This window comes from Tasmannia lanceolata, unplaced genomic scaffold, assembly GCF_043159265.1.
Source record: "Tasmannia lanceolata isolate RefF3 unplaced genomic scaffold, GAP_Taslan_0.1 ptg000015l, whole genome shotgun sequence".
Taxonomy (NCBI): Eukaryota; Viridiplantae; Streptophyta; class Magnoliopsida; order Canellales; family Winteraceae; genus Tasmannia; species Tasmannia lanceolata.
The window spans coordinates 8,519,817-8,663,995 of NW_027518692.1; the positions used below are offsets into that span (position 1 = coordinate 8,519,817).

General features: G+C 39.5%; 6 protein-coding genes and 1 non-coding gene across 7 annotated transcripts; 2 read left to right on the plus strand and 5 right to left on the minus strand.

The window, feature by feature from the left end:
* Positions 1-5,996: 5,996 nt before the first annotated feature.
* LOC143891693 (uncharacterized) lies at positions 5,997-8,252 on the minus strand. The gene is made up of 7 exons (XM_077396236.1): positions 8,217-8,252; positions 7,439-8,169; positions 7,274-7,361; positions 7,112-7,195; positions 6,784-7,026; positions 6,605-6,699; positions 5,997-6,506 (listed from the first exon to the last, which is right to left on the minus strand). Exons 1-7 carry the CDS (start codon positions 8,250-8,252, stop codon positions 6,356-6,358), a joined length of 1,428 nt encoding a protein of 475 aa, XP_077252351.1. The 3' UTR covers positions 5,997-6,355.
* Positions 8,253-8,260: 8 nt separating this feature from the next.
* Positions 8,261-9,773, minus strand: LOC143891694 (uncharacterized). The gene is made up of 5 exons (XM_077396237.1): positions 9,639-9,773; positions 9,348-9,560; positions 8,613-9,266; positions 8,392-8,529; positions 8,261-8,314 (listed from the first exon to the last, which is right to left on the minus strand). Exons 1-5 carry the CDS (start codon positions 9,648-9,650, stop codon positions 8,261-8,263), a joined length of 1,071 nt encoding a protein of 356 aa, XP_077252352.1. The 5' UTR covers positions 9,651-9,773.
* Positions 9,774-18,518: 8,745 nt separating this feature from the next.
* On the minus strand, positions 18,519-31,169 carry LOC143892438 (uncharacterized). Its single transcript, XM_077397057.1, has 3 exons — positions 30,252-31,169; positions 20,268-20,523; positions 18,519-19,251 (listed from the first exon to the last, which is right to left on the minus strand). The coding sequence occupies exons 1-3, from the start codon at positions 30,552-30,554 to the stop codon at positions 18,857-18,859; spliced, it is 954 nt and encodes a 317-aa protein (XP_077253172.1). The 5' UTR covers positions 30,555-31,169; the 3' UTR covers positions 18,519-18,856.
* A 2,267-nt stretch (positions 31,170-33,436) lies between these two features.
* LOC143845372 (syntaxin-32-like) lies at positions 33,437-45,840 on the minus strand. The gene is made up of 5 exons (XM_077353686.1): positions 45,169-45,840; positions 36,170-36,420; positions 35,812-35,987; positions 34,776-34,982; positions 33,437-33,691 (listed from the first exon to the last, which is right to left on the minus strand). The coding sequence occupies exons 1-5, from the start codon at positions 45,398-45,400 to the stop codon at positions 33,532-33,534; spliced, it is 1,026 nt and encodes a 341-aa protein (XP_077209801.1). The 5' UTR covers positions 45,401-45,840; the 3' UTR covers positions 33,437-33,531.
* A 1,363-nt stretch (positions 45,841-47,203) lies between these two features.
* Positions 47,204-49,044, minus strand: LOC143891696 (uncharacterized). The gene is made up of 4 exons (XM_077396238.1): positions 48,896-49,044; positions 47,858-48,194; positions 47,681-47,771; positions 47,204-47,598 (listed from the first exon to the last, which is right to left on the minus strand). Exons 1-4 carry the CDS (start codon positions 49,042-49,044, stop codon positions 47,204-47,206), a joined length of 972 nt encoding a protein of 323 aa, XP_077252353.1.
* Positions 49,045-73,289: 24,245 nt separating this feature from the next.
* Positions 73,290-75,703, plus strand: LOC143847304 (non-specific lipid transfer protein GPI-anchored 14-like). Its single transcript, XM_077356096.1, has 2 exons — positions 73,290-73,678; positions 75,369-75,703. The coding sequence occupies exons 1-2, from the start codon at positions 73,357-73,359 to the stop codon at positions 75,605-75,607; spliced, it is 561 nt and encodes a 186-aa protein (XP_077212211.1). The 5' UTR covers positions 73,290-73,356; the 3' UTR covers positions 75,608-75,703.
* Positions 75,704-95,360: 19,657 nt separating this feature from the next.
* On the plus strand, positions 95,361-95,467 carry LOC143847715 (small nucleolar RNA R71). Its single transcript, XR_013235226.1, has one exon. It is a non-coding gene; the product is annotated as a small nucleolar RNA R71 (small nucleolar RNA).
* Positions 95,468-144,179: the final 48,712 nt, after the last annotated feature.

Here is a 144,179-nt window from a genome sequence, read left to right on the forward strand (position 1 = left end):
TTTAAAAAAAACAACTTCCGAGCTAGTCAAAAGTCTACAAAGCCAAAAAAGATACAATAACATCTCTAACTATTTATTGTCTTGACTAATGAAATGACTCGAGTAAATTGTACATACTAAGTCTAACGCCACCGATGGTAAGGCCCCAAGATTATTTAACGCCCTGTTCGTTTCAGATTGTGACAACCGATGGTAAGGCCCCAAGATTATTTATGTTTAAATTTGAGTCGAATAATTGGTTTTGGACTCACAATCAGTTGGCATAATCTCAAACGAACAGAGCTTAAATATGCATTTTTTATCCGGATAGTTGATATGGTGATCCTATTCGCAATGACTTGAAGATATATCTTAAAAGGATTTCTTTATCACCCTTGATCAAGGGGCTAAGATCATCTACCTACACAGAGTTGTCAAGTTGAACGATCCAGACCCTAGTGGCCCCAATAAATAGCGTCTCACGCCTGTCTCATATAGGTACATCTCCCAATATCTTCCTTGTTGTTCCGTATTCCGTTAACTAAGATCGAAAGAGACGTCCTTTAGATAAGGTGGGTCCCATTTGGATGCTCTTTGCTTGATATTGTCTGGCGTGCACAAGGATCTTTATCGGCGAAAAATAAACATTTTATCGCCAGATCAATATCATAAAACCCAAAATTGCAAAAACTCTCAATTTCTAGGCCAATTCAATTAAACACGGGTGATTCTTCAAAATCAGGTGGGAAAAGGACCCCAGTGCCCTTCTGATATCAACAGAGTTTTCGTATGTTTCCCTTCCTCACAATTTCACAACCCGACGTCAATCATTATCTTTAAAGTAATATTTTATTATTTCTCACTTATCTTTTGGATGAAAATGGCTACGTTATTGAATACTAGTGGACATGCACGGGGCAAAATATAACTAATTCGCCAAAATTTTGCTAACATAAGTAGGATATTGAGAGATAGAAACAATTTTGCTAAAATCATGGGACATAGTGAAGATTTTTCTCTTATAAATATAAACAATTTTCCTATTATACGTTGGATATTGAGTAATAGAAACAATTTTGCTACAAACATTGGTGGAATTTTTTCTACAATCCAAATATATCACCTTACAGAGAGTTTTACGTTTGTTGGGGGATGGCACGTGGCGCACCCACATCCCCCAGGATTCTGTTTTACACATCTCTTTTGGTTGAGAACGGCGACGTTATTAAATATTTTATTATTTCTCACGTCTCTTTTTGGCTTATAACGGCGACGATATTAATATATTATTATTTTTCACGTCTCTTTTGCCTGAGAAAGCTGCCGGATTCTAGAGTACGCCGCCGGAATATCAAGTAAGCCGTTGGATTCAAGGAACACCCACTGTTCAAAGATATCAAGTACGCCGTCAGATTCTATAGTATGCCGCCAGATTATAGAGTATGCCGCTGGAATTTCGAATGCACTGCTCGATTTTCTAGGTTCAAACATGCGTTCCAAACGTATCAAGTATGCCGCCGGATTATAGAGTACGCGGCCGGAAAAAAGGTGTACGCCTGCAGAAATAATGGGTATGCCGGCGGAATCTCATACAGAGAGATGACAGTATTGTTAGAAGACGCCACTGTTCCATATTAATGTCCACTTGTCGTGGATCCGACCGTCTGCATATTTGCGAACGACCAAGATTTAAATGAACCTAAGGGGCTCTGGGTTCAAAGAAAATTTTCAAATCCAAACCAAACCAGCTGTGTACAGAGGTGCCAGCGTTTCAAATTTTTTTTAACACGTGTAAAGCTTCCATTCGTCTTGTTATTTCCGACGACCAAGATAGAAACGAGCCCAAGGTTAGTCGGTTCAAATACATATTCAGACGAACCAAAAGAAGCCTTATGAAACGTGCTAATTTAATAGGCAGTAACGAAAAAGGAAGCTGAAGGACGTTTCTGTTGATGTCATATGGGTATTGAGGTCTTTTTACCACCCATTTTTTAAGAATCACCCGTGTTTGATGCTTGTTTCACAAAGTATGCAAAATCTGTAATTTCTTTAAACCATAACACATGTTCCGTACTTTTCAATTCAGAGGCACCAGGGGTCGCACTGTGTCATAGACTCGGCCTCCTTAGTTTTGTCCCGTGATTTAATTTCTCACGATATGAGAACCTTCGAGAAATTTTAATACCGCCACGTGGCAAGAGAATAGAGGAGGTCGGCGGTAGAGAGGATAAGAGAAGCACGTATCATGAGAATTGCATCCCCACACGCTTCTTCCCTGACACTGTGTTTCAACGACAACGACCCTACCTTTGACCAACGTGAATCCTTTTACCATCCAAATGACCTTTATACCCTTGTTTCTCTTTAAAATAAAATGTTTTATTTTTTTATAATAAAACAAATTAATACACACTAAAAACTCTTTTTAGATGATTTTTGAAATATATAAAATTAGGGATTTTCTAGCATCCATCGTAAAAAGCATTTCACATGCAGCACCTCTTGAATGAAGACAAAACCTTCTCGAAAGTGAGCTTATGTGGCTGGTGTCACATGCAGCAGACCATCTGCGAAATGCCTTTTACGATGGAAGCTAGCAAATCTCATAAAATTATATCTTGTAACCACAAACCAAGAAAATCTTTCTTTTGCGGGAATCTATTTCGATGATCCGAAATCAAAGCTTTCATTATCTTGATTGAGCCCGCAAGAAAGTTTGATGCGAATAATCTCCAAGCTATATATCCTTGCCGAAATCTAGTCATTAAGTCAAAGGAAACTCTGATGAATAATTAAGTGGTTTCTTTTCTTTCAATCATTTTTCCGATTAGGATCAATATTAATGATCGACATTGGGTCCCACACAGGAACATGTATGAATACTAGGGACTGTTGATTCGGTGGACCATCACGAGGTGAGATGTATACCCATAGTCACATGCCGATGGGACATCCCGTTCATAACGCTTCAGCTTCTCTCTCTCTCTCTAAAAAAAAAAAAGTCCTTTTTTTACATGGTATAAAAGATCAAGGCAATCTGTTAAAAATACCTTAAGGGTTTCTTTGAAAACATCAAAACATATTACATATAATCTTGAGCAATGATAGATACAAGGAAGCCTTTGCATAAAGAGGCAAAAAAGGGCTCTTCATTCGATCACGTCATTTTCAGTTACAATTTAAAATTGGTTGAAAAAGTAACATCAGTTACGTTTATGACCTGGATCCAATCCGGAGTCCCTTTTGACTCTTTATGCAAGGGCTCCCTTGTATCTATCATTTCTAATGATTTTGAAGTTAAATATGATTATATGTAAATAATGATTATAATACATGCTTTTTTATAAGGTAGAAGTAGCGCCAAAGCTTAAAAACATATGCGTAATAGACTTTAGCTAGAAAAATCAGAGTCCGATTTCTTCAAAACCCACTAAATTACCCGACTTGCATAATAGACTTTAGCTAGAAAGATCATACACGGAACTACCGCATGATATAGTATACACCATATCTTTCCTCTTTGTCTAAAGTGGTTACAATTTAGAGTAAAATAATGGGTGTGCGTAGACCAAAAAGAGAGGGGTAATTTGCTACTTAGTAGGTATGGAGAAATTTAGTAGGTATAGAGAAATTTATACAATATAATACTTATTAGGGATTTGCTAACGTCCATCTCAGAAGGCATTTCGTGGATGGTCTGTTGCATGTCAGAGCAGCCACCTCATGAATGAAGAAGACAAAATATATAAGGTATTTTATATAGAAATTTGCATCTGTAAGGTATTTTATTTAATAGTTAAAAGGATCATTAAATATATAAAGTTTAAAATACATTATAATATATAAAGGAATGATAACCCCACTACCATATTATGATAATAGCACGGCTCACTTTGTTTAATCAGTCACAGTCCGATTTCTTAGAAGCCCACTAATGTACCCGACTGGCATAATGGACTTTATCTAGAAAGACCAAACGCGGAACTACAGTGTGATATATATTCTCTTTAGGAAAAATTGTCAACTGGTGACAGAAAAATAGGAAAATAGTGAATGGGTGACACCCTTTTGAAAGTTGGTGAACGGAGGTCGAAACACCTTTTTTTGACATGGCCTTTTACCCAAATACCCCTCATGGCAAAAAGAACACGTTATACTAGATTTTTCTCTGTTACTTTTCACCTACCAAAGTTTACCGCCTACCTCTTGCAAATTTCTCCATTAACGCCTGAAACCCACGAAGTGTAAGTGAAGGTTAGTAGCTTAGACATGGCCTTTTACGTAAATACCCTTGAGAACGAAAATGTACAGAGGCTTTTTTTTTTTAACTGTAGAGAGGCTTTTTTTCGCTTCGTTTTTAACTGCACAGAGGGTTTTTTTTTTTCTTTTACTCCATTTTCATTTGAACCACCTAAAACCCATCTTCTCCGGCGTGAGGTGTGACCGGCGTGAAGATCTCTCATTTTTCTTTGGAGTTGGTCGGTTTCCTGCATTATTCCAAACCTCTTTCCTCCGTTATTAAGTGTATTCCGACGAGGGCTTCATTTTTCTGGGTTGGCGACCCTCTTTCTGGGTTGATAACCCACATTCGAAGGTTGATAACCCAAAAAAGGGAAGTTGGTAACCTTAAGTTCCAAGTCCAGTAGCTTCACTCGGCTGGAAAAAGGTTAATAACCCACATTCCAAGGTTGATAACCCACATTCCAAGGTTGATAACCCAAAAAAGAGAGGTTGGTAACCTTAAGTTCCAAGTCCAGCAGCTTTACTCGGCTGGAAAAATGGTTGGTGACCCTCTTTCTGGGTTGATAACCCACATTCGAAGGTTGATAACCCAGAAAAGGGAGGTTGGTAACCCTAAGTTCCAAGTCCAGCAGCTTGACTCGGCTGGAAAAAGGTTGGTGACCCTTTTTCTGGGTTGATAACCCACATTCGAAGGTTGATAACCCGAATGTGGGTTACCAACCCAGAAAAAGGGTCACCAACCATTTTTCCAGCCGAGTGAAGCTGCTGGACTTGGAACTTAGGGTTACCAACCTCCCTTTTCTGGGTTATCAACCTTCGAATGTGGGTTATCAACCCAGAAAGAGGGTCACCAACCATTTTTTCAGCCGAGTAAAGCTGCTGGACTTGGAACTTAAGGTTACCAACCTCTCTTTTTTGGGTTATCAACCTTGGAATGTGGGTTATTAACCTTTTTCCAGCCGAGTGAAGCTGCTGGACTTGGAACTTAAGGTTACCAACCTCCCTATTTTTGGGTTATCAACCTTCGAATGTGGGTTATCAACCCAGAAAGAGGGTGACCAACCTTTTTTCCAGCAGACTGAAGCTGCTGGACTTGGAACTGAAGGTTACCAACCTCCCTATTTTTGGGTTATCAACCTTCGAATGTGGGTTATCAACCCAGAAAGAGGGTGACCAACCTTTTTTCCAGCAGACTGAAGCTGCTGGACTTGGAACTGAAGGTTACCAACCTCCCTTTTTTGGGTTATCAACCTTCGAATGTGGGTTATCAACCCAGAAAATGGGTCACCAACCTTTTTTCCAGCAGACTGAAGCTGCTGGACTTGGTTCTTAAGGTTACCAACCTCCCTTTTTTTGGGTTATCAACCTTCGAATGTGGGTTATCAACCTTGGAATGTGGGTTATTAACCTTTTTCCAGCCGAGTGAAGCTGCTGGACTTGGAACTTAAGGTTACCAACCTCCCTTTTTTTGGGTTATCAACCTTCGAATGTGGGTTATCAACCCAGAAACTGGGTCACCAACCTTTTTCCAGCCGAGTGAAGCTGCTGGACTTGGAACTTAAGGTTACCAACCCAGAAAAATTTGGGTTATTAACCTTGGAATGTGGGTTACCAACCCAGAAAATGGGTCAGCAACCATTTTTCCAGCCGAGTAAAGCTGCTGGAATTGAAAATGTCTAAAACCTGTATAAACACAAACACAAACACACTTAATATTCTGTTCACAAACACAAACACACATCATATTATGTTTTAATTTATAACTTCCCTACTCATTCAGAAACAGAAACACACATGTCTAAAACCTGTTTAAATTTACAAGTTCCAACATTGAAATTGAAACACAAACACAAATACACTTCCATAAAACCTGCTTACATTTACAACTTATCCACATTCATAAACAAGTTCACAATTCCCTGTTTCACCAACCAAGTTCTCCACCTATTCACAAACACAAACACACTTCCATTAAACCTATTTCAATTTACAACCTCTCCACCCATTCACAAAGAAAAACACAGACCCCCTGCCAACTTCCCTTGCCATTTAACAAATCCCCTGCCAATCTCCATTAAAAAATAAAGTTTGATCATCAGAAAAAATAAACATCCATCAACATTAGAAGGTGTTCCTATATAAGTGTGCAGTCCCCAAACTCTCCTCGTAAAAATCTCTCACAGAGTTGTAGCCGAAATTCAGGAATGTCTGTCGGCCCAAAGTTCAGTGGTTGACCATGGTAGAGATGCTCAATCGCTTTTAGGACAAAAGCGCCGCAATCAACCCTGTATAAAAGCATGCATTGAATAGAGTTACTTTTAAGCTAACTACGAATGAGATAGGAATACTAACAAAAATTCAAAAGTTTTAAGTTTGAACCCACCCATTGTTCTGCTTTCGGAAGCCATCCATCTGTGAATATGGAAAGTCATCGATGTTGCAACCCCGGCCCTTCAAATATTCCTTCATTAATGCTACCTGAATTTAAGACAACGAAGGAATATTGAGTGTCATACATATGGAAGTAACTTTAAATGTTACGGAAGATGTTAATTTACTTACAGTGGGAGATGCTCGCTCCTGAAATGAGTCCCCTTCCATTGAGTTGAACTCGACCATCTTTTTATTCACCATATCAACAAGCACAAGAGCCCAATGAAAGTCTTGACAGCATGGGATTAAAATCATCCCAATATCTTCTGACGGGATATGGTCAACTGTACGATGCAATAGCTCGTTCGCCAACCGATCGGACTCCAACTTATGTTTGTCATCCATTAAATCACGCCCTGAAGTCTTATATCCCTGTACAATGAAATGAATTTTGTGGGAACACTAAATCATGGATAAGTTGTAAAGTAACATGTATAGCTACAAAAAAGCCTCTTACATGTACTGACGAAGGAATATATACAATCCGTCCAGTCAAGGCATTGCTGGAGGCGCACAAATACTTCCCATATACATCCAACACCTACAACTCAAAAAAATTTCTTAATTACCTCAACAATGGGTACTGAAGACAACACTTAATTTAAAAAATGACACTTACTTGGCCACTGAGGACTCCTTTAAGGTTCCACAACGTTTCGAGATCCTCGGCCAAGACTTTTACCCCGTCAACGGTCATGAGAATACGACTGCAAAAATATACAAAGGTTAGAGGAAGCAAGTATCTAACTTTGAATAATGGTTAATTGAAAACAAGTGTACTTGCCTTTGGTCTTGTTTTTTCAACTTCTCAATGAGATCAGTTCGCCTCCGTGTTACTTTCTTCGTTGCCCTCTCACTTTTTTTCTTTGTCACTGGGGGTACTGTATAGGGGCTACTCTTGGCGTAGCTTGCTTTCCTATCCCTTCTCTGATTTTTCACTCTCCTCTCAATGCTCCCTAATTTTTCCGTCCTCTTCCTCTTCGCTTTACCCTCAGGGCTATCGAGAATGTTAACAACATCTGACGCTCCTGTTACAACTGCTTCATTTACGAAGCCAACATCTTCAGCCTGACTCATCACATTTATGACCTCCATATCTTCCTCCTCTCTTCTTTTTTCCCCATCTTTTCTCAATTCTTCCTTCTCCATTTCAGCTTTGTCTCCCTCCTGTCTTCTCATCGCTTCCCACTCCTTCTGTATAATTTCCCTCTCAGCTGCAATCTGTATTCGTAAATTCTCTTTCTCCGCCTCCATCTCCACCCTGACTCTTCTTAACCTCTCCTTCTCCTCTTCATTCTGTCCCCTCTTTTTTTTTATATTGTCCCATGCCTCTCCTATCTTCTCCCACTCTCTTTTTATCCTCCTATCCTCACTGGCCTCCTCAGCACCCTCCTGACCACCCTCGTCAACTACAGTATCCCTTCCTTCAAACGCAGGTGTGCCGATCAATGCTGGGACAGTAGGTGACTGCCCTAATGGTTCTCCCTGCCCAATGATTCCTTCTTCCTCGGCTTCCTAATATACAAATAAGGGATACAACACACAAAATTTGTAAACATTACCAGGTTAAATAAAACATAATATAAAAAGAGGTCCATTGCGATACCTACTCAGGAATGTACTGCAGTTCGTCCTCTCGTGGCGTCAATGTCACCACTACCTAACGATTTGAGAAAGTTGTTAGATCAGAAAATATTACAGACTATCTAAAATGGTATCTAGTAGATAGGGTCTCACCTCAGATTTCTCTATCTTCCCCTGCTCAATCATATAGTACTTATTCGCTTCATTTCCTTTCGACTTCCACTTCAGAATACGTGGACAGGCATCTGGATTTTTAGGTATCCACAACTTCGTGTGCTCGAAAAGCCACACCTGCACACACAAGACAGACTTTGTTAATATTTTATTAATAGGAAGATAAATAAAAAGGCAAACTATTGCAGAGGCCATGATACCTGCAATGTGAGGGAGCAACCTCCAAGATATTTTCCCCCTGCGACGGATGCGTTTAAATACTCGAGTAACCAATTGTATACTGCTTCCCCCCAGTTATAGTCGCACATCTTCTCTAAATCATCGATATAGGGCCAAAACAGCTGGTCGGCCCGATGTGCAGCCTGAGTGAATAACACAGTAGCGAATAGGTGTAGCATGACATATTTCACACAAGTCTCTATGGAGGGTTGGTCCTCTAGACCAACTAAGGCCTTGATTTGCACAGAAAGGTCAGATGCCAGAACAGATCCTCTACGAAATGGCCACCCAGGCAGTAAAGGAGTGGGTTTACTCTTGTCCGTCCACGGAACCCTCGCCAAATTAATTTTTTTCCCTCTAAGGGGAAGGCCTAAAGCCAATGCAACATCTCTAGCCCTAAATGGAACTGCGATACCTCCTAGCATGAATGTCTTCGTCGCCGGATCCCACTTACTGTGTAGTGCTCTAATTAGAGGCTTATGCATGACAGCCTCTTCTAGTGGATTCTGTTCTAGGCGGATGAAGTCCTTGAAAGGGGTCTTGCCTATAGCATCATAGTGGGACTGTCGGAACTGTGTACTCCGCATCTCCTTAATAAAGCACGATGGAGAACATCGTGCAGGGACATATGGATCCTGTAAAACAACATACATAATCAGAGCTTCAACTTTTATCAAGTAACTTAGATTAAAACTGTAAAAATCAAATACACTTACATGTTTCGCCTTCACTTCACTCTTCTGACCTTTCACGTTGCTTTTCATCTTCTGACCTTTCACTTCAACTTTCTTCTTCTCGCCTCTATTTTTCATTTTTGCCTTCCCACCCTTCAATTTTATTTTCCCCTTACCACCTTTCATTTTAATCTCCTCATTCTTTAAACCCATTCCGGGCTTTCTATTACACTTTCGACTCCGGCTCTCATTTGCCTATTAACACAATTAGAGAATAAAAGAGCATTCTATTGAGTAACAATCTAAAACGAGAACAAAAAGGACTACACTTACACGCGTCTTCATTGTAGACTTTGCCTTCTCCCAATCCAACTATATAACTGTCACAAAAAAGAACATAATTAATTGTAATGTAAGTTCATGTTTCTTAAAATGGAGTTCGCAACTCAAATATGTGATTCTCAAGTGTACAAACCATACCAAAAATTACTATATGAACAATGATTTAAAAGAGGATTGGCAACAATCTGAAAATGGGTATTATAAACTCCCTGAGGGGGTTTTCAACGCTAGAGAAGGGGGATTATCAACCTCAATAGAGAGTTTTAACACTGGAGTAGGGGATTATCAACCTCAACAGGGGGTTCTCAACACAGGAAATGGGGATTATCAACCTCCCTTGAGGGGGTTTTCAACACTGGAGAAGGGGGATTATCAACCTCAGGAGGGGGTTCTCAACACTGGACAATGAGGATTATCAACCTCAACAGGGGGTTCTCAACAGAAGAGAAGGGGGATTATCAACCACAGGGGGTTCTCAACACACGAGAATGGGGATTATCAACCTCAACAGGGGGTTCCCAACACTGGCAATAGGGATTATCAACCTCCCTTCAGGGGTTTTCAACACTGGAGATGAGGGATTATCAACCTCAATAGGGGGTTTTTAATAGTGGAGAAGGGGGATTATCAATGTACCTAGAAAGGATTCTCAACACTGAAAGTGGGGGATTATCAGCCTGCAAAGGGGTTCCCAACACGCAAATGGGACATTATGAACTACCTAGAGGGGGTTCTCAACACTGGCAATGGGGGATTATCAACATCCTAGAGAGGGTTACTAACACTGGAAATGAGGGGATTATCAATCTACCTGGAGGGGGTCCTCAACACTTAAATTGAGGGATTATGAACCTCAAAAGGGGGTCCCAACACTGGATATAAAGCATCTCAACACTGGAAAAGGGGGGTACCAACACTGGAAATGGGTTCTCAACACTGAAAAAGGGATATTATGAATCTCAAAAGGGGATTCTCAACACCGAGAATGAAAGATTATCAAAAGGGGGTTCTCCACAGTCAAAATCAAACAAAATAGGGAACAAAATTTTTTTTTTAACCCTAAACATGTAAAGACTTCCAAATACTGATAATGTTACACCACAAAGCACAAAGGTAACTTAATAGAACGAAAAAAAAATGTAAAAAAATATGAAATACGACACCCTAACATACCTGCACGATGGGGATGGGGGAAAAATGAAGCCCACGCCGGAAAAAATGGATCTCTCGTCAGAAAAATGAAGCCCTCGCCGGAAAAATGAAGCCCTCGCCGGAGAAAAATCAACCCCTCGCCGGAAAAATGAAGCCCTCGCCGGAGAAAAATCAACCCCTCGCCGGAATAAACTTGATAACGGAGGAGAGAGGTTCGGAATAATGCAGGAAACCGCACCACTCCAGAGAAAAATGAGAGATCTTCACGCCGGTCACACTTCACGCCGGAGAAGATGGGTTTCAGGTGGAGTAAAAGTAAAAAAAAAAAACCCTCTCTACAGTTAAAAACGAAGAGACAAAAAGCCTCTCTACAGTTAAAAAAAAAACCCTCTGTACAATGGGTTTTTCGTTCTTAAGGGTATTTACGTAAAAGGGCATGTCAGAAAACGTATTTCGACCTCCGTTCACCAACTTTCAAAAGGGTGTCACCCATTCACTATTTTCCTATTTTTCTGTCACCAGTTGACAATTTTTCCTTCTCTTTATACACCATATCTTTCCTCTTTGTCTAAAGTGTTTATTATTGAGCCTAAAATAATGGGTGTGCGAAGACAAAACGAGGGGTAATTTCTCCACCGCAACAAAAGTTAGAAACATTACAAAACAATCGTTGTCGAGTGGACCACCACAGTGTCCAACTACCTTAGGCCTATTTAACCACCTTAGGAACCCTTCATAAACGCATCTCTACTCTTCAACTTACTAAAATCTCCATGGCAACCTCTCTCTCTTTCTTCTCCCATTCTCGCCGGCAAGGTTGCCGGAAAACCAGCTTTAGAAAGCGGTTTCTGGCGATGGCGAAGCAACATAGGACACGGTTCTACATTCTCGGCCGTTGTGTGTCTATGCTTCTTTGTTGGCGTGCTCATGCCCTACCCGATTGATCCAATTGTCAATCCTATAACAAATCGTGCGGCCTATCTATAAGATCAGGTTACGTAATCCTGTTGTAGATGGGCCCGCCTCTTCTCGAATCCGTGCTCTATGATCCGGGTTGCATCCTCCTCCTCTTGTTGGTGAAAATCTGTCCTCGGATTTGAATCTTCCAACGAGCACATGTTCTTGGTGGTCCTCGAAAGGTCATTTTGGTGAAGGCCCGTAGCATCTCGGAGTTTTGATCATGGTTAGTTGGTTCCTGATCGAGGTAGTGAAATTGAGCTAAAATGGGCTTGAAGTGCGATTTCGTTCGTGGATTGGTTCATCCAATTCAGTTCTTTGGACACCTCATTCTGCCCAAATGACCAATCATAAGTCCCAGGCTTCTCAATAGGCAAAAATTGGTGAAGGGCCTGTTTTGATTGGCCTTGAATTTGGATTTAGATTTGGATTTGAGGTTTGGAAATATGTGTTTGGATTGTTTCATACAAAGTCTCCCGCACTTGGAGTGAAGCAAACAGAGTAGCTGATTTCCTTTCCACGGCCAATCGCCCTAGCAAAGGCTTAGACATCCCACTTTCTTTCATTCCTTCTGAGCTTATTTTCCTAATTCAAAACTATTGTAATGGAAAATATCACCTTAGATTCTAATTAATTTCATGTTTCTTAAGATATTCTGGTCCGCCTTAAGTGTGTTTTAACAAATCATCCAGATATGATCTAATCTAAAAATATGACAATATGGGGCATTTTCGAAAGGGTGATGCCACGGGGGAGCGGGAAACCTATCAAATCTCTGCCTGTCACATAGCCTAGAGAGCAAGAATGCTTCATTAATTTTGAAAATTAAAATGGTAGAGAGACCAAGTGAGCAGTTAAGTTCTCTGATTTCTCTTGTCCAACCATCATAATGTAATTATCGAGATCCAATTCAGTTATACACCCGGTTCTCGTATAATTTTTCGTTTTGAAATCATATAATCTTGATCTTAATCCAACGGCTGTTAGATGTGAGGATCATCTAATCTTGATAATTTTTTACCACCTTATTAATAGAAAATGCCTTCCACCATTAGTCGATATGGGTGTTTCCCACCTTATAATTTTTTGGTTAGGTAAGGTAAGATTGAACCTCTGATCTCAAGGTTGAAGAACAAAGTCGTAATCAATTGAGCTAGAGATGTAAGGTGGAACCCTTGTAGATGCAGCTAATTGATATTGTAGGGCATGAAAGATTCAGTGAACTTAGGGACCAAAGTCAAGAAAGATGTTGCCATTCAAAACTACAAAAAAGTCAGGGAAAATGTAAAGGGGCAGAAAAGACCAGCTAGGGCCACACAATGAGGTTTGGGAAGCATGGGAAGAAAGAGGGGGATGCTTCCTTGCTGTTCCCACGAGTTTTTTTCTTTCCTAGTTAAGGAATATGAGGGGGGGTCCCCCCCATTAGGAGAAGACTAAAGCTCTATTACCTTTATGATGGGCTCACATGAACCTTTTTTTTCTTCTCAATAGTCTGTTTGAATTGGAAGAATTTTCTGCAAAAGATACTTTTTCTAGATTTTCCATTGTTTGATTGCACATAGAATATGTAAATCAACAGTTAAGTTAAGAGTACAAGTTTTATTTAGAGAGGCCTTCAATTTATGATGATATCACACTAAATAAGCCATAACCATATCATTTCTCTCCAAATCGTGGAAACAAAAACAAGGGAGATGATGGTTTCATCCCCCCTACATTACATGCACGCTCCCCATATAACTTGATTTGACGTGAAAAGTGGGCAACTTTTTATCAAATCACGTTATGAAGGGAGCGTGCAAGTAATGCAGGGGTGAAAATACCATCACCCTAAAAAAATATTTGGTAAATTTTATTTCTACAAGAAATGTTTTTTTGCAAACCAAATAGGGCCAAAATAATTGAAAAAAATCTTTTATAAAAAAAATCAAAATCTTTATGCCGTGTTTTAAACTTTAAATCATCCCGTGCAATAGAAAAGTTCTTGTATGTTTTAAATTAAATCTGATTTCACCTAATTATACCTTGTTGTTTGTTTGAAAATGATTACTCTCAAAATGATTACCACGCAACGGCAAGGTTCGTTTGAGATTGTGGCAAGTGGGCCGAGCTAGGAATTTGTTCCAAAAGGGGCAGACAATGGTTGTTATAGCATGTCGGGTCCACTACTATCCTTCATGTTTTGATAGGTGGGCCCACCATCTCCCCCTAACCCATGCATAAGCTGAGCCGACAATTTACATCTCATATTTTGATGCAGTGGGACTCACTATTTATGTAATGGCCCTTTTCACAGTTGGAATGGAGAGGGGTATGTTGGCCACCTTAGGTTGGTTCCTTTCTTCTTCACATGGGCATGATTGCATAAATTCAAAGACCCAAAGCATAGATGAGAAAACCACTGTTGAATTTGATTCCCATATCCATTAAACTTAATGTTGCTTGGAAAATTACAAAATACATGGACAATGTCACGTTGATTTAATGGTCACATAATATCAGCACATTCCATGATTGATATTACACAGTTTCACATCAAAATACATGAAATAACATACATTGGGACTGCACTGATCATCTGTCATTCTTAGTAGCAATTGGACTGATACAAACAAATAAGGTGGAGGGGGATATGAAGGGAACGGTGGAGATGATGGGGAGAATGATTGGGTAGTGTTTGGAGACGAGGATGCTCACAACACTTTGCTCACTTGAGAAGTAGATGACGCTCACTGCACCGGTTGCAAATGGTGTTTTTGGTTATCAAAGAAACATAGTAGAAAATTTGCATAATACTCTCATCTTCACCATTTGTTACTTATAGCCTAATTACACCTACCCCAAAACATATGGGTGGCCGTGGGCCCACATCCTAGAGAGAGATTCCCACTCCAATGTCCCCACAAGTGGGCCACTTCAATATGATCCAACTGCACGAAAGATGCTCAAATACACAAAAAGGGCCCAACACAACCCGATCTTTACACATCTACCCGGTCCACAGCACTTGATCAATGTTCCTAAAAAGGAACATTACAATTTACCACTCATCTTTTAATGGGTGGGGTCTACTACTTTACACCCATGCATAGCATGGCCCAAGAATGTTAGGGATTTAACCGGGATTTTATATGTTGTGTACGTGTACAAAAAATACCATGGGGCCCACTTCATAGGATGATCCAAACAGTTCATTTGTAGGGCCACAACGTATATAGGCTGCACCACATAAATCATTTCGATAGGATGATCTTAACCCTCCGATCCATAGAGGATTCTGTAACAGTCAATCCCATTGTAGATCTGAGGGTTAAGATCGTCCTATTGAGATGATTTTCGCGGTGAGGCATATTTACATTGTGGCCCAACAAATGAATGGTTTGGGTCATCCTATGAAGTGGGCCCTCAATACTTTTTGAAAGTCACTAGACTTTTGGTGCACACACCATATAGAATCTCATAACAATTACTTAGCTAAGGACTCTTATCCATATTTTTTTAGGTGTTTGGTTGCTCAACGAATTGAGAGAGAGAGAGAGAGAGAGAGATGTGAAACACATCTATATGGAAAACAGAAAAATCCTGAATTTTAGGGGGACAATTGCCCCCCCCCCCCCCCCCCCCCCCCCGGGCTTATTATCACCCCACAAACCGAAATTATGAGACCCAAAATTAATGCAATTTTGTGTTCAATAATCGGATTGGGGGTGGCAATCGGTTGTCATAATCCCAAACGAACAAGGCAACTAATTCAGTACTCAACTCAACTCAACTAAGCCTTTGTCTCATACTAGATAGGGTCGGCTGATGAATCCTTATAGAAAATTTCCATGAAAAAAGTGAACGGATCTACCCTGTTCAAATTGACTAAGTCTAATCCTGACACTAATACAGTGATTAAGATTATTAGACATCGGTTGGAATAAGGTAAAGAAAGACATGGATCCCGTGATCACACAAAGATGCCCGCACTGGAACAAGGGTCGGCATGACGAAGATCCTGCAATCGCACAAAGATGGCCATGCTAGAAACTTTGGTGGTTTTTTGGGAATTCGGGTTGAACTTTTTACTAAATAAATACCTGATTTCTCGAAAACAGAAAGGAAGCACACATAAGAAGAGAAACATCACATAGGCATAGGAATATAAAAAGGGGATTTTTGACACCGAAAATACATCTGTAATGTCAGTACTCGTCACCAAGGTCTTAAATTTCGACCGAAATTCTGGATTTTGGTCAAGACTGAAACCAAAACGTTTCAAAACAGGCGAAATTTTAGTTAAAATAAATTTTTTTTTTTATTTCTTTATAGAATTTCAGCCGAAATTTCAGGAGTTAGATAGAGATTTCGGTTAGTACCGAAATTCATGCTGAAACCGAAATTTTAAACTTGCTTGTCACCATTGTTTATACCCTTTATTTGAACGAAATAATAGAATTAATATACTCTTACAAGAAACTAGCTGCTCATCAGTAATGATAGCCATGGTTTGAAATTTCGGCCGAAATCCGACCGAAATTTTGGATTTCGGTGGAGACCGAAACCAAAATTTGCCGAAATCCGGAATTTCGCGAAATACAAAATTTTGGCCGAAATTTAGGAATTTTGAGAATTTCGGCTGAAATTTCAAGAAATTAAAAAAAAAAATGTTACAAAATTTCGTCCAAAATTTTGAAATTAATTAAATAATCTTTTTTAATTATTACGAGATTTCGGCCCTAAATTTCGGATTTCACGTCCGAAATCGGTACCGAAACCGAAATTTAAAACCTTGATGATAGCATCGAAGACAAATGGCCAAAAAATCCTCAATTTCCTATTTTAGTTATTTTTCAAGGCACAGGCCATGTTTGGCGCACATGATTTTTTTTTAGAATATTAGCTTAACAAAGTGTTTGAGAGACGGTTAGGAAGTGCGGGAGAGGGCGACGAGAATTGACAGGGCATGTGTGAGGAGATGACGCAAAGTGGCGACAAAATAAGGAAAAATAAATCTTATTCAGTGTAGTTTTCTTTTTCTTATTTTTCAGCCATTTCCCACGCCTCACTCATGCTCTCTAGTTCTCTCTGTCTCCCACGCTACTTTCCCCTTCTCCCACAATGTCCATGGAAAAAACTTTCCAAACCCTATTAATGTATTTTGTAGGATGAAGCAGCTTCGGTTGCTAATGGAAGCAACACTTGGGCCATGTTTGGCCACCATGAAAAAATTTTCCACGGAAACAAGAAGTGAAGGGAGCCCAAAAACTTCATTAAAACCACTAGAAAAACCAATTCTAATTAGGTATTTGCTTCTCTTCCTAGAAACAAGAAAAGCTAGAACGATTTTATTGTTTTATTTATTTATTTATTTTGGAAGAGAGGGGGGGGGGAGACTGATATAATCAGGTATATGTCGTTTCCATGTGAGGAGGCATCCACATCCTCTGGTTTTAGTAAGGGCACTCATCTCTCAGTTTCACTCTACTTGACTGTTAAAAAAGCCAGTTTGGATTCCGAAAGAGAGAAACTCAACCAAACATGAGGGGCGGCTCACAACGGTTGTCAATATGGGCCCTATTATGTATACAAAACAACCATGCTGTGTGCCTCTTAAGTCTTAACAAGGTTTAAAATTTCAGTCTCGGACGCTGAAATTTCAAAATTTCAATCGAAATCTGGTACGAAACCCGAAACCAATATTTTGTTCAATATTAAATTTCAGCCGAGATTACCAAAATTTCGGTGAAATATTAAATTAATATTAAAAAAAAAACAGATTTTTTAGGTCAAATTTCAGAAAAACTAAAATTTCAGCTGAAATAAAATACCGTTTCGGTTTTTATCGATTTCTGTGTCGGTCTCCAGCGAAACCGAAATAATTTCGGATTTCGGTCGAAATTTAAAACCATGCCTCAACACCCATCCGCATTCCAGCATTATGCTATGTGCCTCTAATAGCATAATTTGAGGAATGCATTAATTACCATTGTAGGATTTCAGAGGTTTAGGCCACTGAACTGGAGATTCTAAGAAGGTAAGCGCCAGTAAAATCATGAAGCTGCTATAATTAAAAACAGAGGTAATCTCAATGTCAATATGCAACTAAATAAAGACAAAAATCACCCTAGCCTGATGAAATTATCCCTCAGAAACGTAGAGGCCTTTCGGCTATCTGATGGTCTTTTCTAACTCACAATAAAATCATGACGCTGCTAAAATTAAAAACAGAATCAATCTCAATTTCCCAAGGCAACTAGATGTCATGCAATTCTTTCAACTGAAGTGTTCTGCACGGGTGCAAGCTCTTATTTCATTGATGTGAAGCAATATAAAATACAAGTCAGAAATAGTCAAAGCAAGGAGTAAATAATATTGAAATCTAAACCCTCCATTTGCCTCGGATCAGCCAACATAGTTGTAAGATGATGGCCAGACAGATGCACCCAAATGCCAAAAACCCTACATGTCAATCTGATCCCTATGCCTCAAAGAACAAGTTCTATAAATTGTTTCAATTTAGCTAATTAGAAAGCATAGTTCTAGCAGGGCAGTCATAGAACAAATGCAGTACAAAGCTCCTCACAAAAAACTGCTGTGTTTCTTTCCTCTCTGGAAATGTTTTATGGATAGCATACATGGGAAGCAATGGTTTTTTTTAACCACTGTAAGTCTGAAAAGGCTATGATGTAATCAGATAAATGAAACAGCAAGGATTTGGAATGGCATAAAAATAGTGGGTAGCTCTGAGGAATCCAAATATCCAACGGAAGCTCACGATTATTAACTTGACAACTGATTTAATATAAGATATATTTCAAAGGGTCCAACAATACAACAAAAATAGCCATGATGACAGACACAACTATCCATCCAAGTACCCAACAGTCGCAGGAAGCAATAATTGAAGAAAACATCCATGAGAGATTGTGCATAAGCAGAAAATCTGAAAAAAAGATGCCCTAACTCACATGACACTTGCCATTGGCAAGATCAAGAAGACTCCAAGTAGATTTTCTAAATAATCCCAAGTGATACTATCAAGGTCATCATCACGATCCAAGTGTTTATTTCGCATTCAACCAATGAACCAAGGGGAACACTCATCCAAAACAGCCTTACCGTACCGGCTGTTGGTTGTAGTGGTTCTTCTCTTTCTTCTTTGCGGCAGCAAGCTTAGCACTCCTTGCGGCAGCCTCAATAGCAGCGGCTTTGGCGGCAGCATCCATCTCTTTATTTGATTTCTTTTTCTTCGCGGCAGCCACTTTCTTTAGCCGCTCTTTCACATCAATAGCAGATGCGTCTTCCTCCGCCGTTTCAGCTCCTGCTGCTTCAACGGGGGCATTATTGTCAGAACCATTTGGCTGGTCTTGTGGATCTTTAACCTCCTTGGATGACTTTTCCTTCTTTGCTTTCTTTTTTTTCGCACTTTTGCTCTCCGCAACGACTGGATGATTCTCCTTCTTTTCTGCATCTCCATTGAGACCCTCTGATTTCTTCTCTTCTCCAGTAGCTGCAGGTGTATGCAGGGTGCCACAAACTCTTGTAAAATGTACATTCAAAGGAATTTTAACACGTAGAGGACTTAAAACCAAATAAAGTGATGGAATGACAACTGTGGGAATTATAGTGACATAGTTTGACGCCCTCGAGAGATTTTTAAAATTTTGAATTTTTTTTTCTAAGGATATTACCAAGAAACTCTTGCATAAAATAAAATAAAGAAGTAATGCAAGAGAATAAGAAAACAAAATAAGGGAATTTAAAAATAACTGATAAATATGAATGATACGTAAATACTAAGAAAATTATTGAGACAACTATCACAAAACATAGGGAAATCATGGGAAAGTCCATTTTGTTTAATATAACGATAAAAAGGGATTTGCTAGCGTCCGTCACAAAAGGCTTGCGGATGGTCTGTTGCATCTGACAGCAGCCACCTCGTGAATGAAGACAAAATCTGCTGAAAAGTGAGCCTCCGTGGCTGCTGTCAGATGCAACAGACCACCCGTGAAATGCCTTCTGCGATGGATGCTAGCAAATCCCCAAGAATAATATCAGGATACACCATTTTATTGAAAACTTCAGATATGTAAACATATCGAAGGTGTGCTCAAATTGGGGACGGTGTGCATATGACATGCACACAAATTGACCAACATATGCGGGCTCTAGTATAAATGGAAATAATTCTTATCTCATAGGGAACTTCTCATGCTGCACTACCAAAAAATAAACAGTAGAAATTGGGTAGCAATTTACTTTTCGCCAAGAATGCCTCTCATTGTCTAGCCAATTGGAAACAATTTCATTTTGACATACAAGGGCAGTTCGTTGGTTGACAAAGATATAGCTATTTCAACAATCAGGTAAATTGAAGGAATATACAAGTTGCTTGGAAATTATGTGCACAGTTTCACCATTGCACTGAGCTCAAATCACAAAAGATACAGAAAGATAACAAAAGCAAAACAACAATGGCGGAAAAGATATTCAGAAGATCCGTATGAGTAGGTAATAAATTACCGTGTGATTCATCTTGACCATTGGTCTCCTTGTTGGAGATTCCTAGCTCAGTCAAAAGATCGTCGAGCTCTGCAAGCTCCTTTTTCTTCAATTCCTTCTTTGAAAGCTGCCTCTCTGTATCTTTGGGTGCCAAAGAAGCTGGAAGCAGATTCTTTGGCAGTGCCTCAGTCGGTATATCAGCCTCAGGCTCATTCTCATGCTCTTCATCAATATCATCATCACCCTCATCTAGACCATCCTCTTCGCTTTCAGTTTCCTGTCATAGCAACAGAAGTATCACTTCAATTCAATATATGGACTTTCAGGAGTTTTGAACCGACGTTTGAATTTGGTAGTAATTTATAGAAAGCTATTCTGCAGACATTAGGCCCTTCCTCGGCATTCCGTTTTAACTCAAGCAATAGCTGCCAGTAACCAGAAATACTCAACATAATAAAGAGAAAAAAATATCGAATAAAGCAGCTTGAACAGTTGAACATAATAAATATATAAGGGGTCATTTGGATGTGTAATTTGATTGCATGAGTTGGGTTGGAGAAATTTCCCCCTTTTCTATCTTCTAATCTTTCTCTTGGAATTGAAGAAGTAAAACACAAATCAATTTTCTGGTTTTCTTTTTGTTCCTTCATCAAATTTTGCTCGACTGGTTTCCAGCAGCACCTTCATTGAAGCAGCCTTTCTTGATTCAACCTTCACAATCCGCCACAAAGTTTCAGCCAATTTAAAGTCCATCTGCAAGTTCAGAAGAATACCCTGCAGACTGCTTTTGGGTCAACAAACCCAGAAAACCTTCAGCCAAACCATCAAAATCCTTGAATTTGCCCAGATTTCACACCTAGAAGTCCAGCCGATCCAAAGCCTTCCATACCCAATAGGAGGGGGAGGAGGGGGAGGAAATGGTAAGGCGGGTGGGGGATTGGCTCTGCTTATCTTGTGCTTACTACAACTTTAAATAGTAGAGTTGTTGTCGATGGTGTAAGCAGAACAAACGAGCTCTCTTATCTAGAGTTACCCCATCTCTAAAGGAGGATTTGTGGAAAGCAAGAAACAAGGGGAAATCAATCCAAAGGCCTGGAGACTGGGATTGTTTATCTTGCGACTATCTTAATTTCAGATGGCGGGGCAGATGTCGAAGGTGCCATTTGGACAGAAAGAAAGGTAATTCAACCCCTAACGCAAATTTGCAAACCCCACCATTTCGAAATCCCCTTTGGTTAGTAAGGATGATGACTGTTGGCCGGACTCTGGGACGATCTTCTCATCGGTCGAGGGAGGTTCTCCGCTCTTATCTATATCATGTAAGGAGGTGGAAACGAGGTTGGATACCCTAAAAGCCTGCTTGATAGGAAGAAGGAAGGAGACTTCTAGGACCCTTAATGATCTTTGGATGTGGGCTAAAGGAGCTTGGGGTACCCCTTCCCTTCCTTGTCCGTGTATCCTATCAAAGGACAAAGTTTTATTTAAGTTTGATTAAGAGGAGGAGGCTGTTGAGACCCTGGCTAACGATATCGAGGTATGGGGTAGTCAATTTGCACTCTTTATCCATTTGGAGCTGTGAATATGTTTAAGGAACGGAAGCTTTCTGGGTTAACTTCTATGGCATCCCACTTCATGCCTCGGTCCCCTCAACGGTTGAAGCCCTAGGAAATGTATTTGGCCAAGTTCTGGAGGTAAAAATGGAAGGGAGCCATAACCAATGTATGAGTTTTGTGTCTGCCAAAATTCTCACTCCATGATGGAAGTTACCCCCTTCCCTCACCCATTTCACAATCAGAATTGAAGTTCAGAAATCATAGTTGGGCTCCGACTCTGCTCCTTCTAAGCCAGACCACTGTTCGAGGCTACCACCTTCCCCAGGGAAGGAAATTCTGATTATGGAAAGGCAGCCATCGGCGATGGAAATGGGGCCTCCTTAACAGCCTCTGGATAATCAGGGAAGGAGAGCCGTTGATCCCCTGGGGCCCGCTCCTTTGAATTCAAATTTCAAACTTCACTGCTTAGCTGTAGTGTCAGGAAATATGCAGGAAGAACTTCCTCCCCCCATTCTGGTCCCTCCTGTGACTGATGGAGGTGCCTTGGGATCATCAAACACTCAACCTGTACAAGATCGTCATTTACCTAGAGTACCGGATCACACTGAGGAAGGTTTCAGGTTGAAGGGTCCTTATCAAGTGCTAGCTTTGCACGCCTGTTGACAGGCTCGCGAAATCAAGGAAATGTTTGGGAGTCTCTAAATCTGGGTTTCTGGGCTATCTTCTTCTGGGGTATCTTTTGGGTCAAAGCCCAGACCTCGAAAATTGAAATCTAGCTTTGCATGGAGGCAAAGATCTAAAGTGGAAGGGCCCGGCCATCATAAGGGGTACCCCCGAGGAAAATTACCTATGAAATTTATGGATGCTTCCAATAAATTTCCTTTCGAAGGGATGAAGAATAAAAAGAAAAATGATGCTGCGACCCTTGTGAATTCTGAATCGGTTTCTCAAATCCTCAAGGTATGTGTTGCTTGTGGATGAAGTCTATTTGGGATCCCCCCAGCTCCTGGATGACGGTGCTTGGGATCGAGAAGGGCTTCGGAAAAGGTACATCTGCTATTTATCGACCCAGCCATTAGCAGTGTCGATAAGCATTTAAGGCAGATTTCACGAAGGAATGATCACTTTTATTTAAAGAAAGGAAGGACGGGGATTTCCGTGTTGGGATAAACATTTAAGGCATTTTAAAACTTTTTATTTCAAGTATCTTGAGAGTTTTCTTCATCATGGGAAGTCGAAAAAGTTTCCTCTAGTTGGGATGGATGTCAATGAGTAATACGGCGCCATTAATGCACATTTATGGCAGGAAGAGTTTTTTGTACGCAAAGAGGAGTATGTGTATGGACACCTGTCCCTTGGTTAGAGGTCCCTTCGTGGCGGTGATAACACAATAAGGAATTCTCGCCTCTTCGATTTCCTTGTAAACAACAAGAGTAGAGGAAAAGAAAACACTCGAGAAAACCAGATGGAAAACTTGAACGATACCGCCTTACCCCGGTCCTCTTCCTCGAGTACTATGGTGGCGAGCTGGAAGAGGATGCGTACTAGGAGTTAATTGAGATAGAGGATACATTGAGCAGGGTAAAGGCGATGGTTTACAATGAAGAGTTGGCTTCTAAATTAGTGCCAACACCGAGAGAAGTCACTAGAGACTTCTTGAAGAGACAGTGGAAGCTCTTCAAAAAAGTAGCTAACAGAAGGCCAGAAATATTTTTTAGTGTAACTGGGTCGCATAATGTTAAGGAAACCCACTCACCGATGCATAAGCACCCCTTCTTATCCAAGGGTCTTGGAGGATGAAAAGACCTAGAGGCGGTTACGATGGGAAGAAGATAAGGAGTCAGGAATTAAAAAACTGGACGCTATGATTAAACAGAAAAGAGCATATGAAGTAATGGACCCAAATGTCGTGGAAGCCCCGGCTATTAATCTCGACGAGGAGGTTTTTGCATCTGAGATGGAAAGACTTTTGTCGGACTTACAAAAATGCTCACCTTAAGGAGGGCATCATGAAGTTCGATAGTAGGATGTCCAGGCTTAGGAAAGTACACATCAGGATGCTGGAAGGTTTGTTTTTAGGAGCCTTGGATTGGAGGTATTTTGAGGATAGGTTAAAGGCACTAGGCAAGTGTACAGTTGAGAGGGGGACCATTTTGAGGATAGGTGAAGAAGTTCCTTAAAGGAATAGTGGCTTCAATTTAGGGTGTTTGTTCGGTTATAACCGAACCGAATAGACCAAATTTTGATAACCGGACCTAATAGACCAAATTTTGATAACCGAAATAATTTTGGTTATCAAATTTTGATAACCGAAACCGAACCGATTAAAATTTTCGTTATTCGGTTATAACCGAATAACCGAATAGTGGGAGAAAAAGAGGGAAAAAGCAAAATCGCGGTTTGGATCGGAGGGCGAGGATCATCCTATCAAAATGATTTTTTGAGCACAACCTAATTAAGTTGTTATCAATCAAATGGACGGTTTTGATCATCCTACGGAGTGCCCATATAGCAATTTTTTTTGAAAAAATAATGGTTTTTATCATAATTTCGGTTTATTCGGTTAACCGGTTTTTTTTTTTGAGATAGCCGAAACCGAATAACCGAATTTCCAAAAAAAAAAAAACCGAAACCGGGCCGACCAAACCAATTCGGTTCGGTTTGGTTATTACCGAATGATGAACACCCCCAGCTTCAATGGTTATCAAGATCTTCGGTGGAAATCGCAATGGATTTAGCAAAAATTTTTGGAATTTTTCAAGGGTGACTAGATCTCCGATGAATGGAGAAGCGAAGAATATTTTGGAAGGTGGTTGGTTCTTGATGATTTGAGAGCTGTTTTTTGGTGGATCTGGAGGACGGTTGGGTACGGCCAATCGTTGGTTTTATAGTTGTTCTTTTTTGTTTTCTTCGACGACTTGGATTGATCCAGGTCTTCAGACATTGTAATACTTGGCGGACTACTGGTCTCCTCATGCATGTATTCTTCGTATGATCTTAATATATCTTCGTCATCTTTCAAAAAAAAAAACCTTCCATACCCAAAACTGGATTTCCAGCCACCAACTTCAGTCACACAACTCAGTCAACCAGCCCCTTTAACTTCCTATAGTTTAGGCGTTTATAACAACCCACAACCCTGCTTGTTTCAGTGCAAATCACTACCTCAATATCTGAGACCCATGATGATTATTTCAACCGCAAACCTCACCCTAAAGCCTATCTTTCCCTATATTATAACACCCAACCAAACCTCTTAAACTGCAGCCGATTTCACCCTTCACCTTCGTTGTTTTATTCGACCAAACTACCTTCCATAGCTACCCGAACCACCACCCTATCTTGATAACCTATTTCCTTCGCCCCTTTAACAACCCTTCTCACTTCTTAACCAATTCTTTCTCCAATTCTTGATTCTTAAAACACCTTTCTTAATTCCAACTTTTAACAACCAAATTCCAACTTTTAACAACTGACTTCACTTCTTGCCTTCTTTAACCACCTTAACCACCCATCTTGAAACCAACCAAGATTCACCCTATTCCACCATAACCAAGGTTTTAAATTTTGGTTTCGGAATGCGTTTCGAAACAGAAATTTTGGCTAGAAATTTCGTTCGAAATCTATCGAAATCAATTTAGATAATATTTTATCCCGCACAAAATTTCGTTGAAATTATGGTAATTTCGGGATAGTATTAAATAATAAATAATAAATAGTTTTTTTGGAGATATTCCTTGCCGAAATTTGGGGGAAAAAGAAATTTCGATCGAAATTTTGTAACGTTTTGATTTCAACCAATTTCAATTTCGGTCTCGATCGAAACCCGACCGAAATTTTGAACCTTGGACCATAAATAACCTCCATAAAATTACTCATATGATTCCAGATACAACGAAGATTTTAAATTTCAGTTTCAGTGGAAATTTCGGCTGAAATCATGTAAAATTAGGTTAAAATTTTCAGCATTTTTAAAATTTTAGTAGAAATGTCTGAAAGCAATTTTGGTGGAAATCTTAGAAATTTTGCAAATACGGGTGATTTCGGCAATTTTCGTTGAAAGGTCGGCGAAATCTTGTGCGAAACCGAAATATTTTGACCGAAATTTAAAACTATAGATACAACCACCTTCCATTCAACGAATATTTCATTTCGTTTCACGACCTTTTAGTCCTTTTCCAAAAGTTTCATGTGCCCTTTCAACCACTCCAACTGCACTTTTTCACCCTTTTTCTTTAGCTTCCCTTTCTTTTCCCTTGATTTACCTAACCCAAGACCTCATCCTACCCTTAAGCTTCTGCTACGGCATCCATACATTTGATATGAGAACTTTTGCTATCCGCCACTGCGTTATTTGATATCAGAGCTTCTGCAATCCACCTCTGCGCCAGCCATGTATATAACTTCTTTCCCAGGCAAAGATGCTTCTTGGGTGTGAAATCGTTGAGATCATGATTTTAAATTTCGTCGAAATGACCGAAATGTTTCCATTTCCATCCCCACCAAAACGAAATCTACATGATATCCTTCTACTTCATTATTTCCCCGAAATTGCCAAAATTCGACCAAAATGGTCAGAGCGACAAAAATGGAAAGATATTATTTTTTGCATTTCATTAATGCAGAGAATGATATTTGGTAGGCAACATCATTGAACTGTACAGCAAAGTAACCATACCCTATGCAAGGGATGTTAAACATGCATGAGACAAATAATACCTCATAACTCTATGTAGTATTGGCATAGAGTCGAGGTCCTTAGAGGGGAGACTCATCATTGTACATTCTTATACTTCTTCACATATACTTCTTTATTGACTTTACTGGTCAGACATGCGACAATGCATGTCATTAGGTGTTCGATGTGATTAAGCCATTATGGATGGTTGTGTTGCTTATGTGATTGTTTCTAAGTATGTATTTGTGCTTATTCTAGCATTTCCCAAAGATTCTTCTTAAAATTTCATCATTTACATATGTTTTTTTAAGATTAAAAAATTTCATCATTTGCATGTTTCAATACAAGGTTAGATAGACTTAAAAATGAAGACATTCGTAAAAAAGTGGGGGTGGCACCAATTGAGGAGAAGATGAGAGAGCACCGCTTAAGATGATTTGGACATATCCAATGTAGGCTTTTGGATGCTCCGGTGAGAAGAGGCGACTCGTGCCAAATTGATGGAGTAAAAAAAGAGGTAGGGCCAAACCGAAAACAACTTGGGTAGAAACAGTGAGGAAAGACTTGATAGCTAGGAACATGACAGAGAACATGACCTTGAATAGGATAGAATGGAAGAAAATGATCCACGTAAAAGAACCCAACTAGAACTAGGATTAGAGCCGGGTAGATTACTTTCACCTTCTTTATGAAATTTTTCTAAAGGATTCCTTTAGCCGACCCCAACTAGTTTGGGACAAAGGCTTTGTTGAGTTGAGTAGCATATGTTTCAATACATTTCTGTGATTTTATAAGATTCCCACCGAAACCGAATTTTCCATTTTCGGGACAACTGAAACCGAAACCGAAATTTAAAACCTTGGTTGAGATCTCTGGTCCGGCTTTGAATGGTTGTTCACCGAACCTTGTTTTCTCCGACCGTAATTTAGTCATCCTGCTCCCTCCCTCTTAGTCTCCTTTTGTCATAAAATCTAACAACATTGCTCCCATTAACAATATTGCACTCATCGCCTTTAATCTAACCTTGGACTGCCATGGAAGGTTGATCAACAGGGAAGAGGTCAAACGACGAGAGAGAGAGAGAGAGAGAGAGAGAGAGAGAGAGAGAGAGAGAGAGAGGGAGAGGGAGGGAGGAGTCAAGGAGCGATAGAAACCCTAAATATATAACTAGCACGAGAGAATAAAGGGCATTTTACAATAAAAGATATTACCAACTTTTTTTAGGGAATAGATTTACTTACTTTCTCCGTAAAATCATCAGTTTTTTTTTTGGAAATAGTTTTAGCACCAAAATGTAACTTTATGTTGATTGAAACATACCATATAATCTAATCCCCTGTAAAACATTGTTTTATGTCGATAGGAACAAACCCTTAAGGAATTATTGTACGGAACATGATTTGGATGAATTTAGTTTCTTTAATGGTTTAACTCTTAAGCCTAGCATTTCTTTGAAAATTTTTAGCGCATTTGATTATTTATTATTTGTTTCTGCTTATTTGGGAATGGATGTTACTGGTCTGTTGTGTTAAAACCATGGTTTAAAATACCGGTTTCGGTCCCTGGGAAAACCGAAATTTTGGAACAAATTTTTTTTATTTTTAAATGTCCCAAAAATGAAATTTCCGAAATTCCATATTTAGCGAAAAATGGGATTTCGGGAAATTTCGGTTTCGGTCCCCACTGAAATCCGAAATTTTGGTTTGAAATTTCAGATTTCGGTCGAAATTTAAAACCATGGTTAAAACCAATATATTGCTCCTAAATTACCAGAAAGTCAACCTGGGATCAGCAATAAAGAAAATTTTCTTTCCTCTCCATTGCCGCTGACACCTTTGCTTTTGTGTGTGCTTGTGAGCCTATGTTACCTTTGTGTGTGCTTTGTAGTTTTAAACCCCACAACCTCGCTTGGCTGACATGCCTTGTTGCAGAAAAACTTCAAGTGCCGAACAGGCCTAGTCCTCATATAGAAGGCATGTGACAATTGGTATGGCACTAGGTTCCCGCACCCAATAAGCGGACCACTAACGCCAAAGGATGGTGAAAGGTGAGTGTGGTGCACAACCTTCACTTCTGATGAGGACCATCCAAGGACCCATATTCAAATTTTAAAGTGTTCTTTAGGTGTCTTTTTAAGTCCCGTAAGGTATAGAGGGGTACCACGGTCTATTCCTCACAATATCACTTCGTTTCTTTATTTTGTAGGTGTTTAAAACGGGACTCACATGTTTATTATAAAAATCTAAAGTGGTTAGGGGGGAGTCGATGTATTTGTGGGATTTGAAGTGGGTTAGTTTCCAGAACTCGATCAAGGTAAAAGGGAGTCGACACGGGCGACTAGGCAATGACGCGGGGAAGTTTTAAAACTATGATCAATATAGGTAGTCTCACAGACCATCATGGCAATGCAAAATGAGAGAGAAGAAAAGATATACTTCCAACCAGAAACAATAAATCACCAAAAACATAAAATTGCAGAAGAGAGAAAAGAAAAAACACTATTTCATCATTCAAAGTCACAGAATTTTAAACGGTGTAAGGCCTTCCAACTATACGGTAGAGGTACCACCCTTGATATTCGATCCATCAGCAGATCACTTTTTGAGAAGCTGATGTTGGATTAGATATCAAGGGTGGTACATCTACCGTATAGTTGGAAGGCCTTACACCATATAATTTCCCCAATAGTCAGAGATTTTTATATGGTGTAAGGCCTTACAACTATACGGTAGATGTACCACCCTTGATATTTGATCCATCAGCAGATCACTTTTTGAGAACCTGCTGTTGGATCAGATATCAAGGGTGGTACATCTACCGTATAGTTGTAAGGCCTTATACCATATAATTTCTGCAAGAGTCATAAGTCATGTGAAACAAGCAGTTACTCCAAAAGCTTAAGCTGTTGGAGAAAGGCGTTATTAATCTTTTATACTTTAACACTCCCCCTCACGTGTGGCCCCTCTTTCTTTGGGCTAGCGTACACATGGCACATGTGGCCCCTCTTTTAGGTTCGGCCATTGCATGTGGATTTTTGCCATCCGGGAGGTTTGAACCCAGGCATTTGCTCTGATACCATGTTAACTTACCAACTTCTCCAAAAGCTACCATGTTAACTTACCAACTTCTCCAAAAGCTTTTGGAGAAGTTGGTAAGTTAACATGGTATCAGAGCAAATGCCTGGGTTCAAACCTCCCGGATGGCAAAAATCCACATGCGATGGTCGGCCCAAAGTGGAACCACATGTGCCACGTGTTAGCCAAGTAGGCCACACGTGCGGGGGAGTGTTAAAGTATAAAAGATAAATAACGCCTTTCTCCAACAGCTTAAGCTTTTGGAGAAGTTGGTAAGTTAACAAGTCATAAACCTTAAATTTCATACATTCAAATGATAAACTCTAACAATTAAACCACATGTCATGAAAGGCATAATTAAATCAAATTTGAAAATGTATATATCAGGTTAGAATAAGCAACGACAATCTATCAACATATTCTCCATGTTATTATACCATAAATAAGCTTATTCAAAAGCCCACACTGACAACACGCAACTGAAGAGATGCAAAGTCATAAAAAAAATACCCATCAACCTATATCATGAAAATGTATCAACCTTTCTTAAATCAATCCATCAAGGGCAGGTAAAAAATAAAAGCAAAATCAACCTCCCCATGTTAAGAAAAAGAAAACATATCGAATTCGTAAAGAATAGTCATATCTAAAAGGATAATATTTGAAACAACAAACAAGCAAGGCATCAAAATTTGATCACCTCTAAGGGGGGCGATCTTTCCTTGTTCTGCTGGGGATCTGAGGTGCCCCAAACAGATTGTGGTGGGGCCGTTGTCGCATAGTAGTCGTCGTCATCATCAACATCAGCCCAAGATTTCACATTGAGGGGTGCTGGGGCCCACACCACCTGGGGCTCGGGTTCTTTGGCCTGGTTCTTGGAGGATCCCTTGTTCTTCTCTTTCTCTGATTTCTTCTTTTTTCGACGACTGTCAAGCGCTGCAAAAATGTTAGTGTTGTTTATCCCCAAGGACCCATCGTCCTTCCTGTTTCCCCCTCCCACCATTTCTAGCTTAACCTCAGAAAAGCCACAGTTGCAAATTCCAAACTAGGGTTTCTAAAAACAACAGTTTTGGAATTAAAAAAAAATCCGGATTCTCGAGAATAAGGGCGTTTTTAGATAGATAGCAGAATCAAAAGCAAGCGATTACGTTTTCACAAATCAGGAAAAGGATTAGGTTTTAGATAGATTAGGGATTTGGAGAGATTGAAGATCTAGAAAACTAGGGTTTCGTTAGAAATCAGGAACTCGAAGCTAGAGATTCCGAAGAAGATAATTTTGGATAATAAAAGAATTAGTGTTTTTTTAGATGAGGACGAGAAATTTATACTTTCGGGCAGAGAAAACGATCGAGTTTGTAAGATTCGATCTAGAGATTAGGGTTTCACGAAAGCTAGGGTTAGTAAAGAAAACAGAAAAACAAAGAAAAAAAAATAGGGATAGAGAGAGAGAGAGAGAGAGAGACGGGAAATAAAAAGAAAGACTGATTTTACAGGGAGATACTTATAAGAGAGAGATGAATAAATAGTTTAGATTTGGAAAGAGATGGGGGCGAGAGGAGAGTTTTCCTCTGTTTTGTATGCGATGAGAGAGAGAGTATCGGAAATGTAGATAACGTACGCAAAGGACACTGAGGCCGGTTTTTATAATACAAGCAGGAAAAAAAACCCTCTTTCATCCGATTTATTATAGATGGTAACAATATCCACGAAGAAAAATCAACCATTGGACGGGTGGATAAGTTGCCACGTGTACGGTGATATGGTCCATAGATGATGTTGGTCATCAGAAATCCATTTTTTTTTTTTGGGTAGGTTAGCTGGGATTAACCTCTAATCTCTAAGGCTGAAGAACAAAGCTTCAAACCATTGAGCTAGAGGCTGAATCCATCCCTTAACAAATCCATCTTGTTACTGGTGGTTCCACTCAAACTTGGTGATTCTAGGCACTTGGTAAGTTCATGCTGTTTAAGTTTTTCATCCCTCAATTTTGTAAATGAGATGTCACCCCACATCTCTAACTCACACCCCATGCATTATGGGAACGAGGACAAATTATGGCTAAGACTAGTTTGCATGTGTTCATTTGTTTCTCAGTATCTTCACAAGAAAAGAGAAAACCCTTGAATAATTTTTTCCTAAGATTGGCGACCCTGTATGGATGATTTTACACTGAATAAACACATGGAATTGGCTACCCTGCATGGTGGATAATTTTATAAGAAGGAGCTCTTTAAACGAATTGGTTGAAAATGAAATTATGCTCGCCTTCTTCGCTACTGAAACGGAGAACAGCCCTACTGAACTGAAATTCTATCTACTTTCTAAAGTAGTGAATTCTTCATTCATTTCTATATGTCAATGTAGTTGCTTTTGACTCCACCACATCTTCCTCATTTGATTTGCCTTACAAACAAGGGAGGTTTGTGTTTGATTGTGAGTGACGTAGAACAAATTTTATCCTGATTTTTAAATGAAAAAGTGAGATCTAAAATTTGTTTTACACCCATTTTACATCAAAAGAACTGCTCGACTCATACAGCCCTACCTACAAATTTTATGCTCCTTTCGCCTTACCAAATCACCTATGTGCCATGTGTATTAGCTTGTTATCCCCGTGACATCGACTAGGATTACAAAATCACCTATGTGCCATGTGTGATGTGGTCCCGTGATTAGACTTAGCAATCCTCTTTGTCTTTTCCTTTCAATTTTCATCTATTCTATTTTTATTTTTTTCTGTTCAACATAAATAAAAAGGATTACGATGTATTTTGTCAAATTAGCCAATTCTAACAAACAATGCTTTCATCAAGGCTTTGTTCTTCCGCCAGTAGGTCGGAGGTTCAATCCCAGCTTACCAACAAAAAAAAAGGGTATATTTTTATCAATTACATATATTTTTGGGATTGAGCCTCCAGTTCAATGGTCAAGACTTTGTTCTTCAACCTAGAAGTCACAGGTTCAATCCCAGCTTACCTCCCTCTTGGACACCCTAGGTATGGCACCTTAAATTTGGATTTAGAATTCCAAATCCAAATTTAGCATTTGCCTACCTTTATTTTACCATTTGGATTTATGATTTGGATTTATGCTAAATCTGTGATACTTCCAAATGTAAGGAGGAATGCTAAACCGAAGGACACCATTGCAAAAACCCAGCTGCAAGGGCACTCCATTGTATCTCCCTCAACCAGTCGCATTTATCATTCATTTAATTTTGTATCGCTAAGTGGAAAGGAAAATGTGATTGGGTGACATGGATAAGAGGGGCACCCCCTGTGTAGGCCACCCTCGCAGCTGGGTTTTTACAAGGGTGCCTTCAATTTATCATTCTTAGTCTTACATGAGGAATGTTAAAGTGAAGAATACTAAACTGAAGGGCACCCTAGGAAAAACCCAATGGCAAACTCGCCACATTGGATGCACATCACTCAACCAGATTTATCATTCCTATACCTTTTCATTTAAAGTGCCATTATAAATGAAGTGTGTGATGTGGATCCAATAGGGTGACCTTCGCACCTGGATTTTTGCAAGGGTTCCCTTCAGTTTAGCAGTCCTCATGCAAGAAATATGAAGCCCTCAAGATATTTGGTTTTAGAGTTCTATCTCATTTATTTTCTCACCTGTAGCTTGGTTTTAGAGTTCTATCTCATTTATTTTCTCACCTGTAGCTTGGTCACTTGTGTTTGCCAAGCAGAATACAACTGAAAGCAAAACCATCATGCCTTTGAAAGAAGCAGGTGTCTGTATCCTGAGCAAACATTTACTAGGAAGTATCTCTATTTTCACATACTTGAACTATCAATTTTACAAAAACAATGGCCTGAGAAGTTTCTTTGCTAGAGCTGAACAATGCAAAAAGAAAGAAGTAAAAAAAAGAGAGATACAAATGCAAACTTATCTCTATTAAAAAAAATGCAAACTTAGATGGAAATACAGCAGAGTATAGCCCAGAGGAAAGAGATGTTATTCCATTACTATGCAACAAAAAATAGGAAAATCATAAGGAACACTATCAATACAAAGAATATCTTGATCATGAGCCATCGGTTTGAGGATATACTATTGAGGTATTTCAGCAGTGCCCCTTGTGCTCCCTCCACGTTTGACAATGTATCATCCATGTTCTCGTCGATCCTGCCATGCAAATACTATTCATACAAAGAATATATTCATAAACAGCTACTACAAAGTTGGTTTAGCGATGGCTAATAAGTTTTATGATTATGATTCAGTTTGGGCAATTCACACGATCTGTTGTTTGCATCTTCACGTTTTTTTTTTTCTCTTCTTTTAGTTTTTGAGTGAGCATATTGGATAATTTCTCATATGACGATAGGGAGATGATATCTGCACTCTCTCTCTCTCTCTCTCTCTCTCTCTCTCTCTCTCTCTCTACATGGTAATGTTTTAAAAATCAGGAAAATGGTCTAACTGGGAATGTTCCTGGTACGGTCAAAACCGGTACAACTAAGGTTGAACCGTGATGCTATTAATACATTAATTTGAAAATTAAAAAAAAAAACTTGAGGGTTTGAGAGGGAAAGAGAGAATAGTTTAGCTTTTGGAACTTTGGGTAGAGAGACGGTAGATGAGAAAGGGAGAATGTTTGGGAGTATTTTTTTTTTAAGGAGAATAGTTTCAGTCGGGAAGTGGGAGTTATGGGCTTCCGAATATTGGTTCCCACTTTCATAGTTTCCTCCTAAGGCCTAACTCCAAAGGAAACTAACAAATTACAAATATGACTTTTGAGTTTCTCATTTATTTCTTTTAATTTCTAATATTTTGGTCTAATAATACTACTATTAGAGGAATGATAGATGCAAGGGCCCTCTTTGTACAAGGGTTAGAGAAGGGCCTTTGAATAGAACCACGTCATTGGGTGCAACCGAATTCAGTTTATCAACCGACTTTAATAATGACGTGGATCTATTCAAGGGCCGTTCTCAAGCCCTTGCATAAAGAGGGCCCTTGTATCTATCATTCCTCCTACTATTATAACCGTATTTGGCTTTTAATAAAAATGTGTATTTGCACACATTGATACATAGTACTTGACTTATATATAGCCCCAATTCAGTCACTGAAAATGGTCCTGAAATGGCACAGTCCACCCTTCTTATTGAACGAATCGATGGCTCTAAATCATGTACAGAAGGTCCCATCAGTCGCCAATGAAAAGGGTGGCCCCTTAAACATACTTAATAAAGCAAAATAGAACCTGATGGCGAGCTCTCCTTGCTGAGAAACCATGGTTGCCAGTTGAGTAAAGATATTGCTCAGCTCATGAATGGTTGATTCGACATTTTGAAGAGCTTCTGCTCTGCTCTGCATGTAACTGTCTTGTACCGGAACCAGTTGTTGTTGCTGCTGCTGTTGCTGTGCCGATGCATGTGTTTGTGTGGATGGTTCTCCATTCATCTGCCCCCTGGAAATCAGTGAAGTAGTACCTTAAATACCATATTTATTTCCACTACAATGTCTGTAAGTATTTGTGTTTACACTAAAGTTCAGGTGTGTATTTCAGACTCCAGTGTGTTTGAGACGGAGGAAAATGAAGAGAAGAAAAGAACTGGTCACTTTCAGTTCTATTTGATTCAAAAACATCATCACCAAAGTCTAAATGTCTTGCATACCCAGCAAAAACAAGAAAAAGTGTTAAAAAAAGAAAGAAAAAGAACATAACGTATTCATTTTGTTCAAACAGCATGGTGTTGCAAATTTCCTTTGAACATCCATAGACAGGTAGGTGCCCTGCAATAAGGACAGTGATGGCATCGCCAAAGGGAGATCAATGGTCCAGTGGATACTCAATACCTAAATCATTCTTAGAAAATAGAACAAGAGAGACTTCATTTCAATTTGCAGAGACTACAATATGTCAATACCCACTCAATATTTTACAAGGTTCCATATATTTTTCCATTCGAGCAAATTACAACCAATTATCATGGATTTTAATCTGATCTGATACATATTACACCAGATACATCAGTTTTTCAGTATCAGACAACACGTACTGGTTTTGGGGGCTGGAAAACTGAAATTTTAATGCTTGGCCCTTATTTTGCACAAGACTGACTTTGATAGAACGTAATACGTTTTTTTTTTTTGAATGATTTGATAGAATGTAATACTATTATTTTAATAAATGCATGTTCTTTTGTGACAAGTCATAAACTATGAACTCTAGGATGTCAAAAATTGAAAAATGTCCTTGCAGAGAAAACATGCACACCTTCAATACTTATTACTACCTTGGAAATAACTGAGATGAAGATGATGATCCATTTGCCCATGGAGGAGGTGGGGTAGTTGAGGCACTGGGAGCAGCCTTCGCAACTAGAGGTCGCTGCCGGACAAAAGGATTGGTAGCATCCTTTGAAGCAGAGGAGGAAAACAATTGCCTTCTATTCTCATGAACCTTTAAGTTCTACAAAAATCCAAATAGACCAAGTTCCAGGAAATAATACAGCAAGTCAGTTCCATAAAAGATATAGAATCACTAATAAGCAGAATGAAATAAATCAAAGCCACCATTTCAAAAAAAAAAAAGAAATAAATCAAAGCCAAACCAAGTTCGAGCCAAACGTGGTGGTCGCAGACTTAAAGTACCTCTGTTCTCGTGGTTAGCACATCTTTAAATTCTTTTGTAGCGCTCATTAAACGGTTTTTCAGATTATCCACAACTGTGGTTGAATGACTGGTAGTGTCGCTGGAGATATTCCCACCTTCGTTCTGTGAATTGCAGAGGAGTTGCAGGTCTACTACTGCCGAGTTCAGAGCAGTAATATCCTGCTTGATAAGGGCTGTCAGCTCTTGTATCTCTACCGTTGGATCATCGAAAACTGATGTCCTCTTTGCCACTGCAAGAATGACAGCAAAGGACCCTTATGTATACAATTTTATCAAAGTAAAAGCAGAAAAACAAAAGACTAAGATCTGAGGACCCACTCCATGACATGTAGGGAAGGAATAATTTTCAGAAGAATCCGTTTGGTTGCACCAAAAATAAGTAAAAGGACATATTTTCTGTTTGGTTGAATCCCTACTGCAAGATTGTAAGCCTAAGGGTTTCCATGGGTTCAAACATTCACCTTACCTTATTGTTTTGATGCTAGCAAACTAAATTGATTAGCATTTATTGACTGATGTGTTGCTTTGAGGTGTTGTGTTATATACAGGAATTTCATGTCATAATCGCCATTACACAACTCATCTCAACACATGGCTTGTGGATTTGCACACATGATGATCAAGAGCTTGCACTCACAATGAAGTCATCACCATTTGGAGGATGTTCAAAGTTAAGAAGCTCAAGTTCAAGATCCCACAAGTTCCCTATCAAGTGTCAAGAAGAAGCTTGGAGTTGAACATGTCATGGTGACACCTCATGTACCTTTCAACTTGCATTGAAGATTGGATGAGAAGTCACAAGAGCCAAATCAGCTGAAGAAGTTCACTCACAAGCTGAAGAAGTCCAAGAAAGTCCAAAGGAGCTGATACATTCCAGGAAGACTCAATGGTATTCATTTTTAGAATGTATTTAGAGTCTCTTGATTTTATGTATAATACACTTTCAATAGGTTTTCAAATGGTTTACAGACTTAACTTTTTATATCTTTGAAAACCATACACACACCCAAAAATGTGTTTGAAAACCTAGGACTAAGCCGAAAGACCATGGCCCAAAAGCCCATGAACTTTTAAAGTAAAAATGGAATTTTATACAGGGCCGGTTGACTGGGGTGTCCCGGGCGACCGTGGCAAGGTAATTGGAAATCCAGCACTTGCCGGATATTGGCGGGCCGGTCGACTGGGGTGATCCAGACGACCGCGGAGGTGTTCCTGGAACGCCAGGAACAATCCGTCATAGGTTTGGGCGAGCGACCGCCAAGGGCCGGTCGACCGGGATAGGTTTTATGAGCTGAATTTTCGAGCAAACAGGTAGCCCTCGCTGGGAGACCGCCAAGGGCCCGTCGACCGCGACGGTAAGAAATTTGAAAATAAAAAAGTGCGCCCGATAGGAGCGGGCGACCGCTGTAGCTCGGTCGACAGCCGCGGTCTGGCAAACTAGCAGTTGGGGCTTTCACAGGTTGACTTTTTCAACCCAGTTTTTTATAGTATTACTCCCAAACGGTCATATTTTCAAATACACTATATATACACTATCTAAACCTATCTAAACAAGCTTTTGAACATTTTGAAAAGATCAAATCTCATATTTTTGAGCTTTAACCTTCAAATCAAAAGCTAAAACCTCTTTGAGCTTGTATTTCCACATTCTATCAAGAGGCACTCCATAGGGCTTTCATTTGTTTATTTTCTTGGAGTGATTGTGTGCTTACAACTTTGAAATCCGCTTATCAAGAGGCATTGAGTGTTTTTCATCTTTATTTGTTCTTCATTGTTGACTTCGGTCCGTTAAGAAATGTGAAGACGTTGTGAGAGTCTTCTCTTCGGCCTGTTAAGAAATGTGAAGACGTTGTGAGGGTCTCCGATTCGGCTCGTTAAGAAAGGTGAATCGTGTAAGAGGGTGTGTCCCCTCGCAAGGCTTTGTGCAGAAAGGGTTTGTCCCCTTTGGAGTGGAGAAGGAGTTTGTACGGCTTGGAGGTTTGCCATTGAAGAACCTCATTTTTAGTGGAGAATCCCAAGGAGATAAACTTGGAAGAGTGGAGTAGGTCATGTGATAGACCGAACCACTATAAATCTTGTGCCTTGTGGATGACTCTTTTTCTCCTTCTTCTCTTGCACTTGTGGTGATTGGTAAACTCTAACCCTAACTTGTTATTATGTTTTAAATTGAACAAGGGTTAGTAAATGCACATGATTGGAATATCTAAACCCTACCCTTCATTACTATGCTTATTTGAACAAGGGTTAGAATATTCACTTGAGCTTAATTAATGTATTAACTCTTAATCTTCCACCTAATTAAGCCCAAAATTTTTAATTAGCCAATTCACCCCCCTATTGGGTTGTCACACTTGCATTTCAAAGATGTTATAAATAGGGTTAGGATTGGTATCTCTTCCTTAGGGTTGCGATTTGGATCTTTCTCCTTGTCGGGATTTTTGATCGACCAGAGTGATTCGCAGCAGAATAGCTACTAAGATAGGTTTGTGAGAAGTATGAGAAATCATTCATGAGAGAGAAGAGGGTTTGGGAGAGGAGAGGCAGATGTCAATACGATTCCCTGATTCTAAAATTTCATCTAAACATCAAAATTGGAATTGTCATTCCCTTTACCAAGGGAATTGGTATAGGAATGGAATTTGATTTCCATACCGATCCCTGATTCCTGTAATCCAAACACACCCTATAGATTTCCCATTTTAATTATGAATGTGATCTTAGCATAGATGCATGCATCCACACAAGGACTTCATATGTGTACATAGTTCATATGTATAAATATGACCAAATAATTGAATCCAACAGCAACTACTATGTGAAATCTAACAATCAATCGCCGTGTGACACTCTAATCTTAACACAACTCTTAAAAATTCAGAGAGACTTGTTCTAAATTTATTAACATTTTTTGGCAAAATTCTCAATTTTGGGAGCTGATACCCCCATGATCCGTCACCCATGTTTGATAAAAGAAATCCTACGCATATGAACACAAATTTCTTCTAACAAATATGAAAATTTGCTTGCATCAACATATTAATGTTCTTCCCAAGACCATAAATCCCTCCCAACCAATCCAAACCAAACCTTGTTGAGATATTTTATTTGAATCCAGATATTTGTACAATACTAACTAAAACAATTATGTACTATACTACTATATGCAGTTTTTCATATGTGAACCAATATATTTTACAATGCTATTAAACAAATCACTTTTAATATCCATATTTTGAAAAGTTACATATTCTAAATTATAAGTGATCTTTTATAGAGATGCAGTTTTTCATATGTGAATCAACAATGCTAACTCAAACAATTATGTACATATTACCATATGCAGTTTTTCATAAGTGAATCGATATATTTTACAATGCTATTAAACAAATCACTTTTAATATCCAGATTTTGCAAACGGTAGTTACATATTCTAAATTATAAGTGTTCTTTTATAGAGATGCTTCCTACAACTGGCTTCTTTCTCATGACTTACTGATCCAGATTTCGCAAACTACAGTTACACACTTACATATTCCTAATTATTAGTGCTCTTTTAAAGATATGTTTCCTACAACTGCTTTTTCCTCATGCCTTATTGATTTGATTATCTATATAGTTCGTTACTAAAAAGGATTCCACATAAAATATGATCTGCCTAGAATTTAATGTGGAATGTTATGATTAGGCTGGGTAAACTAAGTTGCAAATAGAGTAACTTATTGCAAACTTAAAAGCATTCTTAAGAGGAGAAAAGCCTTAAAAGGCTGATGAGAGACTAGTGTTTTGAAAGTTGTAAAACAATAGAATCATGTTGCTGTTTGTCAAATCTTATTATGATCCACACGTGAAAATAGTGCTTTGGAAGTTATAAAAGAGGACCAAAAAGGTTCTAGAAAAATAAACTTAAAAGCCGCTCCGTTTGGTTGTCAGTTAAATTTTTGCCCCAGGCAGTTTTAGTAAAATTTTGGTCCCATCCCATGTTTGGTTGCCTTTTAGCACTAGGTTTTTTTTAATCCCACTCTTGTAATGATTGCTTGTTTGGTGAATTTTTTAATCCCACTTTTGTAATGATTGCCTTTTCATCCCATCCCAAAATAATCCCAGGAACAAAAATAAACCCAGGAACCAAAAATAAGCTTGAGAAAAAATTTTCGAATTCCCAACAGTTGAAGCAACCAAACAAAGTTTTTTTTTTTTCCCGCCATAGTCCGGTCAACCAAACATGGGCTTTTTATTTTACCGGGATACTTCTAGGACTTTTTTTTTCCCACCAATCTCCTGGGATTTTTTTTCTCCCACATAAATCCCAGGGACCAAAAAAAACCCAGCAACCAAACAGAGCAAACTGTTAGATGGAAGGGCAACTGATGGGAAATACCAGATCACAGACTTCGCACGCTAAATGATCAGCTACCACAAAAGCTTCAGATCAATGTACTGATTTAGATTAAAAGTGCATCCCCTCTATTTACCTAGCAAGGGCTTCAAGATTAGCTACAGTGCTAGCTTCAAAAGAATGTAAATGGATTGAATAAAAAAGAGCATCTTCTACTTTCCTGGTAAGTGTTTCACTATCAGAAGTTAATTGCAATTTCCTACAATTTAGATTACTAATCCTCCCCCATTTCGGCAATTCAAGCATGTCTTCAAGCAATTTGAGATAAGGGAATTTACTTAAACTAGGATAACCCAAAACACTCAATCACACCACATCAGTTCAGAATATTGCTAAATTATTGCATTCACTTCCTAACCTACTTTTGATCCCATTACCTACTGCTACTATCATAATGGCTGCACAATAGGTGCAGGAAGGGTGGCTGACCAGACAAGGAAGAAAAGAAGAAGGAGAAAGAAGAGAGAGGGAAGAGAAAAGGATAGGAAGGAAGCAAGGAGAGGAGAGGATAAATGAATAAGGAAAAAAGAAGAAAGGGAAAAGAAAGGGAGAAGAAGAAGCTTGGGAAGAAGGAGAGGGGTGTCTGCTCTAGGGGAATCGCAGATCCAAACTTTCCTAGGGCTTCCTCCTTAGTTTTTGATAGGCACTGAGGGAAGGTTCGTACATTAAAAATAATAAGTACGTATTTACTAAAATCAGTAAGTCCGTGATTCATAAGTTGCATTAGTGATGTGTGGGCTCTAAGTGATGTGGACAGCCCCGACATCTAGGATAATAGTGCTTTTTTTCTTCTTTTTTTTGCGATGGGTAAGCTGGGGTTTGGCGGGGACCCCGACCCGTTTATTTGATAAAGAGAAAGATGATACAATAAAAGGCACACAGCCATCCCTAAATCGGAACATGCGAGAGAGGAAGAACCAAGGCTCATCACATATGAGCAACAAACACTAAGCCTAAGAGATCTAAATGCTCACTGCTTGTGAATTACATAATCAGCTAATTTGGTAGGGATATGTAGGGCTCTTTGTGAGTGTGTCTTGGCCAATTTTTCTTGTAAACTTCCTTCCATGATTCATTGGATTCCTCAGGTTTTGGATTTTCTTCTTCACAGCTATCCTCTTGCTCGACTGAGATCAGGTGGACTTGATTACATTCATCCGCCCAGGATACTTTCTTTTTTTTTGAGATTCTTTGGGACTTTTTGTGTTGGTTGGATCATTTTCTTTTTCTAAGGAGGATTCGAATGAGGAGGGAACCTCTTCAGGGTCGGAGTAGTCACCTGATTCAGTGTCCTCCTCACTCTCTATTTCTTCTTCTTCAGGTATAGCATAGCCATCTTCCATAGTTGGTTTAGGGGAAGAGCCCAATAACCCGCGGCTTGGGTTTAGGATCTCAAGATCTGTACTCTGTTGTTCTCTTTCAATCTCCTCATCTTGGTCTAAATTTTCCAGTAATTTTTTTTTAAAATTGACGATTTTATTGATACTATGGAAATTACATTGGGTACCAGCGGTCCCAACTTGCAATACACAGAATCAATTAAGGATGGCCAGGAGCATACTCCTAGACCAGTTAAAACAAAGGAGAAAATCTACTAATTCATCCGCTACAGTGAGGACCTCCCATCCATGCATTGTCCTCCTATCGAGTCTTCATCATTCTCCCAAAATTCCATAGCACTGCCCCAAGGTGTTCATCCGACTGAATCCAACAACAAGTGCCAAACTTGGGGGCTTCTCATGCAAGGCTTTCCTCAAAACAGACTTGTCATCACTATTTAGCTAGTCATTTAGTTTGGTGATCTATACAAGCCATCAAAGATCGAAGAAACTCAGCCATGCTAAGCTGAATTTGGGTCTGTAGCAGATATAAAACCCCAAAAAATGGGATCAGGACTTCCAAAGGGTCGCTGATCGTCAAACCATCTTCCACCATACGTCTACCCATCGCATTAATGTGGAAACGTTTTTGGCTCCCTTCAATACAAAATCCGATTCCCAATATCCCGGTGAAGTCCCAGAACAAAATAGATAGGGAGAGTTGACTGCTTAGGGAAAATGGCCTTCCCGGTTCCTCAAGGAGAGCCATTCCTACTTTGTTAAGAGTCCTGTGTTCAAAAGACTAGATGGAGAGGGCCTTTTAAAAGCAAAGCGAGTATAGAGCCTTGGAACCACCACTCCTAGGGAGGAGAGCTATGAGTCTAACAATACGCCTCCCTAGCAACCAATAAATACCAAAATAAAAAAGTTCAGCTATTTTTAATTGTCATAACCCTTTCCAACCCCGGGAAACCCAGCTATAGACTTAGCTATAGATAGGGCCAAATCTAGTAGGCCTGGAATAAGACTTTAAGAGTCTAAACATTCTGCTAAATTTTTTCGCTACACCCGGTTTGGAGTCCAAGATAGAGCTTATTTTATTCATCATTAAGTGGCTTTTGGAACTTGAACCCCTGACTGGGAAGGTTGAAAAACCACCAGGGGCGCGATTGACGAAATTCTTCCTAACGTGTGGAACAGACTTCCTTCTGATGTGAGGGGTAGGTTTCTTGGGCTTTACCCGCAATCCCAAAAAATCTTCATGCCTCTGTTCAGGTCCTATCAAGCCCTTTTCTAGAAAGGCTAACGGCTCCATCTCAGACCTCCTTGTAAGGAACTTTGAATTTGAATTTGAATTCCCAATGGGGCCCAACGGATCACCAAGTAGTGGCCTTGTCGCCGGGAGTCGGTCTGCCGCTAAGGAGGAACCAAATTCTGGTACGACAGATTCCTTCGAGAGCTCAACCCCTATGGGATAGACCTGGTCAGAGATTTTGAGCTTTACACCAGAGGTAGGGAAGAGCCATCGAGGGGCTAGAATCTTAGCCGGGATGAAGCTCATACAATACTGATGGTTGCCCTCCATCTTGGTTTCTACAACCTTGCCAAAGAGGCCCCCTAGAGCCTCCACCGTGGAAACAACCCAGGCATGCAAAGGGATGCCATAAAAACGAATCTAAAGCGCCTCCTTTCCTTAAATAAATTCCTTTGTCCATGGTGAGAGGGAGAACAAAAGGTTATCCAAGGCCACCGGTCCCTTAGCAATGATCTGTGAAGCCTGCAATTCTGATTCAAACATAAAAAAGGACTTCATCCTTGGCAAGTAAAGAAGGGCAATGTAACGATGGGAGTTCCCATGACACTTGTGCCCACTTCCGCAACTCCTGCAAAGACTCATTGTGGTTTTTCATTTTCCCAACCAAGCAGGATCTGAGAGAACTTAATCGCACATTGATTTCCTGCCCTGAAATGGATAAAATTGGAATCGTGGAGTTTCTATTGCGATAAATTTTACCCGAATCAGGCCACAGACTATCTGCATCATCCTTAGATTGCGCCTTAGGAGATCGAGGAATCCATTTTAATGATGATCTGGTCGAATGACACCATCGACATTCAACCCGCCATTTATAGTTTAGGTATTGACAAGGAGAACAAAACCATGCCCCAAGCCTTTTATCTTGGACATGTTTGGATCTCCCTAGAGATCCTCCTTCCGCACCCCAAGCAGGAGGAGGAGAGGGAATCAATCTAACCTGTGAGCATCTTCTGCATCTAAAACGCCATCCAAAATTATAATAGCGACAACTAGGGCATTGCCAATCTTCTTCCCTCATTAATAATGATTAGAATTGCTCACCCACTGATTATAACAATCAACATTTTGAGTCAAACACCAGATGAAAATGCCAGCCGGTTCCTCAAGCTGGAGTGTTTATACCATGTTTTTTGGGATTGAAAACTTAAATTTTCCAGTAATTTGAAAGTGCTTGAAGTGGTAATTGCCTCAGTTATCTGGTTTTCCTTCGTAGGTTCCACGATTTGATCTACTCTGGCTTTCTGAGATTCAATTATATCTTCCAGACCCTCCAGATCATTATCCATGGTTTTCTTCTTTGGGATCCACTTTTGCCTGATTTTGTTTGGTTTTGACTCTTGGGTAATTGGGGTAATTGGGCATCTCTCAGTTTGATGACTGAAATCTTTGCAATGCTTGCAGGCAGAGGGCTTCCAGACATATTCAACAGGCTGACATACCAGACCAGTTGGAGTTTGGATGCGAACAGAGCTTGGTAATTCCTTTTTTGCCCTCACCTCTACGCAGACTCTAGCATAGATGAGTCTGGTTGCTTCTGAAGTTGGGGTGTCCATGTCTGCCAATTAAGCTTGAGATCTTCTTGATTCCTATTTTAGTTCAGAACTTCAAATGAAGACACGAGAATCTTACCCTTATCGGGATGGTAGATTGCTTCAATCTTTCCGGAGTCCATTTTGAAGGACAAGTGGTCTTCCTCCATAGGAGTTATTGTTAGATTCCATCTAGGATAATAGTTGTCATTAAATAGATGTAAATCCTACTTAAAGCTATCTAAAATGTCTCATGTCACATCAAAGCCGCAACGAAAGAGGGAAAAAACATAAAACAAAAAATTTGAAACAAGCAACAAAATAATTATCCCACTAAAAAAAAAGAAATGAGACAAATAGCCTAAAATAAAAGCAATTTCCTCTATTTTGAAATGGAATAAAAGCAATTTTCTTACATTTGGCGAGCTTTGCAAGCTTTTGGGATGTCTGATGGATACCACTCCCGATTTTTGAAGCTCTCTTGTTAAACTCAGATTGAATTGAGACCGTAGATCTGGGTCCCTCTGGCTTTGAGCTGCTACTAGGCACATTTGAGGTTGATGAAAATGACTTCTTTAACCTCTCCGCTACTGTGTGAAACTCTTGCGTGCGATCCCGATAAGACAACGGAGCAGATTTCACAGGCATTTTGTAGAAACCCCAAAATTGCTTTCTAAAGAGACGAAGATGAAGAAAAGTAGTGTAGAATCGCAGAAAATCACCTCAGTTTCTTACTCTAAGGTTTCCACGTTTAGATTGCCCTAGATCTAGATCAAGATCAATCCCGCAAAAAAAAAAAAAATGAAAAAGAAAAAAGCAGATCTAACAGTTTAGACACGAAAACGATTTTCCTCAAGCAGAATTCAAGAATTTAACTAGAGATTTCTCTTCTGAGCAATAAAATCGAGGCGTTGCAAGAACCTAGGGTTTCTAATTCGAACGGTTTTGAATACTGAAGAAATTCAATGAGAATTTGACGAAGAAATAGAATTTGCAGAATAAAATTTTTTTTCTGAATGCCGCGTTTTGATTCTCGAATGCCTGAAATTTTTTCCTTCGTAACAAAGGAATGACGGTAGGCCTCCCAAGGAAATACTGATTTTTTGTCCTTCTCTAGAAAACGGGAAATAAGACTTGAGGTTTCGGATGATGTGTGCGCGTGAAGTCCAGTATTTTTTCTGAAATTACATTGTTGGCCCACTTCTTAGGATGATCCAAACCGTTTATTCGATGGTACATAACTAAAATAGGCCATGTAAATCATCTCGATAAGATGATCCTAAGCCTCAAATCTGAGAAACCTCCACTGGTCGGAGGATTGGGATCATACCATAGAGACGATTTAGGGGGTACTGGCTATTTAAGTTGTGACCCATCGAATTAACGGTTTGGATAATCCTAACTCTATTTATGTTGTGGGCCCACCATACTTTCTTGAAAACAATGTGGGCCCACTACAATTTCTTAAATATAATGGACTTCAAGCAACTTTTGCAGAGTTGGTCAAATCCAAAATTGATGCTTCACCATCTCCATCTGAGAAACTAAAGGCTTGTTCAGTTGCACGTAGGAAACGGAAAGGAAAAGGAAATGACGTGGCAAAAGGAAACGGAAAGGAAAAAAAACTGCTAAGAAAGCAGTAAGAGTGCGCATTCAGTTGCCAGGAAACGAAAAAGAAACAGTAAAGAAACAACAGGAATGTGCATTCAGTTGCCAGGGAAACGGAAAAGAAACATCACAGAATATGTTCTTTACCACATATAAAGCAAGTTATGCCCCATAAGCTTACCAAATAGTCCACTAATACAAAAAAATACTCAAAAAAACTTAAGAAGCAGATTTTAAAAGCAATATAATGGAACCAACAAGAAAGAGGGAAACCCATGGTAACACCCTCTGTGGCACCACCTCTGCCCTTTCATTTCGCAACTCCTCTACCTCCTCAACCCTTTCGCTGCTCCGATACCTGGCTCTCTCCAAATATGCGTCTAGCTGTGACTGAGCATCCGCCAACGTCCCAAATGAGCGGTAGCATGCTCCGCTAAATTTGTCAACTTGCTCATGGCACTCTGGCCAAGTGTAGTAAATCCCAGGCCTCCTGCCATTAAAGACAGCATAGTACTTCTGCTTCCCCATACTCACCTAACAAAAAGACAACATATTTTCGATGAAAAGATATCAAAGCATCATACAAATGTCAAAATAGAAAATATGCACCGCCTGCCATTAACCGCCATCCAAATGTCAAAGATCCCATACAGATAAAAATAACTACCGCCATAACTACTAACATCCAAAATAAAAGCTACCAACATCCAAAATAAATAACCACCATCCAAAATAAAACAAAGACTGTAAAGTTCATATAACAGTAACTACCACCATAACCATCACCCAAAAAGTGTCATAAAAGCATTGTTCATATAACAGTAACTACCACCATAACCACCCTCAATCATCCATCTGTTGCCTGATGAAACGAGCCATCTTCCTTCGGATGTACGACCTCCTCTCATCCTCCTCGTACATGATGAAAAGATGCGCCTGAGATGGATTTATTGTGAGGTACTCCGTGGTCCTCAACAAGATATCCTGCGAAAAACCCCCAACCCCTCTAACAGCTTCGTGAAGCTGTGCAAGGTAAGCAGGGGCACGTGCACCTGTGAGGACATCGGCAACCTTGTCCATGCTTGTTGAGAGACGCGACATACTATCCAAATGTGCCCCACCTTGGCGAGTCCTCTGTCGTCTGGTACCATCCCGTCTTAAGGGAGATGTCTCACTACCACCATTAGTAGGATCTGCTTCTGGAGATGGTGGGTGGTGAGACATGGGGGTATGGTCATCTGCAAAGTCATCCCCAATGTCATCAAAACTGACTGGCTGCGAACTTGCTATGCTTGGATTCTCACGCGTCCTAGACCCGACCCCCTTTCGCGAACTCATCTCCAAAGATTTTGCACATATCGTCATGCAAAACATGATGGGTAGTGAAGTGTTTCTTATGTTTTGGATGAGCCTGTGAGAAGGAGTATAAAAAATAAGAAGATATTGGATATGGTATTACTATAAGAAGATTGTATCTTGAGAGAAAGTGTTTCTTACAGCGATGTAGTCATCGTAGACCACTTTCTCGCAGGTGACCATTTTGGTGTCATTGTCCCAACCAAAACCGCTTCTACTGAGGATGATGCAAACACTCTTGTATGTTTCTTTCATAGTCTTGATGCGGTTTTTTATGTGCTCCTTATTGAGTTGGAGGTTGAAAAAGGCATTCATTGCAGTGGCCGCAGCTACATAAGCATGATCCTTAAAACCATTTGGGATTTTGTACCCCTCTGCGATTTGAACTAGAAGAGTATCTACGAGCACCTTGTCCATTTGGTCATTCCAAATGACATTCTTCCCCCTCTTCTGCAAGGTTTGTGGTGCAGTTGTCATTCTGATTCAATATACACATATATGTTCGTTAGGAGTCATACATCCATATAACAACCTGAGATGTATAACAACTTGAATAAATACACATACAACCATCAAAAGATACAGCATACATCATCCAAAACAACTAGCTACTATCTTCCTTCAAAATTTTAATCCATCACACTAATAACAACAGAGTTACTTGAATAAACACACATACAACCATCAGAACATAATAAAGTTACTCGAAACAGTAAAAGAATCATATAACCATGAAAACATAACAAATTTACTCCAACCATATATGGAGTGAAACTATAATCCCCTAACGTCAATGACGTCTACTGAAATCATTCCATCTGCGATGGTGTCTCACCTGTCGGTGGTTTGATGAAGAAATCTTGCATACCCAAAATTGCCTTTAGTACTTTGTTAAAATACGTCGAAACAATTGCCCCTGAACGTCTAGCACATGCTCTAATAGTCCTAACCCTCTGATTATGTGCCACAATATGCAAGAAGATGGCAACTTGCTCCTCCACCTAACAATGGATTGTATCTTCTAGGGTTCCCGCCCGTTTAAATATTTCGACAAATTGACGAAAGCAGCTGACGTTCATTCGTAGCAAGTTATGACAATGCTCATCTGAATCGATGACAAAAGAAATGAACGTACGACGTGTTAAGTAATTGCTTTCATATGGAGCTCTAAGAAGATACTTTTCGTAGTACTCTTTCCAAAGTACTAACATAGCAGCAGCACCAACCATTAGTAGTGCGACTGCTTGCCCAACTAGCTCATTCCTACGCTTCAACTCAGCTCTATGCATCAACTCTTTTTTCCTCCTTCTTGTAGGACGACGAGGCATCTTACTCTAAATAAGTAGTCAATAACTTAATTGAAAAGACAACAAAGTAAAAAACAAAGGAAAGCAAACAAGATTAATCCCCATTCCAAACCCAAACAAAAAACTCAAATAAATCTCAAACCCGAACCAGATTAGAGGTTAAATCCGAACCCAAACTAGATTAATCCCAAACCCAAACCGGATTTTGGGGTAAATCTGAACCCCAAGCAGATTAATCCCAAACCCAAACCCAAACCAGCTTTTGCCTATCATTTGCACCAAAAATGAGATCTAATCCCTAGCCAAAACAAAATACGGTAAAAAAAAAAGCAAATCTGCTATCAAACAACCATCAACAAATCTACTATCAAACAAAAAAACCAGATCCAAGCCTGGCTAAAGAAGATACAAGCCTAGCCAAACCAAATCCATGCCCTAGCCACAGAACAGACATCAAAGCCACAAAAAAACATAGATCGAAGCCCCAACATTCGCAGTTCCAAGCACAGGAACTGAGATCCAAGAAGAAATCCGAAAAAAAAATGAGGGGAATAGGAGAAAGGGAGGAGGCGTACTTGTTGGGGAAGGAGGAGTGGAGGTCGGAGCCTTGGCGAGTCAAGACCCAAGATTCAAGCTATGGAAGACAAAGTCGCAGGCGAGAGAGGAAGATAGATGTTAGGGCTTCTTTTTCTCACAGATGCGACTTCGGTTTTTCTTCACGCGATTCCCACGAATCTTTTTTACAAATCCAAGCCTTTTGGACGGATTTCAAGTCATGGAAAGAGGCTTGACACGATGGATATGACGGATTCCACATCACTATTTCAATTTTTGCGCGCTTTCCGTTTCAGGCCAACAAAACGATCGTTTTATTACTTTTCTGCGGAAAATAAGCCCCATTTCCTTTCCGTTTCGGTTTCCACGCTGCAACTGAACAGACCCTAAGGAAAATTCGAGATTCAATAGTCAGGGGAGATCTTGACCATTTACAGGTCTCAGTGCAAGATAAAATGAAATACTTAAAACTTTTGAACAAAGAGCTTAAATCATCATCAGCTTCGAGGAGCAGTTCTTCATTCAAAAAAATGAAGGAACTCAAGGAAAAAGGCCAAAGTCTCAACTGAAGAATCTCATTGAAGATGAAGAGGACATCATCCCCTTCCTTGCAAAATTGAATTCTCGCTGCTCAAGCTCTTCCACTGAAGAAACCATTTTCTGAGGTAGAATCTGCCATACCAGTTGCACAAACTGCTGTTGTTGACCCCAATACCACCTTGAACTTGAAAACCGCCAGTTTCAAAACCACCTTGGTTTCTGTTGCCTTGCCAGAAAGTTCAGATAGGGTCTGATGTACCTATCCAGCAAGCTGACTTGCTACACACTCCTCTATCTGTTCAGCTAGCTGACTTGCCTTCTCCCAAAGCACTTGGTTCAGCGTACTGGAGCCATGGAAATATAGCAGATTCATTAAATGTAAAGGAAGCTCACTTGTCCATGTCACCCACTGACCTGGAAAAGCCCCTGCTGAGTCCTGGCCCCTCTCTTGAAAAATCCACCAGCAATGTTGATTGTAGAGTCCAAAATCCAGCTTTAACCTCCCTAAACTTCTCTGGCTTGCAGCAAAATGACAGAAGTATTGTGCTCTTACCCAAAATATCTGCTCATGCTGTTTCATCTAAGAAGCCCTTTAATCCTGCCCTGTTTCCCTCCCAGTTTTTCAAATTAAAGGTGTTTTTTACTCTTTTGAATCTGACCTTGGGAAAGCAAATGAAAAGGTAGAAACTTTCCATACAGAATCTTTCCAGCCATCTGCTGCTCCCTGTTCCCATGAAAATATTGGATCAGCCAAAGATCATTGCATTGCAGGATCTTCATCCCTTGCAGGTCCAAATGCTAATCCTTCCATCCCTATTGCTAAGTGGACTTCTCTCTTTGCTCAAGCTGAAGTTAATGAGCAAGATACCACCTTGGATTACTTTGTTCTTGAAGATGACAGTGAAGATGATGAAAAAGTGGTGCTCAAATCTGATGACTTCAAAGAGGTCGAAGAAAAATGGAATAATTGCCTTATCGGTTTCTTCCCTGGTAGAAGGCCGTACTTCGTCGCTCTCAAAGATTTTCTCCAGAGGCAATGGAGCTTAAAAGGAGATTTCTCTGTTTTTGGCCTAAATAATGGCTTCTTCCTCTTCAAGTTTCTATACAAGGAGGACTACACAAAGGTTCTAGAATCTCCTCCCACCACTTTTGGAGGTAGAGTGCTTGTCCTCCAGAAATGGATGCCAGAACAAAAAATAGAGAGAGTAAAGATGACTAAAATTCCTATTTGGATAAGGTTTCCATGTCTCCATAAAAAATTCTGGACTCGCAGAGGCCTCAGTAAAATTGCTAGTAGATTTGGAAGACCCATGTATATGGACTCCCATACAGCAAATTCAACTCGTCTAATGTTCGCCCGAGTTTGTGTCATGGTGAATGTGGATAAAAAACTCCGGGATTCCATCAAAATAGAGACACCAACAGGGACTCAGATCCAATTGGTGGAATACGATTGGAAGCCTTTGGCTTGCAAAAACTGCAAAGATTTTAGCCATGGGACTGTTAAATGCTACTTCATCTCAGATTCTCAGAACATCTCAAATTTCCCACCAAGACAAGTTTGGAAACCCAAACCAATAGCCATTGATGCCACTAGAATTCAGTTAGAAGAATTTGGAATTTCTAATAATGTTCCAAATGAGGGGGCTGCCTCAGTTGCAATTCAGCCCAAAACCAACTCTCAAATCTCAAAGGAGGTCGCTAATACCCAGAATAAAAACCTTATTGTCAATAGAGAAATTACTAAAGGAAAAGGTTGTGAAGCTAGTCTCCATATCTGTGTTCATATCAACAAATTTTCAGCTTTGCAAGATTTGGATCACACCTCCATCAATGACCTTCCTCAACCCGAGAAGTCTGAAATTCTTGGCATAGCGTCTGATCCTGGACCTTGGCGTATGGTCCAAAGAAGGAAGACCAAGAGCCCCTCCCTGCTCCTTTTAGCATCTTCTTCGCGCAGTCTCTCCTTCTCACCGAAGCTTTCTTAGGCCTCTCTGTCTCCGTCTTTGGTTTCGTTTGGGGTTGGCCTCTCTTGCTGTTGCTGCTTGGAGCATTGTTTTGCTTTGGTTGTTTTGTTTTTCATTGGTTTATGTTTCTTTTAGTTGGGCTCATTTTTTAGTCCTTGTACCCCCCTTCATGTGTTAGGGGTTGTTCTCTTTGTTCTTCATGATGTACTTTTCTATCTATTTTAATATATCTGGTAGGGGTCTGCCTAACCCCAGCTTACTCATCAAAAAAATAAATAAAATTTAACCATGTCTAACTAGCCGGACAGTTGGTGTGGGGATCGATCCTTACTGTCAATTTTTGGATCCTACAAAGAGACCTGTTAGTGTAAATCAACACACTTTTTTTTGGTGGGTCTCACACTAGATATCAACACACTTGATATCGTAGACCATTGCGGGGGGAAACTCACATGGTCTCCATCTCCCATGCAAATAAACATCCCGGAATGTGGTACTTAGTTATGCTTGGGTACGTCTAAAGAGATCGGATTTTGATGGTGGTTGACCATATGTGTTTGAAGAAACGCATGGACTAGTGTGTTTGGTGTGTCTCACATCGGAATGTGCTCATTCACAATATCACGGGCTTCACCTTTTCCAAGCACACCTGTGTGACGCTTAAGTACTCTTCGCTCCACTGAGTGACTTGGTCACTTAGAAAAGCTAGCAACACTTTCAACATAAGTGACTTGGAAAAGATAAGGAAGTTGAAACACAAGTGAACAATGGAGAACACTTAGAAGCAGAAGGCAATTGTATTGCACTCAAAGCTTCACAACTTGCTTAATTGCTTGAGTGATTGCAATTGTGGGCCCCACCCCTTTATATAGCCAATGTCAATGTGTAGCCATTCTTATTACAAGTGTCACACAACCAATGAGTTTCTAGATAAATCTATGTCTAGAAGTATCTTCCACCTCCTTTAGTTGAAATCTTTAGAAATATCCAACGTTCTTCTATAGTATTTACATGCCTCAACATCTAGACTCTAGAAGATTCTATAATATCTGTTAGGCGTAAAAACGGTATACCCGGTACCGAGCCTCAAATACATTGTTCACCACTCGACTAGGTCAACTTAATTGCCATGAGCAACACTCGTTAACGAGTCGTGCCCATCACGTTTCTCCTTGGCACGGTAACGAACCTCAAAAGAAGCCAGACGCAATCACGGGAGTCTCGTCATTATGCGACCAATCTGGACTACCGTTACACGTAAGGCGCAATATTCAAATTGAAAACATCTCGCCTAGGTTACCGTCCAAGATCTTCGCCCTGAATCTCCGGAAATCATATCTCCGCGATCTTTTCCTCCATCCGTCACGCCCCACGTGGGCTAAATCAAAGGCTTGATTGATATCTACGAGATCATGGATCTCCACCCCTATAAATAGGGGCCTACGCACTCAAGCAAAGGCAATTCGAAATCAACTCTCCTTCTCCTTCTCCTATTTTGGTCTGGTAACCTATCTTGGCCCTCCCTCTTAGCCAATATCCATTGTCTGTGATTGCCTATATCTGACTTGAGTGTCGAAGTGGCCGTCCGGAGACACAACTCTGGGCCCACTGACTTTTTTTCTGTGAGCGCAGGATTACAGGTTCTGCCAGGCTAGTACGTGCAGTCAGATTTCAGGCATCATCAGATTGGCGCCATCCGTGGGACCCGTCGATGCCAAAATTGAGAGTTCCCTCTCAACCTAACGGTGGAATGGTTACGAGAAGCCAAGCAAGCCAGCGAGACCAAGAACAACACGCGGAGACTGGAGATATGGTTGTCTCCGGGGATGCTCCGGCCACCATGAACGCCCTCAATCAATTCAGACAGCAACTCGGAGACGTGGCCAGGGCCCTTCAACAAATACTCCAAAGACTCCCTACGCAACCAGTAGCACTGCCTCCGCCAACAATTCCGGTTGCCGGAGAAATTCCCCCCGTCGAAGCCTCTGAGGAGCAAGAGTCTACCGGAGGGCATAACCCTCAAAGTCAGAGACCTCGTCAACAAGGATCCGCATCAGTCACCAGCCCTCCATCCGAACATCACCATGATGATTGACATCGAAGGCATGATGAACCAGTTTCGGAGCAAACTTTAGCAAATCCAACGCGCCAGATCAATGGACATATCCTCCTCCGAGGAGAGGTCCCGCGAGGAATGATCAGGCGGAACAACACTCTGCAGTCATGGCTGACCTTCAACGCCAGATCAGAGATCTCCAACAACAGATCAAAGCACCTTGTGACCCGGATCTCCTAGCAGAATGGGATAGTGAAATAGCCTCTCCATTCGTCCCGAGAATTGCCGACGCTATCATTGCCACAAACTCGGATATGCCTCGATTGGATCTCTATGACGGATCATCTGACCCTCTGGAGTTCCTCCGAGCATACCACCGAGCGATGGTACTCCGAAACGCATCTGACGCTACGATGTGTAAAGCCTTCTCCGCCTATCTGAAAAGAGATGAAAGCAACTGAAATAGCCGTTTGAAGCCCAACTCCATTGAGTTGTTCCACGAGCTTGGAAAGGAATTCATCGCCTACTTTGCAAATAGTCGGCCCCGAAGGAAGCTCGCCGGCGCGCTTTTAGCCCTACGGCAAGGGAAAGATGAAACGCATCGACGGTTCATCGGCAGATTCCGTACTGAACTCCATCAAATCAAGGAGCCCAACTTCGACATGGTCCACGCCACGCTTCGTCACACCATCAAGGACCGAGACGTGAAGGTGGCCTTGAATGTTAACCCCCCTCGAGATCTCCAAGAACTTATGGCCACCGCGGACCGATACATCAACAACGAGGAATCGTTCGCCATGGAAAGGGAATTAGACAGCGTCCGAGGAGGCAAGAAGAGGAATGAGTCTCGGTCGGGATCGAGTCAAAAAAGAGAATGACGCAATGACCGTTAGACCCGTCACATCCCAAATCCTCAATTTGAAAGTGTTAATTACACCTCACTGAACACCACTGTGTCAAATATCTTGTATGAATTCTGCGACAGAGAGCTGATTTAGTGGCCCGAAAGGATGCGAAATACGGAAAAAAAGAACTCTAGTAAGTATTGTCACTTCCATCAAGACCATGGACATACTACGGATAGCTGTTTCCACCTCATGAAATTGAGAGACTCGTCGGGCTTGGTCGAATCAACCGTTACCTCCAGAATCCTCCGAGGAATCAACGGTGACCTAGGTCTGAAGTTCATCATCCCGCGCATGAACTTCATTCCCCCGCTCGTCGACACTCGCCTGGTCGCCAAGCAGCAAATAATCGTCAAAGAGCCCCAGAGCTTGAGGAAGCCCCGAGGATATCTGGCAACATTGATACGATCTACGGCGGTCCCGCCTCTGGAGGACCTACTGTGGAAGGATGCGCCCTCTATGCAGAACAGCTCAACTCCGTGGAGGCTCCCTCGAAGAAGCCAAAGACAGACTTGAACAACAGCCATCCCATCACCTTCGACGAAGCAGATTATGGAAACATAGACCGACAGCATTATGACGTTGTAGTCGTCCGGCTCGCCATCGCCAACTTCAATGTGAGCCGAATCGTAGTAGATACCGGAAGCTCGGTCAACGTTGTTCACCAAGACGCCTTCACAGAAATGCATATCGATAAAAATAGGTTGGAGCCGGTCAATTGGTCCATCTATGGATTCTCCGGAGGAGAGATCAAAGTAAGAGGAAAGATTAAGCTCCCTATAATGTTCGGAACTCATCCAATTCAACAAACCATTACGCAGGCATTCGTCATAGTTCACGTCCCTTCTTCCTATAATGGAATTATCGGAAGGCCGGCCTTGAATGCACTGGGGGCAGTGGTTTCTACTGCCCCACCTGAAAATAAAATATCCCACAAGGCATGGCATAGGGGAAGTAAAAGGTGACCAAGAAAGAGCTCGTGAATGCTATGCCACCCTACTAAAAAAGAAAGAGGCCGCTAAGGAAACCTTCTCCATTGGAGGTCCTGACCCACGAATCGAGGTGAAGTGAGGAGAGCCAGTCGAAGAACTCAAGAAGGTCCCTCTTTTCATTGGATCTGAAGAACACACCATCCAGATTGGTTCCCTCCTCCCAAGAAAGCTCAAAACCGAGCTTGTCAATTTTTTAAAAACTAACTCGGATGTCTTCGCTTGGTTCGCCGCCGACATGCCGAGAATCCCCTATGATGTAGCTATCCACAAGTTGAATGTGGATCCCAGTTTCAAACCAGTGAAGCAGAAAAAATGCAATTTTGCCGCCGAGAGACAGAAACATATCAAAGAAGAAATGGATAAACTCCTTGAAGCAAAGTTTATAAAAGAGATTCGTTACCCAGAATGGCTCGTGAATGTGGTAATGGTCAAGAAGTCTAATGGAAAATGGCGAATTTTGCATAGACTTTACTAATCTCAACAAAGCGTGCCTCAAAGATTGTTACCCGTTGTCGAGGATTTATCATCTTATTGATGCCACCACCGGGCATGAGATGCTAAGTTTCATGGATGCCTTCTCCGGCTACAATCATATTCAGATGTTCAAGCCCAACATTCCCAAGACCACCTTCGTCACCGACCAAGGGTTATTCTGCTGCGAGGTCATGCCTTTTGGCCTCAAGAACGCCGGTGCCACCTACCAGCGCCTCGTCAATAAGATTTTCGCCTAACAAATCGGAAGAACTATGGAAGTGTATGTTGACGACATGCTCATGAAGAGCCTTGAAGCACAAAACCACATCGCCAACCTGTAGGAAGCCTTCTCTGTACTCCGTCGTAACCGGATGAAACTAAACCCAGCTAAGTGCGCTTTCGGAGTCACGTCCGGAAAATTTTTAGGCTTCATGGTTAGTCAGCGAGGAATCAAAGCTAACCCCGAGAAAATAAGGGCGCTCCTCGAAATGACTCCGCGGAAGGAAATTCGGGAAGTACAAAGGCTTACAGGCAGGATAGCTGCCCTCAACAGATTCATGTCGAAGTCCGCCGAGAAATGCTTGCCTTTCTTCAAAACCCTTAGGAATGTGAAAAACTTTCAATGGATGGATGAATGTCAGATAGCTTTTGATCAGTTGAAGGCGTATCTACCAGCCCCTCTGTTGCTCTCCAAACCCGAACCAGATGAGGAATTGTACCTGTACCTAGCCATAGGGCCCACCGCGGTGAGCTCCGTGCTTGTCCGGCATGAAGGAAAAATAGAACGACCCATCTATTATGTCAGTCAAGTACTCCACGACACTGAGACCCGGTACCAAGAAATTGAGAAATTCGCATTCGCGGTTGCTATCTCAGCCAGGAAGCTCCGTCCGTATTTCCAAGCCCACCCAATCACGGTCCTCACCGACCAATCCCTCTGAAAAATTCTACAAAAACATGATACCTCAGGATGTCTGATTAACTAGGCGGTTGAGTTGGGCGAGTTTGACATTTAGATAAAGCCTCGACCGGCGATTAAATCTCAAGTGCTCTCAGACTTCATTGTTGAACGGACAATAACGACCGATGAACCTGAAGGTCCATGCCATCTGGATGTGGAACCGAGCTTGAACCAACCAAACCAAGACCCACTTTGGATGCTATACGTCGATGGCTTCTCCAAGGCTCGGGGCAGTGGTGCTGGTTTGGTCATAACCGAACCAGATAATTTCCTTGTTGAATAGGCCCTAAAGTTGGACTTCAAAGCATCCAACAACGAGGCAGAGTACGAAGCCCTGATCGTCGGGATAACACTAGCCACTGAGTTACAAGCCCATTGAGTCAGAGCTCACAGTGATTTGTAATTAGTAGTGAGTCAAGTCAATGGTTTCAGCGAAGCTAAAGAAGAATGGATGCTCGAGTACCTAGAAAAGGTAAGGAAAGAAATCGCCACATTCGAGGAATTTCAGATAGTATAGATTCCCCGAACCTTAAATGCCTGCGCCGACACGCTGTCCAAGATGGGCTCGTCTGGGATCTTACGAACCTGGAAATGTTTACACTGAGATCCTTCCCCGACCCAGTGTCGAGAGAGAAGAGCTCTTGCAACTCGACGAGGAAACCAGTTGGATAGATCCAATAGTCCAGTATCTGAGAGACGACACTCTACCCTCCGACAGGAAGGAAGCTCGACGCTTAGTGGCTAAAGCCGCCCATTACATCTTCGACGGGCAGACACTATACAAGCGATCCTTCTCATGGCCGCTATTGAAATGCCTCCAACCCTCGGCCACTGAGCTCGCCATGAGGGAAGTCCATGAAGGGATATGCGGTGACCACTTGGGAAGAAATGTCTTGGCCCATAAGATTCTACGCCGAGGCTTCTTCTGGCCGACTCTCCAACAAGACACTGCCGACTTTGTCAAAAGGTGCGAGCAATGCCAGAAATTCGCCACCGTACCTCGCCTTCCTGCGGTCCCTTACAAACCCATCTCCAGCCCGGTTCCATTTGCCATGTGGAGAATGGACTTGTTAGGACCATTCCCGAATTCTACCAAGGGGCATCGAATGATGTATGTAGCCATCGACTACTTTACTAAGTGGGTCGAAGCTAAAGCAGTGAAAAAGATCACTTCAAAAGAATCAGAGAACTTTTTCTACCACGACATTATCTGCAGGTTTGGAATACCTAGGATACTTGTAATAGACAACGGAACTCAGTTTGCGGAAGACTCGACCTCAAGCAAAGGTTCACTTCGGTCGGACATCCTCAGACCAATGGACAAGTTGAGGTAACCAACCGAATGCTCTTACAAGGATTAAAGAAGAGGGTAGAAGACGCCCGAGGCTTATGGTCCGAGGAACTACGGAAACTCCTCTGGGCTTATAGGACTACCCCCAGGACGGCAACAGGAGAGTCACAGTTCAGCCTCGCTTTCGGGGTAGACGTGGTCATACCCATCGAGATTGGCGCCCCCTCCCCAAGGCTCGAGGCGTACAACGAAAGGGCCAACGACAAGCATTTGAGAAGCAGCCTAGATCTTCTAGAAGAGACCCGAGAAAAAGCCAGGGTCCGGACTACATCGTATCAACAAAGAGTCGCCCGATACTACGACTCCAAGATGAGGGAAAGGGCAGTCAGAACAGGTGACATAGTCCTGCGCAGAGCTGAAATCTCCAACCCTCGCAACTCCGTGAATCTAGCTCCCACTTGAGAAGGCCCCTACCTTGTCTCCCATATACTCCATCCTGAAACATATCAACTAGAAAACCTAGAGGGCGACCCTGTTCCCCGCACTTGGCACATTTCAAATCTGAAGAAATTCTACCAGTAGGCATGCATATAGTTTTTTCTGTTTTCATTTATAATAAGCCTATGTGTTGTTTTCTTTTTGCAATATTGCAGACATGTATTTCTCATCTCCAATAAATGAAATCTCCTTCTCGGTTCTCCACTTGTCGAGCAATTAATCCCCAACAATAACAAATCTCCAGGACGGACGAACTGGCAGTTAACTTAAAAAAAGAAGTTAACGCCCATCGGATGAGCCTCTGGGCGGTCCGAATAAAAGGGTTCCCCAAGATGATAAGTGTGTGACCAGGTCTGATCCCCCGGGAATCACCACAGAACATCATGGGTAAAAGTCCCGACCTAAGTGAGGGTCTGTTACCTCCTAACTAATCACTCGAGAGAAACAACGACCGACGTGCCAGAGCACAAGGATGAGATAAAAAATCGACGCCCCTTCGGGCTCGATAAAAGGTCCATTGGTTAACTCAATTAAAAATAGAATTGGAAAAACGTATTTTTTTATCAAGTCGATTACCATTTTGAATTGAGAATGTATTGAAATATATAGAATTGGAAAAAAGTTAAAGCCCCTTTGGTTAACTCAATTAAAAATAGGGGTTTAATAAATATATTTATGGAATGTGAGAATTGGAAGACAACATAATTGAACTCGAAGGTGAACATGGAGTGAATTGAATTGGTCAACGATTCACGAACACCCATACCCACAATCATCAGTTTGCTACGCGCGAATCAAGGTGCACTTTTCTTGTTTTCAAATTTCTAACGGGAAATGGGCCAAACTTGTGATCACCAGCGGGGTCAACAGATCTGATCACATGTAGGTCGCACGTGGAAAGAAAACGTGGACTCTTCTAGGAATTTCTTATTAAAGTTTGGAAAAGAAAAACTTTTCTATCTTTTGTGCTTCTATTCTTAGACTTTACATAAAATATAGTTGTTTTTGCGAAAGAAGTCTCCTACTTTACCTTATTTGTAAAAGCAATCTTCTAGTTTGTCAATTTACGTATAGAGTTCTCCATGTTTGAGTGTTTTTTGCAAATCTAGTCTTGTCGTATATTTGCGACCAAATTATCCATGCTAGATATTTTTTTTTACCAAAATCTATCTTATATACTAAAATTCCTTTTGTCATTCGTTTTCTTTTCATGGAAAAATTTTTAGATAACTTTTTTCATGGAAAAATTTTACTATAATTTTTTGGGGAAATTGTTAAAAAAATGCAAACTTTTGTTGATGTTGTCAATCAAGGGTACCTTTTCAAATATTGTAAAAGAGGAGCTGCCAGGTACAGTAAGAGATGTATTTGGATGAAAATACCCCTCTCTTTTTAAAAACATAGTTTTACTTTTACCTATTACATCCACCTCTCTCTCTCTCTCTCTCTCTACAACGGGACAAAAAACCTGGAAGCGAAGGGAAGGGTGAAGTTCAATTTTTTTGAAAAAAATACAGTGGGTCAACTTCACTGGATGATCCAAACCATTCATTTGTTGGTCCACAACTTAAAAAAGTTGCACCCTGTAGTCCATCACCACAGTATGATACTAACCCTCCGATCTTTAAAGGTAGAAGTTATTTCAACATTATTTTTTTGGGTTTTGCTAACGAGTGCCTTGTTGGGGGGCATTTAATTGCCCTTAGGATCATGATTTTACGCATAATTTGAGATATTCTACACATCTTTTAGGATTTTATTTATCAAAACATGTGTAAAATCATGATCCCAAGGGCAATTAAATGCCCCTTAACATGTGCCCTCAGGGCACTTGTTAAGGGCACTTGTAGCAAAACCCTTATTTTTTTAAATGGGACTTCTTCTCTAACGAGATTTAATATGGTGTGACTTGTGAGGCATCTATAAATAGGGCAGTTAGGAACTTAGGATAATTCTATAGTAATGATTTTTGGGCACAACCTATTATCGTGTGGCCCAAGAAATGGACGGTTTGGATCATCACCGTACAATACTTTTTGTATACACGGTAGTGATTAGGGGTGCAACTCGGGTCGGGCGAGTCCGGTTTTACAAAACCCTACGCTACCAGAGAATTATCTCGGGTTAGGACGGGTCTAATTTTTTACAGGAAAACCCAAGATTCCTAAGCCCGACTGAAATTCCACCTAACAACCCAAGAGGGGTTGAATTGGGTTTCTTTTCAAATTTTAAGGATTTTGAAAACTTAGATTGCACTAGTTTTAGATTGAATAGGAAATCAAAAATAGTATTTAAAGCTTACCACAAGAGAAGAGGTGAAGAGACAAAGAAGCTTTGACACAAGGATTTTTATAGTGGTTCGGTCTTAGCTCAAGACCAACTCCTAGGGGTGGCCAACCGGTTCGGTTCTCGGTTCCCGGTTCCATGAACCGTAAGAACCGAACCGAACCGTAGTACATAGTAGGACCGAACCGAACCGGACCGAACAAAATCGGTTCGGTCCGGTTCGGTTCTCCGGTTCTAATGGCTAATTACTAATTACTAATTATAATTTATAAAAAACTTTTAATTAAAGTTATATTATAAGTTAATTTCTTATTATAAGAATAGTATCTATTAACTATTACTTATTAATATTATAAGTAATTTATATTAATAAGTATATGTATAATAGAAATATAAAAAATAATATATATATATATATATATATATATATATATATATATATATATATATATATTCAAAAGTTCGGTTCTTCGGTTCCAGAACCGAACTAAAAATATTAGACCCGGAACCGAACCGAATAAGTTCGGTTCTCCATCAGTGGAACCGAACCGGACCCAAAGTATTTTTAAACAGTTCGGTTCCGGTTCGGTTCTTCGAGTCTGGTTCGGTTCTGGCCACCCTTACCTACTCCACTCTTCTCAAGTTACTCTCCTTGAGGATTCCACTATCTTCTCCAAGGAACTTAAATACGACGTTCCTTTCGCCTTGTACAAATCGAGCTTCAAGCTCCAAGGGTCTTCTACGGCGCCCTTCGTGCCAAATACAAAGAAGATGAAAGGTTTTAGCTTGCTTGCCTCTAGATAGGTTAATTTACAAGTAAAGTTCACTCACTCTCACAAGAACAAGATGAACAAATGAAAGTCCTAAAGTCTCTCAAGAATAATCTAAGGTAAATGGCACAAGAGAGAGATTGAGAGTGAAGATCTTGAGGAGAAGGAGAATGAATGCCTTTTAGTGCTCTTACAATATTTGTAAACTCCTTGGATGGTTCCCCAAGAGTCCCAAGGTTCATATATATAGAGGGGAGAAAAATACACAATTTTTAAGCTCCCCAACGGTCTTCTCGAACTCCGGGCTCGGAGCTCCGAGGCCTTATTTTTTTGAACCTGGAACAATTCTCGGAGCTCCGAGAAGCCTATAATCAGCAGGATTTTCTGTTTTTATTGCTGATTTTATTTGGGCTTTTGGAACTCAATCTAAACATGATAAATGGAATGTTATGTGGGTCTAAATATGTTGGGACACCACCATGAACATTCGCTAACCAATTAAATTCTTTCTAGGTTGATATTAACTCTCCTTTGTGCCATAGACCTAGACTATACATAAAGGACCATTTACATTCTAAATTTACTTGGTCTTCAATCTTGTTGGCACCTTGTAGAGGCTTTGACAAGTCTTCACTCAGCTCCATTGATGCTTGAGCCAAGCTTGAACTTTTGAGTTGATTACCATTCTTGTTAGGCTAGAGTTCAACCTTGTCTTTGAATACCTTTGAGATAGTGATGCCTTCTTCATGCCTTTGATATCACTTTGAGCTTGAATAATTTGCCGTTTGTCATGCACTCTTGAGGATGCTACGCTGTGAACATCATAACTTTGCCAATGGAAATCATTAGTGTGTAAAACCTTTATTTTATAACAAATTGAGTTTATTAATCATCAAAATATTTCAATGGGAGTACTTGTTGAACCCTTGGGCTAACAATCTCCCCCTTTTTGATGATGACAAACATAATTTGTTTTAGGGTAGGAGCTCCTTCTTTAGGGATGAATAAAATAATTTGTGCTCACCTAAGAGTTTGATATTTAAGGCATTACTTTTAATGATGAAAATTTGATTGCAAAATTATAAGCATAGAGCTTTGCTTCTCCTTAATATATACATATTATTATGTCTTGGGAGCTCAAATATTCTTCCCCTTTTGTTATCACCAAAAAGGTAGAACAAAAGGAAAGAGGGTAGGTGTGAGCCACTGAGACAAGTGAATTGCAATGCAATAGAGAAAGCAGGCATAAGACAAGGTATGCGAGAAAAAAATAGAACAGAGAAGCACACCGCACAGTAAACCAAAGAGATATATATATATATATATATATATAGATGATGTGAAATGGCATACATAAAAGTGCATACAACTAGTCAAAGGACATAGCATCCACGACACATTATAACAGTGACAGAAGTAGATAAAACGAATACATCCCAAAAATATCCAACTGACTATAGAAGCATCTAGCTAAATAAGATCCATACAACCAACTTATAATTCAAAGACGACCGAGGCAAATAGAAACAGATAGATAAGCCTAATATAAATAGAGGTCTGAGCAAAACGGGATCCATCATCAGAGAACGAGAGCCATCTACTGCTACGGAGGAGGCGGTGGCTGATGAGAGGAACTGCCCGGCGCCTGGACCCACTGGCCACTGGATATGTAGTGATAATAGGCGGCCCACTGGTCATCAACGTGGGTAGTCATGGTCTGGAAGCGAGTAGAAATCTCAGAGTCGACATGGGTAGACAGTCGCTCAAACTGTGAGGCCATGGATCGCTCAATATCCTCCTGCATGTGAGCCAAATCCTGGCGAGTGCAGAACTGAGATGTTTCCTGTGACGGCCGGGGTGCCGGTGCAGTCTGGTCCTCGGCTTCGTAGCCACCTCCATCGTCATAATCAATGTCAATCGCTGCTTGATTTAGAGCCATGCGGTTAAAGGTCTGAACATCAAACGGGGCAGTAGGAGTCATGGTCATCCCTCCATCCAAGATGATGCCAAAGTGGCGGAAGACACGGGTGAGAATCATGCCATATGGCAAGGAAGAGCGGTAGCGGCCAGGGGTCTGAAACATGTAGCGAAACATGATATAAGGCAGACAAAGCTGGCGGCCCTCTAGGATGCTGTAGATAATATATGCCTCTAAGGGTCTTAGGGCTTCACGCATCCCAGCACGAGGTATGAAGATGTGGTACATGAAGTTATGGAGCATACGCGTAGCCGGAATGAGGTCGGCAGATTGGACGGGCATATTAGAGTGGTAGCGCCGTGTTATCCGACCATAGACAGTGTCATGATCAATATCATCAAGTGAATGTGTCCCATCTTCTGGCCAAAAATAGTGTAAGAGGCCCTCATGGCTAATCCCAAGAAGTGTGGCAAAAGTGTGATAGTTGAGTTTGATGACAGTTTTCTTGATCTTAGATTCGATTTTGAAGAAGGAAGGGGAAATGGTGAGATTGGCATAGAAGAGACGCACCAATCGAGGGTAAACGGGTTCGTTGAGGTGAAGGATGGGTGTCCAATGAAGTGCATCAAATTTGGCCTTTAAATCAAAATTTTGAAGGACAGGGGGATCAATGTACCTACCGATGAGGATGCCCCTAATGCCGACGTCGGCCCAGAGTTTCTTGGTCTTATCCCCAGTGAAATAGGAGTTGGACACAACCTCGGCCGCCACAGCCTTGGCCTTGGCCTTCTTCCGTGAAGGCCCTTCTTCCTCGGGAACGTCTTCAGGAACGTATTCGGGGTCAGCAACTTGGGAGGAGCCTCCAATATTGAGATTTTTGGTTTTAGGAGGCATGGTGAGAGGAAATGTGGGTGGAGAGAAGGATAATGTGTTAAAAAAAGAGAAATAGCCCTAAAATGGAGAAAAATAGGAGAAATAGAGAAAGGAAGAAAGAAAAAATGAAAAAGGGGTGAAATCCTTGGGTTTGAATGGAAAAAAACTAGGATGTTAGGAAGAAGAGAGGGATTTGGAAGGGAGAAGAGGGTTTTGGAGGAAGATGCAGGGAGAAAATGAAGAAAAACAAGGAAAATGGAGTTAGGGTTTGAAGAGAAGTGGAAGGAAGAGGGAAAGAAGAGAAGAAAAGTAAGAAAAAACGAACCGGGTCCAGGGTTATAACGCTCCTGGCCCGATTCTCGGAGCTTCGAGAAAAAATCTCAGAGTTCCGAGAACACACGGATTTTTTAATTTTCTACTGGCCTGAATCTCGGAGTTCTGAGAAATTTTCTCGGAGCTCCGAGGATCACCTGGACGAAATCTCGGAGTTCCGAGAACCTTTCTAGGTCCCTCTGCCCCTATTCTCGGAGTTCCGAGAATTTTTTTTTTTTTTTAATGTAAGGAGGACATAGTTACACACATACACATAGATAGATATGTATATACGTGATATTTCAAGTACAAACCATGATCCAATGCATGAATTACACATATGACTTACCGAAGGTTTAGATGATGGCACATGGCCAAAGTTTTATGTATCTTAATTAAGGGTGATGGTACTGACTCCCCCTTGAAATGAAGTGGGCTATGGGTACCAATTGAGTGAGTTTTAGAGTTAGGGTTAGATCATCTAAAACCATGTAGTCACTATCAAAACAAGATATATATATATATATATATATATATATATATATATATATATAGATATATAAAAGGAGAATTGTGTCTTCTATTCATGCTTCATGTGCAAACTCTTTGACTTGATCCAAACTCCAAATGTTGAGTCCACTCCTAAGGTCACAAAATCGATCCTCATTAAGGGGTTTTGTGAAGATATCCGCCAATTGTTCATTGGTGTGGATGTACTTAATTTTAATATCCCTTTTTGAGAATGATCTCTTAAGAAATGATGCCTTACTTCTATGTGCTTAGTTCTAGAATGTTGAATTGGATTTTTTGTCAAGTTGATGGCACTTGTATTATCACAATGGATTGGAACATTACTAAATGCAAGATTGTAGTCCATGAGAGTGTTCTTCATCCATAGGATTTGTGCACAACAAGCGCCGGCCGCAATGTATTCTGCTTCAGTAGTAGACAAGGCTACCGTATTTTGTTTTTTGCTAAACCAAGACACTAGAGACCTTCTTAGAAATTGACAAGTGCCACTTGTGCTTTTTCTATCAATTCTACAACCGGCAAAGTTGGCATCCGAAAATCCTACTAGGTTGAATTCATTCGATCGTTCATTCCATAAACCTAAAGAAGGAGTTCATTTGAGATATTTGAATATCCTCTTAACGGCACTCAAATGAGACTCTTTAGGACCCGATTGAAACCTAGCACAAATACACACACTAAATATTATATCCGGCCGACTAGCGGTCAAATATAATAGACTACCTATCATTCCTTTAAACTTTTTCTCATCAACCGGTTTTCCACTTTCATCCTTTTCTAATTTGGTGGAAGTGCTCATAGGGGTTGGCTTGATTTGTGAGCTATCCATGCCAAATTTCTTAAGGAGTTCCCTAGTATACTTCTCATGGTTGATGAAAATTCTATTTTTACATTGTTTGATTTGAAGTCCTTGGAAATAGGTAAGCTGTCCCATCATACTCATCTCAAACTCTTTTTGCATGGATTGTGCAAATTCTTCACACATCTTATCATTGGTAGCACCAAATATTGTATCATCTACATAGACTTGAACAATAAGCATATATTTTTCTTTTCTTTTAATGAACAAGATTTTGTCAAGCGTGCCCATTTGAAAGCCACTCTCTAATAGGAAGGAGCTAAGCCTCTCATACTAAGCTTTAGGAGCTTGCTTTAGACCATACAAGGCTTTGTCCAACCTATATACGTGATTAGGGTATTTGAAATCCTCAAAACCGGAAGGTTGTTCAACATAAACTTCCTCCATAATATACCCATTTATGAATGCACTCTTCACATCTATTTGATACAACTTAAAGTTTTTATGGGATGCAAATGCAAGTAACATCCTTATGGCTTCCAATCTAGCAACCGGAGCAAAGGTCTCATCATAATCGATACCTTCCTCTTGGTTGTAACCTTGGGCTACCAATTTAGATTTATTCCTTTGAATATCTCCATGCTCATCGAGTTTGTTTCTAAACACCCATTTAGTCCCAATAACCGGGTGATCACTAGGCCTAGGAAGTAACCTCCATACTTGGTTTCTCTCAAATTGGTTTAGTTCCTCATTCATAGCAATCATCCAAAATTCATCCTTTTCAGCTTCTTTTATGGACTCGGGTTCTATTTGGGAGATAAAGGCCATGTTGGCACAAACATTCTTATAGTGAGATCTTGTCTTAACTCCTTGTGAGGTTTCACCTATGATTTGAGTAGAAGGGTGACTAGACATGATTCTACTATGTTTGGGAAGACCTTCTACTTCAAGTTCTTCTATAGGTTGACCTTCTAAATCAAGATTTTCTAAGGGTTGAACAATGAACTCTACTTGGCTATGAGGCTCTAGAAGATTGACACCGTCATCATCTTCATTAATGACTTTAGGAGGTTCAAATGACTCATCAAATTTGACATGCACAGATTCTTCCACAATTTGAGTTCTTTTGTTATAGACTCTATAAGCTTTACTATGGGTTGAATAGCCTAAGAAGATACCTTCATCGGATTTTGAATCAAACTTATGCAAGGTGTCTTTCATGTTTAATATAAAACATTTACAACCGAAAACTTTGAACTAGCTAACTTTGGGGGGTGTTCCACTCCATAGTTCATAAGGTGTTTTGTTAAGGTGAGGTCTAATGAGCACTCTATTTAAAAGATAGCAAGCCGTGTGAAAGGCTTCCGCCCAAAAGTTTCTTGGAACATTGTGCTCATTTAACATGGTTCTAGCCATTTCAATAAGTGATCTATTTTTCCTTTCAACTACCTCATTTTGTTGGAGAGTTCTTGGAGCCGAGAAATTGTGCTTGATTCCATTTTCATTACAAAAGGTATCAAACTCAATGTTCTCAAACTCAGTTCCATGATCACTTCTAATTTCATTTATGAAAATCCCTCGTTCATTTTGAATACGCTTGCACAAGTTGACAAATTTCTTGAAGGTTTCATCTTTACTAGTTAAGAATAACACCCAAGTGAACCTAGAGTAGTCATCAACAATCATATATACATATCTACTGCCTCCTCTACTACGAGTCTTCATGAGGCCAAATAGGTCCATGTGAAGGAGTTGTAGTGGACAAGAGGTAGATAATACACTTATGGGTTTAAAAGAGTCTTTAGCATGTTTTTCATGAATGCAAGCACTACAAACTTTATCTCTAATGTATTTGAGTTTAGGTAACTCTCTCACAAGATTTTTAGAAGATAATCTTAAAATCAAATCCATATGAGCATGACCAAGTCTCATATGCCATAACCAAGGGTTATCATCCATGGCGGAGAGACATTGAATGTTTTGATTTTCAAGGTCTTCTAATGCTAATGAATACATATTGCCATCTCTATATGCAACAAATTCAACTTCATTATTTTTAGCCTTCAAAATCTTACATCTATCTTTTACAAAAAGAACTTTGTGACCAAGATCACATAGTTGACTAATGCTTATCAAATTAAATGAAAGACCGTCAACGAGCAAAACATGTTCAACTTTAATGTCCTTAATTTTAATGGTACCTTCACCGATGATTTTGCTTCTTGTATCATCCCCAAAAGTGACATTTCCTTGATGACTCACGGTGACACAGGCGAACTTGGTTACGTCTCCCGTCATGTGCCTTGAGCAACCGCTATCTAAGAACCACTTGTCATTTGAGGGTTTTCCTTTCAAGCACACCTACAAGAATCAAAACTCATGTTGAAGTTTTAGGTACCCACTTTTTCTTGGGTCCTTCAAGGTTAGCAACATCATAAAGCTCATCTTTTTTAACCCACATAAATTTAGATGCTTTTGATTTCTTAACATTGCATGCAAACCTTAAGTGTCCTATTCTACCACAATAGTGACAAGTAGGAATAAAAGCACTAGTGTTAGCATGGATGTGGGAGGAATTCATCATAAACTTATTTTTGAATGAGGCTTTTCCTTTAGAAAGGGGTTGGTAACCAAGACCATTTTTTTCTAAAGAGACAAGCTTATTTCAAGAATTTCATCTAGTTTGTTTTTGCCACATGAGAATTTTCTAAACGTTAAATCAAGTGCTTTGCATTTCAAAACAAGTTTCTCATTTTCCTCTTTCAAGCTTTTGTTTTCAAAGATTAATTTGTCTACTTCTTCATTCAAAGCTTTGTTTTTCAAAATCAATTTTTCACTTGTATTGGTTTGTAAATCGAATTCCTTTTTCAAGAACCCAAAATCCCTAGTTATATCTTGTAAGGACTTTTTCATTGTTTTGTTTTTGGCAAGTTGTAAATCCAAATTTTCATGAAGTTTTTCACAAGCAAATATTAGTTCATCATTAGAGAATTCATGGATATATCATCAACATCATTTACCTTGGATACGGAGATATCTTGTGTCATATCGGCGAGTCCCATGAAGCAAAGGTCATCTTCATCCTTTCCGTTGGATTCATTTCTGGATGAAGCACTCCCTTCATCCTAAGCCGCCGCACACATGGCCTTTTTGCCATTTCTTCTATTCTTCTTATCCTTGTCATTGTTGTTGATGAGTGGGCAATTTGGCCTTATATGACCAATCTTGTTGCACTTATAACATCTCATTTCCTCTTTGCTTGAAGTCCTATTTCTTCCTTGGTTAGAGTTGCCTCCTCTTTTGAACTTGAGAAATTTCTTGAATCTCTTGGTGAAGAGAGCAAAATCATCTTGTGTGTCTTCTTCACTCTCTTCCTCTTCACTTTCAACTCTTACTTTAAAAGCTATTCCTTTCCTTTTTGTATCTTCCTTTTGTTTGTTTAAAGTTTCTCTTCCTTTTAAAATCATTTCAAAAGTTATTAAGGATCCTATTAAGTCTTCTAAGCCCATTTTTGATACGTCTTTTGCTTCTTCAATGGCGGTGACCTTGGGATCCCAATCTTTAGGTAATGACCTAAGTATTTTGGTAACTAAGTCCTTGCTAGACAATTGTTTACCTAATGATCTCAACCCATTTATTATGTTTGTGAATCTAGTATGCATTTCGGCAATGATTTCATTAGGGTCCCTCATGAATAGTTCATACTCTCTAAAGAGAAGATTCATCTTAGACTCTTTCACTTGATTTGTTCCTTCATGAGCTATCTCTAGCATATCCCAAATCTCCGTAGCGGTTTCAAGAGTAGAAACTCGATTGAACTCCTCGGGAGATAAGGCACAAATCAAGGCGTTCATTACTTTTGCATTGATAGTAGACTCTTTTCTTTCATTTTCATCCCATAGTTCCATATCAACACTAGGTTCTTTATATCCATTTTGGATACTTCTTCAAACATCAAAATCTAAAGATTTCAAAAACACTTTCATTCTAGCTTTCCAATATGGATAGTTTGAGCCATTGAAGAAGGGAGGTCTAATAGTGGATTGCCTCTCATTGTTATGAGAAAAGGTTGCCATTTGGATCTTTCTCTTGTAGGTTTTCAAAGAGAAATCCTATGTAAGAGCCTATGCTCTGATACCAAGTGAAATTCCACTTAGCAACCCAAGATGGGGTGAATTGGGTTTCTTTTCAAATTTTAAGGATTTTGAAAACTTAGATTGCACTAGTTTTAGATTGAATAGGAAATCAAAAATAGTATTTAAAGCAATAGTAAAAAGCTTACCACAAGAGAAGGGGTGAAGAGACAAAGAAGCTTTGACACAAGGATTTTTATAGTGGTTCGGTCTTAGCTCAAGACCTACTCCACTCTTCTCAAGTTACTCTCCTTGAGGATTCCACTATCTTCTCCAAGGAACTTAAATACGGCGTTCCTTCCGCCTTGTACAAATTGAGCTTCAAGCTCTAAGGGTCTTCTACGGTGCCCTTCGTGCCAAATACAAAGAAGATGAAAGGTTTTAGCTTGCTTGCCTCTAGATAGGCTAATTTACAAGTAAAGCTCACTCACTCTCACAAGAATAAGATGAACAAATGAAAGTCCTAAAGTCTCTCAAGAATAATCTAAGGTAAATGGCACAAGAGAGAGATTGAGAGTGAAGATCTTGAGGAGAAGGAGAATGAATGCCTTTTAGTGCTCTTAAAATATTTGTAAACTCCTTGGATGGTTCCCCAAGAGTCCCAAGGTTCATATATATAGAGGGGAGAAAAATACACAATTTTTAAGCTCCCCAACGGTCTTCTCGGACTCTGGGCTCGGAGCTCCGAGACCTTATTTTTTTGAACCTGGAACAATTCTCAGAGCTCCGAGAATATTCTCGGAGTTCCGAGAAGCCTATAATCAGCAGGATTTTCTGTTTTTATTGCTGATTTTATTTGGGCTTTTGGAACTCAATCTAAACATGATAAATGGAATGTTATGTGGGTCCAAATATGTTGGGACACCACCATGAACATTCGCTAACCAATTAAATTCTTTCTAGGTTGATTTTAACTCTCCTTTGTGCCATAGACCTAGACTATACATAAAGGACCATTTATATTCTAAATTTACTTGGTCTTCAATCTTGTTGGCACCTTGTAGAGGCTTTGACAAGTCTTCACTCAGCTCCATTGATGCTTGAGCCAAGCTTGAACTTTTGAGTTGATTATCATTCTTGTTAGGCTAGAGTTCAACCTTGTCTTTGAATACCTTTGAGATGGTGATGCCTTCTTCATGCCTTTGATATCACTTTGAGCTTGAATAATTTGTTGTTTGTCATGCACTCTTGAGGATGCTACGCTGTGAACATCATAACTTTGCCAATGGAAATCATTAGTGTGTAAAACCTTTATTTTATAACAAATTGAGTTTATTAATCATCAAAATATTTCAATGGGAGTACTTGTTGAACCCTTGGGCTAACACCCTACCCAAGATAGTTTTTCGGGTTGGGTTGAGTCGGGTCGGGTTTTCATTTTTTAGCATAGGATAGTGACTAATTTTAAAGATTGTAGAAAAAAACAAATCTTCACACCAAAAATTTCTAAATTTATGTCATCAAGTGTGTAACTTTAAGGACACTAGATTTTCACATAACAGACATGATCACCTCAATCAAAACAATTGTATCAATATATTGGAAAATAATTTTCTATGTTATTCAAGAGATATTTAAGAAAGTCTTCGATTTTTTTTTTCTTTAAACCCGGTCCAACCCAAGATTGAGTCGGGTTTTTCAATTTAAAACCCGACCCTACCCAAGACCCATGATTTCTAAACCCAACCCATGTTATTTTCGGGTAGGGTCGATGCGGGGGGTTTTACCCGACCCAAGTTGCAACCGTAGTAGTGATATTATCAGTAATTTGGTCACAAATGTATGGCAAGACTGGATTTGCAAAGTACATTCAATAGTGATGACTCTGTAAATTGTCACTATAAGACTGTTTTTCCACATATGAGGCGTCTAAATAAGTCATACAAATATCATTTCCCTCTAAATTGTCGAAAGGAAAAAAAGTTAGGCTAGAAATGTTTTTCCTCCAATCCAAAGTAGGTTTCACAACGATCTTCCATCTTCACCATGTCGTCCCAAAACAGCCCTCTTAATAGGAAAATGATAAGGGGACACTGGTCGTACGACAAAAACACTAGACATTGCAGTGACAAAATTGTTCTCTCTCTCTCTCTCTTTCTCTCTCATATGTTGGGAAGAAGATAGCACCTGGCATCTGCAGATTAGTTGAGTCCCAAGGCAATGAAAGAAAGAAGCTATTTCTTGGGAGTGACGAGAAAGGAGTTAATTTCTCTTGGGAGGTGAACATAACAATTCTCAAAGCAACCTAGAAAATGATAAAACGGCCCTTCTTATCATCCCATTCAATGCTTACTTCATTGTTTGAAGATGTCCAAGATATAGCCCTTTTTCTACTGAAAGAAAATAGAAAAGCAATAAATACCCATGTAGGCAAATTTCCTTAAATACAAGCTTACAACTGAAAAGAAACGATCCAAGGAGATAGAAGGAAAAGAAGGGAAGTGTAGAAAGAAAGAAAGGTTACAGAGAGAGATGGCAAAATTGAGCTTAATGTGTGTGATTTTGGTGATGGCAATGGTGGTGACAAGCGGGACGATGGAGGAGGACGAGAAGGATTGCGCAGATCAGCTTACAAACATGGCATCTTGCATTCCGTTCGTAAGCGGTAGTGCTAAGAAGCCGACGCAACAGTGTTGCGACGACACTATGAAAGTGAAGACTAGTAAGCCAAAATGCTTGTGCGTACTTATAAAGGAGAGCACCGATCCGTCTATGGCTCTCCCCGTCAACACCACCTTGGCCCTTCAAATGCCTTCAGCATGTAACATCGACGCCAAAGTTTCAGATTGCCCTTGTAATTCTCTCTCTCTCTCTCTCTCTGGGAACGTTTTGCTACCATGAATTTTTTTCATCATAAATCAGTGTCTCCAAATGGAGATGAGGGTGAAGTGGCTAAAAATAGTAGGTGCAACCTCGGGTCGGGTTCAACCCGAAAAAAGTTGGGACGGGTTGGAAAAAAGGGTTCCTCGGATCGGGTCGGGTTCAAGTTGGAAAAAAGGGTTCCTCGGGTTGGGTGGGGTGCCTCAACCCGACCCGAGTTGCACCCTTGAAAATCAGGGAACTGGTGTACGTCTCCAAGTAATGAGAAAATAGGATCGACTTTTTCTTGATTTTTAGCCACTTCTTAAGCTCATCTCATCGTGTCCTCTCAAATCTCTCTCCTTCTCCTACTGCCCTACTTCTCTGTCTCCAATTCTCTGTCACCATTGGAGACCAATTTATTATGAAAAAAAAATTCTTTCCTTCCAGACACCTTAGTGTCAAAACTCAAAAGCTCACACGATTCGAAAGTAGGGGGGACTTTTTTCAATTGGCAATGAAATTTCAACCCATTTTCCTATCTTTTTCTTCCCCCTTTTGTTTGTCATTTTCGAATAAATGACTTCATTTTCAGGATAAGTCAAACAAAAGAGGCTCTTCACGGTTGACGTAGAAATGATTTGCTAGGGACCATCACAGAAAGCATTTCGTGACTGGCTGTTGCATGTGAGATCAACCACGCGGGCTCACTTTTCAACATATTTGGTCTTAGTCATTTAATTCGGATGAGGTGGCCGCTCTCACAGCAACAGCCACCTGCAAAATGCCTTTCTGTGATGGTCTGTAGCAAATCCTGATTAAATAACACCAAAGCACTGCTAGCAAAACGGGTATGCTATCAAAACAGAAATCCGTTTTGTTAAAAAAGATGGGGAATCTGTTTAGTTAAAAAAGACAGGGATCAATTATTGGTGGGCAAAAAAGCAATGAATAGAGCTCGAATTCCCATAAAATGCAAATTAATACAGCGAAAATGACCAAATCCACAGTCATTTCCACTGTTGTCTTTATTTTCAACAAGGGATTCCATTCTCAACGTATTTTTCATAACACTAACTTTAACAGCTTAAGCTTTTAGAGTAATTGATTGTTTCACATGGTATTAGAGATATTGGCTCTAGGTGAATTGTAGGTTCTAAACCTAACACCTCTCATACTCAAAATCCACGGTCAACTAAAAAGAGGGTCCACATGTGCTATGTGTAGCCTAAAAAAAAGTTCACGCGTGAGGGGCAGTGTTGAAATATAAATGATTGAATAACACCAACCCAGTTTAAGCTTTTTTTTTTGAGTAACTGGTTGTTTCACATTCACCATGGTCAAAAGGAGTCCCAAGATAAGCTCTTCTTGGGATTGACAATCTTCTTCGGATAAGAATGATGTAGGCAAGGATGGGTTTCGACATGAACAAAGTATAGCAGATCTATTCACAGAAATAAATCCTGTTTGATATGCCCATGGTGAACTACCCAAAGGGGGTGGAAGTATTCTGAAAAGAAAACAAACGTTTGGGAAAGGGGGCAAAAATATCATTTCCCACTGGAGTTCTTATTGTTTGTTAGAAGATTTACAGTACTATTATGCTTATTTCTTGATTTCATTTTTATGCAATTTTCGACCTTCATCTTGGGGGCACTTGTCTGACCGTTTGGTTTCCTTTACAGCCCTTTTGAAGCTTTCTCCAGACTCTCCGGACGCGAAGATCTTCAAAGATTCAAATGCTGATTCAACACTGCCTGCGACAACAACACCGCCTTCTTCTAGTTCTTCTTCTCCTTCTACAGCTTCTTCTGGATCTGGTTCGGATTCCAAGGCGGCCAGTAGTGAGGGAACAATGTTAAACAATGTTGGGTGTGGAGCTATCTCAACGTTGATGGTGTCTATTGCATGGTTGTTGGTGTAAGTAGGGTAAGTTAGGACTTAGGACTTGCTCTTTCACCATTGAGAGAAGTTATCTTCTTCCTATCCTTGTGTCTCCCAAATAATAAAAGATACTCTTTCAAGCTATATGATGCGCCTCTCTCTCTCTCTCTCTCTCTCTCTCTCTCTCATTAGTATGTTCAACTTCGGGTTCACAGTTCGAGTTTGCAATTTTCATATGAATCCAATTCATAAAAGGCATGTTCGGCTATATACCATGAATTTTTTTCCTGGAATATTAGCTTACCCAATGGTGAGGGAGGGAAAGACAAATGCGGAGATGGTAAGGAAATCATAAAAAACAAGGAAACAAAAAACTCCACCCGATATATGATTGACTTTTTCCTTATTTTTTTAGCCACTTCTCACACTCTACTCATTTGTGTCCTCTCAAGTCTACCCTGCCCTGCGCGTCTCTCTCCACTTGAGAAACTAATTTATCATCAAAAAGAAATCTTGGTTGCCTAGCATGTTGGGATATTTCCATTCCTGTGGCCTAGGTGAGAGTCATTCTTAGGATGGCAAGAGGCATGAAATCCTCAAGACGGGTGAGTGTGTTTTCGCAAAGGCAATATGCCTATCACGGTTTTGGTAGGCTTAGTTTGTTGGTAAGATTAGTGGGATTTTATCCGTTTAAAGGGGGGATATCATTTCCCTTTTGAAATCCTTTTTTTTATTTTTTTATTACTTTGACCATTCACCTAATATTTTAGGAAAATCGAAGAGATTTTAGGGGTGTAACGAAATACCCTTTTATTCTCTCTCTCTCTCTCTCTCTCTCTATATATATATATATATATATATATATATATATATATATATACTAGTAAAAAACCCCGTACGATGCACGGGCCGACAAAGAACTGTACGGACCACATCATAGGTTGATCCAAACCGTCCATGTGATGGAACAAAACATCAATAGGTTGTGCCCGTAAATCATTTCCATAGGCTGATCCTAGCCCTCCAACCTATAGAGGTTTCCATAATTAAAAAAGCATAAAGGAGGGGGGTAGGATTGAAATTGTGTGGCTTTAATGGGTTCCTTTGTTAAAAAGCATAAAGGAGGGGGTATGATTGAAAATATGTGGGTTGAATGGAAAAGTCAAAAAAGTGATGTGTAATTCTCATAGAATTTTGGAAGAAATTCAAATAATTCTCTCATTTTTTCTTCTGCTATATAGTATACTAGAAAAAAACCAAGTGCGATGCACGGGCCGACAAAGAACTGTACGGACTACATCATAGGTTGATCCAAACCGTTCATGTGATGGACCACAACATCAATAGGTTTTGCCCGTAAAATCATTTCCATAGGCTGATCCTAGCCCACCAATCTATAGAGGTTTCCATAATGAAAAGAACATAAAGGAGGGGGGTAGGATTGAAATTATGTGGCTTTAATGGGTGCCTTTGTTAAAAAGCATAAAGGAGGGGGTAGGATTGAAAATATGTGGGTTGAATGGGTGCCTTTGTTAAAAAAAGAAAATTTGACAGAGGGGGGACAAATAAAAGAAATAATATCCGAGGGGTCAAGTGTATGCTGGAAATGACAGAAGGGGGTCAAAATTTGGTTTTAAAAATTTTCAATGACGAGAATAGACCTCTGGCAGAAACAGGTGATATGACTTTTAAAAATAAAAAAGCATTTCAGTTTTTTCCCTCTGTTTCTCTTCCCTCTTCTCTCCTCCCGTCTGTGTTTTTTTTTTTCCGTCCTCTCCTCCGGCGATCTCTACGGGTCTGTTTGGTTCGTGAATCTCGACGGGAATGAGAAGTGAAAGGGGATTTGTGCAAAATGGCAATGAAAGGACCTTATGGGGGTGGGGTTTTGAAGTAACGTTTGGTTGTAGGGATGTTTACTAGAATTTCGTTGGAACTAAATTCCCAAATGCCATTTGGTTGCAAGAATTTCGCGGAAGATATGCGACGAAGCAGTGCGTGAAGCCTCATCCGTCGTTTGAGAAGCCCATTCCTGTTGAAATTCTAATAAAAAAACTCGGTTTTGGGGGTTTGCCATTCGGTTCTCATTGGAGAGCCACGTGGGCCGACTGTGTCCCGACATTGTTGTGGGTGTTTTGACCATCGGGTTTGAAAAACACAACCAAACGACGTGCCGGCATCTAAAATTCCCACGAAATTCTAATGAGATGCCTGGTTTTTGACAACCAAACAGAGCCGTAGGCAATCTCTCCGGCGATCTCGATGAAGGTGAAGCACGTATGAAACCTCGAAAATAGTAAACCCTACCTGGTCTCTGTTTATTTTTCATGATTTGTCTTCGGTGTGAGTACAAAGTAGAGATGTAGTTTGTAGTCAGTTGACAAATTTGTATTCTCACCTGTCATAGTAGAGATGTAGATGTAGTTTGTAGTCTCACCTCTCATACTAAAAGCTTTCGAACTACATTTATGCTTTTGAACTTTCCATGAATAAAAGCTTTCTTAACATCCATTTATTTTGAGCAACAAATTCTTCAAACTAACAAATAAAGATTAACATTAAGGAAATTGATGCTTTAACAATAGGAGTTGAGTGTATATTTAGAGAAAAAATAAACCATTTGTGGCAAACACACCGTTCTTACAGTTGGGGTACATGTTTCCAGATGGCATTCTTATACAATCACATATCTTTCTCCGTTGCCTTCACCCCCTTGTTATCTTTCATATTATTTTCTTTACTATCTGAAAGAAATAATTTCCAAAGATTTTATTTAAGACAATTGTGGCAGTGTGATATGATAATGCGCAAAGGGTGGTTGTGCTCCATAAGATATTGCTATTATTAGTAATTCAAAACTCATGCCATCCCATTTAGCTTTGGTGGTAAATGTGAAAGTGCTTGCGAAAACAAGATAGACATGAGTTTGATGAGTGTAGGGATTGAATTTTTCATGTTGTGATTTGTTAGTGACATAAGATATTCGGTCCCTGTATTTTATTTTATTTTTTATATCCTCCATTGGGTAAAAGAAATGGCCATGATTTGATGTTGCAACTCATATTAGAAGTCTCATGTGGCGATTTGAAAAGAGGAAAAGAGGAGATTCAATATGTAGGAGAAACATCACGATTTGAAGTATGACGGTAATTCAAGTCATTTGAGATTCAGGAAGCGAAGTCTATGATGGTTCGCTTCTGTCAAAAAAGGCGAAGAAAATATCCAGGTGGGTCGTGGCAATGCTCTAATTGGATGAAGAATTTTTTGTTGAGAGCTTATTTGTTGAGAACTCCAATTTCAGCCCCTTTGATTCTCACTATTTTGTCCGACCTTAAACCAGGCAAGAAAAAGCAAATAGGAAAAGAGGAGTGAGCAGCTCCTGTTTTGCAAAAGTTTCGATCTAGGATTCCCATTTATGTAGTTGAAAACCCCTGTTTATGATGCGCCCTCCATGGTGACTTATTGTACCCCATTTGAGAGCTCATAATTCCTTCTCTAATACCGTGCATAGCTCCCCTCTATTGCCCTAGAGAAGCCCCCCTTAGGCACTAGTAACCCCATTTTTTGTAGCTGGAAACCCATGACTTTGAACTTGAGGACCATCTTCTGGATTTGATGGACCCTGGAAGGGTACTTCTTCTACCCCATTTGGGGGCCCATAATCCCTTGTGTAATACCATGCATAACTCCCCTCTATTGCCCTTGAGAAGCCCCCCTTAGGTACTAGTAACCCCTTTTTTGTAGCTAAAAACCCATGACTTTGAACTTCAGGACCATCTTCTGGATTTGATGGACCCTCGAAGGGTACTTCTTCTACCCCATTTGAGGGCCCATAATCCCTTCTCTAATACCATGCATAGCTCCCCTCTATTGCCCTTGAGAAGCCCCCCTTAGGTACTAATAACCCCTTTTTTGTAGCTGAAAACCCATGCCTTTGAAGTTGAGCACCATCTTTGGATTTGATGGACCCTCCAAGGGTACTTCTCCTACCCCATTTGAATGCCCATAATCCCTTCTCTAATACCATGCATAGCTCCCCTCTATTGCCCTTGCGAAGCCCCCCGTAAGTACTAGTAACCCCTTTTTTGTAGCTGAAAACCCATGACTTTGAACTTCAGGACCATCTTCTGGATTTGATGGACCCTCCAAGGGTACTTCTCCTACCCCATTTGAGTGCCCATAATCCCTTCTCTAATACCACGCATAGCTCCCCTCTATTGCCCTTGAGAAGCCCCCCGTACGTACTAGTAACCCCTTTTTGTAGCTGAAAACCCATGACTTTGAACTTCAGGACCATTTTCTGGATTTGATGGACCCTCCAAGGGTAGTTCTCCTACCCCATTTGAGGGCCCATAATCCCTTCTCTAATACCATGCATAGCTCCCCTCTATTGCCCTTGAGAAGCCCCCTTAGGTACTAGTAACCCCTTTTTGTAGCTGAAAACCCATGACTTTGAACTTCAGGACCATCTTCTGGATTTGATGGACCCTCCAAGGGTACTTATCCTACCCCATTTGAGGGCCCATAATCCCTTCTCTAATACCATGCATAGCTCCCCTCTATTGCCCTTGAGAAGCCCCCCCTTAGGTACTAATAACCCCTTTTTTGTAGCTGAAAACCCATGCCTTTGAACTTCAGGACCTTCTTCTGGATTTGATGGACCCTCCAAGGGTACTTCTTCTACCCCATTTGGGGGCCCATAATCCCTTCTCTAATACCATGCATAGCTCCCCTCTATTGCCCTTGAGAAGCACCCCTTAGGTAGTAGTAACCCCTTTTTTTAAAGCTAAAAATCCCTGAGTTTGAATTTGAGTAACATGTTCTGGATTTTGTGCCCTCCAAGGGTACTTCTTTTACCCCATTTAAGGGCCCATAATCCCTTATGCTGTAATTTAATTAAGAAAATATTATATCCTTGCCAGATCTAACATGTTAAACTAATTTCTCGTAGATTTCATCTTTAAACTAGATTTCGTACTGTGACCTGTATACTTGAAATGCAATGTTCACTTATGTTCAATTATTTGCATGCTTTAGTCTGGTATTAAATGTACTGAGAAAAAATATGTTATCATCTTCTTGTCATGTTTAAGTCTTAACCATATCATATACTCCTTTTGCAGACAAGTTTTCAATCAGGAAGGTCATATTTTCTTCTTTCAACGTGTGCCTCCGAAGGTTTTGTTTAAGTCGGCCTCTACTTATTCACCTTGAGAAGCCCCCTTTATGTACTGGTTCTTAACATATCTTGTCTGCCCTTTGCAGGTCTTCGTAAACTGGCACCCACAATGCTTTCTCTACTGTTACACTATGATGGCATACTGAAGGATGAAGTTAATTGGAAATATGTTGGTGGGAGTAAGAAATTCTTATTGGTAAGTCCCCGAATGAATCTTAAAGAATTGGAGGCTCTAATCCACAGTCGAATTGGGAGTATTGGAGGACGGGTGTCACTATCCATCAAATGTCGATATGTTGTTGATCCATATATAAGCACTCTAATCGACGTCGATAGCGATGAAATCTTCCAATCGTTGGTTAAGGTGCTTGAGAAAGATACTTTCAACTCTGTGATGCTATACATAACAAAAATTGACAATGGCCTAAATTCATCTTATTCTTCAATTCTGCCCACAAACAATGTCATACCTTCTACTTCCTTTTCACCTCGAAATCCCTCTCATAACCTGCCCATACGTTTGACTTCTGTACCACCGATTCCCTCTCAAAATTTCTCTCATAATGCATGCATACCTCCTACTTCCGTTCCACCGATTCCACACCTAAGATATCCACCGGAACGAGTAACTGTCACTCCCGACTCTCGTTTTGAAGTAGACTTAGAAAGAGAATATGAAACAGAATTGGGTAATACAAGCATATGAGGTGACTCGGCACAATTTAGTTCAAGGTATGTCTTGTAGAATTTTATTTATATTCAAGTACTCAATCTACTATCCTGATTTTATATTGTTGAACTGTGTAGGGTACGAGTTAACCTAAATGAAAACTTCTCGGACGATATGTATGAGAACCCTATCTCCGAAGATATCATTGTCCCCGGGAATGATGCAGATGTGCCGTTGGAGCATATTAACGTTTTCGAGGATGATTTTCATGTCTTCGGTTGTGATTTCGAAGAATTTAGAACTGAAGATGACAATGATGATGATCCTGCAGAAGATGATGATGAAGATGATGACGAGGCTGAGGCTGAGGCTGAGGTTCAGGATGAGGAGGGTGATGAGGCCGCCCACGATCCTGAAAATTATAATGGAAATCAAAATCACAACGAAGATTCTGGTGAAAACCTTAGGCCAACAGAAGTGGCTCCCCCTACCGGCAATGGTCGGCCATTTCTACCTGCTGGCACAAGTCGGCCACTCGAAGTAGACGACATGTATGTTGGGGCTGATGAGGTAGATGCAGATAATCTTCAGTTCGATGAGTTAACTGTTGGGGCTATGTATCCAAATATGAAGCAGTTCAAGAAGGCCGTTAAGGAGTATGCAATTCGGCAGCGATTTATGTTCAAGAAGTCACGGTCAACTCCTAAGAAGTATGCCGTTGTATTCAAGGAACCAGGTTGCAAGTGGCGTATATCAGGCATTAGCCGTATGACTTATGTGTTAGTGAAGAAGTTTGTGAGCGACCATACGTGTACATCTCACTTCAAGGGCAATGATAATCATCTAGCTACATCCCCATGGGTTGCCGAGACATGCTTACCTCTATTTGACCGTCCAGAAGATGTGTGGACAAGGATCATAAGACAGTACATCAAGTCGCACTGGGGTATAACCATGACCTACCGTAGAGCACACCTTGCGATGAACACATCCTTGAAATGAAGTGTGGAAATGTGGAGGACTCGTACCGCTTGCTCCCTGCACTGATAGTTGAGATGATGAGAACAAACCCAGGCACCTACATGCGTGTTTTTCGAGCGAGAGATCTACGTCCAGGGGGAGATGATAAATTTGCTCGCTTATTCTGGGCATTTGGTCCCAGCATACGTTCTTTCCAATGAACACTCAGATCGATAGTTTTGGTCGATGGGACGCATCTACGTGGAAAGTATCTTGGAATCTTACTTATCGCAGTTGGGGTAGACGGGAACAACGGATTAGTTCCATTAGCTTTTGGAGTTGTCGAGACTGAGAACGAAGATAGCTGGTGCTGGTTCCTCTATTTGGTGAAGCGCCACGTATTGCCGGAGGGGATAGGCGCATTGACCCTATGCTCCGATCGACAAAAGGGGTTGATGGAAGCAGTGCCTAAAGTAATGCCTATTGCAAACCATAGCTACTGCATGCGTCACCTCGCCGCCAATTTGTACACCGACTTCAAAGACCCTTTACTTCAGAAATTGTTCTGGAGAGCTGCTAGGGCTTTGAGAGAGAGAGAGAGAGTGTTTTCATAAACACAATGGAAAAAATTAAATCTTGGCGAGTGCAGAACTGAGATGTACCTTGTGACGGCTGAGGTGTCGCTGCAGCCTGGTCCTCGGCTTCGTAGCCTCCTCCATCGACATAATCGATGTCAATCGCTGCTTCATTAAGACCCATGCGGTTAAAGGTCTAAACATCAAACGGGGCAGTAGGAGTCATGGTCATCTCTCCATCCAAGGTGATGCCGAAGTGGCGGAAGACACGGGTGAGAATCATGCCATATGGCAAGGAAGAGCGGTAGCGTCTAGGGGTCTGAAACATGTAGCGAAATATGATATATGGCAGACAAAGCTGGCGGCCCTCTAGGATGCTGTAGATAATATATGCTTCTAAGGGTCTTAGGGCTTCACGCATCCCAGCACGAGGTATGAAGATGTGGTACATGAAGTTATGGAATGTGCGCGCAACCGGAATGAGGTCGGCAGCATGTACGGGCATATTAGACTGGTAGCGCCGTGTTATCCGACCATAGACAGTGTCATGATCAATATCATCAAGTGAATGCGTCTCATCTTCCGGCCAAAAATAGTGTAAGAGGCCCTCATGGCTAATCCCAAATACTGTGGCAAAAGTCTGATAGTTGAGTTTGATGATAGTTTTCTTGATCTTAGATTCGATTTTGAAGAAGGAAGGGGAAATGGTGAGATTGGCATAGAAGAGACACACCAATTGAGGGTAAATGGGTTCGTTGATGTGAAGGATGGGTGTCCAATGAAGAGCATCAAATTTGGCCTGTAAATCAAAATTTTGAAGGACAGGGGGATCAATGTACCTACCTGTGAGGATGCCCCTAGTGCCGACGTCGGCCCAGAGTTTCTTCGCCTTATCCCCAGTGAAATAGGAGTTCGCCACAACCTCGGCAGCCACAGCCTTGGCCTTGGCCTTCTTCCGTGAAGGCCCTTCTTCGTCGGGAACTTCTTCACGAACGTATTCGGGGTCTTCAACTTGGGAGGAGCCTCCGATGTTGAGATTTTTGGTTTTAGGAGGCATGGTGAGAGGAAATGTGGGTGGAGAGAAAAGTGATATGTAAAGAAGAAGAGAAATAGCCCTAAAATGGAGGGAAAAAAGAGAAATAGAGAAGGGAAGAAAGAAAAAACGAAAAAGGGGTGAAATGCTAGGGTTTTAGGAAGAAGAGAGGGATTTGGAAGGGAGAAAAGGGTTTTGGAGGAAGATGTAGGGAGAAAATGACGGAAAGAAAGAAAAAGTGGAGTTAGGGTTTGAAGTGAAGTGGAAGGAAGAGGGAAAGAAGAGAAGAAAAGTTAAAAAAAACGAACCGGGTCCAGGGTTATAAAGCTCCTGGGCCGATTCTCGGAGTTCCGAGAAATTGTCTCGGAGTTCCGAGAACAGAAGGCAAATTTTTTTTTCCCTGGCTCGAATCTCGGAGTTCCGAGAAATTATCTCGGAGCTCCGAGAATAGACGGAATTTTTACAATTTCTACTGGACCGAATCTCGGAGTTCCGAGAAATTATCTCGGAGCTCCGAGGTTAACCTGGACGACATCTCGGAATTCCGAGAAATTGTCTCGGACTTCCGAGAATAGACGGATTTTTTTCAATTTCTACTGGCCCGAATCTTGGAGTTCCGAGAAATTTTCTCGGAGCTCCGAGGTTAACCTGGCCGAAATCTTGGAGTTTCGAGATTCTTTCCAGGTTCCCTCTACCCATATATTCGGAGTTCCGAGACAAAATCTCGGACCTCCGAGAATTATTTTTTTCTTCTTTTTTATTTTTTATTTTTTTTATTTTTTATGTAAGGCAGACATAGCAAGTTCAAACCATGAACTAAATGCATGAATTGTCTTTTGCTACACAACCTATTTAAATTGTGGCCCATCAAATGGACGTTATGGATCATCCTATGCTGTGGGGTGGATAGTCCATTTGGAAAGACGGGGGTGGCTGTTGTAAGAAATGGTGTGCAATTTATCAACAACTTTGAGGAAGAATTTTTTTCTTCCCAACAGTTCAAGCAACCAAACAAAACCGGAAAAGCACAAAAAACAGGGGTCCCATTGCCAACTATGACGATGAAAATAAAAACTAGAGAGAATAACCACAATTAAATACAAATAAATCATATTTCCATTCAATAGAAATATAAATTCCCCCAACAATTACAAATAAATTTACCCCATTTTGCTTACAAATAGACACAAAACTTCACAGCAAAGACCATCAATGTCCATCCTCTTTACAACATCCATGAGAACTTCAAGAGCTCTTCTTCATTTTTTCACTCATATATCCCCCTTAAGAAAATCGCCACAGTCCCCGAACTCTCCGTGCAAGAATCTTTCGCACAGCTGCAGCCGATAAGCGGGAATGTCAGACTTGCTGAAAGTGAATGGATCCTTTGCATACAGATGGTCGATCGCTTTAAGCACGAACAAACCACAGTCGAACCTGCATAACAACGGTTGTATTGAGCGAATAAAATTCATACCTTAAAAAAATAAACATTTAAATATATTGACCCATTGGCCTGTTGTGGGAAATTGTCCATCTGAGCATATTGAAAATGGTCTATATCACAGCCCCTTTCCTTGAAGTACTCCTTCAACAAAGCTACCTGCAAGTGGTTAACATTGACAGGTTTAGGAAACATAAGTGTTATACGTATAGATTTATAAGTAGGAAAACATTGAAGATGCTAACCCATTTACGGTCAATCCTGCTCGTTCCTGGAACTCCAATCCTTTACAGGAATTGCATTCGTGGAACATTTTGGTGACCATATCGACAATGAGAAGAACCCAGTGGCTGTCTTGACATAATGGTAATAGTACCATTTGTACTGCTTCTAGCTGGTGCTCTATAAGTCTACCGTGGAGAGTGTCCTTCGCCGTCTTCCACTTTTCTACCCTCAGTTCCTCAGTCAGTTCGCTCCCCACTGCAGTAAGAGTTCCCTAAAAAAAAAGGAATTCAATGGGATACTACAGATATAATCTTATGTAAACTGAAATGTGGGATGATAGAAATTACACTTACATGTACCACCGAATGAACGAAGACAATTCCGCCCCTAGGATCTGCTAACCCATCCTCGTTGCAGGACTGTACGTGCTTCTCATAAATATCCACGATCTTCAAGGAAGAGAAGTAAATGTGAGATGTGAGGTAATGTAGATTTTATTGATAAAAAATGACACTTATAGTGCCAGTCAGGTATTGTCTGACATTCCAAAGATGTTGTAGGTCTTCGGCTATTACGTGTACATCATCCTTTTCCATGAGAATATCACTGCAGAATTGTATTAAATTGTTAGTTAATAATTTTCATTTATGATCACCTTAAATCATGGTCTAATATGATTCACATCTACTTGCCTTTTCTCATGCTTTAGGAGTCTCTCTATCAGAGCTGTTCTCCTTCCCTTAGGCAACATCCCGTCATCCTGTTTCTTCTTGGGGGGTGGTTTAGGTATGTTGGGGTCCTCCCCCTCTTCCTTCCCTTCCTTCTGCCTTCTCTTTCGGGTCTTCCCTGATAAGTAGGGGCTTTTTCTGGCTCTCTCAGGTTTCCTACTCCTTCCATCCATCTTCACACCCCTTACAATGCTCCCTAATTCGGAATCCAGCACCACTTTCAGCTCAACTTCAGTAGATGGTGCCACTTCATTCCTCACCTCCATTTCGAACAATCGTTGCAAAGGTTTAACGATCACCCCGTGTGTGGTGCCGAATCTTTCTTCATGTGACTTGGGGTACTGAGACGATACATCTATTAGGGTGGCGGCTGCATCCATGTCACATTCAAGGTCAGCTAAATCCGTCCAATCCTCGCACAGCTGCGAAGATAATCGTGCACCTTGAGATGCATTTTCACCATTCCTCTCCTCCTCAACCCCCTCCATTCTTCCCCCTGTCCCTTCATTTATTCTCTGCATACGCTCCATTCCTTTTTTCAATTCCTCCTCTAACTTTTCCACATTTTCCTCTCTTTTTCCAACATCTTCCTCTCTTTTTCTTATTTCTTCCCATGCTGCTCTAATCATCTGCCACTGTCTATCGACTACACCTCTCTCTCTCTCGCCAAAATTTTTATATGCTTGCAGTCATTTTCACTACTTCGTTCCTTCAATTCACTTTCTACTCCCAAAACTATCCCCTCGGACTCCAACTGTTCCTTATCGGCTTCCGTTGTCTCCTCAACATCCTAATGTTTAAACACGACAATCAATGATCAAATTTTAAATATCAACAAGTAAAATAAAATAACGTACGCAACATAGTCCTGCTCGACTGCATTACCTCATCCTTTTGGTACTGTGACTTCTCTAACAGAGATACTTTCAATGTCACCAGCACCTGAATTTTTGGAAAACATAGTCAGTTATCAAGATAGTAGTATTGATATATACGTTAACAAATTTTTAATATCTCACCTCCGATTTCTTTACCTGCTTCTGCTCCACTAATCGATATGTCTTTGATTCGTTTGCTTTCCAGTCCCATTTAAGCACACGTGGACGAGCAGTTGGATTGGTGGGAATCCAAAATGTGGTATGCTCGTATAACCATACCTGCATACATATGAAACACCATGTTAATCATACTATAAACAGCGCAGTTAGAATATTAAACGTCATGAGTCCAAATTACCTGAATCACCAACGAGCAGCCACCAAGGTACCTGCCACCCTTGCTGACTCTGTCTAGGTAATCTATGAGCCAGTCATACACTCCCATCGCCTAATTATACTTGCCAATCTTTCCTATGTCGTCGATGTAGGGCCAGAACAGCTCGTCAGCTCGATGTGCGCTTTTTCTGAAAAGGACAGAGGCAAAAAGATGCAAGAGAACATATTTGAGGGTCTTCTCTATCGAAGCTTGATTTCTTCCTCTAACTATTGCTTTAATCTCATTCTCGATAACCGATGCCTTCAGGTTGGCCTCTGGAAATGGCCAGCCAGGCACTTTAGGTTAGGGTTTAGTCCTGTCGAATGACAGAACCCTCACCACCTCCATTCTCTCTCCAGTAAGTGGCAGTCCTAATGCCAATGCAACATCTCTTGGAAGGAAGGGGACATTTATACTCCCTAACATGAACGTTTTACTGCCAGGAGTCCACTTATCGTGGATAGCTCTTACGAGAGGCTTGTGCATGATAATGTCCTCCATGCCAAACAGATGTCGAAAAGGTGTCTTTTCTATGGCATCAAAATGGACTGGCTTGAACTTTATCCTGTCCATTGCCGATTTGAAAGAAGCTGGAGAACAGCGAGCTGGGACGTATGGAGCCTGCAAAACAAATCACATCGCCAAAATATATGTGGTAAATGAATTAACTTACTATGATTGATACAATTAACAACATACACACTTACATGTGTTTGTCTCTTCTTCACAGCTCGCATTTTCATCTCCTCCCCTTTTAAACTCCTTTCTGACCTTCTTGCAGGCTTTGTTACTTTCCGTCTATCACTCTTTCGCATCAACATCTTTCAAGGCTTTGCAATGGCTCCTGACCGGATAAAAACTGTATGGCAATGAACAACCAAATCAAAATCAACGAGATCAATTCATAACCCAAAAACTCAGTTATATTGACCATCATTAAAATTCTGATCCTCATCATCTGTAAAAGAAATTACCAAGAAAATAAATAAAATCCAACCCATAGCATAAACTCATATTCCCAATCAGTACTATTATGAAGAAAAGCTAGCAAGCAAACCAACAATTATTACAATTCTCATACTAAGCTGAAAATATGTATCGTGTCTGTAACCTCTAAGGTCTGCCTTCTTAGATATCAAGCAAAGCAAACAAGAAACAAAAGAGCTGACCAATAAGTGCAAAGATCAGTGTTCTATATGAATTTTCTCAAACCATAACAACAACGACGAACCCCCAAAACAGATTAGGAGGTCTGTTAAAATTCTGATCCACATGGGCATCAGGCGAGTATTAGCTCACATGACTTAAAAAAAAAACTCATAGCATCAGACCTTTTGAGAAAGAAAGCAGATAAGCACTAGCTATTGGAATTCAATGACCACCATTGGACCAATAATTTAATAAATGAAATCGAAGATAAAACAAGTGAACCATGACTGCTTCAACAATGAACATGGGTTTCCACACGGTATTAAAGAAGGCCTATCAACTAGAAACTGTGGTCTTGAAATTCACACTCAAGGGTTCCCAGCTACCTATATTGGGTTACTGGTAGGTAAACGGGGACTGATTGAAATATTAAATAACCGCAAGTGCACGGATCGTGTAAATACGGGTCGAACTCAAGGAAGAGAAATCTAGTTGTCAATCCTATTCTTTTACCGATTAGAATACTAACTATGATATAATGTTGCCTGGAATGGACTCAGGATTTCCGTGGACTTAGACCTCGGAGCCAACACTATATATAAGCTTATATTCTATTCAATCTAAGAATCAAATTCAACTATGATCTTGATTTGGAAATCTTAATTTAGGCAAAGTGTACCAAAATTCTAATGATCTTGATTAACTACTTATCTAATCTAATTAGAAAACTAAAATTCTAAAGGCCTAAGTTAATTGAAAAATTGCAAAAGTAATTTAGAATAGTGTAAAAACCTTAATTCAATATAAAAGATTACTTAGGGTTAGAATCCACCATGGGTTTGGATTAAATTGATTAATTAAAACAACTCTTGAATTGGGTTGAAAATTCGATTAACTAGTCAATAAGGAATAAGATCAAAGGGATGTCATTCCTTATAAGTAATTAATCAAATCCACTCTCCAATTTACATTGATTATATAGAACTTTATATTTGTTAATCAACAATCATTCATACGAAAGGGGAAAGCCAATGGCATGAATGATTGGGATTTTCCAAACACAAACTCCTACACAATTATTTCAATTGAGTAGATTGATTTAATTGTAAATATTTCTCCTTCCCCATGGTTTCAACTAAACCCTAAGTAAATAGGATTTAGTTACTCATGAAGAAGGGAAGAAAAACAAAAATAAACGAGATAGATGGGAGAAGAATTGCCATATAGAACTTGAAAGAAAATTAAACAAAAACTAATTACTTCTTCACTAACTTGAATTGAAACAAAATTACATGAAATTGAACTTAAAATAAATAACAAAAATTAAATAGAACTTAGTCTTTTTCTCCTCCAACTTTGGTTGCATCTTCCTCCTTCAAGCTTCAATGTCACCTTGAGTTTGAATGGTGAATGATGATGCCTTGGATTGAGAGTTGAAAAGAAAAAGAAAAAGAAAGAACAAGAAAACCTAAGGGAGAAAGCTTGAGAGTAGTGGAGAGAAAAAAAAAGAAAAGAATAGAGTGAAAAGAATGTCTTCTTTTTTCCCATATGTAGCTTTCTTCCCCTTCTATTTTTATCTCCAAGAAAAGACACAATCTTGGCATCTTTTGTATTTTTGGCAACCCCACCTGTCTTTGGCAATTTCTGAAACTTTTAGTATTTGTTGGTAAGAGCAAACTTACTCTTTTCTTTCTTCACAATTTCAGCAACTTAGCACCCATTTTTGGTAAGTTGTCTCTTCCTTTTTGACCTTCCAACGTAGGAATATGGGTTAAGATTTTTGCTACAAGACGAAATAGAATGATTATGCATATATTATACACCATATAAAATCTCATACATAAAGGGAATGAATTTTAGCAAATGCAAGTGGGTCCCACATAATTGAATATATATAAATTACATGCAATTAGAAAATACGTGGGAAAGGTGGAGAATTTGGCAACTCTTTGTTTCCTTCTTTGGTGGGTTCCACTTATATTATATAATATATATTGCAAGCCAAAAACCAAAAACGTGGGATGCTTTCCCAATCCAATAGAGAGAGCCACACGTGGGTCCCACCATTGCATGTAGAAAATTGCAAAGTATTTCTTTTCTTACAAATTCAAAAACGTGGGCTGCATGCATGCTATATTTTTACCCATGTCCAAGTGGGTCCCACGTGAGTATGCATGTGTAGCAATTAGGAAATATTGCCTTCCAAAAAGTGGCTGCATGTGATTTCTTGAAGCAAGAATAGAACAAGAAAATTCTATACATGGCATCTTGCTCACTGCCATGGTCAACAATTCCAAAGTTTTTAGAATTTTCAAATTAGTAACCACAACCCCTTTTTCCCAACGTTTTCTGAATTGAGGCAAACCTCAAGTGGGCCCAAATTATAAAAGTGAAGCTTCTATTTATCAAAGAATAGATATGCTATTTTCCATGTTCGAGAATGTTTACTTTTTCTTGATCCATCACTTTCTAAAAATTCCATCACTTTCTAAAAATGCTAATGTAGTTCCCTCTTTTAGAGAAAGTGAATTGCGCATCATGGCATGATCCAAACCACCAATATGAAAGTCTCCATAGTGGTTTTCATAGAGCAATCTAACCGTCCAAATAGTGGGCGATAATGTAAATTGGTTGTACTCCTCTAATTCATCTCCATAACTTGATCCGAACCATCAATTTTAATGAATGTTAGTAAAACCCCTCAAATCATTTCCCACGGCCGATCCAAACCATTCACTTTATTGGGACATTACAATTCCAATAATATGATCTTGTCCGGATATATCAACAAATCCAACAGTTGGGTTGCCCAACAAATGGTCTGGATCATCATATATAGTCAAAATTTCCACCCTCTTGGTCTCTTGTGAAATTCAGCCAACATTGGAAATTGGTTATTTCTCTTCAATATTTCATCTTTTAGCTTCAATTCCTTCAAAAATCCACTTAGAACCCTGAAACACCAAAAACAAGAAAATACCTTAGTAGCACTGCTTTAAAGGACAAAATATGTGTGTTTCCTATCACTACCATTCACACATAAATGTGTTCATCAAATTCCCCCATACTTGAGCTTTGCTTGTCCTCAAGCAAACAAAAAGAAAAACTAAAACAAAATAGGAATAAAATAAAATCCTAACTCACTTTCGTAGGAATCACGATTGCACTTAGCAGGTGCAATAAGCCTTTAAACCCCTAGGTTACCCTAGTGGACGAGTTTTGTCTCGTGAGTGTTTGCAGTGAATATACACCCAAAATTCTAAAAATAAACTTTTCTTTCAAATCCCACTATAGAGTAAAGCCAAAAAAAAAAAATTTCAATCCTTTTTCTTTGATAAATTGCTCAAAATAGAAGAACAAGAATACCCCCATACTTAAACTTTGCATCCTATCCCAAGTTGAAAAAATTAGAAAAATATTTTAATCAAGGAATCCTCTTTTGAATTTGTCATACTTTGCTCCCTTAAACTTGCCTCTAATGTAATCGTACCATAAAAGAAATTTGATTCGGAAACTTCGTAGAAAACTTACAAATTTATATGGTCCACCATACTTTCAACTTTTCCCATAGTTTCTAAGAATAGAACTCTTTTTTTTTTTTTTTTTTTTGTAATCCTCTACTGCTTTTGGCGTGAATGACATGCAGGGCATGCACCAGACACCCAGGCTACTAAGCAGTGTCCGACTAATCTTTGATTTGCATATGTCATAGACATTGATGCATATGAGTTCAAGCTTTACTTTTGATTACGTGCAATGCTTTGATTTATTAAGCTTTCTAATTGACCCATGTATGGAGTTTTCAGTCAGTTGCTCTGAAGCCAGTTGGCTTTAAGGAACTAGGCATAAAAACCCTTCAGACTTAATAGCTCAAGTCAACAAGGCTACAAATCAAAACTATAATCAAGAAGCAAACTTTCTAAAAATCATTCATTCTTTCTTTGTTTCAACCTTTCTTTCCTTTTTATCCATACCATATAAAAAGCAAGTTTCTATTTCTATTTCTTATTCAAATCCTTTTAAAAAGAAAGATTCCAAAAGAAAACAAAACTAAGAAAGGAAAGTATTCTTTCTAATTTTTCAAATTCCAAAATTAAAATATCCACTAACTTTATTTCTTAAAATAAGAGAACAACTTTCTTTCTAAGAATACCAAGTTCTTTCTAATTTGCGAAAAATTACCAAAAATAAAAAGAAAGGAAATTTTCTAACTTTAACTATAGAAAAGATTAGAAAAGAAAGTTTCTAAAAGCTACCCCCCCATACTTGAATCATGCAGTGTCCTCAATGCATGCAAAAATAGAAACAAGGACAATAAAGAGAAGAGAGGGGCGTACCTTGTTCTTTTAAGAGAGATTTGAATAAAGAGGCTCATGAAGATCCATGACCTCTTCTAAATTAGATCTTGGTAACTCAACAAAGGACTTCAATCTGAGTAAATGAAACTTGTCCTTCCAAGTAGAGTCCTTATTTTCTTTTAAAAAATTAATTAACTCTTCTTCTTGGGTCGAGTTTAAGTCCATTTTGATTGTCACAGGAGATGTGCAAGTCTTACCCAAATATGCTTTTCTTAAATTTGAATGCAAAGGCGGCAAATTTAACTGTGGGGCCTTTTTGGGTGGAGGCTTGGGAAGGGGCGGAAATAGGGATGCTCCAAATTCTATTTGTTGGATGCTAAGGTCATCAGAAAAGGAGTCCCCTATATCTCTTACATTCTCCAAGCCTTCTTCATCCAGAGCTTCTTCAAATCCTGCATTCAAAATATTTTCACAATTAGTCTCAGGAGAGGAGTGCAACATATTAATTTCTTCTTGTAAATTAGGTTGCTTACCTAATCTAAAAACATTAAAGTCCATGGAAGCATTCCCAAAAGTTAATTTCATTAAACCATTTCTACAATCAATTAAGGCGTTGCTCGTAGCAAGGAAAGGCCTACCAAGAATTATAGGAATTTGATCCTTGATATTAGCAACGGGCTCAGTTTCTAGCACAATGAAATCTACAGGAAATAAGAACTCTCCTACTTTAACTAAGACATCCTCAACCATCCCTTTCGGTTTCTTCATTGATCTATCCGCCAACTGAAGAGTGACGGTGGTGGGTTTGAGTTCTCCTAATCCTAATTGTTTAAAAACAGAAAGAGGTAATAAATTCACACTGGCCCCTAAATCTAAAAGAGCATGATTAATATGAGTATTTCCAATAGTGCATGCAATGGTAGGACATCCCGGGTCCTTGTACTTAGCCACCATCTGTTGAGACAAGATGGAACTAATGTTTGCAGCCAAGAATGCCTTCTTGGGTACATTAGACTTGCGCTTTTGTGTGCACAAGTCTTTTAAAACTTTGGCATAAGTCGGGACTTCGGAAATCGCATCTAACAATGGAATATTAATTTGCACTTGTTTAAACATATTTAAAATTTTCTCCTTAGCAGCCACATTTTTATTATTAGCAAGTCTCCTTGGAAAAGGAGCTTTAGGCACATACTCTTTTTCAGGTGGAGAAACTGCCTGCTCTGTACTTACCTGTTCGGGCTCTTCTTCTGAACCAATGGAGGATGACTCTTTACTTACCTTAATTGGAGATTCTTGAGCATCTTTAGAAGGTTCGGATCTGCCCTCCTCCCTTTGATATTCTCTGCCACTCCTTAAAGCAAATACAGCGTTACAGTGATCGGAGGGCTCCTGCTGCGGCAAGTTTGGTTGCATGGCATTCAACTGATTTACCTGTGGTTGTTGATTCCCATTTATGGCCACATTCCTTGGATTAGGAACTGGTTGACTTGGCATCTTCCCCTTTTCCCTTTCATGCAAGGCCATGGCAAGTTGGGAGATTTGTTTCTCCATATTGTGTTGGCTTGTCATGAAAGTGCTAGTGAGAAGTTCTATGCTCTTTTCTAAGGAAGTTATGCGTGCCGACTCCCCTTGTTTTGGAAAACCCGGTGGTTGCTGATTTGAAACATTATTTAAAATTGGGTTTTGAAAAGGTGGAGGTGTGGTTAGGGGTGGTCGAACATTCATAGAAGGGAAGGTGGGCCTAGGTTGGCCAAATTGGCCTTGACCTTGGAAATTTGATGGCCCTCCTTGATAATTCCCTTGATTCCAAGAAAAGTTGGGATGATTCCTCCATCCCGGATTATATGTGCTACTATATGGATTATTTAAAAACATGGCACTTGCATTTTCATTAGAATTACCAAATTTAGCAAGAGTTGGGCACTCTTCCATGACATGGTCCGTGGCTTGACACCAATTGCACATAGGAACACTATGTTCAATTTGATGGACCTGTGAAGGTCCTTTGACAACTATTGCTTCTAGCCTTTTGATTAGGCTATCAAGATGGGCCTCCTTAGCCACGGCACCCTCTATTAGAAATCCCTTACCTGTGTTGGCTCTCTCACCTTCTTGAGTGGATTCCCACTCTCTTGTTTTTTCCGCCAAATCAAGTAAGAAGTTCCATGCCGCGGCCTCATCTGTGAAAGATGTAAAACCGTTAGGACACATGGACTCAAGAAGTTGCTTTGTTTGGTAATCTATGCCCTCATAAATAATTTGGCATAAATGCCACACATCAATTCCATGGTGAGGACACTCTTGGAGTAGGTCCTTGAACCTCTCCATAAACTTAGAAAATGACTCTAATGGCTTTTGTTTGAATTGTAAAATATCATTCCTAAGCTTATTAGTTTTATGTAATGGAAAAAACTTTTTTAGGAAAGCGACGGCGAACTCCTCCCAAGTGGTGATGGAGTTCGTTGGTAAGCCATAGAGCCACTTTTTAGCTCCCTCCTTGAGTGAAAACGTAATAAACCGCAACTTTACCGCATCATCGGTAAGTTGTTGCATCTTAATTAAAGCACATACATCTTCAAACTCACGCAAAAATAAATAAGCATCCTCCGAAGGGAGGCCATGAAAATGAGGAAGCAAAGAAATAAATTGCGATTTTAGCTCAAAATTATTGCCCTGCGCAACTGGCAATCTAATGCAAGAAGGTTGCGCGGTTCGGGCCGGATAGAAGCGATCGCGTAAACTTTTTGGCGGCTCTTGTTCTTCCGCCATGGCTACTTGATTTGGATTTGGTTCGATGTCTTCCTCCGTCTCTAACTGGTTTGCTCTTTCTAGTCGATTGGCCGAGTTCCGCACCCAACCTTCACTCATAAACACAGGAAAACCAAGTAAGAGAGATGGATAGCCAAGAAACCAAAAAATATAACTAAAATAAAAATAACTACTAATCTAACACTTTGAATAATTAAGATTCTAATGCAACTCTCTTCCCCGGCAGCGGCGCCAAAAACTTGATTGAAATATTAAATAACCGCAAGTGCACGGATCGTGTAAATACGGGTCGAACTCAAGGAAGAGAAATCTAGTTGTCAATCCTATTCTTTTACCGATTAGAATACTAACTATGATATAATGTTGCCTGGAATGGACTCAGGATTTCCGTGGACTTAGACCTCGGAGCCAACACTATATATAAGCTTATATTCTATTCAATCTAAGAATCAAATTCAACTATGATCTTGATTTGGAAATCTTAATTTAGGCAAAGTGTACCAAAATTCTAATGATCTTGATTAACTACTTATCTAATCTAATTAGAAAACTAAAATTCTAAAGGCCTAAGTTAATTGAAAAATTGCAAAAGTAATTTAGAATAGTGTAAAAACCTTAATTCAATATAAAAGATTACTTAGGGTTAGAATCCACCATGGGTTTGGATTAAATTGATTAATTAAAACAACTCTTGAATTGGGTTGAAAATTCGATTAACTAGTCAATAAGGAATAAGATCAAAGGGATGTCATTCCTTATAAGTAATTAATCAAATCCACTCTCCAATTTACATTGATTATATAGAACTTTATATTTGTTAATCAACAATCATTCATACGAAAGGGGAAAGCCAATGGCATGAATGATTGGGATTTTCCAAACACAAACTCCTACACAATTATTTCAATTGAGTAGATTGATTTAATTGTAAATATTTCTCCTTCCCCATGGTTTCAACTAAACCCTAAGTAAATAGGATTTAGTTACTCATGAAGAAGGGAAGAAAAACAAAAATAAACGAGATAGATGGGAGAAGAATTGCCATATAGAACTTGAAAGAAAATTAAACAAAAACTAATTACTTCTTCACTAACTTGAATTGAAACAAAATTACATGAAATTGAACTTAAAATAAATAACAAAAATTAAATAGAACTTAGTCTTTTTCTCCTCCAACTTTGGTTGCATCTTCCTCCTTCAAGCTTCAATGTCACCTTGAGTTTGAATGGTGAATGATGATGCCTTGGATTGAGAGTTGAAAAGAAAAAGAAAAAGAAAGAACAAGAAAACCTAAGGGAGAAAGCTTGAGAGTAGTGGAGAGAAAAAAAAAGAAAAGAATAGAGTGAAAAGAATGTCTTCTTTTTTCCCATATGTAGCTTTCTTCCCCTTCTATTTTTATCTCCAAGAAAAGACACAATCTTGGCATCTTTTGTATTTTTGGCAACCCCACCTGTCTTTGGCAATTTCTGAAACTTTTAGTATTTGTTGGTAAGAGCAAACTTACTCTTTTCTTTCTTCACAATTTCAGCAACTTAGCACCCATTTTTGGTAAGTTGTCTCTTCCTTTTTGACCTTCCAACGTAGGAATATGGGTTAAGATTTTTGCTACAAGACGAAATAGAATGATTATGCATATATTATACACCATATAAAATCTCATACATAAAGGGAATGAATTTTAGCAAATGCAAGTGGGTCCCACATAATTGAATATATATAAATTACATGCAATTAGAAAATACGTGGGAAAGGTGGAGAATTTGGCAACTCTTTGTTTCCTTCTTTGGTGGGTTCCACTTATATTATATAATATATATTGCAAGCCAAAAACCAAAAACGTGGGATGCTTTCCCAATCCAATAGAGAGAGCCACACGTGGGTCCCACCATTGCATGTAGAAAATTGCAAAGTATTTCTTTTCTTACAAATTCAAAAACGTGGGCTGCATGCATGCTATATTTTTACCCATGTCCAAGTGGGTCCCACGTGAGTATGCATGTGTAGCAATTAGGAAATATTGCCTTCCAAAAAGTGGCTGCATGTGATTTCTTGAAGCAAGAATAGAACAAGAAAATTCTATACATGGCATCTTGCTCACTGCCATGGTCAACAATTCCAAAGTTTTTAGAATTTTCAAATTAGTAACCACAACCCCTTTTTCCCAACGTTTTCTGAATTGAGGCAAACCTCAAGTGGGCCCAAATTATAAAAGTGAAGCTTCTATTTATCAAAGAATAGATATGCTATTTTCCATGTTCGAGAATGTTTACTTTTTCTTGATCCATCACTTTCTAAAAATTCCATCACTTTCTAAAAATGCTAATGTAGTTCCCTCTTTTAGAGAAAGTGAATTGCGCATCATGGCATGATCCAAACCACCAATATGAAAGTCTCCATAGTGGTTTTCATAGAGCAATCTAACCGTCCAAATAGTGGGCGATAATGTAAATTGGTTGTACTCCTCTAATTCATCTCCATAACTTGATCCGAACCATCAATTTTAATGAATGTTAGTAAAACCCCTCAAATCATTTCCCACGGCCGATCCAAACCATTCACTTTATTGGGACATTACAATTCCAATAATATGATCTTGTCCGGATATATCAACAAATCCAACAGTTGGGTTGCCCAACAAATGGTCTGGATCATCATATATAGTCAAAATTTCCACCCTCTTGGTCTCTTGTGAAATTCAGCCAACATTGGAAATTGGTTATTTCTCTTCAATATTTCATCTTTTAGCTTCAATTCCTTCAAAAATCCACTTAGAACCCTGAAACACCAAAAACAAGAAAATACCTTAGTAGCACTGCTTTAAAAGGACAAAATATGTGTGTTTCCTATCACTACCATTCACACATAAATGTGTTCATCAGGGACTCTGTAGGGCAATATAGGGGAGCTGTACATGGTATTGAAGAAGGTGTTATGGGTCCTTAAATGGGGTAGAAGAAGTCCCCATAGAGGGCCATCAACTGCCCACCATGGTCCACAAGTTCACAGAAAAGGGTTTTCAGCTACCCAGGTGGGGTTACTAGTACCTAAAGAGGGTTTTGAAGGGCAATATAGGGGAGCTCCACATGGTATTGAAGAAGGTGTTATGGGTCCTTAAATGGGGTGGAAGAAGTTCCCATAGAGGGGCCATCAACTGCCCACCATGGTCCCCAAGTTCATAGAAAAGGGTTTTCAGCTACCGAGGTGGGGTTACTAGTACCTAAAGAGGGTTTTGAAGGGCAATATAGGGGTTTTTGAAGAAGGTGTTTTTGAAATCCCATTTCTCCACTCCAGAAATTGTAAAAATAAAAGCCTAGCATAAACAAATAGCAGTCGAGCATTTGCATTTATTTTACTCTGTGGGTGGAAATGCGGTAAGTGATATATACATGAAATGAAATCGCATTTCTCCATTCCACAAATTAACGTAAAAAAATAAAACCCTAGCATAAATCCAGAAGATGGTCCTTAAGTTCAAAGTCATGGGTTTTCAGCTACAAAAATGGGGTTACTAGTACCTAAGGGGGGCTTCTCATGGGCAATATAGGGGACCTGTGCATGGTATTACAGAAGGGATTATGGTCCCTCAAATGGGGTAGAAGAAGAATCCATGGAGGGTCCATCGAATCCAGAAGATGGTCCTCAAATTCAAACTCAGGGGTTTTCAGCTACATAAATGGGGTTACTAGTACCTAAGGGGGGCTTCTCATGGGTTTTCAGCTATCGAGGTGGGGTTACTAGTACCTAAAGAGGGTTTTGAAGGGCAATATAGGGGTTTTTGAAGAAGGTGTGTTTGAAATCCCATTTCTCCACTCCAGAAATTGTAAAAATAAAAGCCTAGCATAAACAAATAACAGACGAGCATTTGCATTTATTTTACTCTGTAGCTGGAAATGCGGTAAGTGATATGTACATGAAATGAAATCGCATTTCTCCATTCCACAAATTAACGTAAAAAATAAAACCCTAGCATAAATCCAGAAGATGGTCTTGAAGTTCAAAGTCATGGGTTTTCAGCTACAAAAATGGGGTTACTAGTACCTAAGGGGGGCTTCTCATGGGCAATATAGGAGACCTGTGCATGGTATTACAGAAGGGATTATGGGCCCTCAAATGGGATAGAAGAAGAATCCTTGGAGGGTCCATCGAATCCAGAAGATGGTCCTCAAATTCAAACTCAGGGGTTTTCAGCTACATAAATGGGGTTACTAGTACCTAAGGGGGGCTTCTCATGGGTTTTCAGTTACCGAGGTGGGGTTACTAGTACCTAAAGAGGGTTTTGAAGGGCAATATAGGGGTTTTTGAAGAAGGTGTGTTTGAAATCTCATTTCTCCACTCCAGAAATTGTAAAAATAAAAGCCTAGCATAAACAAATAGCAAACGAGCATTTGCATTTATTTTACTCTGTAGGTGGAAATGCGGTAAGTGATATGTACATGAAATGAAATCGCATTTCTCCATTCCACAAATTAACATAAAAAATAAAACCCTGGCATAAATCCAGAAGATGGTCTTGAAGTTCAAAGTCATGGGTTTACTAGTACAAAAATGGGGTTACTAGTACCTAAGGGGGGCTTCTCATGGGCAATATAGGGGACCTGTGCATGGTATTACAGAAGGGATTATGGGCCCTCAAATGGGGAGAAGAAGAATCCATGGAGGGTCCATCGAATCCAGAAGATGGTCCTCAAATTCAAACTCAGGGGTTTTCAGCTACATAAATGAGGTTACTAGTACCTAAGGGGGGCTTCTCATGGGTTTTTAGCTACCGAGGTGGGGTTACTAGTACCTAAAGAGGGTTTTGAAGGGCAATATAGGGGTTTTTGAAGAAGGTGTGTTTGAAATCCCATTTCTCCACTCCAGAAATTGTAAAAATAAAAGCCTAGCATAAACAAATAGCAGACGAGCATTTGCATTTATTTTACTCTGTAGGTGGAAATGCGGTAAGTGATATGTACATGAAATGAAATCACATTTCTCCATTCTACAAATTAACGTAAAGAAATAAAACCCTAGCATCAACAAATACCATAGCATGCAACTCTATTTTACTCTGTAGGTGGATACGCATATATGAAATGAAATCCCATCTCTCCATTTCACAAATTAATGTACAAAAGAAAACCCTAGAATAAAAAAACAGTAGAACGTTTCTCCATTTCACAAATTAAAACAGAAAACCCTAGCAGCAACAAACAGCATTTACAAGCATTTACAACTACTTTTACTCTGTAGGAGGAAATGCAGTAACTGACATCTATATGAACTCGAATGCCATAGAAAAACGATTGAAAAAGGATTCCCCCCCCCTTTTGCATCTCTCTCAACCTGATTTTCCTTTTAAAAATTAAAAAAATAAGAGATTGAATAAAGGAAGGGAACGAAACCACGTACCAGGTAGGGTTTTCTTCAAATGCGAGGTTTGATACGTGCTTCACCTTCGTCGAGATCGCCGTCGAGATCGCCGGAGAGATTGCCGTAGAGATCGCCAGAGGAGAGGACGAAACAAAAAAAAACAGAGACATGAGGAGAGAAGAGGGAAGAGAGAAGAGGAAAAACTTAAATGTTTTTTTATTTTTCTAAGTCAAATCACTCTGTTTCTGCCAGAGGGGCATTCTCGTCATTCGAATTTTCGTAAACCGGGTTTTGACCCCCTTCTGTGATTTTCAACAAACACTTGACCCCTGTGATATTATGTCATTTATTTGTCCCCACTATGTCAAATTTCCTTAAAAAAAAGTCAAAAAAAGTTTAGGCTGAAATTTCGGTAATTTCGGCCGAAATTTTATATCGAATAAAATATTCTTTTCTCTGTGGTACTCGATTTCGACTGAAATTTCGAAATTTCGATCGAAATTTCAAAATTTCAGCGGTCTGAAATTTGTACCGAAATCAAAATTTTAAACCATGCTAGCTACCATATTTTCATAATGGCACGGAATCACATACTGGTTCCATTGCCTGACTGTGGCAATCCAAACAAAGGCATAAATCATTTTGTATTTCTTGAATAGCGTGGGAACATCCAAGTAACAACGATGGTTTAAAATTATATATAGTGCTAATGTCCTCACTACCATATTTTATAATGGCACTACTCACCGTATTTTTATGATCGCACTCCTCACTTTATTAAAATGTACGGTATGGCCCGTACCATAGGATGATCTAAATCGTCCATTAGATGGGCCACTGCCTAAATAGGTTGTGCCCCAAAAAGAATTTTCATAGGTTGATCCTAACCCTCTATAGATCTATAGAGGGTTATAGGTTGATCCAAACCGTCCATGTGATGGAACACAACATCAATCGGTTGTGCCCGTAAAATCATTTCCATAGGCTGATCCTAGCCCTCCAATCGATAGAGGTTTCCATAATTGTTGTTTCTCTTCAGGTGCCCGGAATCTGTCAATATTTTGCAAGTTGTCCGAAATACGAAATATCAAGTAGTTTTGTCGTCATTGTCATATGTCTATACTTCTTCTTCGTAGTTTTTTCCGTAATTGCCATAGACAGGTACCCTGTGTCGGTTTCTTCTTGAAGGAGCATCTAGGTTTGACAAAAGCGGGACGTTCGTATTGTGGTTCAGCTCAAGGTCGCCAGAGCGGGAAGCGAAAGCAGTAAGCGAAGGCTCTCAGGAAGGTGAGAAGCGGGAAGCATGAAGGGTCGGAGAATTTTTTTTTTAATAGTTAAATATTTAAACAAATAAAAAATAAAAAATTACTAAAAAAATATAAGAAATAATTATACTAACCAAATATTTAAAAAAATACTTTTTATTAAAAGATCCAACATTTACTTAAAGGAAAATCACTATCAACTGAAATGCCTGTGTTGACCAGTGCTTGACAAGAAGATAAAAATTTAGAAACCAAATTATGAGATTTTTTTACCGGACTTTTGAGATTTTATAATGTTTGGACATGATAGAATTTATGAATTTTTAAAATTGGAAAAATAACCCATCGTTTGAAAGTTAAGATTTTTACTTGACCCGTTTTTTCGAATTTTATACTAGACCTGGAAAGTTGACTTTTTATCCTTTTAGATTTGGGTCTCGAAACTATTTTTAATAGATTCAAATGGGGTTTATTCCCTTATTTACATGTAAATCTTAAGTACTTGAATGACTTTACAAGTAAATACTAAGAAGAGGAAGAGAAGAGGACTAGCAAGAGATGAGGATAGATAGAAAACGAGCTTCCCATAGAATGGGATACGTGTTTCCCATAGTGGGAATCGAATTTCCCATAGTGGGAATCGTGTTCCCACGTTTCCGAAACGGGATTCCCAAAAATCGGGGAATCGAGAAAATTATTGTTTCCGAATCGATATTCGGGGAATCGAGATTCCCCATTCTGAGTAGAGTTTCCTGCTTCCTTGGTTCAGCTCCTCTTTTATGAGAAGGTGAGGGCAGCTGCCAGTGGTCTAATCGCTGCACATAAGGATTAACGTGGGAGTCCACATTTAGTAGCACACCCATAAGATTGGGGAGAGGTCAGTGCCAGGGGCATACAGATCACTGAAGAAATAGAAAAGGCATATCAAAATTGGTGGTGATGATCGTCAGAGAAAAGAGGAGAAGAAAAAGAAGAGTAAGAGCCGCGGTGGGTTTTTGCTGCCATCTTGGTCAAGGATAAATTCAACAAGCTGTGGCTTGGCAAGGGGCAAGGAGATAACATGAGTTTTGAAACCTCTGGGAGCTCTCAAAGTCCTACCTCTATGAATTCAAGAGAACTTAGAAGCCAAGTCTTATGGTTCTTAAAGACACAGGAGGCATTCCATTTCAGAGGAAGTTTGGGATGCAGGGACTAGGGAGTGTACTGAAATGTAAAAATGGGAATTTGGTTCAGGTGATGGGTAGATGTAACTCTGCAAGTATCTAAAGGTTACTGTAGAGTAAGATGTAATTAGCAGAGCCAAAGAAGTGATGGGTGATGAAATTGTATGTTTCTTGGTTCCCCCTTTGGGGGTGCTGTTGTGCCATGATCAAAATTTTTTTGTGGAAAGTAGCTTAAATGTACACTAATATACACACCTTTTGATTTGAGAAAGATGACAATTTTTTTTTGAACGGAAACAATAACAATTTATTCAAAGGAAAGGAACACAGCAAATTCTAAGACAAAGAATTGTGAGAAAAGCATAGACATCTAATAGAGACGTGTAAAATATCAAGAATATATTGACGATTTTACCCTCAAATAATTTCTCATAGATATAGATGTTAGATAGCAGCAAATGGGTTAATGGTAAAAGAGTAATGCTGAAGTGTAAATCTCAGATAAAAAGAAAATAAATTTCTTTTTCCTCCCGCTATATTGTAGTAGATAGATATCTTGATCTAATATTTACAAAACATTTTCACTTCTCCCTTATCTTCTTAAACGTATAACCACAACCGAATTCCCCTACGTCTTTCTGAAAAGCTTTTTCACCTGACCACCCGGTTTTTTCTATGGAATCTCACTAAATTCATTTTAGTTCTTGGTTTTTCATCTTCCATTACTTTCTATGCGATATAGAAGATCACGAGTTCCTGCGGAGCGCTTCTCAGCATAAAAAACAACCTGGAGGATCGTTGTATATTGGGAGACCAACAACAGCAAATCCGGTGCAGAAGGGAGCACATTGACTATAAGGATAGTGTGATTTTTTGGCTCTTTACTCTATACAGAGGCTATTTTTAGACTTTTTTCTCATTTATATCTTTATTGTGTTGATTTATTTTAATTAGATATCCAGTAAAAATATTAACACGAATTTCTTCTTAGAATTTTGGGAAAATGACCAAAAAATGGGTTTTGTATATGAAACAACACGTGGAGGGGAGAGATTTCAAAATGACCAGGAAAAAAGCCTTTTTTACGGTATTTTAAAGGGAAAATGACCAAAAAAAGCCCTCTTTTGCACTAATATTAAGAAAGCAGTGGTGATTTGAAAAGGACCAAAGAATAGTGCTTTTCACTGTTCATGGATTTTAGAGGATAGAAATGCCACTCCTGCCCATTCCACTGACAGGTTTCTTGTCAGTCACAAATCCTAGGCTAAAAGTAAGACTTTATCATTTTTACCTTTGGGGAATGATATTTCCACCCCCTTTGACGGATAAAATTGCCCCTTTAACGTTTTCCATGAGAATGGTTCATTACTTGAGGATAAATTCACCCCCTTTAACATTTTTCTTACCTTTGAAAGTTCACAAATAACATTTAAAGCGGGGATTTTTATCCGTTAAGGGGGACGGGGGGAATATCAATTAAAGGGGGGATTTTATCGGTTAAGGGGGATGGGGGGAATATCATTTCCCTTCCCTTTTTCTCTTCTCATTTTCAACTTTCATGTTCAACCTTTTACCTCATACCTTTTTCAATAGTGGTTAAGGAGTGTTGGAATAGTGGTTAATAGTGTTCGAATAGTGGTTCATGTGTTTACATAGTGTTTCCTAAGTGTAAATAGTGGTTCAGAGGGTATAAATAGTGGTTTCAACTCTACCATCAGTGGTTCATGGGTTACGTAGTGGTTAAAACAATATAAATAGTAGTTCAGGATTGTCAAAAGTGATTCATTGGATCCGATTCCATCAAGTTTAAATTGGTTCATTGAATTGAATTCCATTTACTTGAATAGTGGTTCAAGAGTGTTGGAATAGTGGTTCATAGTGTTCGAATAGTGATTCATGTGTTTATATAATATTTTCTAAGTGTAAATAGTGGTTCAGAGGGTATAAATAGTGGTTCCAACTCTACCATTAGTGGTTCATGGGTGTACGCAGTGGTTAAAATAATATAAATAGTAGTTCAAGGTTGTAAAAAGTGATTCATTAGATTTGATTCCATCTAGTTTAAATTGGTTCATTGGATTGAATTTCACCTACCTGAATAGTGGTTCAGGAGTGTTGGAATAGTGGTTCATAGTGTTGGAATAGTGGTTCATGTGTTTACATGGTGTTTCCTAAGTGTAAATAGTGGTTTAGAGGTTATAAATAGTGGTTCCAACTCTAACAATAGTAGTTTATGGGTGTAAGTAGTTGTTACAAAAATAGCAACCAAGAGTCGACTCAAGCTTTGACTTCGAAACTTCTGTTTTCTGCAAAAATTGAACAGAAACGTTGCAAGGCGCCTCAAGAGTCGACTTCAAAAGAAAATGAATCTGAGTCGACTCTAAAGTCGACTATGAAACTACTGCTTTGCTTAAAATCGACTCTGAAGCCGACTCCGAACCTTATGTTGCATATCATAATAAGTAGAAGCCTTTTGAGTCGCCCAAATCATGCAAAGCTATAAATTGACACGCCCAAATCTTGAACATGTAAGAAAGCAATGAACTTTTCCTTCTACGTATATTCAATTACCGAAAACAGTTAAAGACATCAAAGTGGCCATTCATCCGTTCTTTTCACGTAGATTCAATTACAGAGAACAATTATAGAAATTAAAGTGGACATTCATCTGTTCCTTCCATGTACATTCAATTACAGAAAACAATCAACGACATTCAAATTTTCCTTCCATGTACAATGTTGGCAAAATCGTATATATTGACACGCCCATACACACCCTCTAAGAATTCATCGATTAGAGTTCTTCTCATAGCAGTAATATCAGCGTTCACGAAGTCAAAACTTTCATATATGCTCAGGCATTCCATTTCCTTAATAACAAGCCTATAATCAAAGCTGTAAGAAATGAAGGCTACATGAAGTTAGAACTGAAGAGATTTCAAAGTTGGAGGGACCAGTTGAAATCAGTTTACATCACCAGTTTTTTTAAATAGGCCGTTGAGCAAGTCCATCCACTTGAAATGCACTTATATCTACATCTTTCGCTTACCATACTTAACCCTAAAATTTGTGCTACATCCCTACCTTCGAACCACTAGTAGCACACCACCTATTCTAAACGCCCTAAACTATTTTTACCAACGCCGCACTAAAGCGGTCATAAGTTTTTTGTGCAGTTCGACACCTTCTAGTTTGACCAAATGGGCTACTTTTTATCAAATCTTCATGCTCTTCCCAAAGTTTTAAGGACTGTATGCAGTCTTGAAAATAGGAAGGATAACATCTAGATGAAAGATAAATAGCCTGGACAAAAATGTATTATCGTAAAAGTATAAATACTTAAAAAAATCGCTAATGAATGAATAAATGTATGGGCTGAAGTTATAGTTACTAACCATAGTGTCAGCGTAGCCTTACTCCGCCCTTCTCTGCAGAAATAAAACCATTACAGTATGTGAACAGATGTTACACCGGAGTAGATGCATACTAAAGACAATAAAATGTAGACACTTTCAACCACTAATTACAGATTCCAGCCACTAATTTCTCATTATATACAGTTTGCCCAAGTATTTCGACACTTCGGACCACTACATTGACACTTTTAACCACTAATTACATATTTCAACTAATAATTTATCACTATAAACCACTATTACACCTATTTGAACCACTATAGTAACTCTTAATCAATTACAAACAATAATTACAGAGTTCAACCACTAGTTGGACACTTTCAGCCACTAAATAGAAGATTTCAACCACTATTACACCTAGTTGTGAATTATCATCCATTATTTACACACTGCAGAAGCACTAAAAAGACACTTTTAACTAGTAATTATAGATTTCAACCACATTTCAAACAATAATTACAGAGTTCAACCACTATTTGGACACTTTGAAGCACTAAACATATTTCAACCACCTGATTTCACATTTTAACCACTATTTTATACACTATAGACAATTTGAATCACTAAAAAGATACTTTCAACTACTAATTATAGAATTCAACCACATTCCAAACAATAATTACAGAGTTAAGGAACTATTTGGACACTTTCAACCACTAAACAGACACTTTCAACTACTAAATACAGACTTTCAACCACTAAATACAGAGTTTCAACCACTAAATACATAGTTTCAACCACTGAATAGACACTTGTAACTGTTAACCACAATATTACACTTGCTTTCTCATTTTTAACCACTACTTGGACATTATAGATCGTTGAACCAGTAGTTTATCACTATTACACCTATTCTGACCACTGTGGACACACACTTTGAACCAATTTCAACCATAATTTAATATTTTAACCACTAACTCCTCACTGGAAATCACTATTTCAACACTATAAACCACTATTTTATAAATTGAACCACTATTTATGAACTTTCAACCTCTATTTGAACACTCTAAACCACTAAGGTTCTTAAACACAGAAAAACCCTAACATAACCCTAAGTAGGGTTGAAATTGGTTTTGCAAAACCCTAAATAGTGGTTCACATTTGTAAAACCGTAACACAATCCCTACATAGTAGTTAAAATTGGTTGTGCAAAATCCAAAAAAAAACCCCTTAACAGCGGTTGAAATTTGTTTTGCAAAAAGTAATAATAAAATAATAGATGTGATTGAAAAAAGGTGAAGGGCATTTTTGTCCTCCAAAATCCATGAACAGTGAAAAGCACTCTTCTTTGATCATTTTCAAATTACCACTACTTTCTTAATATTCGTGCAAAAGAGTGCTTTTTTGTCATTTTCCCTATTTTAAATTGAATGGATAGAAATGCCCTTAAGGCCTTTTAACTTTATCTTTAGCCCATTAAATTCACTCCACTTTACCCCCTTTTTCGGTACAATACGGTACAACACTACAACTCTCTCTCTCTCTCTCTCTCTCTCTCTCTCTCTCTCTCTCTCTCTCCGGTTACCAATTGTAGAAAGCTCTTACATGACGGATTGGTTTGAGGAGCCCACCAATTATATCTCCTATTTTGATAATGCCACCCCTGTAACACCATCACAATTTCCACCAAACCTATGCATAGCATGGGTCTTTTAGTCTAGTTAGGGATATGACATATTTGCCCCCTTTTCTTCCCTTTGCCACTCCCTTCTAGTGTAAAAAATAGTAGTTATAAATACACCAAGGGGTGGCCCCGGGAAGAGAAGAGGGACAAAGAGTTAGGATCATCATATGGAGAAAGGCCTATTCATATTGGGTCCGTCAAATTAATGAACGGTTTGGATATTAGAAGAATCACCTTGATTTTTCTAATCAATATGAATTATATGGTTTATATACAGAGGTACAAGAATTTTTCAAATATAAAGTGGGGTCCACCTTGTTCAAAGATCTAAACCATTAGCTTGGTAGGCCCCAACCTAAATACGCCGTACCACGAAATCAACTCCATTGGATGACCTTATATCTTCTTAGATCTATAGAGATTTCCATATCGTATAGTTTATCTATAGTTTAAAGTGTTAGGATCATCTAATGGAGTTGATTTTTGTGGAACAATCTGTAGACACCCCATTTTGACCGGACCCAAGTTCGTGTCGCTTGGGCAAAACCTCGTCAAATCAGTGAGTTGGGATCACAAATTGAACCCTGAGGTAGCTTAAGGCCTCCCATAGGTCTCCGTAAAATTTCGACAAAATTTGCAAAGAAATTACAAATAGGACGAGCATCGCAGTGTAGCGTAATGCAGTTTTATAAGGGGAGTGAATTATCTACAGAGGGGGATGCCCAGGTGAGAAGGGGGGTGATTTATCCGTAGCAGGGAATGTCTAATGAAAAGGAGGGTGCATAATCCCATCCGGAACCAAGCCAAGTTCGCGCGCCTATCACATTTTGGCGCGCTTATCAATTGTGGAGTGCCAATATCGGCATCTTCCATCTGCTATAAAAGCAAATACCAAAAAAAAGGGAGAGGGGGTCTCATTTTTGTTGGAAAATAGAGAGAGAGAGAGAGAGAGAGAGAGAGAGAGAGAGAGAGAGAGAGAGAGAGAGAGAGGAGGAGAGGGTTTTCTCTTCTCCGGCGGCTTGACCAGAGCTCCGGCCGGTCGGTTTGTTTTTTTCTTTTACCCGTTAAATCATTTACATCATCTGCTTCTTCAACTTCAAATTCTGCCATTATTACCTTCTATTTCTACCTCATCCAAAACCCTTATTTACTTCATCTAAACTTTTTTTTTTTTACCCTTAAAACCCCAGATCCGGCCATTGCAACCCCAAATCCGGTAGAATTCATTGATTCATGCTATCTTAACCTAGATCTGATCTTTTTCCCCACCAGATCCGTTCACCATCATCTCTAACTTCTAGATCTGTCTAAGCACAACCATCAGTTACCATTTCTGCAATTTTTTTTACCACCACAATCTCATCTTCTCCGATCAATTTTTCCGGTTTCCAGTCCTGCTCCGATCAGATGGATTTAGATCGACCTTCTTTGTGTTCTTAATAAGCTCGAAAACTCGGATTTATGGCATAAGTTTCATCATCAAGCACAATTCCAACCCCTACCTCGGTAAAGCTTAGATCCAAAGCTCGGATAAGGTATTTGTCTCTGTTATAAGTTTTGATTAAATGACTTTGTTTCTTTTTTTTAACTTTCATACAGATTTTTTTATTTTATTTTTATCTATATTTTGAGCAATAGTTCCTCAATGTTTGAGTAGAAATTGATGAGAATTTAGTGGAATATATTGATTGGAGAGGATATTTACTTTATATCTTCGAGTAAAATTGTGATTGGTGTCTTGATTAATCAGTTAGAATTCTAAAGGATGTGTTATTTAGTAGAGTTGGTTTCTTTGTGATGATGCTTTATTGTCGGTTCATATGAAATATTGAAGGCAAAATGATGTGAAAAAGGCATTTTGAGAAGGTGTGTCTGTGTAGGTGTGTGATTTGTATATATGAGCATGTGTTATAGGCTGAATGAGATAATGGTGATATCAGTCCTTGGAGCAGCTGACGATTTCATAGTTATTTTAGATATGGGTGCCTGATTATTTAGCTAACGGTGCTTGAGAAGAATGTCTCAATAATGTGGTGGATGTCTCTGTTGTCTTTTGTGCAAGGCAATACTAATTCTGATAACTGATGGGGTTGGTTGGGCGTAGCATGGTTAGGGAAGCAGATTAATGCTTGCATGAGAAGTTTTCTTTCCAATATCTTAGTGAAGACATGATTGATAGAGCTTAAGTTTATTTTAAAATGAGGTTCTTTCAAAGATAATATCTGTAGTTGTGCTGAAAGAATTTGCTCAAAATAAATTTGTTTATTGAAGATATTTGTGTTCTCTTACTTTCTTGTAATCATTCCCTGTTTTGTATCAAATCATTCTCTATTTTGCGCTAAATCAGCCCCTGCTTTGACAAAATTCTGCCCTATTTTGGTATGGATTCAGCACATTTTCTGCACAATGGATCAACCCCTGTTTTGAACATTTCACTGTTTTGGAATGAACTTGAAAAACCATTTTTTAAAGCCACAATTCAGCCCACAGTGCAGTTTCTGTTATGATTATTGTAGGAATTCGGTTTAGCATATTGTAGACACCCCATTTTGACCGTGCCCTATACCTCCATTTTTTGTGCATAACTTTTTCAAATCAGTGTGTTAGGACCCCAAATTACACCCTAGGCTAGCTTAGGGTCCTGCCAAGGTCCCTGTCAAATTTCGTCAAGATCCGAGCACGTTCACCTAACGAACGAGCTAAGACAGTGTCGTGGTGCAAGTTCAGAGGGGGAGGGGGGTGAAATATGTCATTTCTCATGTACAAGGGGGCATTCTTGGAAATTTCTATTGCTTACTCTACAAGCAATGAGTAAGGGCCATTAGATCAAATTAGAGGGTTAGGATCATGTAGAAAGAGGGGAATCTTTGCCCCATTTTCTACTTGGACCACCCCCTTATTGTGCAGGAGAATGCTCATAATTACGCTAAGGGGGGCTGTCTTGGAAGAAGAGAGGGGGCGAATTTTATCATTCCCCTATTTAAAACTCAAACAGAATTAGGGCAAGAAGGAGAGCCTCATTTTCGTCGGAAACAGAGGCAGCACAGAGCAGAGAGAGAGAGAGGGAGGGAGAGACCGGTCATCTACTCTGACCCTATTTCCGGTCGGAATCCGGCCAAGCCAAGCTACTGGCTGCATTTCTTCTTCTTCTTCTTCCGCACCTCCGACCACCATCTCCGGCCTCATCATCCTCGCAGCCACCACCACCACCACCATCGACCACCTTCTCCTCTACAATCATTTTCCCCTAATTTCCTTCCTCTACTAAACCTTCCCATTTTCTGTGTTTCCAAGAACCAAACCCATCTTCTCCATTTCAAACCCAAAACCCCCTTCTCTGCAATTCGCAACCCCCCAACACCACCATTTCCTTCTTCCCACCATCAGCCGAGTCCCCCAAACCCATCTTCTTCTTCTTCTTCTTCTTTTATTTTCTTCCCCACAAACCCATCGTTCCCTGTTAAACCCCTATTCAAACCCTCTTCTTCATTTTCTTCTTCCTCTAATTTCTATCTTTACCCCCCACTGCCACACCATCTTCTCCGGCCACAACCCACCGGAATCTGGTAACCCCATTCTCAAACCCCTTCTCACTAAATCCAAACCCATTTCATTTTTTTTACCCCCACTTCCCACCGACCATCCTCTCAACCTCTTATCCATCTCTTCCCCATCTCCACCACCACTGCCATCCACCCTCTATCTCCATCATCAGATTCGATCATCCCCAACCCCAATTTTTGCAATCCCTAAGGTCCGTCGGTATCTCGTTGCGACCCCGTTACAACTCCGCCCACCATCGTCTCTGTCACAACTCTATGTCCAATTTGTAAAAGAGGAAGAAAGGGAATCAACTACATCGTTCTCAAGTTTCTGGTAATTTGCATCTACTATTTTCCTTTTAGTTTCAATATAGCTTCAATCATCCCAGCTTTTGTTCATGAAGTGTTATGTATTACCCTTGATTCCTTTGATCTCTACTTCATTGTTTACATGATTTAGTTTTGTTTCTCTCTATGCTATTCTTCTTTCGTGATTCAGAATCAATAAATTTCAGATCCAAATGACTTACGGACCTTTAATGATTATTGCTAACCAGTTTAACGTCTGCACGAATTTGGTTGGTCTCCTCTATTTTAGTTGATTCACAGATTGTATTCTTGGATATTGAGATAATCTTTGGAATGTGCTAATAGCAGAAAGGCATAGATGAGACCATTGATTATGACTTTGAATTCATTGCGATTATATGACCAAGGCTTTTGCTCATAAATTTGGCAATATTAGGAACCTGAAATTTTCCTTAAAACTCTATTCACTTGTCTTTGTTTGTGATTTTCATATTTAGTTAATGAGCATTTTATTTAGAATGAATTCTTGAATTCGGTTTCTTGATCCCTTATACCTTTTAAGATTTCTCGTTTGAGGACTTGAAAGACTGAATCATTTTCTGTGACCCCCCTTTGACCTCATTCTGAATGTTGGTTCTCTACTTCTTTGTCTGGTACAAGATAAAATTGAAGCTTTGTCTTTAGATCCATAAGATAAGTATACATAAGTCTCTTATATGTATCAGAAAAGTAGGCAAAGGTGAAATTTTCATTCTAATTTTGGCATTGATACAAGTCTGGGTATTATTGGAGTGTAGCATGAGTCTGTGTTTCAATTCTATCCCAACTTGTTTTCAGCCTTTGAGTATATGGGAACGTGTACTCTTAATCTTTTAGAATCCCCTTCCCTTCATACTCTCCTCCCTATCTAGGATTTCTTGAGAGACTTAGGGGTCCCTTTTGCTTTGAAACTATCACTCCTTATGGGACTTGAGGGGCTTCCTTCTTCTTCTAGTACATCATTTCTTACAGGGCTTAAAAGTTTACCAATCTTTAGGTTTATTACTTATTATAGGGATCAGAAGTTCCTTCATTTTCGAGAACATTTGTTGCGCGTTCCTTAAGATCCTCTTTGAGCTTCGGGGCATGGGAACACTTTGTCGTGTTTGGCAATGACAGAATGTTTCTTGAGCCAACCCTTGCCCTTCTTATCATTTTCCCCATCTTAGGGTCTTCACAGGGTTTGAGAGGTTTTCTTTCTTTTCAGGACTATTCTTTGCACGTTCCTCAGGATCCTTTTCGAGTTTCGGGACTCCATCAATTTTGGGAACACTTCTCTCGGGTTTAGTTGGCAATGATGGAGCGTTTCTTGAGCCAATCTCTTCCCTTCCTGCCTTAGAGTTTTTGCAGGATAAGGGATTCCCTCCTCTTAGAGTGTTTAACCAGTTAGGACCCTTCCTTAGTGACTGATCGTTTAGTAGATCTTCTTATAGGGTTTTTGTCTGTCCCCTTTTGATTAGAAGTTTACCCTTTAGGTTAGAGGTTTTTCATCTCTCGTTTATTTAGGGTTTTCCCTCGCAGGTTAGAACTCGTCTTTTTTGGATACTGTATAAGCCTCGTTAGCTTTTGGTCATCTCTTTGAGATTGTTTTTTTCTCGTATCGAAATTTTAGTTCCCTCGTTTGTCTTCTTTCCCCCAAGGCTTTAGGGATCCCGTTTCCCTCTTTAATACCCTACCGTGATATGGTGGGTATAGAGGCTCTTCTATCGGATCCCCTTTAGCCGAAGGGTGTTAACACAATGTGAATCACCAAAAATATAAAAACACATCAAAAGCATTTGAAAATATCAAAAACCTTTAAAAAAAATCTAAAGTGTTGAGTTTTATAGCGTATTAGGAGAGTTCGTTTCGAACTACGTTGGCTTGATCCTCTTCCACGAGGTACGTAGTGCAGCTTGGGATTCTTATCCCAGGTCCAGCCAAACTTTGTAAATAGACTTTTTTAAATCTTTCAAAAAATCGTTCAAACAACTTTAAAACCTTGTTTTCAAAAGGATCTTCCTCTAGAGTTAGGAGTTTGTCCTAGATAGAGAGTTTTAGAGTTAGGAGTTTGTCTTTTGTTGTGTGCTTGTTGTGTGTTTGTGTTAGAGTTAGGAGTTTGTCCTAGCTAGGAGCGCCTCTGTCCGGTCAGTTGGCGATTCACATCGCTGACTGATGACTAGGTCTAGGATGCGTTAATAATCCCATTGTTTTCCTTAGGGCACACAGCCTAGTTACACATAGGTTATATGATCCACCTGCATTAGCTTAGGGCTAACTTGCATTTAGTTAGGGCATATAGGGTGTCCTAAAATCCATAATCCATTGGAATTTAAATAATCGCACAAGAAGTTTTAAGAACTAGTTCGGTCTTTTAGATCGAGTCTAAGATAGATGTCTAGGTGTCTTAGGCATCATAGTTTAGAATAGGTGCGAAGAACTACGTTGCCTTGATTCTCGTGGAGGCGGGGATACGTAGGCTTCTTTGGATGAATATCTAATCATCTAAGACTCGGGTCGAAGCATTAGAGTCTTAGGTTTTGTTGATAGTACTTTAGGGCTTGTGTTTGCATATTGATGTTGATTTTCGCATATGATCATAATAGCATGTGTTCATTTCCTTGCTTAGCTGTAATTCTCACATGCTTAGTTGTAGTTCTCACGTGCTTAGCTGTAATTCTTTATCTTTATTAGGTTACTGTAATTCTTTACTGATGTTTGCTCATTGCGCAGGTTTACCTTCTTAACTATAGCGCTTTACGGTATTACTGCATTTTCTATCTGTCATTTACTGCTTTCTAGATGGAATGTGTTAGGATTTTATATTAGGCGTTATGTATTCGCCCCATTGTAAATAGGCGCTATGTGCACGCCGTAGGTTTTTTATTTCATTATTCTGTTATTTGCCTGGCATTTTGTTTATTCCTTCTTTCATTTACTATTTATGATTAACTGTTAATTTTAGATTTCCTTTCCTGTACAGACTCATACCTGTAGCTGTAGCATGCATGTGTTCGTCCACCAGAACTTAGACACCTATTAGGCATGTCACTCATAACCTAGTTGTGATTAGGCGACACATCTTTTATCTTACTTTATGTGTGCTTATTATTTCATCCCCGAGTCATGCATGATTAGGTAGACGTTCACTCGGGGATATTTGTTCCCATTTCACATGATTTTTACCCAAACTTCTTTGGAGTTAATGAAAAATGGCATAAGAGACCAAGTGTTCGCACTCGGGCGAACTGGGGGTGCTCTTCGGACCTTCTCCATTCGTCATCAGGCACGGACCTTCTGTATCTCTGGTTATCTGTTGCAAGCAGAGCATTTGTTTTTGGTTTCATAGCGTATCCATGGATGACGACTCTGAGTTTATTTTAGGTACATCTTGGTTCGGGGATCTATCCTTGGATCAAGATGTATCTCTTTCATTTTGTATCGCCACTCATGCTATGCAGGAAGAGTGGCAACCGTTTTGAGAGTTCCTTGGCAGAGCTCTCCTTCACGTTGTGGAGATCTCAGAGGATTGCAGGAGGGATGTCGCGTCCCTCGGCACGGGTCCTCTCAGATCGGGGTCCACACATATTTCATCTCATGATCCCACCTTTGACCTCACCTGATGTGTCCTCTTTGTAAGATTTAATATTTAAGATAGAGAAGGTGTGGGTCATGTGTTTATGATAAAGAGAGGAACAAGCTGTTCATTTCTTTCTTGTGTCAGGTTACTTATCCTTAAATATTTATCCTTGGTGAGATACATAGTTTAAAGAAGGATGATCATTTACAAAGCATTAGAGTATATGTACTTGTATGGTGTATTATGGAAAGATAATTCAGTTACTCATTTGAAGGGTCTAATTGTAAAATGTGCAGCCCTCACTTTGTTGTGATATGTGCAGTCTTCACCTTGTTGTGACATGGCAGCTTACATTATTTTGATATGAGCAACTCATCCTTTATTGTTTAATTATATAAAAAAAATGTTTATAGCACCTCCTCAACACTTTGGCCATCTCCATGCTACACAGGTTCGGTTTTGCTCATCACATTGCATTACTAGTTTTAATGATAAAAAAAAAATATCTAACATACTTTGTACCCTTGGAAGTAGAGCTGAAATTTGTTGGGTGATTTGCTTGAAATTCAACTTTGTCAGAGGCATCATTAAGTTGTAAAAATAACTTTGTTTCAAGTTACTCTTTTGACTTTATTACCATATGTAGGGAATATTGCTTATCTTCTTCATTTCTCATTGCCCTGTGAGAATATCATGAATTAGGCAAATAGTGTGTATAAGGGTAGTTGCTTATTAGGTTATCATTGGTGCTCATTGTCTTTATCTTTGTTACTTGTCATATGAATCGAGAATCCAAGTTAAGAATTCATTTGAATTGTTATTACAGGTAGCTGCTGTCCTATAGGCTTGTATACTTCACAAATTGAAATTTTTTTGTTTGCTAAAAGCACATGGCTGATGTCCTATAGGCCTATACACTTCACAACTGAAATTTTTGTTTGGTTATGACACATGGCTGATGTCCTATAAGTTTACATGCTCTACTACCATGTATATATATTCCACAGTTGAGATTTTTGTTTGATTTAGAGCATTCACTTGATTGATTTTGTAGGGATGATATTGATCTTTGAAGGGCTTGGTAGTTGTAGATTTCTTTACTGATTTCAACCTTGAGTTTTACTTAGATATTCTGAGTTATAAAAGGTTTTGGTCATTCCCTGTGTGAGGAATTAATTTTACTTCTCATATGTGATTGATTTGGTAATGTGCATGGAACTTAGCTTTCATATTTAGCTTTGGAGAGTTTAAACCTTGTATTTAGTGTTTGAGATGAGCAGTAAAGGCGATGAGGGCGCTAGCCGGAACCTCCCCTTTTAGAAGACATATTCTTGTCTCATTAGATGCTCCCCTTTTAGGAGACATATTCTTGTCTCATCAGATGCTCCCCTTTTAGAAGACATATTCTTGTCTCATTAGATGTTCCCCTTCTAGGAGACAAGCTATGTCTCGATAGAAAAAGCTCATTTTTTAGGGCGGACTTGCTTAAGTCCTAGTAGCCCCCCTCTTTTGTTTAGTAGGTTTGCCCAGTCTTTAGATGTTTTTAATCTTTTTTTTAGAACCCTTCTCATTGCAAGGGCAATGAAAGAGTTATCTAGAGCCCTCCATTTAGGAGACCATTGTGGTCTCATTAGTGAGTAGCATTTAGGAGACACACTCTGTCTCATTAAGGCGGTTCTCCTTTGAAGACAAGCCTTGTTGTTTTAGAATCTATCCCTTAGGGAGCCCATTTTTTAGTTTTATAGAAAATAAACCCATAGGAGATTGTAAGCCCAATGGTTCCCACCTTGGCAATTCCCATCTTATTTTGATGATTCCAATACACAAGTGATTTAAGATCACTAATGTGTTTGATTGTCTAAGTTGTAGATCATGATTGCTTAAAGACAAGATTGCTTGGATTAAGGCCAAGAAGCTCTCATTTGACCACATACGGAAGGCCAAAGTCATCGGAGATCCAAGACAATTTGAAGACTTGAAGAATCGCATTGAAGATCGAAGTCTATTTAGATTTTATAAGATCCAATCCTAATTTAGATTTTAAGAGGCTTAAATAAAGTAAATAATCACACACCCTAAATGTTTATGTGATTGTCCTCGTGGTGTTCCAACACTTTGGAACCCTCATTCACAATCCCAACTTGGTGTAAAGTTGGAAGCCCAGAAACAGAATTAAAAATCTGCTGGTGATGGGCTTCTCGAAACTCCGAGCTCGGAACTCCGAGAAATCCTCGGAGCTCCGAGATTTGGTCAAGTAGAAAATTTCCAACTTCTGTTTATATTCTCGGAACTCCGAGATAATTCTTGGAACTCCGAGAAAATTTCCCTGAACTCCGAGACAACTATAACGGGAAGAATTTTGACTGTTGGTAACTTTGCCAGATTTACGACAATGCCCCTCAAACGGTCATATTGGGTTTTCCTATATATATGGGTATTCTCTACTTCCCAATTATCAATCCTAGCACTCTTAAACTCTACTTGAATATCCCAAGAGTGAATCAAAGCTTGTTTATGCCTCTCATCCTCTAAGATTAGGATTTGGATCATTAGGCTCATATTGTACATCTTCTAAAAAGTTTGTTGTAAACCCTTGTGAGGGATTTTTTGTTTTCTTTCCTTCTTATTCAAGAACATTGTATTGGGCGAGTGTTCGGAGAAGCGGAGCCCACTCTCCATGGTGTAGATTGCCACCAAGGTTAAAGCATTCGGAATTGTAATCGGCACCGATCTTCGCCGAAGTTAAGAAGATCGAATAGTGAAGCCATCAACGGGTTTGGTTGGCGGAGTGGAGTAGGCCTCGCGTTTGGAGGACCGAACCACTTTAAATCTCGGGTGCACTCTCTCTTTAAACTCTAGCTCTTTATTTGCATTGCACTTAGGATTTAACTCGTGTGCTCATTTTTCATTCTTGATCTCTTAATCTTCTAAAATTGGGTTTAAGTTTTTAGAAAGGTTAAAACTTGTTAGTAACCTAATTTCACCTCCTCTTAAGTTGCCGTACTCGGGACCACCCTTGGAATTTCACTTGGTATCAGAGCCTTAGCTCTTAAAAGATTTTCTTTTCTTAAAAATCTTTGGTAAATTTTTCTTTAAAATTTCAAACAAAAGAAAGATCATAAGATCTTTGGCAACTTTCTATTTGTGAAATGGCAAACATAAATGGAACCGGACTTCCGGAAGGCCATTCCACAACTAGACTTCTTTCTTTAATGGGTCCAACTATGGACATTGGAAGATAAGGATGCGCATCTATCTTCTTTCGATAGATGTGGAACTTTGGCATATTGTTGAAAATGGATACATTTTGCCTTCCAAGCCATTTGAATGCTGGAATGTTGAAGATAAAAGGCATGCAAATTTAAATCACAAAGCTATAAACTCTTTGTTTTGCGCCTTATCTACGGAGGAGTTCAATAGAGTAGCTCTTTTTGATTCCGCCAAGCTTATTTGGGATACACTTGCCGTTACCCATGAGGGAACATCACAAGTCAAGGATTCCAAAATAAACTTGTTAAAGAGCAAATATGAAATGTTTAGAATGGGTCAAAATGAAAGTATTTCCGAAATGTATACCCGATTTTCTAAAATTTCTAATGAATTAGCTAATCTTGGTAAATCTTATCCTACTGATGAGCTTGTGAGTAAGTTGCTTAGGTCACTTCCTCCTTATTGGGACCCTAAGGTCACCGCCATCCAAGAATCAAAAGATCTCAAGACACTAACTATGGAGGAGCTTGTAGGATCTCTCATCACCCATGAGATGCTCCTCACTAGCCGACAAGAGGAGAAGAAGCCGAAAGAGAAAGAAAGATAAAGAAAGAGAAAGTCGTTCTCTAGCTCTAAAGGCCTCCAAGACGGACTCATCATCAAGTGATGCGGATAGCGATGAGGAAGAAGCATTAAGAAAATTTAAAAGCTTATGGAGAAAGAAGCATAAAAGGGATAAAGAGAAGAAGAAAGTGATGTTGAGAGAGCTTTAAGATGCTTCAATTGCAAGAAGATTGGACACAAAAGACCGGATTGTCCTCTTCTCAAGTCATCTTCCTCAAAGTACAAGGGAAAGTAGGATTGGAAGAAGAACAAAGCTCTTGCCGCCGGTTGGGATGCTACTAGCACCTCGGGCAAAAGTTCAAGCGAAGGGGAAGATAAAAAAGATGATTTTTGCCTCATGGCATTCACCCATGAAGAAGAGGTAAATTCTAACCCCTCTTGTAGTTCATCAAGTAGTGATAGTGAAAAAATATCTTATGATGAATTATGCTTAACCTTGCATTCTCAAATTTCAAAAAATAAAGTTCAAAAGAAATTTATTTCCAAATTAGAAAATGAACTTGATGTTTTGAGAAATGAATCTTCTTCTTCCATATCTCAAGCTAAAGTAAAAATTAAAAATTTTAAACTTGAGATTGAAACCCTTAAGGGTATTTTGGATGAGAAATCTTGCCAATTACAAAATGTGGCAAGCTCTTCCAAATCTTATGAAGATGAAACTAATGATTTTCTAAATCAAATAACCCATATTCATAATGAAAATGAAAAGTTACGATTATGTCTCCATGGATTTTTAAATAGTAATAAAATCATTGACATAATCTTGAAAAAGACTAGTCATAGACCTAATCATGCCTTTTATGATAGGACTAGTCTATCTAACCCTCATGTTAGATGCCATTATTGTGGAATAAATGGTCTTACCAATTCCAATGTGCATATAAAATTAGGGATTGTGGTGGAACCAAGAAATCTTGGGTTCCCAAAGCCCCCATATGATTCTCTTCATATGTGCTTAGATTAGGGGCTTGTTGATTAATTATTTGTATATCTTTATCTTTGAATTTTAAAATCCCCTTTTGTATTGAATTTGTTTTCCAAATAGGGGGAGTCCATTGTTTGTCTTTTTCCTTGAAAAAGGGGGAGCTTAAAATTGTAGATTTTATCCCTTTAATTTTTCTTTTACCCCATCTTTTTGATAGATGCCAAAGGGGGAGAGAAATCTAGTGTAAGGAAATATATGCATGTTTTTATTGGGAAATCTCTTGTGCTTGTCATCATCAAAAATGGGGAGATTGTAAGCCCAATGGTTCCCACCTTGGCAATTCCCATTTTATTTTGATAATTCCAATACACAAGTGATTTAAGATCACTAATGTGTTTGATTGTCTAAGTTGTAGATCATGATTGCTTAAAGACAAGATTGCTTGGATTAAGGCCAAGAAGCTCTCATTTGACCACATACGGAAGGCCAAAGTCATCGGAGATCCAAGACAATTTGAAGACTTGAAGAATCGCATTGAAGATCGAAGTCTATTTAGATTGAATAAGATCCAATCCTGTAGACACCCCATTTTGACCGGACCCAAGTTCGCTATGCTTGGGAGAAACCCCATCCGATCATTTCCGCCATGTTTCGCATTTTTCCGTGAGAGGTTGAGAGAGATTATTCATAAGAATCCAAGCGAGGGAGAATTTGGACCCGTTTGGTGGGCCCGCATTGAACATTTGTTTAAAATTTGAATCAACCGAGGGCCCACATTGTGGGGCCCACGTTGTGGGGCCCGCGTTGTGGGGCCCACATTGTGGGGCCTCAGTAGGGCCTCTTGTGAGGCCTCTTATGAAGAACAATAATGATGGATTCTCCACTAAAGAAACATGATGGGCCCTCCACTAAGAAGAATGATGATGGATTCTCCACTAAGAAACATGATGGGCCCTCCACTAAGAAGAATGATGATGGATTCTCCACTAAGAAACATGATAGGCCCTCCACTAAGAAGAATGATGATGGATTCTCCACTAAGAAACATGATGGGCCCTCCACTAAGAAGAATGATGATGGATTCTCCACTAAGAAACATGATGGGCCCTCCACTAAGAAGAATGATGATGGATTCTCCACTAAGAAACATGATGGGCCCTCCACTAAGAACAATAATGATGGATTCTCCACTAAGAAACATGATGGGCCCTCCACTAAGAAGAATGATGATGGATTCTCCACTAAGAAACATGATGGGCCCTCCACTAAGAAGAATGATGATGGATTCTCCACTAAGAAACATGATGGGCCCTCCACTAAGAAGAATGATGATGGATTCTCCACTAAGAAACATGATGGGCCCTCCACTAAGAAGAATGATGATGGATTCTCCACTAAGAGGGACAACATGATGAGCTCTCCACCAACACATCTCTCTCTCTCTCTTTCTCTCCCTATATATATCTTCCTTCCCATCCATAAAGAAGAGGAGAAAAAAAGGAGATTTACCTTCCATTATCTCTTTCTCTTCCATTATCTCTTCCAATCACTCCCTCAAATCCCTTTCCCTATATTCTTCTTCCATTATCTCTCCCAATCACCTCCCAATCCTTCCCTCTAAGAGAAAGCGAAAGACGGCGGATCGGATCGGCGGCGGCAAGATCTTCACCACAGGTAGGTGCATTTTTCTCAAAATATTTCTGTATTTTTCCGAATTTTTCTGATTTTTTCCGCAAATTGTGTTTTAAAAATAGAAAACTCTTCAAAAAAACATCTTTTGACGAAGAAAAATTAAATTATATACCAAACAGATTCCAAATTTAATGCAATTTCGTGGGAAATTAATATGGTACTGATTCATTTTACCATGAAGTTTTAAGGATTTTTGGAGTTTATTTGGTATATTATTTAATGCTTTCTTTGAAAATTATCAGATTTTGTGAGACTTGTTACTGACATCAAATCACCCTTAAAATTCTTAAAATTTTTACAGTAGTCTTATCTTCCATATTTCTTGTTACGGTAAAATTTTCGAGTGATTTGGATATGTTTTCATATGGGATGTAGTGTTAATTCTTAATCTGGTCTGAAAATTGTAAAATCCCAAATCGGTAGTAAATAGTCTTTATAATTTATGAAATTCTCACCGCATGCTCATTTTATTGATATCTTATTTCTGTAGAAATTTCATAGAATTTATATGTCTATTTCTTGTAGTTTCTGTGTTAATTTGGCAATCTGGTCATTTAATTGTTAAATCAAGATTAAATATGAATTTAATGTAAAAATCTGCAAAACTCATCTATTAAGCTACATACATTCCCATCTTGCTGCTGTAGAAATTTCAACTCATTTCGAATTCGTTTGCAATAATTTCACTTGTAAAATCATTCATATGCTTAAAATTGATACAATCCATTGAAAATTCGAAATTAATTACTACCAAGTGATTTTCAACATTCGAAATTCGAAATTAAAATTGATAAAATCCATTGATAAAATCACATTTACTCAAACTTAATCTAACAAAACCTGAAGGCATCATAGATTGCGCGAACTTATTGCACACACTTACATCACTTGCATCTAAACCCCTGCATCTCACATGCACACACGTCCTATTTTAGGAACCCGGAGTGTTATCTAGCATGGTTGACTGGGATTTCATCACCTGGTGCCTCTGTGCTAGAGAAGCATTCCACCCTTAGCCTAGTACCTTTATGGTACGTAAACGGATCTCTTGTTCACGTACTGATACGCCGGACACTGGTACAGTATATCGAACATGGATTCGCGCTAAGGGAACTCTTGGCCTTACCCCTAGATTAACCCACACATGCATGTAGTATACGAACACATGTGCATCACGTGTGTGAGCCTAGTTTAGGATATCCTACCCATTTGTGTCTAGATTAGGCCGTAGTCCATCTTCCAATGGCTACGATCGGTCCTAGGTACACAAACAAAGTCATGAGTCGAGATCCTTTCTCCACTCCGCTAGATTATGGTTAGGGTTGATGCCTTCAGGTAACACTGATAAAATGTGCGAAGATTAAAAAACTTTTCCTTTGGGGTTAGGATGTAAATCCCATTCATTTCCAAAGATCTCATAGGATTAGTCATTCATGATCCATCCGTTGAAAGCAATCTTATGCTATCTCATCTCATCTTGATCACAGATTTTCAATCTTATATTATCTGATTTGACTCGTGTTTTCATCTCTTTTAGAGAGTCTTTGACTCATTTATCCTTTAGTTGGTGTTAGTGGAGTCTTTGACTCGTGTTTCTTTTCCTTTAGAGAGTCTTTGACTCATATATCCTTTAGTTGGTGTTAGTAGAGTCTTTGACTCGTGTTTTCATCTCTTTTAGAGAGTCTTTGACTCATTTATCCTTTAGTTGGTGTTAGTAGAGTCTTTGACTCATGTTTCTTTTCCTTTAGAGAGTCTTTGACTCATTTAGCCTTTAGTTGGTGTTAGTAGAGTCTTTGACTGTGTTTCTTTTCCTTTAGAGAGTCTTTGACTCATATATCCTTTAGTTGGTGTTAGTGGAGTCTTTGACTCGTATTTTCATCTCTTTTAGAGAGTCTTTGACTCATTTATCCTTTAGTTGGTGTTAGTGGAATCTTTGACTCGTATTTCTTTTCCTTTAGAGAGTCTTTGACTCATATATCCTTTAGTTGGTGTTAGTGGAGTCTTTGACTCGTATTTTCATCTCTTTTAGAGAGTCTTTGACTCATTTATCCTTTAGTTGGTGTTAGTGGAATCTTTGACTCGTATTTCTTTTCCTTTAGAGAGTCTTTGACTCATATATCCTTTAGTTGGTGTTAGTGGAGTCTTTGACTCGTATTTTCATCTCTTTTAGAGAGTCTTTGACTCATTTATCCTTTAGTTGGTGTTAGTGGAGTCTTTGACTCGTATTTCTTTTCCTTTAGAGAGTCTTTGACTCATATATCCTTTAGTTGGTGTTAGTGGAGTCTTTGACTCGTGTTTTTCATCTCTTTTAGAGAGTCTTTACTCATTAATCCTTTAGTTAATGTTAGTGGAGTCTTTGACTCGTATTTCTTTTCCTTTAGAGAGTCTTTGACTCATTTATCTTTTAGTTGGTGTCATTGGAGTCTTTGACTCGTGTTTCCGTTTTTAGAGAGTCTTTGACTCATCTGTTTTATTTGCAGTATTATTAGAGAGTCTTTGACTTCGTTATCTCATTTCAGTGTTATCAGTTGCTCTTATTAGAGAGTCTTTGACTCGTTTATCCTTTAGTCGCTTTTATTAGAGAGTCTTTGACTCATTTATTCTCCAGTTACTGTCATTAGAGAGTCTTTGACTCATTTGCTCTTATAATAGTATTATTAGAGCATAGTTGATTTGCCGTAAGTGTTTGATAGGTAGAGAGTTCGTTTCGAACTACGTTGGCTTGATCCTCTTCCACGAGGTACGTAGTGCAGCTTGGGATCCACATCCCAAGTCCAGCCAAACCTTTAAAAATAAAAATTTTAAATCTTTCAAAGTTACAAAAATATTCAAACCATTTTCAAAAAGATCTTCCTCTAGAGTTAGGAGTATGTCCTAGCTGTTTAGGTTGTGTTCTAGAGTTAGGAGTTTGTCTTGATTTGTATTGATATGGTATGTCCTGTCGTGTGAGTGTCCCTAGAGTTAGGAGGCCTCGAGTCGATCGGTTAGACATTTAGTCGAACCGATGGCTAGACTAGGCATATAGTCAGCCCGTGGTTTTCATTAGGTTGCACAGCCTAGTTACACATAGGATTGTAGGAACCACCTGCATTAGCCTAAGGCTAATCAACTTGCATTAGTTAGGGCATATAGGGTGTCCTAAAATCCATAATTCACTGGAATTTTAATAATCATACAAGAAGCTTTAATAACTGGTTCGGTCTTTTAGATCGAGTCTAGGATAGAGGGCTAGATGTCTTAGGCATCATAATTTAGAATAGGGCATCGAACTACGTGGGCTCCGATTCTTCCCGAGGCCGGGATACGTAGCGCAGCTAGGATGGATGGCCATTCTGGTCCGAGTCCAGTCCTGCATTAGAGTTAGGACTTGTCTTGTCCCGTCATACATAGCATAGATTTGTGTCTCATGTTTTGATATGTTTTCTTACTTTCTTGTACTGATACTATACCTTTGGTTGTAGCTTGCATGTGCGTGTCCACCAGAAACTTAGACACCCATTAGGCATGTCACTCATAACCTAGCTTTGCTTAGGTGACACATTTTTCATTTCATTTTACGTGTTTATTTCTCCATTCTCAGGAAATGCATGCTTAGGTAGACGATTCCTGAGGATTGTTCCCATTTCACATGATTTTTACTCAAACTTCTTTGGAATTAATGAAAATGGCATAAGAGACCAAGTGCTTGCACTCGGGCGAATTGGGGGTGCTCTCAGACCTTCCCCATTCGTAACCAGGCACGAACCCATATATATTTCTGGTTATCCATTGTACAGAGGATTTGATTTTAGGGTTCCATGGCCTATCCATGGATGGCGACTCTGAGTTCTTTTTAGGTACATCTCGGTTTCGAGCCCTGGCTCCTGATCAGGATGTATCTCATTCGTTTTGTATCGCCACTCGTGCTATGCTGTGAGGGTGGCATCCGTTTCGAGAGTTCCTTGGCAGAGCTCTCCTTCACATTGTGGAGATCTTAGAGGATTGCTGTGGGGACCTCGCGTCCCTCGCCGCACTCGTCCTCTCCGGATCGGATTCCACAGGCTGGCGACTCTGCTGGGGAGTTCTTGAAACATTGCCTAACTCTTTAAAAATGCCATTTTTATTAACTTTGGAGAAATTTGAGCTAAAATCATTTTAAATGGGAACTCTATCGTTAGAATCCAGGGGCACCAGGTAGGTGCGTAATTAAAACAAAGGATTCACACACTGCACATCATGCATTGTCATATTTTTTTATTTCTTTTATTGTTTTTCATTGTTTTTCATTATTGGCTCCATGGGATAGATTCAATGCGTGCCTGACTGGGATGTTATTACATCCTGATGGTACTGTTGAATCTATTTCCAAGCTATGCGCCAGCGCTGCAGCATATTAAGTATGTTTCATACGCATAGTACCCATTAGATTGAGTCCGGAGCCCTACTTTATTTTATATATATTATATATATACTTACTGACCTAGTGAAGCCCAACTAGGGAGTACCCGTGTGTATATTGCATTCATATAGGGTCGAACATCTGTTGCTTACACATGTGGAGCCTAGAGGAGCTTTGCCCCATTTGTAGACTAGGGTAGCTCATTTTTACATTGCTACAACACTGTCCTAGTACACTCACCAGTCTGTCTTGAGTCGAGACTTCCTTGACTCCGTTAGATTAGAATTAGGGCTGGTGCCCCTGGTTAGGATTTGTGTGTATGTGTATTTACTTATATATACTGATTATGTATATTATGGTTCTCCTCTTAGTCAGAGATTCCTTATTCCTTTCAGTCGGTTATATCCATTCCGAATTTAGATCTAGATCTAGTCAGTGGATTTTGACCGTCATTACCTTGGCCGAGTTTAGCCCTTGATCTGTTGATTATAGGGTTTGACCCATTGTTGTATATTCTCACCTTTGGTTAGTCCATCTGTTGATCACCCTTCTCTAGTAACCGTTATTCATACCTTTCGATTGAGCTAGGGTGATCCCTTGTATAGTCGTTATACTGCCGGATTTTATCCAGAACATTTTGAGCATGACGGCTACTCTTTAGAGTCTGTTTACTTAGTCTGGACCTTGACCTCCTCGTATAGCCGTTATGCTGCTGGATTTTATCCAAAAGCATGTTAAGCATGATTGCTATCCTTTGGAGTCAGTCTGCCTTGTCTTGATTTTCATGTATACATCATTCAGTAGGATTAAATCCTTACCCGTTTTGTCTTGAGATCTGGCCGATAGCTCGTTTGCTGTCCTTATGACCATGGTCTATCATTTCATCTCATATTGATCGTACAGTTGTTGATATCCATCATTCAGATTTTAGATCTGGTCTTTGACCCTACTTTTGTCATTCTTATGGCCATGGTCTATTATCTGAGCCATTGATTTTTTGATCCATGTTTACCTATCATATATCTTTTACCCTTGGATCATATCGAAATCATTAATGGAAAAGTTTGATCTTACCTGTATTCTTTGAGTGCATGATCATTGCTGAGATCGAAATTTATTTTGATTATGGATGTTTATCGTTCCTGACTCTTTCATTCCCAAAAAGAAGAGCAGTTATACTCAAATGAGACTTCAAGGTGTGGATTGAGAATTCATTGAAACCCTGTTGATGTAGGTCATAATATCACTGTCTATTTCGCTTTGACCTTCATAGACAATATTTCTTTGATTTTTAGAATAAAATACCCTTTGGTGTATTTCAAGATTACTCTTTTCTCTGTTTGTTCAGAATCTTTATCCCATGACTATTGATCTAGTGTGTGTGCTTCCAAGTCAAGAGTCTATATTTAGCGAAAGACCATTTTTTCTAAAGACTGACTATTTCTAATCATACTTGATCCAGGCAGTCTATTGTTTTACCCACATTGTCAACATAAGCCTTTTGTTGCCCCATTTAACCTAGACCTTGTGGAGTTGCCTTTTCTGTGATTTCTACTCCGGGATTGAACTTTATAGTTATCATTATCATGAGGAAAGGTGTATCACCTATAAGCTTTCAGTGTCAGTTCACTACCTTTGAAGAAGTGTCCTGTATCTTTAGATTTGTCTTTCATTGAGTGTACATCAACTTTCTTCTCTCTAAGTTGAAAAAGTTCAGTTACGTAGATGTTAAAAAAAAAAATGAAGTCATGTCTGTCAATCTTTCTTATACAGAGTCAGTATTCTGTTTTCTATCAGAACTGTTGAAGAGCCCATTGAGGTGTGTCAAAAATCATCAATGTACTTACAGTCTTCAATTCAATAAAATTGTTGATTTCGTATCTTTGATACTCTATGATTCACTCTTAGATCTAATGTTTAAACAACTAAAGACCCCCTTCTCGGATGAGAATGCAGACGAAATTCACCTCGAGATCTGAAAGATGGTCGAACGAGAGGAAGAGCGTCGAGCATAGCCACTTAAAGAAGAAATCAAAGCCATTGATAGTGGTATCGAAATCCGAAACTCGGGATGGATGGATTGGAAAAACTTTATCTCCTAAGGAGCGCAAAGAATTGATAAACCTGTTTAGAGGGGTTTGAGGTAGTTTTGCTTGATCCTATAAGGATAAACCAGGGGAATGCCCTGTCGTTGATCAAAGCAAGACTTCATCTGCTTTAGACATCCAGTTGAGGAATAAAATTTTAAAGAGATAAGCGTCAGGCATCCTGTGGAGCTGATGAGATATTGAGAGAAGATTTTCAGACAGAGTTGTGGAATCTTGAGCATAAATTCAAGATCTTTGAGACGGGAGTGGAGCACAGTGGTTGAAGTTTTGCCAGAAAACCACCAGACTCCTCAAAAAAAAAAAAAAAAAAAAAAAATTTCAAAGGCTTTGAACCTTAAACAAAAGGGCTTGTACATCAAATACATCAGGAGGCCATCCTTGATCGTTTGAGCTTTTATAGCCAAAATCCTAATGTTTTAAAATCCATTTGTAAACCCTTTGGGCCAAAAGCAAAATTAAAACAACTTCTTTTCAAACACATTATAAACCCGGGGCATTTATGCACCCGAACTACGTCGGACCTGATCCCCATTTCTTCAGGGGTACGTAGGCAACTTGATTAATTCAAGTTCGGTCAAACCTTGGGATAAAATCCCCTTTGAAAATTTTGAAGCTAAATGCTAAACCATTCTTTGAAAAATCCCAAAGCGAACTACGCGGATCTGATCCTCCATCTTTGGGGTACGTAGGTAGTCTGGCTAGACCAGATTCGGTTCAAATCTTTAGAACCTTAGGTATTCAACCCTTTCGAACCCAAGCCCACCTAGAAAGTCCTTCTGGTGAAACAAGCAAAGGTTCGAGGCGAATGAAAAGAAAAACAGAAAGAAAAGAATGAGAGTCTGAAGACCCACTAGGTTGAAAACCCGAAAGGGCGGCCTAGAGATATACATTTGCTAAGTTAACAGCCAAAAGAGTTAGCTTATGCAAAAAGTCAGGGTAGTGGTCTGCTGGATTGAAAACTTGAAGAGGTAATCCAGTCAAGGACAAAGACTTCACATGAACAGTTGAGTTGAATAGAAGCAGAAGGAGTTCCTCAGTTACGTAGAATTCCCAAGTTTGAGTACAAGCAAAAGTTGAGATAAGTGGTCTTTCAGACTGAAAGCTTGGAAAGCAAAAGTTATGACTTCTTTTGAAGAGAGAAATCAGGGAGACGGAGAAGCCACCTCTGCACAGGGCAGAATCCTGGAATCCGAGTAGTGTCAGCGAGACTTATTTTGACACCTTTTTAAACTAGGGGCATTAAGACCGAGCAATCCGAAAGGGGTAACAACCATGACGGAGATCCCGATGGAGGAAATTAGGTCATCTTGACATAGTTTTTGAGAGTGCTCTAAGAGTGGCTAACCTTACCATAACAAAATAACACATTTTATCTAAGGGTGAATCAAAATTTAGTCAAGTCCCTTGAATATTGTAAGTCTTCTTTGAAAGAGTCATCAGAAGTCTGTTTCTGGTTTATCATTGTTTTTCTTTTAGAATCAAAAGTGTTTGGCACTGGAGAGAATGGGTGTATACCTTCCAAAGTGAAAAGAAAATTCAAAGTAGATCCTGGTTTAAGAATCAAAGAAGGGCAAGAGATTTTTTATTCTGACCTGCCTGAAACATCAAAGCCTCAAACACTGAGCAAAATGAAGAATTCTTACGTTCAGCCTTTGTAGAGTTGGTTTTACCACTATACCAAAGAAAGAACCCATGCAAACTCAAATTTTTTCTACTTACCTTGGTTCTGCCTTCTTAAGACTTTGTCATGGAAGCACATCATACTAGGGGCATCTTTTATGACTTGCGTCATAAAAGATATTACACAATGATAACTGGGATATCTATTCTTAGCAAATAGAAACCAGAGAAGCTTGAACATACTCTTTGAGTTGAATTCCTTGATCCAATTGTTTCTTTTGGAGTCAGTTTCAGAAACTTTAATTCCCAGCAGAGTATAAAATCTACTCCTGCATCCTTCAAACCTCATCAGAATGCTTCTCACCTGTTAAAGAGAGTCAGCACCTGAAAATCTCATCAATCTATTTGAGTTTTGCTTTCAGCAAAGATCATGCGCTCCTAGTTATTCTTGGTAAGAGATGACTGGCCCATTAGTGAAATCGATCAAAGATGGTAAATTCTTCATTCTTTTTGAAAGATTTTAACAGAGTTTGAAATTACCGAACCTGTGTTACACAGTTTGGTCGTTTTGAAAGTTTTTAACAGAGATAGAAATTACCGAACCTGTGTTACACGGTTTGGTCATTTTGAAAGATTTTAATAGAGATGGAAATTATCGAACCTGTGTTACACGGTTTGGTCTTTTTGAAATGTTTTAATAAGGAAAATATTTCCGATCCTGTGTTACACGGATTGGTCTTTTCTTCCTTCTCCCGGGTATTTAGTACCCCGATGATTAGTAGTGTAATGTCAAGTAGTGACTTACCTAATCATCGTTCCGCAATGTGCAGCTTCTTAACGAGTTAGGAGTCATGTGTATCTGCGAAGAGGTTTGTAGGGGACTGTTTAGCAGGACCTACGAATTTAGGTTTATGTGGAACTGTTTAGCAGAACCGCGTGATCCGGAGTGATTCGCTACCTTGAAAGAGAGGAGTCAGAGTTACTCGGATAGTTAAACAGATTTATTTTCAGTAATGATCTGTATAACTATCGCTAGGCTTGAGACTTAGTCTCGCCTCTGGTACTTAGTACCCAGATGATTAGTAGTGTAATGTCAAGTGGTGACTTACCTAATCATCGTCCCGCAATGTGCAGCTTCCTAACGTGTTAGGAGTCATGTGTATCTGCGAAGAGGTTTGTAGGGGACTGTTTAGCAGGACCTACGAATTTGGATTTACGTGGAACTGTTTAGCAGAACCGCATGATCCGGAGTGATTCGCTACCTTGAAAGAGAGGAGTCAGAGTTACTCGGATAGTTACACAGATTTATTTTCAGCAATGATCTGTATAACTATCGCTGGGCTTGAGACTTAGTCTCGCCTCGGGTATTAGAAGTTTGAGTTTAGCTTGAATATTCGATTACCCTAATAATTGGTCGAGTCTTTGACTGATCGGCATGATTTAAAAAAAAAAAAAAAAACTCTTTGAGTGTTTGGTTTTGAACTTGTTTTAGACGAGTTTCAATACATTGGTCTTTGGCCTATTTTTGCAGGTTTCTAAAAAGAAAAAAAAACTCTTTGAGTGTTTGGTTTTGAACTTGTTTTGGACGAGTTTCAATACATTGGTCTTTGGCCTATTTTTGCAGGTTTCTAAAAAGGAAAAACTCTTTGAGTGTTTGGTTTTGAACTTGTTTTGGACGAGTTTCAATACATTGGTCTTTGGCCTATTTTTGCAGGTTTCTAAAAAGGAAAAACTCTTTGAGTGTTTGGTTTTGAACTTGTTTTGGACGAGTTTCAATACATTGGTCTTTGGCCTATTTTTGCAGGTTTCTAAAAAGGAAAAACTCTTTAAGTGTTTGAGTTTGTGCTTATCTTAGACAAATTGCAACGTGGTTTCTAAGAAAAAAAAAATGAAAGCTCTTTGAGTAATTGAAGTGATTGGTTTGTTTGTTTGGTTTGTGCTCTTTGAGCAATTGTTATGTGTACTTTGACTTAGCCTGATAAAAAAAAAAAAAAAAAAAACTCTTTGAGTGTTTGGTTTTGAACTTGTTTTGGACAAGTTTCAATACATTGGTCTTTGGCCTATTTTGCAGGTTTCTAAAAATTTTTTTTTTAAAAAAAAAAAATGAAAAATGAAAACTCTTTGAGCGACTGAAGTAATTGGTTTGTCTGTTTGGTTTCTGCTCTTTGAGCAGAGGTTATGTCTACTTTGGTTTAGCCTAATAAAAACAGTGTATGTGTGTTTGTGTTTTTATAATTGTTCGTTCGTTTTTGTTATCTAGTTTAGATAGTTGAGTCATGAGTATTAGGGAGAGACTATCTCTTTGAGATGTCTTAGTTGCCGAGTTAAGAGTCGGTGAGAGGCTATCTCCCTATTGTTGGTAGAGTTTTATCTTTGTGAATATCGTTTTAAAACTGAAAACCCAAAAATTTGCTTTGCTTTCGGGTCAGTCAAAATGTGTCGTCTGTTCAGCTTTTCCATTCGCGTGTTACACACGCTCTGCCAAAGAGGGGCATCTGTAGACACCCCATTTTGACCGGACCCAAGTTCGCTATGCTTGGGAGAAACCCCATCCGATCATTTCCGCCATGTTTCGCATTTTTCCGTGAGAGGTTGAGAGAGATTATTCATAAGAATCCAAGCGAGGGAGAATTTGGACCCGTTTGGTGGGCCCGCATTGAACATTTGTTTAAAATTTGAATCAACCGAGGGCCCACATTGTGGGGCCCACGTTGTGGGGCCCGCGTTGTGGGGCCCACATTGTGGGGCCTCAGTAGGGCCTCTTGTGAGGCCTCTTATGAAGAACAATAATGATGGATTCTCCACTAAAGAAACATGATGGGCCCTCCACTAAGAAGAATGATGATGGATTCTCCACTAAGAAACATGATGGGCCCTCCACTAAGAAGAATGATGATGGATTCTCCACTAAGAAACATGATAGGCCCTCCACTAAGAAGAATGATGATGGATTCTCCACTAAGAAACATGATGGGCCCTCCACTAAGAAGAATGATGATGGATTCTCCACTAAGAAACATGATGGGCCCTCCACTAAGAAGAATGATGATGGATTCTCCACTAAGAAACATGATGGGCCCTCCACTAAGAACAATAATGATGGATTCTCCACTAAGAAACATGATGGGCCCTCCACTAAGAAGAATGATGATGGATTCTCCACTAAGAAACATGATGGGCCCTCCACTAAGAAGAATGATGATGGATTCTCCACTAAGAAACATGATGGGCCCTCCACTAAGAAGAATGATGATGGATTCTCCACTAAGAAACATGATGGGCCCTCCACTAAGAAGAATGATGATGGATTCTCCACTAAGAGGGACAACATGATGAGCTCTCCACCAACACATCTCTCTCTCTCTCTTTCTCTCCCTATATATATCTTCCTTCCCATCCATAAAGAAGAGGAGAAAAAAAGGAGATTTACCTTCCATTATCTCTTTCTCTTCCATTATCTCTTCCAATCACTCCCTCAAATCACTTTCCCTATATTCTTCTTCCATTATCTCTCCCAATCACCTCCCAATCCTTCCCTCTAAGAGAAAGCGAAAGACGGCGGATCGGATCGGCGGCGGCAAGATCTTCACCACAGGTAGGTGCATTTTTCTCAAAATATTTCTGTATTTTTCCGAATTTTTCTGATTTTTTCCGCAAATTGTGTTTTAAAAATAGAAAACTCTTCAAAAAAACATCTTTTGACGAAGAAAAATTAAATTATATACCAAACAGATTCCAAATTTAATGCAATTTCGTGGGAAATTAATATGGTACTGATTCATTTTACCATGAAGTTTTAAGGATTTTTGGAGTTTATTTGGTATATTATTTAATGCTTTCTTTGAAAATTATCAGATTTTGTGAGACTTGTTACTGACATCAAATCACCCTTAAAATTCTTAAAATTTTTACAGTAGTCTTATCTTCCATATTTCTTGTTACTGTAAAATTTTCGAGTGATTTGGATATGTTTTCATATGGGATGTAGTGTTAATTCTTAATCTGGTCTGAAAATTGTAAAATCCCAAATCGGTAGTAAATAGTCTTTATAATTTATGAAATTCTCACCGCATGCTCATTTTATTGATATCTTATTTCTGTAGAAATTTCATAGAATTTATATGTCTATTTCTTGTAGTTTCTGTGTTAATTTGGCAATCTGGTCATTTAATTGTTAAATCAAGATTAAATATGAATTTAATGTAAAAATCTGCAAAACTCATCTATTAAGCTACATACATTCCCATCTTGCTGCTGTAGAAATTTCAACTCATTTCGAATTCGTTTGCAATAATTTCACTTGTAAAATCATTCATATGCTTAAAATTGATACAATCCATTGAAAATTCGAAATTAATTACTACCAAGTGATTTTCAACATTCGAAATTCGAAATTAAAATTGATAAAATCCATTGATAAAATCACATTTACTCAAACTTAATCTAACAAAACCTGAAGGCATCATAGATTGCGCGAACTTATTGCACACACTTACATCACTTGCATCTAAACCCCTGCATCTCACATGCACACACGTCCTATTTTAGGAACCCGGAGTGTTATCTAGCATGGTTGACTGGGATTTCATCACCTGGTGCCTCTGTGCTAGAGAAGCATTCCACCCTTAGCCTAGTACCTTTATGGTACGTAAACGGATCTCTTGTTCACGTACTGATACGCCGGACACTGGTACAGTATATCGAACATGGATTCGCGCTAAGGGAACTCTTGGCCTTACCCCTAGATTAACCCACACATGCATGTAGTATACGAACACATGTGCATCACGTGTGTGAGCCTAGTTTAGGATATCCTACCCATTTGTGTCTAGATTAGGCCGTAGTCCATCTTCCAATGGCTACGATCGGTCCTAGGTACACAAACAAAGTCATGAGTCGAGATCCTTTCTCCACTCCGCTAGATTATGGTTAGGGTTGATGCCTTCAGGTAACACTGATAAAATGTGCGAAGATTAAAAAACTTTTCCTTTGGGGTTAGGATGTAAATCCCATTCATTTCCAAAGATCTCATAGGATTAGTCATTCATGATCCATCCGTTGAAAGCAATCTTATGCTATCTCATCTCATCTTGATCACAGATTTTCAATCTTATATTATCTGATTTGACTCGTGTTTTCATCTCTTTTAGAGAGTCTTTGACTCATTTATCCTTTAGTTGGTGTTAGTGGAGTCTTTGACTCGTGTTTCTTTTCCTTTAGAGAGTCTTTGACTCATATATCCTTTAGTTGGTGTTAGTAGAGTCTTTGACTCGTGTTTTCATCTCTTTTAGAGAGTCTTTGACTCATTTATCCTTTAGTTGGTGTTAGTAGAGTCTTTGACTCATGTTTCTTTTCCTTTAGAGAGTCTTTGACTCATTTAGCCTTTAGTTGGTGTTAGTAGAGTCTTTGACTGTGTTTCTTTTCCTTTAGAGAGTCTTTGACTCATATATCCTTTAGTTGGTGTTAGTGGAGTCTTTGACTCGTATTTTCATCTCTTTTAGAGACTCTTTGACTCATTTATCCTTTAGTTGGTGTTAGTGGAATCTTTGACTCGTATTTCTTTTCCTTTAGAGAGTCTTTGACTCATATATCCTTTAGTTGGTGTTAGTGGAGTCTTTGACTCGTATTTTCATCTCTTTTAGAGAGTCTTTGACTCATTTATCCTTTAGTTGGTGTTAGTGGAATCTTTGACTCGTATTTCTTTTCCTTTAGAGAGTCTTTGACTCATATATCCTTTAGTTGGTGTTAGTGGAGTCTTTGACTCGTATTTTCATCTCTTTTAGAGAGTCTTTGACTCATTTATCCTTTAGTTGGTGTTAGTGGAGTCTTTGACTCGTATTTCTTTTCCTTTAGAGAGTCTTTGACTCATATATCCTTTAGTTGGTGTTAGTGGAGTCTTTGACTCGTGTTTTTCATCTCTTTTAGAGAGTCTTTACTCATTAATCCTTTAGTTAATGTTAGTGGAGTCTTTGACTCGTATTTCTTTTCCTTTAGAGAGTCTTTGACTCATTTATCTTTTAGTTGGTGTCATTGGAGTCTTTGACTCGTGTTTCCGTTTTTAGAGAGTCTTTGACTCATCTGTTTTATTTGCAGTATTATTAGAGAGTCTTTGACTTCGTTATCTCATTTCAGTGTTATCAGTTGCTCTTATTAGAGAGTCTTTGACTCGTTTATCCTTTAGTCGCTTTTATTAGAGAGTCTTTGACTCATTTATTCTCCAGTTACTGTCATTAGAGAGTCTTTGACTCATTTGCTCTTATAATAGTATTATTAGAGCATAGTTGATTTGCCGTAAGTGTTTGATAGGTAGAGAGTTCGTTTCGAACTACGTTGGCTTGATCCTCTTCCACGAGGTACGTAGTGCAGCTTGGGATCCACATCCCAAGTCCAGCCAAACCTTTAAAAATAAAAATTTTAAATCTTTCAAAGTTACAAAAATATTCAAACCATTTTCAAAAAGATCTTCCTCTAGAGTTAGGAGTATGTCCTAGCTGTTTAGGTTGTGTTCTAGAGTTAGGAGTTTGTCTTGATTTGTATTGATATGGTATGTCCTGTCGTGTGAGTGTCCCTAGAGTTAGGAGGCCTCGAGTCGATCGGTTAGACATTTAGTCGAACCGATGGCTAGACTAGGCATATAGTCAGCCCGTGGTTTTCATTAGGTTGCACAGCCTAGTTACACATAGGATTGTAGGAACCACCTGCATTAGCCTAAGGCTAATCAACTTGCATTAGTTAGGGCATATAGGGTGTCCTAAAATCCATAATTCACTGGAATTTTAATAATCATACAAGAAGCTTTAATAACTGGTTCGGTCTTTTAGATCGAGTCTAGGATAGAGGGCTAGATGTCTTAGGCATCATAATTTAGAATAGGGCATCGAACTACGTGGGCTCCGATTCTTCCCGAGGCCGGGATACGTAGCGCAGCTAGGATGGATGGCCATTCTGGTCCGAGTCCAGTCCTGCATTAGAGTTAGGACTTGTCTTGTCCCGTCATACATAGCATAGATTTGTGTCTCATGTTTTGATATGTTTTCTTACTTTCTTGTACTGATACTATACCTTTGGTTGTAGCTTGCATGTGCGTGTCCACCAGAAACTTAGACACCCATTAGGCATGTCACTCATAACCTAGCTTTGCTTAGGTGACACATTTTTCATTTCATTTTACGTGTTTATTTCTCCATTCTCAGGAAATGCATGCTTAGGTAGACGATTCCTGAGGATTGTTCCCATTTCACATGATTTTTACTCAAACTTCTTTGGAATTAATGAAAATGGCATAAGAGACCAAGTGCTTGCACTCGGGCGAATTGGGGGTGCTCTCAGACCTTCCCCATTCGTAACCAGGCACGAACCCATATATATTTCTGGTTATCCATTGTACAGAGGATTTGATTTTAGGGTTCCATGGCCTATCCATGGATGGCGACTCTGAGTTCTTTTTAGATACATCTCGGTTTCGAGCCCTGGCTCCTGATCAGGATGTATCTCATTCGTTTTGTATCGCCACTCGTGCTATGCTGTGAGGGTGGCATCCGTTTCGAGAGTTCCTTGGCAGAGCTCTCCTTCACATTGTGGAGATCTTAGAGGATTGCTGTGGGGACCTCGCGTCCCTCGCCGCACTCGTCCTCTCCGGATCGGATTCCACAAATCCTAATTTAGATTTTAAGAGGCTTAAATAAAGTAAATAATCACACACCCTAAATGTTTATGTGATTGTCCTTGTGGTGTTCCAACACTTTGGAACCCTCATTCACAATCCCAACTTGGTGTAAAATTGGAAGCCCAGAAACAGAATTGAAAATCTGCTGCTGATAGGTTTCTCGAAGCTCCGAGTTTTGGTCCAGTAGAAAATTTCCAACTTCTGTTTGTATTCCCGGAACTGCGAGATCAATTCTCGGAACTCCGAGACAACTATAACGGGAAGAATTTTGACCGTTGGGAACTTTGCCAAATTTACGACAATGCCCCTCAAACGGTCATATTGGGTTTTCTTATATATATGGGTATTCTCTACTTCCCAATTATCAATCCTAACACTCATAAACTCTACTTGAATATCCCAAGAGTGAATCAAAGCTTGTTTATGCCTCTCATCCTCTAAGATTAGGATTTGGATCATTAGGCTCAAATTGTACATCTTCTACAAAGTTTGTTGTAAACTCTCGTGAGGGATTTTTTGTTTTCTTTCCTTCTTATTCAAGAACATTATATTGGGCGAGTGTTCGGAGAAGCGGAGCCCACTCTTCGTGGTGTAGATTGCCACCAAGGTTAAAGCATTCGGAATTGTTATCGGCACCGATCTTCGCCGAAGTTAAGAAGATCGAATAGTGAAGCCATCAACGGGTTTGGTTGGTGGAGTGGAGGAGGCCTCGCGTTTGGAGGACCGAACCACTTTAAATCTCGGGTGCACTCTCTCTTTAAACTCTAGCTCTTTATTTGCATTGCACTTAGGATTTAACTCGTGTGCTCATTTTTCATTCTTGATCTCTTAATCTTATAAAATTGGGTTTAAGTTTTTAGAAAGGTTAAAACTTGTTAGTAACCTAATTTCACCTCCTCTTAAGTTGCCATACTCGGGACCACCCTTGGAATTTCAGAGACATACACTGTCTCATTAGAATTTAGTTGCATCTTTGAGGAGACAAGCTCTGTCTCGCTGGAAAGTCGTGCCTTCTTAAGGAAGCAGGCTTTGCCTCATTAGTGAGTTTCTCTTTTAGGAGGCTTACTCAGCCTTATGTTAGAATCCCCCTTCTTTTGGAGAGAGTCTTTGACTCATTTGTCTTTTAGGTGGTAGTATTAGAGAGTCTTTGACTCATTCATCCTTTAAGTGGTAGTATTAGCGAGTCTTTGACTCATTTGTCCTTGTTAGAGTCTTTGACTCATTTGTCTTCTTTAGTGGTTCTTTTTAGAGAGTCTTTGACTCATTCGTCCTTTTGTTGGTGTTATTAGAGAGTCTTTGACTCTTTTGTCATTTTAAGGATATTAATAGGGAGTCTTTGACTCGTTCCTCCTTCTCTTTTGGTAGAGTTGTTAGAGAGTCTTGGACTCATTTTCCTTTTTTTTTCTTTGGTATTTTTAGTTAGGAGTTTCTCCTTAGTGTTGTCATCGCTTTTATTCTTTCAAGACTAGCACAGTCTTATTAGAGCTTTGCCTTTTGGGATCTTAGATCATTTCTTTATCCTTGATAATTAGCTTACCTCGTTTAGGGGTTTCCCCTATTAGCCCTTGGGTTTGGCCCAGGGTGTTTGCTTTGTGTGTTCCCTTAGGTCTTTGACCAAAATGGTGAAATCAGAAATTTAAAATCCAAAAAAAAAATCATAAATTTAAAACATCAAAAGCATTTGAAAAAGCTATAAAGATATTTAGAGTGTTTGCTTTTAATGGTAGTTCGGAGAATTCGTTTCGAACTACGTACCTCTTCCACGAGGTACGTAGTGCAGCTTGGGATATTTATCCCAAGTCCATCCAAACTTTGTAAATAAACCTTTTCATACCTTTTGAAAGCAAAAATATTTTAAAACTTTATTTTCAACAAGATCTTCCTCTAAAGTTAGGACTTTGTCCTAGATAGAGAGTTTTAGAGTTAGGGTTTAGTCTTTGATTTGTTGTGTGATTGTTTGTGTTTGTTTTAGAGTTAGGGGTTTGTCCTAGAGTTATAGGAACGCCTTCGTCCGGTCAGTTGGCGATCCACATCACCGACTGATGACTAGAATATGATGCGTTAGTCCGCCCTTTGTTTTCCTTAGGAAACACATCCTAGTTATACATAAGTTGTAGGAACCACCTGCATTAGCTTATGGCTAACCTGCATTTAGTTAAGGCATATAGGGTGTCCTAAAATCTACAATTCACAGTAATTTAAATGATCGCACAAGAAGCTTTAATAACTAGTCAGGTCTTTTAGATCGAGTCTAAGATAGAGGTCTAGGTGTCTTAGGCATCATAGTTTAGAATAGGTGCGAAGAACTACGTTGCTCTGATTCTCGTGGAGGCGGGGATACGTAGGCTTCTTTGGATGAACATCAGACCATCCAAGGACTCGGGCTAAATCATTTAGAGTTTAGAATTTGTCTTGTTGTATTTTATTTGTTATATTGTATATTTTTGTTGTGTTTTCTTACTTTATTGTACCGATCCTATACCTTTAGCTGTAACATGTATGTGTTTGTTCACCAGAACTTAGACACCAGTTAGGCATGTCACTCATAACCTAGTTGTCATTAGGTGACACATCTTTTATTTTATTTTGTTTGTACTTATTATTTTATCCCCTGGTCATGCATGATTAGGTAGACGTCTTCCCGGTGATATTTTGTTCCCATTTCACATTATTTTTACCCAAAATTCTTTGGAGTTAATGAAAATGGCATAAGAGGCCAAGTGCTTGCACTCGGAGGAATTGGGGGTGCTCTTCAGACCTTCTCCATTCGTAACCAGGCTCGAACCCATATATATTTCTGGTTATCCATTGCACAGAGGATTTGATTTTGGGGTTCCATGGCCTATCTATGGATGGCGACTCTGAGTTTATTTCAGGTACGTTTTGGTTTGGGAATTTATCCATGGATCAGGAGGTATCTAGTTTATATCGCTACTCGTGCTATGCTATGAGGGTGGCAACCGTCTCGAGAGTTCCTTGGCAGAGCTCTCCTTCACATGTGGATGATCCAGAGGATGTAGGGACTCGTTTCCTCATCATCCTCGGATCGGGGTCCACAGGCTGGCGACTCTGCTGGGGAGTTCTTGAAACATTGCCTAACTCTATAAAATGCCATTTTAATTAACTTTGGAGAAATTTGGGTTAAAATCAAGTTAAATGGGAACTCTATTGTTAGAATCCAAGGGCACCAGATAGGTGCATAAATAAAATGAGGAATTCACACATTGCACATCATATGTTATCATATTGTTTACTCTTCATTTCTTTTATTGCGTTTCATTATTATTTGCTCCATGAAAATAGATACAGTCCGTGCCAGACTAGGAGGTCATTACCCTGACGGAACCGTTGTATCTATTTTCAAGCTATGCGCCAGTGCTGCAGCCATAAACACTAGGTGTACTTGTGTTTACAGCAGCCGATGAGCAATGAAGCATACTATGTATAACACTAGGTGTACTTGTGTTTTACATATTAAGTATGGTTCATACGCATAGGACCCGATAGATTGAGTCTGGAGCCCTACTTTATTTTATATATTATATATATACTTACTGACTTGGTAAAATCCAACTAGGAAGTACACGTGTTGATATTTGTACGGATTGCATTCATATAAGGACGAACATGTGTTGCTCACACATGTGGAACTTAAAGTTAGGAACTTTGTCCCATTTGTAGACTAGCGTAGCTCATTTTATATGGCTACAACACGGTCCTAGTACACTTATCAGTCTGTCTTGAGTTGAGACTTCCTTGACTCCGCTAGATTAGAATTAGGGCTGGTGCCCCTGGTTATGATATATGTGTATGTATATATACCTATATATACTGATTATATATATTAGAGTTCTCCTCTTAGTTAGAGTTCCTTATTCAGTTCAGTCGGTTATACCCAATCATTATTCAGATCTAGATCTAGTCAGTGGCTTTTGCTTGCCATTATCTTGGCCATGATTTGTCCTTTGATCTGCTGACCATAGGATTTGACTCGTTGTATGTTCTAACCTATGGTCAGTGCTTCATTACCTTTCCCTGGTAACCATATTTCATCTATTGATTATGAGTTGATTTCACCACCGTTATTCATATACCTTTGGTTGAGTTGTGGGAATCCTTTCTAGCGTCGTCATGTTGCCGGATTTTATCCAGAATATTTTGAGCATGGCCGCTATTTCTTAGAGTTAGTTAAACCATGAGTTTACCGTACCTTGACTTTCTTGTTTAGCCGTTATGCAGCCGAATTTTTCGCAGAACATGTTAAGCATGACCGTTATTTCTTAGAGTTAGTTAAACCATGAGTTTACATTTTACTTTGACTTTCTTGTCTAGTCGTTGTGCTGCCGAATTTTTTGCAACACATTTTGAGCATAACTACTACTCTTTAGAGTCAGTTTACTTTGTCTGGACTTTGACCTCCTCGTATAGCCGTTATGCTGCTGGATTTTATCCAAAACATGTTGAGCATGATTGCTATCCTTTGGAGTCAGTTTACCTTGTCTTGATTCCCATGTATAGCCTTGATTAGCTTGGAACCTACTTTTAGTGAGAACTTCTGATTTGATCAGTTGTATTTGTATCCTTTCAGTTTTACTAGGTTAGGGACCTGTACATATCGTTCTCGTGGTCACAATTTATTTGTTATCCTGTGATTATGTATCCACTCTTTTGTTGTGTTATAAATTCATTTTATGTATACATTGCTCAGTAGGATTAGATCCTTACCTGTCTACCTGTTTTGTCTTGAGATCTGGCTGATAGCTCGTTCGCTGTCCTTATGACCATGGTCTATCATTTTGATCCTCTTGATCGCACAGTTGATGATTTTCATCGCCAGATTTAGATCCGGTTTGCGACCTACTTTTGTCATTTTATGGCCATGGTCTATTTTCTGATCTATTGGTTATCTCTCATCTTTGATGAAAAATTCAATGTCTCAGATTGTATCTGTAGACACCCCATTTTGACTAGACCCTTTTTCCCAAAATCGAATAAAATCCCAATCCTAAAATTCCCGAAACCAAATCCAAACGCGAGAAAAGTCCAAAATTTTATCCAATTCATCTTGTCCTTCAGTGGATATAAATCTCTCGAAAAATGGTTACTGCTCTAAGGAATACCCCTGCAAATTTTTAGAAAAATCGAACAAAATTTGGAGGAAAAGACAAGACAAGTTTGTCCCATTATCAATTGCGCTAAGCAGAAGAGGGGTCAATTATTGAATCGGGGGTGTGCCACTACCAATACCCGTGTACGAGCAAATAAAGTAGACAAAAAGCAAGTGGGGTGTGCAAATATCAAGGCAAGGGTGTGCTAATATCGGCACATCCTTTTCTTATAAGAGGCCCATCGACTAGGATTTTAGGGGAGCCCCCATTTTCTAAAAAAAGAAGGGAGAGCCTCCTTTTTGGGCAGCTGCAAGAAAAGAGAGGGAGTAGCAGAGAAGGGTCTTGAGCTCCATCGGCCACCATTTTCGCCGGCCAACTTTCTCCCCCTTGCCACCATCTTCCATAGCCATCACCACCAAGCTACCTCCACCAAGCCCTCTTCCTCTTCCACCCTTCTTCTACCACCACCTCCAGAACCCAAACCCATTTCCACCATTGAACCACCATCAACAGCCACCTCCACCATCTCCTTTGTTCACAAACCCATTTCATTTCTCCCATTCCACAAACCCACCATCACAGCAGCCATTAAAACCCCCTCCATCAGCCCTTGCCGCCATCAAATCCGGTAAACCCACTATTTCCACCGGCCACTTAACCTTCTCCACCTACTCCTAGCAACCCCTACCTCCACCATTTTCAACACCAAAACCCATTTCATTCACCTC

Excerpts from the sequence above, each read along its gene's own strand:
- LOC143891693 (XM_077396236.1), bottom strand. The coding sequence starts at position 8,252 with ATGGACCTCTTTTTATATTATGTTTTATTTAACCTG. Across the intron at positions 8,170-8,216 it reads ATTATGTTTTATTTAACCTG|GAAGCCGAGGAAGAAGGAAT; the intron begins GTAATGTTTACA and ends TTTGTATATTAG. Across the intron at positions 7,362-7,438 it reads TTGAAAAAACAAGACCAAAG|TCGTATTCTCATGACCGTTG; the intron begins GCAAGTACACTT and ends ATATTTTTGCAG.
- LOC143892438 (XM_077397057.1), bottom strand. The coding sequence starts at position 30,554 with ATGGTGGGAGGGGGAAACAGGAAGGACGATGGGTCCTTGGGGATAAAC. Across the intron at positions 20,524-30,251 it reads AAAGATCGCCCCCCTTAGAG|GAAACTGAAAGCGAAGAGGA; the intron begins GTGATCAAATTT and ends TTGCTATGACAG. Across the intron at positions 19,252-20,267 it reads TGGTCAAGATGAATCACACG|CTACTGGAGAAGAGAAGAAA; the intron begins GTAATTTATTAC and ends ATACACCTGCAG.
- LOC143891696 (XM_077396238.1), bottom strand. The coding sequence starts at position 49,044 with ATGCCTCGTCGTCCTACAAGAAGGAGGAAAAAAGAGTTGATGCATAGA. Across the intron at positions 48,195-48,895 it reads TGGAAAGAGTACTACGAAAA|AATGACAACTGCACCACAAA; the intron begins GTATCTTCTTAG and ends ATATTGAATCAG. Across the intron at positions 47,599-47,680 it reads AGATGAGTTCGCGAAAGGGG|ATGACCATACCCCCATGTCT; the intron begins GTCGGGTCTAGG and ends ATGACTTTGCAG.
- LOC143891694 (XM_077396237.1), bottom strand. Across the intron at positions 9,267-9,347 it reads GTGAAGTGAAGGCGAAACAT|GATCCATATGTCCCTGCACG; the intron begins GTAAGTGTATTT and ends GTTGTTTTACAG. Across the intron at positions 8,315-8,391 it reads GGAAGATAGAGAAATCTGAG|GTAGTGGTGACATTGACGCC; the intron begins GTGAGACCCTAT and ends TCAAATCGTTAG.
- LOC143847304 (XM_077356096.1), top strand. The coding sequence starts at position 73,357 with ATGGCAAAATTGAGCTTAATGTGTGTGATTTTGGTGATGGCAATGGTG. Across the intron at positions 73,679-75,368 it reads CAAAGTTTCAGATTGCCCTT|CCCTTTTGAAGCTTTCTCCA; the intron begins GTAATTCTCTCT and ends TTTCCTTTACAG.
- LOC143845372 (XM_077353686.1), bottom strand. The coding sequence starts at position 45,400 with ATGCCTGTGAAATCTGCTCCGTTGTCTTATCGGGATCGCACGCAAGAG. Across the intron at positions 36,421-45,168 it reads GCTTGCAAAGCTCGCCAAAT|TGGCAAAGAGGACATCAGTT; the intron begins GTAAGAAAATTG and ends TCATTCTTGCAG. Across the intron at positions 34,983-35,811 it reads TCATCTCAGTTATTTCCAAG|GGGGCAGATGAATGGAGAAC; the intron begins GTAGTAATAAGT and ends ACTGATTTCCAG.